Genomic DNA, 107,387 nt, shown 5'->3' on the forward strand with positions numbered 1-107,387 from the left:
GGGGCAGTATCTGTATCAAATCACATTATGATAACACAATCACACACACATTGTAGCCTTGGACTTTGAGAAAAAAATTGAAACATCAGGATCTTTACCATTTTTATAAAACAGATTCAAGCAATGTGCTCAGAAATCAGTGGTGTTAGGTACTTAAGTAAAAATACTTTAAAGTACTACTTAAGTCGTTTTTTGTGGTATCTGTACTTTACTTTACTAATTATATTTTTGACAAGTTTTACTTTTACTCCACTACATTCCTAAACAAATTAAAGTACTTTTTACTCCTTACATTTTCCCTGACACCCAAAAGTATATTTTGAATGCTTACCAGGACAGGAAAATGGTCTAATACACGCACTTATCAAAAGAACATCCCCGGTCGTCCCTACTGCCTCTGATCTGGCAGACTCACTAAACACAAATGCTTTGTTTGTAATTGATGTCTAAGTGATGAAGAGTGTCACTGGCTATCCATAAATTAAAAATCAAGAAAATCGTGCCATCTGGTTTGCTTAATATAAGGAATTTTAAAGGATTTATACTTTTACTTTTGATACTTAAGTATATTTTAGCAATTACATTTACTTTTGATACTTAAGTACATTTATAACCAAATACTTTTAGACTTGTAGTCAGGTAGTATTTTACTGGGTGACTTTCACTTTTACTTGAGTCATTTTCTTTTAAGCTATCTTTACTTTTACTCAAGTATGACAATTGGGTAATTTTTCCAACACTGCCAGAAATGTAGGCCTATTACAAAATATATGATACCTTTGTCTTATCAGTTTTGAACCATCAGAATGAAGCATAGGTACATTACTTGAAGCTGTTACTGAGGTTCTTTTGAAACTTCTCTTGAAGCTGTAAATACAATTTTAACATTGCATGTGCTTCCCTCTGCTGGATACAACCATAACTGCCTAATGAGTATGAATTCTATTTAAAACCAACTATTCTGCCCTTCTCTGATCCCATCTAAAGAACCAACTGTGCCTCTTGACAGGATAAATGCTACAAGTTATGCATTTTTCAGTAAATATCAGGAGCTCAACTGACAATACAGACACACAATCCCGGGCTCATGTGTAAGTTGTACATGACACAAATCGATGCTGGTTGTATTTAAAAGTAGGTTTAACTGTATCAAAATGGATTTAAAAGACAGTTAGGCCTACTTCACAAGTGGTAATTCAGAGCCCAGTCAGTAACCAGAATAATTGTTGTTAGGTAATAGTCTGGTCTACAGACACATTTTATCTATGTGTTAGGTCAGATGGATCAACTTGCTGGCGAGGAGGATGCTGCTGGTATACAGGATAATTATCTCACTCTATGTGTAGCTAATACGACTTATTTAAAGCTTAAGCCAATCAACAACTTGGCATGATGACTAACTCAATTGCTTCTTGCGGGCACACACACACCCACGCACGCACGCACGCACGCACGCACGCACGCACGCACGCACGCACACACACACACACACACACACACACACACACACACACACACACACACACACACACACACACACACACACACACAATGTGCCCACTCTGATTATGACTGACTCCAAGGATTACACATGGCCATATAGGCCCCACGAGAAAAAAATAAAATAAGAAACTAGATTTTATATACGAACATGAGAAGTATGTGTTGTTTGTTTTGTATGAAATATTTATGTATAAAAGGTTTGTTATTCAAGTTAGTGGCCCTGTTTTCCATGGTCTGATTAAGTTTTCTAAATATTGAAGATGACAAATAAGAAACAAAATGATATGTCAATTGGTTTTAACAAAAGATAGGAAAAATATTAATTTATGTTATTTTGAAACTACAAAATTACTTATGGGTTTCCTTACCCTTTAAAAACTATGGACAAGGTATGAGAGTAATCCATGCGTCGGTTTTGTTTATCTGGCCACTGTTTCAAATGCTAACTTTTAGCATTTGTGGCACAAATCCAATGCAGGTACCACTGATTTGCATTTGATTTGTGCCACAAATACTACAGTGTTAACATTTGTAATGGTGGCCAGGTAAACAGAACCAAAGCATGGATTGCTGTCACACCTAGACTGCTTACAGACTGCTTACATGGATTTCTGTCCATAGACTGCTTACAGGGTCAGGAAATCAATATGTCATTTTGTAATTTGGGTTATCTATCCCTTTAACTATAGCCAAGAAGCACAGAAAGCCTAACTAACCCATAGTTAAATTAGTCAAAGGACGCTAAACTGCAGGTCACTGACTTACAGTAGCTACGACATAGTAATACGTTACATTATCAATCACAGTTGGGGTTTAAATTCAAAGATACTGAGATATACTTGGTCTTGCACAGTTAACTGATTGCAGTACCCTGATTTTATACAAACATGTCCACTTTTGCCACAGTGTATACAGTATGTCACATTTTTTAAATCATTTATAATAATAGCACAGACGTCACTCTTTCAAGTGCACAATCAAGTACACAATGTTTATTATAACACAATCACGAGGAACTGAAATAGTACTTAGGCAGTCAGATCAACAATACATAGATACAGTACAAAGTAGATCACAGTCTAAAAACGATATTTTGCACACGTTAATCTTTATTTATGTACACATACATATGATTGTATTAAAAGTGGAGAGAGCAGTTGGGATCCTCAGACCTCACAGGCAGCACGTTGGTCCTCTGTTTGAGAAGGACTGGGGGACTTGTACTCTAGCTGATCTAGGGACAGTTTTAAGAATGTTTTCCGAACTCTCCATCTTCTATTCTAATATCATTGCCCAAGTCAGGGCCTTTGTTGTTGGGAAAAGCTGCCCCAAGGTACTGTATAGTTTCCATCAAATTTTCCCTCTTATCTTGTGATGTCATTCAGACAACCTGAGATGCACTTAGATCCCCACTGAGTGTTTCTGGCTTGGGTTCAGGTGGGTCTCAGCTGCACACTCTGTCTCTCACATCTCTCACATCGCTGTCACTTGTTATCTACTGTTGTTCACTTTTCTCTGTTTACCTTAGAGCTTTTTATTTTGGAATAAACAATGCCTTACCTCTACTGTTGAGTGTGCCACTGCCTTCATTGTGCTTGGTTGTAGCCATGTTTTGTAGGATACAAACTGACAAAGGTTTAGTGTACTATACTCTACCGTACTCTGATCCAGATGCTTTTCTAGTCTTTTCTGAGCACTAACATGTCTATAAGGTTACTGTGTCTTGTTCTGGGGGGTGGTTTGTCCTTGCCTGTCCTGTGAGGGCTGCTGTCACTGTTAGGCCATCCAACCCTGGCCTGTGCTATACATTCAACACTTGGTTCGTTGGCAGTACTCTTAAGCCCCAGGCAATGTACAATATTATAAACTTTTGATAGAAGTAACATGTATAAAAAGAGTTCTCTACTAATTCAGTTGTCCGTACTAACTTCCGAGGGGTTCAGCTCCTCTTCTTTCTAGAGATGTAGAAACACAGACACATGAGAAGAGAAACATTGACATGGGTTTGAGTTATACTTTGTCTCCACTAGGTGTCAGTGAGGAAACATAACGTAAGCACTGGGTAACGTTCACAAGAGTGAACACACAATGTTGCAGATACAACTGTGATGAATAGAGCTGAAATGATTTCTTCCTCTATGTGTCAAAGAGGCATGTCATATTTCATATCTGAACGCAACCCTGTACTCTACTGTACAGCCAGCTGCTGGATTTGGGGGAGGGGAGGCACAGTATGTGAATAGAACACTGCTGTCGGTCTTAGTTCTGTGAATCGATGGACAGGAGAACAGCTGGGCTTGTGAAACAGAATAAGAAAACACACACGAGGTACAGAAGAGGAGGCTCAAGCATTGTACCCGTTCTCTCCCTCAACAGCTGTTCAAGTCTCTCTGCTTCACTGTGGTTCTAATCGTCTCTGCTTTGTTGAACACACTCTGAGGAATTACGTCCTCATTCATTCATTCATTCATTCATTCATTCATTCATTCTTTCATTCTGACTCTCTGGCTCTCTCTCCCCTAACTCCCATGATAAATGGCACCCCATGATAAGACGTTTTATTGGTCAGAACAAAACTCTTGGCCCTTCTCATAAACCCTAAAATAGTTGCTCATCAATCACTGCCTGCCCCAATCCCCAACCCCTGCTCCCCTTCCTAACCTCCATCTGTTGGTGGATCCACTTGAGGGACTGGGTGACACGGGTGTACACCCCAGGCTTGTTCCTATCAGCACAGCCCTGGCCCCAGCTAGTGGCCCCCACCAGTTTCCACACTGAGTCCTCGCATGCCAGAGGTCCCCCGCTGTCTCCCTGGGGGCCACAAACACAACAGTAAAACCCCAGGCTCACACAGAAATGCCCTAGACACAGCCAATATTTTAACAGCAGTGAAAACATATCAGCATATGTATATTTAACCCATGTAGACTTACACAATCACAAAAGGTCTCACTCTATACTAAGGCTCACCACCATCAGCTTACAGTACCTGGCAGGAGTCTGTTCCTCCCTCCAAGTAACCTGCACAGATCATCCCAGGAGAGATGTAGCCCTGGTAGACCCCTGGCGTGCTGCACGCCTTAGTGGAGATGAGTGGGACCCGGGCAGAGAGCAACGAATCACTAGCATCACCTGGCAAAGAGCAGACTACACTTAGACAAAGTATACATTTACAAAGAAAAACATTTACAAACTATATGACTCCTAGACTGACTACTAGTGTGAATAGACAAACAGCATGTGAGATGCTTAACACCCTAGACTCACCCCCATCTGAAGTGGCCCCCCAGCCTGAGATCCAACACATGGTCCCATCCTCAAAGTCCTCCCCAAAGTTAGGTAGGCAGATGGGCTCCACTAGCCCTGAAGCAGGAAAGAAAGGACAGGTCACAGAAACAAACTACACTTCCCAGAAACACCTGGGTTAAAAATAGTGATAAAGTAAGAGTTCACTGAGACAATCTACAATTGACCTGATTCTTATTCCTGGAGCAACTAACAAATGGTGAGAAAACAACACATTCAATAATGAAAAGTGAGCTAGAGTAGAGATGCAGGACTGCAGGAAAACAAGCGTAGTAGGGGCGTGGGTGAGCCTTGTGGCCTCAACCACAGACAGACCATACACATAATGACATGTCGCTGTCAGAGCCCGGGAAACCTGAGAGAGAGACAGCCAGGTGACCAGAGAGAAGACGGGGTGTATCAGGCTGAAAAGAAAGTGGACAGTGTGAGAAAATGAGGAATGGAGGGAGATGATTGAGGTGGATAAAAAAATGAGTTATAGAAACAAAGCATAGGATATACTATGAGCCTCGCACCTGCCTCCATCCCTCCCTCCATTCATAAAGACAAATGGAGGGAGATCAGAGATGTACAGTATGTTTGAAGACAGAGGGGTCCCTACCTACCGTTAAAGGTGAGTGGCTCAGCCAGCTTCATCAGAGCAATGTCATAGTCTAGAGCTTTTGGCCGGTAGCGGCCATGGTAGATAATCTTCTGTACTGCCAGAGCTTGAGCCCCATTAACCGGTTGTTCTGTCAACCCCACATGCACTGCCCACAGTGTGGGGAACGCAAACCTGAGAAAGGAGGAACAGTATGAGATGTTTTGGATTATGTGTGTGTGTGTGTGTGTGTGTGTGTGTGTGTGTGTGTGTGTGTGTGTGTGTGTGTGTGTGTGTGTGTGTGTGTGTGTGTGTGTGTGTGTGTGTGTGTGTGTGTCTGTTTGTCATATGATTATGTGTTTGTGTGTGTGGGTTATGTGTATGTGTGTGTGTTGCATATGATTCTGTGTGTGTGTGTGTTTGTTCACTTTCGACTCACCCATACACGCAGTGTGCAGCTGTCAGTATCCAGCTGTCTGCTACGACAGAGCCTCCACACAAGTGTTCACTCTGGAAGTGTAGGCTCACCTGCCAGGGGAACTGGCCCAGTGCTGATACATTACCCCCAACAATACGACTGCTGAACTGGGGTCTGGAGCCGCACTCTGCAGACACATGCACAATATGAGCTTACAATACTAGTATTACCTTTGTGTATAGTTTCCCACTTCCTTAAATATCCACTCACCCAGGCATTTGATTGTGGTCACCGTCCCTGAGCTGCATTGAGTCTTACTGGAGAAAGAGAGGAAAGGGAGAGCAAGACGAAGAGAGAAGACCAGAGATGTTCAGAATATTGATTGAAAAATAATTCAGCAGCAGTCCCTATCAACTCTCTTGTTCTGGTGTGGTGACAGTGGGCTACCTGAGGCTGGTGGCGTTGTGAATCTTGATGGCCTGTTGGCCCGACTGGCTCAGGTTGATTGACACCAGGTTATGCTGGAAGTCCTGCTCTATAGCAGAGAGAGGGAGGGAGCGGGACTCCACATACCTGAGGGGTAAATAGAATAAGTTATTGCCAATTAATCAGAAACACCCTCTGAAAATGCATCTATTATCACAAGGCAAGCTCTATCCTGGAACACACAAGGGCAATGAAAAAGAGGGCTCAAGAAGGCCAGTAACGCATGTTAAATACCCTAGTCGTACCTGGAGTAGCCCAGCTGCTTGCAGGCAGAAAGGCCCAGAGCAGGGTTCCAGTCTTCAGAGCAGACAGTCCTCCACACACCTCCACTCAGCACCTGGAGCACTGAACTCTTTCCACTCAAACGCACTGTACAAACAGTCAGGTCGAGAAGGAGACAGAGGCAGAGATACAGGTAAAGAGAGTGAGAAATATAGGCTTCTACTGAATGAGTCCCTTGACAGGCTGCGTCTCAATAGTCTAATGTGTGTTTGTCCGTGTATATGTTGAGATAATTAGCTCTGCTCACCACAGCTAAGCTCGTCCTCCCCATTCTCACAGTCCATCACCCCGTCACACTGCGCTGAGCCACTGATGCAGCGAGAGGACGTACCACAGCGGAACTTACCCCCACAGCTAAGACCCACTGTGGAGACATGAAACTCCCCTTAACATGCTGTTGGTTGTAAACTGACACCAGACAACAACACTTTGTTTCTATCTTTACTGTGCAACTGGGGTTCCAGGCAATGACTGACTTTAAAGCAGGATGGGACCCAAATTGTATAACTGGATAGGGTGCATTAATTATTTAAAGAGCTGAGGAAAGTAGTATAATGAATTAATTACAAATGGACTATGTTCGTTAGTGCTCACCTCCCAGCCCAATGCCCAGCGTGACAATAACCACCATGAGGACCGACGCTCCGATCAGCAGCTCCATCCTGCGAGCCACCAACCGGCCACACCATGTCTTCTCCTCTGAGGGATCATGACAAAGGAATTTAGAATTCAAAGAGCCTTCCATGGCCAACCACTACACTCTTAGAGAAAAAGGTGTTGAGTATAACCATCCAGGGTTCTTCGGTTTGTCCCCATAGGGGAACTCTTTTTGGTGCTGGGTAGAACCCTTTGCAGAGGGTTCTGTCTAGGACCCTCTATGTAGGGTTCTTCAAAGAACCCCATGTATATGGTTCTACCTAGATCCCTCTATGTAGGGTTCTGCTTCGAAACCTCTATGAAGGGTTCTACCAATAACCATTTTATCTTTGGAAGGTTCTTCCTAGAACCCCCTATAAACAGTTCTACCAGCCTTATCAGCCTTTAAAATGTAATTATTTAAGACAATACATTGCATATATCATAAGGCCTTTTTTTGAGGGCCTAGTTATACCCTAACACAGTGGTGTTAGGAATATCCTGGTTTACAGGCCAAATCAGGCCCGCAAGTCACATTATGCGGCTTGCAAAGTGATGTGTAATTGGAATCCAGCCAGAGTTAGGATATCCAACAAGCGGAATTGTTAGTCACCCGCAACCTGCATTCAGAATAACTGCCAGGGTAGGGAAGATTGAATACTGAGACCACCTCAATCATCTAAACTGGAACAACCATCTCAGTAACAGGTGCAATAAATCCAATTACTAACAGATTGGATTAGTTTAGAAAACAGTAAATTATTATACTCGTATTGTCACGTCTTGACCAGTGAAAAGGGTCATTTTGCCATAGTAGTATGGTCAGGGCGTGGCAGGGGGGTTGTTTTGTGTGTTTTGGGGTTGGTTTGTTTCTAGGGGAATTTGTTCTAGTTTTTCTGTTTCTATGTTTCATTTTCCATGTGTGGCCGAGTATGGTTTCCAATCAGAAGCAGGTGTCTTTTGTTGTCTCTGATTGGAAGCCATACTTAGGCAGCCTGTTTTCCTTTGGGTTTTGTGGGTGGTTGTTTTCTGTTATAGTCTTTGTACCTGACGGGACTGTGTTGGTCGTTTTTTTTGTTATTTTGTCAAGTGTTCATTAAAAGGATTTAAAATGAGCACTATCCACGCTGCGCCTTGGTCTAATCTTTTCAACGTTTGTGACACGTATAGCATAAAATGTATCAACCAATCAACGTACATGCAAAAACACAAATATTACAGTAAAACAAACTATTATGAAAATCTCCCTGTAATTGAGCATAACGGGAAATGTTATATATGGTTCTATGTAGAACCCTTCTTGCTTTTCAAATAATCCTTCTTGCTTTCCAAAGAATCATCAAAGAACCCTTTCTTCCAAAAACGTTTCTTATGATGTTAAAGGTTTCTAGATAGAACCCCTTGCCTTACAAGAACCCTTGTCTTCCAAAATGGGTTCTTCTGATCAAAACGGTTCTTGGTTGAACACCCTCGGCAAATAACCCTTTTAGAAGACTTTTTCCATGTTCATTCAAATGTCGGCATAGAATCCTATAATCCACAATGGTGAACTCTTACCTATTACACCTCACACTCCTCTCTTTGAGAGACCGTCAGAAAATGTACAGGTAAAGGAGTCCCAGTCTCTTACCATTCATGAAAGGCTGGACCTTAGTGATTGGCATGGCTGGACTTGGTGGGGCTTTGTGCTCACTGGTGGGTTCAGGTTCGGCAGTGTCGGGTAGAGGGGTGTCATTGGGGCTGTCGAGGGGACTGACATTCAATGTGGCCGGGGTATCGACCGTCGGGAGGTCCTCATCAGTCACAGACACCACCTCTATCCTCCATGTGTCTGTCTGCTCTTCCTCAGGGGTCTATGGGATGATATGGATATTGACCCAACGCTTATACTACTCATCGACCAATAGTATAGAGCCACGTAAATAGTTAACATAGACATGTAACCAAAGCTCTTGACCATGTGGCTTGCTAATATAACTTGACCATAATCGGAAGTAATTTCTGAACATGCATACGCACACCCAAAAAGGGTTCCAAAAGGGTTCTCCGGCTGTCCCCATAGGATAACCTTTTTTGGTTCCAGCTAGAACCCTTTATGGAAAGGGTTTTACATGGAACTCAAATTGGTTCTACCTGGAACCAAAAAGGGCTCTTCCTATGGAGACAGTAGAAGAACCATTTTAGGTTCTAGATATAATCTTTTTTTTTGTAAGAGTATAGGACTAAGCTCATTCACTTATCTGAACTGAAGTAGGTAACGATTCACTATACTAAGCATGGACACACACAGGTTGGTAAGATTCTTACCGTGACAGTGGCTATGATCTCCTCAGCAGCAGGAGCTGCTAGCTCCTCAGTGTTCTCTTGGTCTGCCATGTCTCCGCTCACACCCTGTCATCTATTGTACAGTCCATCTCAGAGCAGTTGACAGAAACACAGCATGGAATGAAAGCGCGGAGGAGAAAGAGGAGAAGGAAGACGGATGAGAGCGCAAAGTACAGGATAGACAAGATGAAAGACAAAAGAAAAGAGGTGAAAAGGCGAAGACCTAAATAGATAAGAGAAGGAAGGCTTGATCAAACCAATCTGTAGATTGCCGCTAAGATGACCAGCTACTTTTCTGGCCAACCTAGTGACCATTAGATGCCGGTAGTAATTATCTTGATCCTCTCCACCATCGAGTCTTTTTCTTCCAATCCTGATACCAAATGAACACACAGTTCTATCCCTTTCTCTCTCCCTTAATGGGAGGTCTTATATCTACTGCCTTGCCTGAACCCACGCTCACCGCTCAGACACAAAGGGACACCTGAGCAGGCGAGTTCTGATCGAAGAGGCCTGCCACTCAACGAGGGGATCAAATGATCCCAAGCCTCCCCCTCCAGGGGTAGGGTTACACGTGGCACGGGGTGTGTGTCTCTCCCTGGACCGGACCACAGGACACGGACATAGGGGGTGACGTGGTCACCTGTCCTTACAGTCTAGGCCGAACATAATGGCCAGCTGACTGTCTGTTAGTCTATAGAGTTTAGATCACTCAGATGTTCCCAGAAAAGTAATCTCCAACAAAAATATAGTCACTCTTATTAATAATTTATCACTAAGTCATGATCAGCGTACTAATATGGCTTTAAATAATAATACATGTGTCAGGCGTAGTAAAAAAAAAAAATGTACAAAATAAAAAGAACGAGAATGAAGAAGGAATATGACAATAAATTAACAGGAACTGACCCCAAGTAAATATGTTATTTTTATTGCGTATTGTGGTGGAATCGTTTTCTCATATTGGAGGTCCACTGAGAGGTCTGAGGTGACTTGAAATCCTGGGTGGTGAATCTATCCATCCTCACCATGTCTCTCTGGCAAGCACGTATGTCTTATTCAGTGAGGTGTGCATCAGTCCCTGAGAGAGAGGGGTAGGGGGCGGGGGTCAGAGTGTGTGTAGAATAAATAGAGGAATAGACCTCATAACCTATGTACACGTACACTTCCCTATGTACAGTTGAAGTCGTACGTTTACATACACTTAGGTTGGAGTCATTAAAATTGGTTTTTCAAAAACTCCACAAATTTCTTGTTAACAAACTATAGTTTTGGCAAGTCGGTTAGGACATCTATAGTTTTGGCAAGTCGGTTAGGACATCTACTTTGTGCATGACACAAATAATTTTTCCAACAATTGTTTACAGACAGATCATTTCACTTATAATTCACAGTATCACAATTCGAGGGGGTCAGAAGTGTACATACACTAAGTTGACTGTGCCTTTAAACAGCTTGGAAAATACCAGAAAATGACGCCATGGCTTTAGAAGCTTCTGATAGGATAATTGACATAATTTGAGCCAATTGGAGTTGTACCTGTGGATGTATTTCAAGGCCTACCTTGAAATACATGCATGACATCATGGGAAAATCAAAAGAAATCAGCCAAGACCTCAGAAAAAGATTTGTAGACCTCCACAAGTCTGGTTCATCATTGGGAGCAATTTCCAAACGCCTGAAGGTACCACGTTCATCTTTACAAACAATAGTAGGCAAGTATAAACACCATGGGACCACGCAGCCGTCATACCGCTGAGGAAGGAAACGCGTTCTGTCTCCTAGAGATGAACGTACTTTGGTGTGAAAAGTGCAAATCAATCCCAGAACAACAGCAAAGGACCGTGTGAAGATACTGGAGGAAACAGGAACAAAAGTATCAATATCCACAGTAAAATGAGTCCTATATCGACATAACCTGAAAGGCCGCTCAGCAAGGAAGAAGCCACTGCTCCAAAACCGCCTTTAAAAGCCAGACTACGGTTTGCAACTGCACATGGGGACAGAAATCGTACTTTTTGGAGAAATGTCCTCTAGTCTGATGAAACAAAATTAGAACTGTTTGGCCATAATGACCATCGTTATGTTTGGAAGAAAAAGGGGGAGGCTTACAAGCCGAAGAACACCATCTCAACCATGAAGCACGGGGGTGGCAGTATCATGTTGTGGGGTGCTTTGCTACAAGAGGGACTGGCGCACTCCACAAAAATAGATGGCATCATGACGATGGCAAATTATGTGGATATATTGAAGCAACATCTCAAGACATCAGTCAGGAAGTTAAAGCTTGGTCGCAAATGGTTCTTCCAAATGGACAATGACCCCAAGCATACTTCCAAAGTTGTGGCAAAATGGCTTAAAGACAACAAAGTCAAGGTATTGGAGTGGCCATCACAAAGCCCTGACCTCAATCCTATTGAAAATTTGTGGGCAGAACTGAAAAAGTGTGTGCGAGCAAGGAGGCCTACAAACCTGACTCAGTTACACCAGCTCTGTCAGGAGGAATGGGCCAAAATTCACCCAACTTGTTGTGGGAAGCTTGTGGAAGGCTACCCGAAACGTTTGACCCAAGTTAAACAATTTAATGGCAATGCTACCAAATACTAATTGAGTGTATGTAAACTTCTGACCCACTGGGAATGTGATGAAAGAAATAGAATCTGAAATAAATCATTCTCTCAACTATTATTCTGACATTTCACATTCTTATAATAAAGTGGTGATCCTAACTGACCTAAGACAGGGAATTTTTACTAGGATTAAATGTCAGGAATTGTGAAAAACTGAGTTTAAATGTATTTGGCTAAGCTGTATGTAAACTTCTGACTTCTACTGTTTGTATTTGGACAGGGATGTCAACATGTATTTATTTAGATCTATACTCCAGCATTTTGGATTTGAGTTGAAGGTGAGGTGACAATACGGAATGTCACATTTTATTTTAAGTTATTTTCATTTCATAACATATCTGATTGACTGTTTTGTAATGAAAGCACTTTATATACAGTATCTAGTCCCACCATTTGAAGATGTCATAAGTATCTGGACAAATTTCACTTATTGTGTATTAAAGTAGTCAAAAGTTGAGTATTTGGTCCCATATTACTTGCACACAATGATTACATCAAGCTTGTGACTAGACACTTGGTGGTATTTTTTTCTGGAGTATAGAGCCAAACAAATATTTTTTTGTAACACTGTCCAAATATATACCGAGGGAAGTGTATATTCATAGTAAATTGTAATAAATATCAGGGCCGACTGCAGGCATAAGCAACATAAGTGGTCGCGTAGGGCCCCCGACTGCTTTTCCCAAAACCCCCAAAATTGGGTTGTACATCAGCAGTTTTTCTCTTGTTGTGTCAGTCACTGACAGTCACAAAAATGTTTTGATTGGTAAGTTAGTCTACCCAGCTATCTAACTTCGTAATCATGGCCGAATACTGACTAGGCACGCAGGGAAGGTGTCCAGGGGCCCTGACCTCCAGGGGGCCCACATTTATTTTGTTAGTCACTCTCACTCAGATATCATTAACATGGCATAAGTCATGGGAAAATGGGTAGATATTCAGGAAATGTGCTTTAAAACTGCTATTTTTTTCTCTCAAAATGTATAGAAATATAGAATTTAAAAAAATAAAATGGCAACATTTTCTCTCCGCCCCATGGCAAAATGTGTAGAATTGGAGAATTGGCCTCCCTCAAACATCATGAGGGAGGCCACTAAAATGTTTTGCCCAAAAGGCTAGGGCCAACCCTGATAAATATAATAAATAATGTGAAAGTTGAAAAAAGGCAAGTGTAATGACCACAACTCAATCTGACTTCCACTGTAGACTTAAAAAACAAATATTTTTGTCCATAAATATCCTCATATTTCTAACAGATGTTCCTTTAATCCAGTCCAGTCCAGTTACATCCAGTTATGCTAACAGAGCATCACAAGAGCTATGTGTGCATTGACCCTTAGAGTTAGTCTACCATTATATGTCAATTTGCTTTTCCTCTGTTGCTACACTGTTTCCAATGTAATTTCAAGTATATCAGTCACACTGGGTTAAAGGGTGAAATGCCCAACATTTTGGGTTATTTCAACGTTGTAGGGATTTACAGGATTCTCTTCACAGTTACAGTTGTGACCCCTGGGTTGGGGTCATTGGTTGTAGAAAGGTTGTAAAAGGGTTGCACAGGGGTTACTTATGGAGCTCTGCGAGGGAGGAAGTGTGTGCAGGGCTGGAGTCTCCCAACGCTGGTCCCCCTCTTGGCCTCTCCTTTATGGGACAGGGCCAAGTAGATGCCTGGGTGAGACAGGGAGGAAAAGGTGGTGTAGTGGTTCTCCTCCAGGTTCTCCTTGAACAGACAGTCAGATGAGAACTGTACCTACGGGTGGACAAGATGACATGATCAGAAAAGCAAACGTCTTTATTGCATTACTATACCCCATTTATAACAGTCACGTTAGAGTCATGTTAGATGTACTGAATTGTACTCACTGCTCCGTGTGCGATGCCCTCTTGGCTCATACAGAGATACAAGCCAGTCTTGATGCCTCTGATGCCTACAACACCACGCTTCATGGCAAACACCTTCAGCAAGCCTGCAGGATGAAAGGGATGGTGAGATACAGACTAACGCAGAGTGACACACACACCACACACACACACACACACACACACACACACACACACACACACACACACACACACACACACACACACACACACACACACACACACACACACACACACACACACACACACACACACACACACACGCAACAGGTTAATGATCTTACATCAAGGGATTCCAGGTCTGTTTCATGTCTGTTCTCTGAAATGAACAATTCCTCTGACACAACTGATATACAGAACAACTGATATACTGTATATTGTTGTCATCGATTAAAGGGAGTTCAGCAGAACTTACAATGTTCAGTTGGTTCGTGCACTCCTCCTACAGTTCCATTGGACAGGACTTGGAGATGGTATCCTATCCCAACACGGCAGTACAGCAGCTGTTGTTTGACCAATCCTCTGATTGGATGAGGAGGTGGCACACCTGCAGAGAGAGAGAGAGAGAGAGAGAGAGAGAGAGAGAGAGAGAGAGAGAGAGAGAGAGAGAGAGAGAGAGAGAGAGAGAGAAAAAGAGCATGGGTGTAAGAAATAAAACTGTGGACACGTGCATCTTATCAGTGGAACAAAAGGACTGCTTTTCTTCTCTTTTGTTTAAGTTTGTTATACAGTAAGAGTATTAGGTAGTGTCCTATCTCTCAAGGTGACAGCAAAGGCTAATGCATTCTTCAAGCTGATCAGGGCAGGTTAGCCCAGACACAATTACATAAGAGGAAAATATTTATCTGAACAAAGTGACCTCAGTCACAACAGTTTAAAGCTGTCTGGCATAGGAACTTCACAACAAGTGTTTTTTTTTTTTTTTACCTTTTAACTTCCTAATGAACAAACATCCAACAAACACCAGCAGCCGGTTGGGAGGTCATTATGTTACAGTATGTAGGGCCAACAGTTTATAGGAAAAACTCTGGGCCCTAGTAATATTATATCAGCATGATGCAAGAAGACACAACATTTCATCTCATGTTGTTCTCACCTTTCATTTTCTGCTTTGAGTCTTTCATTGACAACCTCCAGAGGCCTCGCAGTTGATTGCCCTGGTCTTCATTTGCATCTGCACAGTGATAATCCATACACATAGCCAGTAGCATCATCAGGCACGGGAACAGCAGGTGAGCATCCATAGTGATCAGCATTAGATGCCAGACCTGGGTTCAAGTACATGTGTATTTGAGTATCTGTTATGTCAAATACTTTTTCCTGTGTATTTGATTATTTTCAAATACACAGCCCAAAACAGGTACTTTTATTTGAGTGAATGGTTATTTGTAAAAACCAAATAGTCTACCAAATTGTATTTGAGATTATTTTCTAATACTAATTTCAAATACTATTTTCAAATACCTGGGTAATATGCATGGGAGTGTATTTGAGTCAGTGTATTTGACTATTTTCAAATACTTTCCAAGTGTATTTCCAAATACATTGAAACATTCAACTACTTGTCTATTCAAATAAAATAGATCTGAATACTTACTTTGAATGTATGTGAAAGTAATTGCGATATTTGAAATAGTACTTGAACCTAGGTCTGTTAGATACAAATCAATGGGCACCAGTTCCATTCTGCCATGTTGACTGCAAAGGCAGATTCAGGGACAGTGAAGTTAAGAACACAGTCCTTCCATTCGACCCACTCTGTCACCAGACCCACCAGTCAAGTTGTGGTGTTGCGGCTGTCAAAGTGCACCCAACCCTTGATACTTTTCCTAATCCTTCTCCAACCAATGCTGCTGAACACGATGTACTCCAGTCAAAATAAACACCCCTGCTCCTCAGGGTCAGTGTGCCTTCTCTCTGCCCTATCCACTTCCTCCCCTCTCACTTTGCTTTGACACTGCACACACACACACACACACCACTGTCCGTATGCCATCACATTTATAATATACACTTTGCTCTATGTCTCTTTTGAGAGGTGGCCCTGGTTACACTTACAGTACGTGCCCTTCCCGTGTCACTAATTGTTCAAATACAGATTAACCTGATGAAGAGTTTCGTTTTAAAAGATATACCATTAGAATGCTGTAACACTAACCTGATTTGAGTTGGTATACTATCATTATTTTGAATAAGTTTATCAGGGAAAAGTACAGACACAGATAAACCTAATGACGTTGTTGTTTGGGTAAGCGTGTGTGTCTTTGACAGTCTTTGACATACAGTGTTGGAAATTGTAAGACACATAGGCATTATAATTAACTACAATATTGCTTCTGACAGAAAGTATTCATGCTTTATCACAGGGGTACTCAACACTTGACCTACGAGGTCCGGAGCCTGCTGGTTTTCTCTTTTATCTGGTGTCCCATGTCTAAATCGGTCCCTGACTAGAAAAATGCAGTGGAACTAGCTTCGAGGTCCAGAGTTGAGTTTAAGGGCTTTATCAGATTTAAAAAAATCAAAGAAATACAAAGGTACGTTATATCACTCATCCTTATTCTCTGCCCACCAGACATGCGTAAGGCTACTGTACCCTATAGTATCAGTGAGATTGCATGGCAGGCCTAATCACTGGTCTGTGCTGGTCTGCAATCAAAGACACAGAGAGAGAGTGTGATTAAGCGCATTTAGGCTGGTTATTACGTGTCTCAAACAAGATTCAAAACTGGTGGTGATACAGGACGTTTGTTGCGTAAACCCTCATGTGACCTTTGAGTCTGAAAAAACGTGAGACTGATCATTGAGATAAAGCAAGGAAAACTCCATCTTGTCTTTATCTTTATGAGACTGACGTCTGTCTGTGAGCCAAATCATATCATTCAGATAAGTGAAAGGTCGATTGATAAAGAAAAGTAAACAGGAGGTCCTGTGATCATTCTTTGAATTGTCATTTTAAATAGTAGGTGAAATAATTACTGATGATAAACAATGATGTACCATTTAGCTTTTTGTTATCAATAAAAAGGATCAAAACGATGATCCTCAACATCATCATGAAAATGTTAAACTGAATGTTCCCCTGCTCAGACAGTTCATTGCGCCATCACAGATGCTCCTCTCTCGCATGGCTGCCTCAACTGAGGCAACAATAGAGATTCCTGTTTTTCTACAGTCAAAAACTACAATAGCCACAAGGCTGTTGACAACCAAAGCAGCCTGACAGCAGTTGTTTAACACAGAATTCAGCCTATTTCCTGTAGTTGTCACGACTTCCGCCGAAGTCGGTCCCTCTCCTTGTTCGGGCGGCGTTCGGCGGTCGACGTCACCGGCTTTCTAGCCACCGCTGATCCACTTTTCATTTTCCATTTGTTCTGTCTTTGTCTTACACACCTGGCTACACTCAACCAATTACTTGTTTATTATTTAACACTCTGTTCCCCATGTTGTGTTTGTGAATGATTGTTTATTGTAATTCGGTCCGTCTTTGTGGGCTCGTGAGTTTACTTTGTATAATTGTCTTTTTGAGTGAAGTACGTTGATTACTCAATTCTGCTGTCCTGTGCCTGACTCTCTACACCAGCTACACACAGGACCATTACAGTAGTCTAAAAATGATTAAATGTTTTGTTTCATGTAATAAACTTTATATTCGATTTCTACTTCAAATGGAGCAGACTTAATAACAGTAATAACATGTATTAAATCATATGAAATAATGTCATTCAAATAAGTTGACTCACCCACATAAGTACACCCACAATTTCCCCACCTTCGGGGAAAACACGAGGGAGATCTCATAGACTGCTAACCTACAAAGCATTACATGGCTTGCTCCTACCTATGTTTCCGATTTGGTCCTGCAGTACATACCTACACGTATGCTAAGGTCACAAGACGCAGGCCTCCTTACTGTACCTAGAATTTCTCAGCAAACAGCTGGAGGCAGGGCTTTCTCCTATAGAGTTCAATTTTTGTGGAAAGGTCTGCCTATCCATGTGAGAGACGCAGACTCAGTCTTGACCTTTAAGTCTTTATTGAATACTCATCTCTTCAGTAGGTCCTATGATAGAGTGTAGTCTGGCCCAGGGGTGTGAAGGTGAACGAAAAGGCACTGGAGCAACGAACCGCCTTTGCTGTCTCTGCCTGGCGCTTCCTCTCTCTGCACTGAGATTCTCTGCCTCTAACCCTATTACGGGGGCTGAGTCACTGGCTTACTGGTGCTCTTCCATGCCGTCCCTAGGAGGGGTGCGTCACTTGAGTGGGTTGAGTCACTGACGTGATCTTCCTGTCCGGGTTGGCACGCCGCTCGGGTTCGTACCGTGGGGGAGATCTTCATGGGCTATACTCGGCCTTGTCTCAGGGTAGTAAGTTGGTGGTTGAAGATATCCCTCTAGTGGTGTGGGGACTCTGCTTGGCAAAGTGGGTGGAGTTATATCCTGCCTGGTTGGCCTTGTCCGGGGGTATCGTCGGACGGGGCCACAGTTCTGACCATAATTCTATCCTCCTGATTCCTGCTTACAATAAAAGATGAAAGCAGGAAGCACCAGTGACTAGATCAATAAAAAAAAATTGTCAGATGAAGCAGATGCTAAGCTACAGGACTGTTTTACTAGCACAGACTGGAATGTGTTCCGGGATTCCTCCAATGGCATTGAGGAGTACACCACATCTGTCATTGGCTTCATCAATAAGTGCATTGATGACGTCGTCCCCACAGTGACCGTACATACATACCCCAACAGAAGCCATGGATTACAGGCAGCATCCGCACTGAGCTAAAGGCTAGAGCAGCCGCTTTTAAGGAGCGGGACACTAACCCGGAAATCCCGTTATGCCCTCTGACAAACCACCAACCAGGCAAAGCGTCAATAAAAGGACTAAGATTGAGTCGTACTACACCGGCTCTGACACTCGTCGGATATGGCAGGGCCTGAAAACCATTACAGACTACAAAGGGAAGCACAGCCGAGAGCTGCCCAGTGACACGAGCCTACAGGACGAGCTAAACTACTTCCATGCTCGCTAACAGGCAAATAACACTAAAACATGCATGAGAGCACCAGCTGTACCGGAAGACTGTGTGATCACGCACTCCGCAGCCGATGTGGGTAAGACTTTTAGACAGGTCAACATTCACAAGGCCGCAGGGCCAGACGGATTACCAGGACGTGTACTGTGAGCATGCACTGACCAACATAGTGCCTGTGCCAAAGAACACTAAGGTAACCTGCCTAAATGACTACAAACCCATAGCACTCCGGTCTGTAGCCATGAAGTGCTTTGCTGGTCATGGCTCACATCAACACCAATAGTAATTTACAACATTAACAATGTCTACACTGTATTTCTGATCAATTTGATGTTATTTCAATGGACAGAAAATTTGCTTTTCTTTCAAAAACAAGGACATTTCGAAGTGACCCCAAACTTTTGAACGGTAGTGTACCTGGATGCACATGTATCAACTTTGAAACATGGTTTTCTTTGATTGGACTAATGGTTATTGCTAATGTGTTCTACCTGATCACATAGAATGTGGTAATTGTTCTGCAATTCACATCTCCCAGTATACATAGATGGCGATAATTAGCTTAACACTCAGTGCTTTCCCACCAAACATTCCTTTGTTCTTTGAGCAGCGTTGCTGCATGAGCCAGGCAGGGGCGAGCAACTACAGCACAGCGCAATTTGCAGCAATTTTGCAGGTGCATGTTGACGCCACTTACGTCAGCGCCTTCATTATTTGGAACAGTTAGGACACTTGTTCAGGCTGTGAACCCAGCAAGAACTGGCATGAATTCACAAATTGCTTGTTGCGTCACCTCTCCTGAGCAGGGGAACACGACTTGTATGTTATTCTTACCCCTGCTGAGAGCCAGTGGCTCTAGCACAGAAAGATAGAAACAGTTGAAGTCGAAAGTTTACATACACCTTAGCCAAAAACATTTAAACTCAGTTTTTCACAATTCCTGACATTTAATCCTAGTAAAAATGTCCTGTCTTATGTCAGTTAGGATCACCACTTTATTTTAAGAATGTGAAATGTCAGAATAATAGCAGAGAGAATGATTTATTTAAGCTTTTATTTCTTTCATCACATACCCAGTAGGTCAGAAGTTTATATACACTCAATTAGTATTTGGTAGCATTGCCTTTAAATTGTTTAACTTGGGTCAAACGTTTCGGGTAGCCTTCCACAAGCTTCCCACAATAAGTTGGGGGAATTTTGGCCCATTCCTCCTGACAGAGCTGGTGTAACTGAGTCAGGTTTGTAGGCCTCCTTGTGCGCACATGCTTTTTCAGTTTTGCACAGAAATGTTCAATATGATTGAGGTCAGGGCTTTGTGATGGCCACTCCAATACCTTGACTTTGTCCTTAAGCCATTTTGCCACAACTTTGGAAGTATGCTTGGGGTCATTGTTCATTTGGAAGACCCATCTGCGACCAAGCTTTAACTTCCTGACTGATGTCTTGAGATGTTGCTTCAATATATCCAAATATTTTTCCTACCTCATGATGCCATCTATTTTGTGAAGTGCACCAGTGCCTCCTGCAGCAAAGCACCCCCACAACATGATGCTGCCACCCCCGTGCTTCACTGTTGGGATGGTATTCTCCGGCTTGCAAGCCTCCCCCTTTTTCCTCCAAACATAACGTTTGTCATTATGGCCAAACAATTCTATTGTTGTTTCATCAGACCAGAGGACATTTCTCCAAAAAGTACGAACTTTGTCCCCATGTGCCTGTTTTGGAGCAGTGGCTTCTTCCTTGCTGAGCAGCCTTTCAGGTTATGTCAATATAGGACTCGTTTTACTGTGGATATAGGTACTTTTGTACCCATTTCCTCCAGCATCTTCACAAGGTCCTTTGCTGTTGTTCTGGGATTGATTTGCACTTTCCGCACCAAAGTACGTTCATCTCTCCTGAGCGGTATGACGGCTGCGTTGTCCCATGGTGTTTCTACTAGCGTACTATTGTTTGTACAGATGAATGTGGTACCTTCAGGCATTTGAAAATTTCTCCCAAGGATGAACCAGACTTGTGGAGGTCTACAGTTTTCTTTCTGAGGTCTTGGCTGATTTCTTTTGATTTCCCCATGATGTCAAGCAAAGAGGCACTGAGTTTGAAGGTAGGCCTTGAAATACATCCACAGGTACAACTCCAATTGACTAAAATGATGTCAATTAGCCTATCAGAAGCTTCTAAAGCCATGACATCATTTTCTGGTATTTTCCAAGCTGTTTAAAGGCACATTCAACTTAGTTGACACTTCTGACCCACTGGAGTTGTGATACAGTGAATTATAAGTGAAATAATCTGTCTGTAAACAATTGTTGGAAAAATTACTTGTGTCATGCACAAAGTAGATGTCCTAACCGACTTGCCAAAACTATAGTTTGTTAACAAGACATTTGTGGAGTGGTTGAAAAATGAGTTTCAATGACTCCAACCTAAGTGTATGTAAACTTCTGACTTCAACTGTAGGTCTCCATAGCCTTGGTCTCTGGACCTGACAGAGAGTACAGTCATCCCCGGGGTGGTGTGGTGCCCGGGAGGAGGTTGATTGCGCAGTCATAGGGTCCGTGCGGAGGAAGTGAATTGGCCCGGGCTTTACTTAAAACCTCCCGGAGGTCCTGGTACACCGCAAGAATGGCGGACAGGTCCGGGGCAACTTCCGAGCCCACAGGAAGACGTCCCAGGGCAGGCTGCGCTGACTTCAGACAATGGGCGTGGCAGAACGGGCTCCGGCCCATAATTGCACCAGCAGTCCAGTCTATGATGGGATTGTGTCGCTGTTGCCAAGAAAATCCTAATACCATGGGAACCTGAGGAGACTTAATCAGCATAAATTGGATTGCCTCGCTGTGGTTCCCTGACACTCGTAAGTTGATGTGAGTTTTATTGTGAGTGACCCGGCCTATAGAGTGCCCGTCCAGCGCTCTAACGTCCATGGTAATGGAGAGGGGCTGAGTGTGGATGACCAGCTCGGACACCAGGGTAGCATCCAAAAAACTCTTATCGGCCACAGAGTTGATAAGAACCTGTAGAGATTTTGACTGGTTCCCCCACAGCAGGATGGCATGGAAAGGGGTGTGAATAAGGGGCGAGGAAAAGGTATCCGTATGGCCCACCAGAGTACTCGCCCCTTCTTGATAAGCCTGGGTTTTTAATGGGCAGGTAGCTACGAAATGTCCCGTAGCTCCACAACATAGACAGCTTTGGGTGTGGAGTCGGCGTATGCGCTCAGTCGGAGTCAATCTAGCCCTGCCCAGGTGCATGGACTCCGAGTGAGGTGAGTCTGCAGCCCTCTGTGATTCCCGAGAATACTCAGGTGACGTCGGGTTAATTTGGATATGTAGACTTCGGGGGTCTCTGAGATTCTTCAGAGGCGAGGTTGGAATCGAGGGTGAGCAAGAGCAACAGGGCACAGACTCCCTCTCCCTCCTACGAGCTCCCAGCTGCGAGCTCATCTTTGATCACCTCTGATAATCCATGAAGGAATATGTCAAACAATGGTTCCGGGTTCTAAGCACTCTCAGCCACCAATGTTTGAAAATCCACTGCATAGTCTGCCACACTACGGGAGTCTTGATGTAGCTGGAGCAGCTTACGAGCAGCCTCTCTCCCGGACAACGGCGAATCAAACACCTTCCGAACTTCCTCCACGAACTCCTCCAGACTGAGGCAGACGGCGGACTGTCGCTCCGACACCGCTGTGACCCAGGCGAGTGCCCTCCCTGACATTATCCCAGCATTATGATGTACGCTATCCTCGAAGCGGTTCGAGGGGAATGAAGAAGGCTGCAGCTTGAAAATGAGGGATAACTGGGAGAGAAAAGCCCAGCAGTTTCCGGAATCTCCAGCGCAGCGCTCCGGAGGAGGTAAGCGGGTTCTCGGGACACTGGGGTAGGCTGGGAGAATATGGGTGTGACCCGCAGCCCAGTGGGGAATCCGTGGAATTGCTCCAGCAATGTATCGAACACCTGGTGATGGCGTTCTGCCAGGGTATGGAGTCCCTCCTTAAGACATTGTAGTAACTCCTTGTATCTTCCAATGGTGGCTCCTTGCAGGGAGATAGCATTGTGGAGCTGGTCTGAGTCTGCTGGGTCAGTCATGACCAGTTTGTACTATCAGGACAGAGGATAAGACCCAGATGCAGACAGCTAGAGTCACAGAAGTTTATTGACCCAAACAGGGGGCAGGCAAAAGACAGGTCAAAGGCAGGCAGAGGTCCGTAATCCAGGGCAGAGTCAATAAGGTACAGAACAGCAGGCAGGCTCAAGTTCAGGACAGGTACAGAATGGCAGGCAGGCTCGGGGTCAGGACAGGCAGAATGGTCAGAACCGGGGAAACAGAACTTGAGGAAGCAGGGAGACAGGAAAACATGCTGGTAAGACCTGACAAGACAAGACAAACTGACAACAGACAAACATAGAACACTGGTATAAATACAGTGGGGATAATGAGGAAGATGGGCGACATCTGGAGGGGGGTGGAGACAAGCACAAAGATAGGTGAAACAGATCAGGGTGTGACAGGGTGAGCCTATGCCCTCCCAGGCCCACCCATGGCTGCACACATGCCCAGTTGTGAAATCCATAGATTAGTGCCTAATAAATTTACTTCAATTGACGGATTTCCTAAAATGAACTGTAACTCAGTAAAATCTTTGAAATTGTTGCATGTTGTGTTCATATTTTTGTTCAGTATAGATCTTGATACAGTCTATTCAGTCGGGAGGGAATGAACATTAACAACACCGGGATACAGTGTCCTTCGCTCCCACTTGTCAGGCACTGTTGTTGCCAGGCACTGTTTTTCGGCAACAGCATGGGAAGTAGCTACCTAGTGCATAAAATCGGGAGATTACCTAGTGTAGCCACTATCAGGGTGACAGTCACAGTAAGCGCAGACATACAATCAACAGTACACCCATCATCAGTACTTTTAACAAAAAATAAACAATCGTCAGTTTTATTAAATTAAAATGTACAATTATTTTTTAACATTGAAATACTAATCAGACTCATCCTCTGGCTTTAAAGTCCATGCTCTCACCGTAAAGTAGTTGGCAGGAAACTAAAAACAACACCGTTCAATCAAAACCGTCTAACCAATAACGGAGTGCTGATGTTACAACTATCGCTATTGATTCACCCACTTCTTTCGCCACACCCACTTTCAGACCCACTCCGAGTACAGAGCTTCTAAACCCAGAGGCGCAACATCACGAGACTTCCGGGAACGCTTGCGAAACACACCAAACAGACCAGGCCGGAGTTTGGGGTTTGAGAAGTCAATGAGAGAAGTGAAAAATTCTTCTAAAGGCACAACCTAGATTCGAGCCAATGTCTTAAGTAGTTGAACATGTTATTACTCCAACCTTGTGAAAGTGACACGTTGAACATTTTCTCAAAATCAACTTTATATCAAAGGAGTGCCTTTGACTTGACGGCATGCACATGCACAGTTTGGCACAAGACGACCGTTAGACCCGATAACGTGCATGAGCTTAGCTAGCCAACGTCTCCATGACATCGCCTACAATTGAGATCGAGGATTTCTATTGGAGAAGCAGTTTCTGCCCATCATTCTGTCTTAACTCCAAGTATTAATATGTGGATGTCCATCATCCATTTCATTTGATATGTTACCAATTACAATTTGTCTATTGCTTAAAAGGGGAGAGTTTTTGCACTGCAAGCCGGCAACACATGGGGGTGGGAAGAAAAATATTTAAATTTGACCTTTGAAAAATATAGAAAGGAGTTGAATAAAACATTCATAAATGGAAAAACAGACAGTAACAAAGCAAAAAAATCATAAGGAATACGGTTTTTAAGTGTCTGTCCTATATTGAGGAGATATAAGAAAGCTCCGGAAATATTTTTGTTTTTTGGACACCTATTTAACCCCTTTTTTTGTTGGCACAAAACTACCTCCATACTCCCATTTATTTGTTTTACTTGTACCGGGTTATCTTCAGATGAGTCCCGTGACAGTTGTGGGGGATTCATCTGTCCATAGAGTGGTCATGTTAGTTAGTAGGCCCTACCGTTCGTACGCTCCAGATGTTTTAGTGAGAAGGCCGATTTTGGGAATCTGTCCTGGTCTGACAAACAGTGCTGTAGTTCTGCCACTTTCCACCACAGATGCTGAAGGCTGACATAGTCGGATGCGGTGGATTGAGATGCAGCCCATACAAAAAAACACACCATTGGCTTAAACGGGCTGATTTTGATGGGAATTTTTTATTATGTTAATTAGATTGGCGCACAGGTGCATCAGTAGACTCTTAAGGAGTGTAAACTAGCTAGCTGTGGAGGGCTCATTAGGATGACTGACTGAACCAAATCTATTACGGCTCATGTACACTAGCACGCGGTAAATTTGCTGCGTGCCGCTTTGGCCGCCCAGAGTGGCTCACTTGTGGGCGTGCTGGCATCATATGGCAGCATATAGCATCAAGTTCGTTGTGCATCAAGAATTCAGCATAGCAAGTTTGTATGAAGGTCTGCTTATTAAATGGGTAAATTATTTTATTATTTTCTCTATTTATCATAAGATATCATATGATATCATAAGGTGAATGCACCAATTTGTAAGTCGCTCTGGATAAGAGCGTCTGCTAAATGACTTAAATGTAATGTAAATGTATTTCATGAATATATTCACAGGTAAATAGTAATACACTCTAAACCGCTCTGGTGACAAACAAACATCATTGCCCTGTCTCCAATCATCCATATGGCTGGAAGAACCTATTCAAGTAAGTAAATACATTTTGAAAATGTAAAAAAAAGATGTATTATTAGCTAGCTAGCTACAGTGCAGGCTAACTCAAATGAGCTGCTAACGTAGCTAGTTAACGTTACCTATCTAGCCAACTTGACATACTGTAAGTGAATTAAATATCACCAGCTACCTAACTTCATATTAACTAGCTAAACACAAACTCCAAATGCATTTGTAGGTAGCTAGCTAACAGCCATGGAAGAGGGTGAAAGGATAGCAGCATTAGCTGTAAAAGAAGGGAGAGAGTAGGCTATTCTGGACACTTTTGTGTAGTACCAGTCTGTAGAAATAAAAACTGAGGACTGAGATAATAGCAACATAATATTCATAATTTTCAGTGATGTCTAATTTGAGTATAATGAAGTCTGTGTCTTGTGATTTTTTATGTCCTCAGATAAAGAGCTGTGACAGTGCGTTTGCAGAAGAACAGGTCCCAATGAAGAGCAGTGGTTCTCAGTCCTGGTCCTGCGGACTCAAAGCAGTGCACATAATTTGTGATGCAATCCTTGATATGATCCTGCTGTTGTCACATGCTACACATGTACTCACATGCATCCATCGATCCAGTGTTATCATGATTTGGGGCGGAAGGTAGCCTAGTGATTAAAGTGTTGGGCCAGTAACTGAAAGGTTGCTGGATCGAATCTCAGAGCTAACAAGGTAAAAATATGTTGTTCTGCTGCTGAACAAGGCAGTTAACCCACTGTTCCCTGGTAGGCTGTCATTGTAAATAAGAGTTTGTTCTTAACTGTCTAGTTAAATAAAACATTTAATTGTTATAAGATATATTATACTTTAGTAATACACAATGACCTGGTGATGTAAAAGTCTAATAATGACATTAACTTGTATATTCTTACAGTTACCTTGTAACTGGAGATTCCTTCAAAACGATTGCCCACAGTTACTGTGTAGGGCACTGCACGGTTGGGTGCATTGTTTGCGAGTGCAATGTCTGCTATGTCGGATGTTGCACAGATGGGGGCCAACAACACAGCATGGGAGGAAATCCATGTGCGGGAGAACTTCACCTCCTGTGTAACCGATGTGAAATGGCTAGTTAGTTAGCGGTGGTGTGCGATGCTTCGTGGGTGTCAGTTGTTGATGTGTGCAAGGGTCCCTGGTTTGAGCCCAGGTTGGCGCGAAGAGAGGGATGGAACCTACACTGTTACACCTGCTTCTTGAAGAGGGTGCTGTGCCCTGGCAACACCTTGTGCCATAGACTACACTATGCACACCCACATGAGCCACCCACATTGCAATAAGAGTGTTCTTCCATTTACTTAACTATGTCAACTGCAGTTATTCAATTCCCAGTTTCTCTCCATATAATTTCTACTTCTCAGGTGAGGGCTTGTTTAAGTAAGGGTGATGCCTGCACAAAAACAAAACAGGCTATTTTAAGAGAGTCACCCATATTGAAAAAATGTAGAACAGTTAAGACATCCTACCCCATATACTGTAACTCTCTCATTACCTATACTTGCTGCCCATGCTCTCACATACTCCATAATGGGACACATTCAATATGTCCTCTAACTATCTCTATGCTCTAGCACAGCTTGCAACCTCAGTGAATTTCACAAAGCAAGTTCAAAGGATCTCACTTCCTTATCACCGCCTTTAAAGTTTAATGTGTCTAAACAAACTGTGTTTGTCTAACTCCGACCCTATGCAACCCATGCATGAATCAATTTGAATGTCAGTTTACATTGGGATAGTCTGATTGATTCATTTATTGTATTATAAACTTGTAAATCATTATCCACTTGAGGCGCCGTTGACTTCTTAGGTGTCCATATAGTTGCCTGAGATATTGCAGCCAGTCAGTCTTCTGGAAGTGTGTTAATGTGGTATCGTGTTATTTTTTTGTAGTGAACACAGCCCAGTGGAATGAATATTGCTGGAGTTTTCTTATTTGCATTGAGTTTCCTCGTGTAGCTAAACGTTCGTGTACAGGATCAACAAAAAAAATATATAATTTTGCTCAAGCGTGGTTAGTTGGCTCAGACACGAAATACATCTTATTCCACAGTCCTCGTATCTTTAAAACTGAATTATTGAAATGGAGTGCCGTGTGTTGTCTGTTCAGAGTCATGTGGTCAGGGGATACGTCGGGAATAAATCGGCAACATTCCCATTGCAGGTAAGAAATGAATATGTTTACGTTGCTTGCAGGAGGTTTGCAATGTATGCACGTTTGACAGCTCTGCTCGACTAGCCGGGCTACTGAAGATTCTGAGAAAGGGGAGAGTACAGGAGAGATTCGCAAAACTGGTCAGATTAGCAGAATAACAGTCACATGTGCATACAGTAATGTGTTTTAGCATTCAGTTAGTGTATTCGAATAGAAGAGGTAGGAAAAACTCAAAATTGTAATGCAGAATAACAGAGGATACAGTGTACGCAACCTGTTCATTCAGACATAATCAATACAATTAATTTTATGATGTTGTACTCAAATGATTGTGTGTGTGTGTGTTCAATAAGAAAATGGCATAAGACCACAAAAGTGAAGCATTGTTATGAGCTGTTTGTCTCCTCTCAGGTGCTGGGGTTCGAAGTGGACTCCATCAACTCTGTGCAATTCTCCAATCACACAGGTATGTAGGCCTACAGTGCAGTAATTCCATGCTCTAATATACAATTTTACAAAAACAATTGGTAACCAGAGGCAACAATAGGCTACTTATATAAAAGCACACCAGAAGAAAATGAAATGAAGAATCAAATCCTATCCTATCCCACCCCACAGACCATTAACCTCATCGGATATACCCATGTGGAATGGAAGAATGTCTTTGGATCCTTTTTGTTCCGTATCAGTAGCCAATATCGTCTTGGCCCATCTCCATCTTGGCCCACATTCAAGATTTCAGTGAATGTCTTTAGTAAGCACAGTGTGTAGCCTAGCTATAGTGGTCTGTAACACTAATCTCATCCTCTACTTTTTGGTGAGATCTTTTTTTTTTTAACCTCTCCTCCCCCAATTGTAGAGTGAATACCCTTCTGTTGTAAAGCTCAACAGTGTCCCACTTTCACTCAGAGAAGAATAATCAAGCCGCTTTCACTCAGAGAAGAATAATCAAGCCTTTGTGCTTATCCAAAATTTGTTTTTGGCTCAAACTTCTGCAATTCACAAACCTACTGTGTCTCCCAAAACACTTTTTCTAAAGTTAGGTTGTAAAATACTGAAAGTTTGGAGTAAATGATGATACAATGATCTCATACATTAAATCAAATCCAAGTTCTCTGTAAGGTGTTGGAAATAGGCCTACAGGTAATGATTGATAGTCCATCAATTAAATGCAACTGTATGGAAAGAAGGGAGATACTGAACTGTTAAGTAATGGGTTCGTAGAGTGCATACCATTCAGAGATTGAACACGGGGATGGTTGTTTTTTAACTTCTAGTAGGCTGCAGTAGCTATGTTAGCTCATGCGTCACCTTTCAATATGGGGGATGGCAGTGGATGAAGTGGACAAAATGTTCTTCTATGAATATTTGATGGTGGGAAGTAAAGATCAATGTCAAGTTACGCCTACAGCCTACAGATCTCAGCCCAATCTGTTTAATTAAACAAGCTATAGGAACGGACTATGGTGCCCAATTAGATATCTTCCTTTACTACAGTGGAGCTCTGTTTTTCCTTTACTTTTCCCCATCACCCCCAGAGTCCCCCTTCTCTCTGATCTTGGGTCTGGGCCAAGGGGGCCTCCTCTAAACTCAGTGGGAAGCCTGTGTTGCCTGGTTGGAAATGTATTCCCCTCATTCATTATTGATCCTGGAATGTCTCTTCATGATTTAACATACAGTTAAAGTCGGAAGATTACATACACCTTTAAACTCGGTTTTTCATAATTCCTGACATTTAATCCTAGTAACTATTCCCTGTTTTAGGTCAGTTAGGATCACCACTTTATTTTAAGAATGTGAAATGTCAGAATAATAGTTGAGAGTGATTTATTTCAGCTTTTATTTCCTTCATCACATTCCCAGTGGGTCAGAAGTTTATATACACTCAATTAGTATTTGGTAGCATTGCCTTTAAATTCTTTAACTTTGGTCAAAAGTTTCGGGTAGCCTTCCACAAGCTTCCCACAATAAGTTGGGGGAATTTTGGCCCATTCCTCCTGACAGAGCTGGTGTAACTGAGTCAGGTTTGTAGGCCTCCTTGCGCGCACATGCTTTTTCAGTTTTGCTCACAAATTTTCAATAGGATTGAGGTCAGGGCTTTGTGATGGCCACTCCAATACCGTGACTTTGTTGTCCTTAAGCCATTTTGCCACAACTTTGGAAGTATGCTTAGGGTCATTGTCCATTTGGAAGACCCATTTGTGACCAAGCTTTAACTTCCTGATTGATGTCTTGAGATGTTGCTTCAATATATCCACATAAGTTGCCATCCTCATCATGCCATCCATTTTGTGGAGTGCACCAGTGCCTCCTGCAGCAAAGCACACCCACAACATGATGCTACCACCCCCGTGCTTCACTGTTGGGATGGTGTTCTTCGGCTTGCAAGCATCCCCCTTTTTCCTCCAAACATAACAATGGTCATTATGGCCAAAGAGTTCTATTTTTGTTTCATCAGACCAGAGGACATTTCTCCAAAAAGTACGATCTTTGTCCCCATGTGCAGTTGCAAACCGTAGTCTGGCTTTTTTATGGCGGTTTTGGAGCAGTGGCTTCTTCCTTGCTGAGCGGCCTTTCAGGTTACGTCAATATAGGACGCGTTTTACTGTGGATATAGATACTTTTGTACCGGTTTCCTCCAGCATCTTCACAAGGTCCTTTGCTGTTGTTCTGGGATTGATTTGCACTTTTCGCACCAAAGTACATTCATCTCTAGGATACAGAACGCGTCTCCTTTCTGAGCGGTATGACGGCTGCATAGTCCCATGGTGTTTATACTTGCGTACTATTGTTTGTACAGATGAACGTGGTACCTTCAGGCATTTGGAAATTGCTCCCAAGGATGAACCAGACTTGGCTGATTTCTTTTGATTTTCCCATGATGTCAAGCAAAGAGGCACTGAGTTTGAAGGTATGCCTTGAAATACATCCACAGGTACACCTCCAATTGACTCAAATGATGTCAATTAGCCTATCAGAAGCTTCTAAAGCCATGACATCATTTTCTGGAATTTTCCAAGCTGTTTAAAGGCTTAGTGTACTTAGTGTATGTACACTTCTGACCCACTGGAATTGTGGTACAGTGAAATAATCTGTCTGTAAACAATTGTTGTAAAAATTACTTGTCATCACAAAGTAGATGTTCTAACCGACTTGCCAAAACTATAGTTTGTTAACAAGAAATTTGTGGAGTGGTTGAAAATGACTCCAACCTAAATGACTCCAACCTAAGTCTATGTAAACTTCCGACTTCAACTGTTTAAGCTTGTGTTCACCATTATTTGTTATCTGACTTAAAGGAAAGTACAGTGCAGTTTAAAAAAGTTCAGTAAGTTGCTCTCCTGTCTGTTAGTGTTAAGAGTAATCGGGTTATCTCGCTAAAGTGAAACCTGAATGTGTGTCAGTGAGTTCACTACCTACATGGAAGACTAACAGAGTGCTGGTGGGGAGGACAAGGAAGGAGTGAATGTAGATAGGGGAGAGATACTGTGGGGAAAAAAGCAGACAGACATTTTGTAGCCCGTTAACTTCACACTGGCCTCAATAAGGTCTGTGCCCGTGCATAGAGTTTTTGTGCAAATAAATCATTTGTTGATGGAAATGAATGATGTGACGCTTCAAGTGCATGTGCAGCGTTACCTTGGAGTTCAGCCCACTGTGTCCGCTCCCTATCACATTACTGACCAACTGTTTATTGAGTACTAGCCCATGCTACTATAATTTCCCTTGAATGTGTTCAACTCACGTTCAGGGTTAGAAGTGAATAAACACATTCCTTATATGTTTGAGCTCTTAAACCCAAGACTGTACTCTTTCTTCCCCTGCAGGTGGTTTATTGGAGTATGTTTAGAGATTAGAATCGTTGCTAGGCCTGTTTCTTGCTCGGTTGTGAATGTTTTTTTATTTTTTATTTAAAACAATTTAAATGAGCTGCTGTGTCCTCAGCCCAATGTCAGAGAGACAGATGCTAGAGGAATGATTGATGCAGGTAACTGAATTCTAACAATGGAGATTGTAATCAGTCTTCCTCTGTCAAAATGTTTGGTTGTCTCAGCCTCCATTCGTCTCTCCCAACAATCTCCCAAATCCAAACTCTGATTGATTAACTGCTCGACAACTTCTACTTAACATTTCCTTCTGCTGGTCATAAGAAGGACACAACTAGACTATATAATGAATCGAATGGCTACAGATAGAGTTCTGTACCCCAAGTTGCCCAGGTTGTAGTAGAAAAATAGTAGAGCCCGACCGATATATTGGTTCACCGATATTGGCCTTTTACCACTGTATCGGCCAATAATTCCAACAATAAGCGATTTTCAATAAATAGGATGAAAAAAGGGACTCATGCTTATCTGACCACCTGAGGCCATTCTCATGATGTCATTATTGTCACAATGTATGAAATTAACATTTGAAGCATAGTTATTGGACAATTGCTCTTTTGGATGGCAATTTATGAGAATTCAATTTGAAAAATGACGCTTTTTTTCATTTCCCCGCTGTAAAACAGTATATCGGAAGATTCGTAAAGTATTCAGACCCCTTGACTTTTTCCACATTTTGTTATGTTACAGCCTTATTCTAAAATTGATGAGGAAAAAAAACTATTTATCCATCTACACACAATACCGGTATAATGATCAAGCAAAAACATTTTTTTAGAAATGTTTGCAAATGTATGGAAAATAACAACTGAAGTAACACATTTACATAAATATTCAGACCCTTTACTCAGTACTTTGTTTAAGCACCTTTGGCAGCTATTACATCCTCGAGTCTTCTTGGGTATGACGCTACAAGCTTGTCACACCTGTATTTGGGGAGTTTCTCCCGTTCTTCTTTGCAGATCCTCTCAAGCTCTGTCAGGTTGGATAGGGAGTGTCGCTGCACCGCTATTTTCAGGTCTCTCCAGAGATGTTAGATTGGGTTCAAGTCCGGGCTTCGGCTGGGCCACTCAAGGACATTCAGAGACTTGTCCCGAAGCCACTCCTGTGTTGTCTTGGCTGTGTGCTTAGGGTTGTTGTCCTGTTGGAAGGTGAACCTTGGCCCCAGTCTGAGGTCGTGAGCGCTCGGAGCAGATTTTCATCAAGGATCCCTCTGTACTTTGCTCCATTCATCTTTCCCTCAATCCTGACTAGTCTCCCAGTCCCTGCCACTGAAAAACATCCCCACTGCATGATGCTATCACCACCATGCTTCACTGTAGGGATGGTGCCAGGTTTCCTCCAGACGTGACGCTTGGCATTCAGACCAAAGAGTTCAGTCTTGGTTTCATCAGACTAGGTGCCTTTTGGCAAACTCCAAGCGGGCTGTCATGTGCCTTTTACTGAGGAGTGGCTTCCGTCTGGTCACTCAACCACAAAGGCCTGATTGGTGGAGTGCTGCAGAGATGGTTGTCCTTCTGGAAGGTTCTCCCATCTCCACAGAGGAACTCTGGAGTTCTGTCAGAGAGACGATTCGGTTTTTGGTCACCTCCCTGACCAAGGCCCTTCTCCCCCAATTTCTCAGTTTGGCCGAGCGGCCAGCTCTAAGAAGAGGCTTGGTCGTTCCAAATTTCTTCCATTTAAGAATGATGGAGGCCACTGTGTTCTTGGGGACCGTCAATGCTGCAGATATTTTTTGGTACTCTTCCCCAGATCTGTGCCTCGACACAATCCTGTCTCGTAGCTCTACGGACAATTCCTTCAACCTCATGGCTTGGTTTTTGCTCTGACATGCACTGTCAACTGTGGGACCTTATATAGACAGGTGTGTGCCTTTCCAAATCATGTCCAATCAGTTGAATTTACCACAGGTGGAGTCCAAGTTTTAGAAACATCTCAATTCCCAGTCTCATAGCAAAGGGTTGGAATACTTATGTAAATAAGGTATTTCTGTTTTTAATATTTAATGAATGTGCCAACATTTCTAAAAACCTGTTTTCGCTTTGTCATTATGGGGTATTGTGTGTAGATTGATGAGGAAAACAATTAATGTGATCAGTTTTAGAATAAGGCTTAACGTAACAAAATGTGGAAGAAGGGAAGGAGTCTGAATAATTTCCCGAATGCACTGTATATTGGTATCATTCAATTTTGTCCCCACAAAAATCGGAATCGGACCTAAAAAAAAACATATCACTCAGGCTCTAAAGAAATATGGACATTTCTGTGCATGTGCAGGTTTTTTATATTTTTATTATATTACTGAGTGCCCACTCCGCTGCATATGTAGCTGCGGTGCGGAGTGCTCTGTTGCCGCTACCCCTTCCTTGATCGCCTATGTCTGGTCAATGGTGTAGCCTACAAACTGCAAGTTGTGCACAAAACGTGTGTGTGTGTGTGTGTGTAAAATAGCACATACGCAGAACATGATCTGGATCCTTAGCTTTAAGAAAGAGGTTCCTGAAGGGGGTGTGGGTGAAAACTCTGTATCCGTAGCCATGGCCTATAATGATTGATGACTGGCAGATCAGTGTTTCTATAATCAAGTCTTAAGGTTTTCCGTTACCTCTGACCATTTAGCTCTTGTTTCCAAGGTTACGCTCATTGGAAAGGGCAAGTGCTGACGGCAGATGAGCTGAACGTTCTCTATGAGGGTATCAAACTCAACAACGTCAACCATTATGACTACGTCCTCACAGGTGAGACAGATGTTTCCATTGTCAATATGGATTCTGCCATTTGAGCAAAAATGTAACAGTTATATAATAGTATGTAGGAGTATTATAACTGTGTTGACCTTTAACCTATGATCTGTAAAGATTCTAATCAGTTAGTTTTCTTTAATGTTTGCACATGAGGTGTATGACCTTTTGCATAACCCATAGATCTTCTTTTCCCCAAGGGTACACCAGGGACACATCTTTCCTAGAGACGGTGGTGGACATTGTTCAGGAGCTGAAGAGGTTGAACCCAAAACTGGTGTATGGTGAGTAACCATTGCTACACAGATGTGTATCCCATATAGCTACACACAGTAAGGCTCGGGATGAATGTAGAGCTTGGATGTTGGTGTGTTCTCACATGTTTGCTTTGTGTTATCAGTGTGTGATCCAGTGATGGGAGACCAAGGATCTATGGTAAGTATACCATGCTTATAGTCATTTTATTATAGTATTTCTTATCCTTGCTTATTATAGTCATTTTACTTTTCTTATTATATAGTTCTGTTATTCTTCAAACATGTTCACAATATGTGCAATATGTAATATGTGCACTCATGAACCTACTACCCTCTTCTTTTCCAGTATGTCCCTGAGAATATACTGCCTGTTTACAGAGACAAAGTCGTAGCAGTGGCTGATATACTTACACCCAACCAGTTTGAGGCAGAGTGAGTACACTTGCTACTAGGATACATTGGGTTGCATATATTAAGTTGCTATGTCAATGTGCTACACAACATGCCATCATGTAGTTATCACAGTAAGGACAGAATGAATGCATACTACAATATTACTACCCCAGAAAGAAATCATGGTAGATGTTCTTAGCCCTTTGCAAAATAACCCTTATTGGTCAAAAAACCTTTGTTCCCTTATGTTTTATTCGTAAAGCAGCAGACCAAATCTTTCCCCAGCCCTTTAAGTGAACACTGTGCCTTGGTTTATGCATTAGTCATTATGCATGGCTTGACTTGATTTGCCCTGCATACGAGTTCACCCTCTGGACAAATGTAAAATAACTTTGGCCAAAAGAAGGTGCCATTTTTACACAGAGCATTTTTATTTGTGTATTTATGCAATTATGTCTTGAACCTCTGTGCTTGTACTGTGTGTGCATAACCTATGAGAATGTGTCTCTTAGGCTGCTGACGGGGAGGAAGATCAGCACAGAAAAAGACGCTCTTGAGGTGGGTTCCATTGTCCATCACTTAAATCTTGTAGAGCTAATACACATTAAGATGATAATGGTTAGGATGATGATGATGGTGGTGGTGATGATGATGATGGTTTGAATCTTGACTGATGGTGAAGATGATGATGTTGATGAAGGATCCTTGCTCTCTCAGGTGATGGACCTGCTCCACCAGATGGGCCCTGATATGGTAGTCCTCACCAGCACAGACCTGATCTCTCCTCACGGGGGCCAGTTCCTAGTGGCCCTTGGAAGCCAGAAGATGGGTAAGGCAAGGGTCGGAAGGAAGGGCTCTGACTGGTAAAGAAATGTGTCCCTGTAGGTTTTGGATAGTGCATGTGAATGTTTAACTTGACATGTTAAAAGGTAACAAAGACTCATACTCGCACTGTGTCCTTCAGTGAGACCAGATGGGACTACATCCACCCAGAAGATTCGAATGGAAATGCCCAAGGTGGATGCAGTGTTTGTGGGAACAGGGGACCTGTTCGCTGCCATGCTGCTGGCCTGGACCCACCACCACCCCAAAGACCTGAAGGTCAGTAATGCAGAGATAACAACCAAGTTACATAATCATTTACTAATGTAATAAATGTGGTTTGGATGAACTAGTCTCTTTTCTTACCTACTTTGTCATCTCTCTTAGGCTGCCTGTGAGAAGACTGTCTCTGTCCTGCATCATGTTATCAAGAGGACCATTACCTATGCCAACAGTAAGATGATATAGAAGTCTCTGCCTGTCTGTCTGTATGCCTGTGTAATTTATATTCCAGTCTTTCTAACATCTCTCCTCCTCTCCATCAGAGATGGCCGGCCCTGGTAAGAGACCCAGCCCTGCTCAGTTGGAGCTGAGGATGGTCCAGAGCAAAAAGGACATTGAGCACCCGGCCATTGTAGTGGAGGCCATCGTCTTATAACCCAATGCCTCATAAAGAGACTTAGGATTTTTACACCATGAATTGTCATTTGACTTTGCCTTATAGGATCTCGTAGAGAGCACTATGTTTTCAGTCTGGGTATTTGCCCTGCGCACCGCACACACTCTTCTACTTAATCACTGCCATGTGTCTTTACTATGACCTGAGCATTGTCACCCATTGGAAACATGGAGGATGGTAATAGAGGACCACAAACAGGGTATGGGTATTACTGTACATCAGAATAGAGAAGTGGAGGTATGGACGCCTGATTGGCCCTCAATTTGGCATTGGCATGGCATAGGCCCTGAGTTTCCCCTGACAACGTGAGCTGACCAGGGAATTCTCTGAGCCTCAGTTATGGGTTGGGGATAGATCATAGGCTTTTACCAGATTCATTGATGCATCAACATGAGTTGTGCTACCATGGTCATGTTATGCAATACTAATCTTTGCACATTTGATCGTCGGATTTTCAATTGTCAATGTTTCATTTTAGGCAAAAAGTATATTATTTGATAGTTTGACGATTCTAGATGTTAGTTTTCAGACTTTTTATGATGTAAATGATTAATAGATGTTCATTTTACTTGTACTACTAACGTGCTTCATCTGTCCTAATACTTGTTATATAATTCCTAAATGTCTAACACATTTCAAACTGAGGTACCAATATTTGCACAGATAGTCTTGATAAACATGTTTATCATTAATTGTAATCATTGAATGTTTTTCATGGTCTTGATTGTGTCACTATTTCCATATCCTTACTAGAACACAGGCCTATGTCAGTATGAAAGTACAAATTGGCCTTAGCAGAGTCTGTTAGAGGAATATGTTGTGTGTCTGTGCCTGCTAAGGTAATTAAATAAATCTTTACACAATGTTAGAAAGATAAGTGCCAAACTTGAAGCTGCAGCTCTGAGATGGAATGTATATAATAAATGATGAGGAATAATAAAATATTAGTATTTTAATTAATCCATGGGTCTCTGTAGTTTCTTCAAGTGTCTCTAAAGTGAGGGCCTTCTGTACCTATGGCTCCCTTGGGTGGGATTACATTGAGATCAGTAGTTTTCTGTTCTACACTGAGTCCTAGGGGCACACTGTAGCTTTAAGCGACGTTCTCATTGGAGTATTAATTGATCCCACAGGTATTGGAGCCTGGTGCCTGGAAATAAATGATTTCTGCCAGCAGTGAATTTCTATTTTCTATATTTTTGTGTTAGTGGTTGAAATATTGGATATACTATGCCACATATGGTGAATGTTAGAGATTATATAAGTAGATTGGTGGAATATTACAGATAATTAATTTACTTTCTGGGGGCCTATGGGCCTGTTGTATTCTGGTGAGATTAGGGGCAGGTTTCATAGCCTCTGATCGCTGCACTAATCCCAGTATGGATAGTTTTCATTAACCCAAATTAACAGGCAGGCTGAGTAAAGAAGCTCACGCTGTGCCAAGGCAACACCAACCAAGTTGATGAGTCATGCTTTTTGTTTGGGGTGTCTGACCATTACTGTGCCAGACCTGTCCGCCCAGCAACAACACTGGAGCGCAACTGGAGGTCAAGGAGGCAGTGGTTAGTTACAGTAACCAGCAGAGGGCGTCAAAGACAGTTATCCCTGACCCATCCCATGCTGCACATGACTGTACAGAGGGCCATCAGTAACCATAAGGGGATAGCATAAATCTTATTGATTGTCGGAATGGTTATTTAGAAAAGCACTGTATTTGGCATGTGTGAATATTGGCAGTCATGATGTATAGTGGGTTGACTTGCACTGCAGTGTTTAAAAAAAGCCTTATGTGGGTGTAGTTCCCTGTACTGTACTACTTCAATGTATTGTATCTTTCACCTCCGTGTGATGATGAGAATGATGATGACTGTGACTAACAGTTAAGCAAGACAATGCCACATTCCCAGAGTAAAAATAAATAAATCCTAATTTGTCTGTATCTGAGCTACTGTGTCTCAGTCAATAATGTATATAAACCCTGGATTGCTGATATGTATTGACCAATGGGAGTCTTTGAAGCCACCTGTCGGCCATATCCTCCACAGGAATTAATGTAATTCTACAGTATTTCAATTAAACATTTCAAGGACAAAATTACATGTATTTAGTATTATTTTGTTGTAATGGGGACAGTAACATTAGAACTTTCAAAAAAATTATACTTTAAGGAAAATGTTTTTATATAAAAAAGAATGATCATTTCTTTTTATGTTGAGCTCACAGTATAATTTAAAAGTATACATTATGGTGTATGTAATAGAATAAAGGTGACAAAAACAAGTGTAGACATTAATAAATACATTTCTATAGCTTCCAAAATATTTTGGTGGGGGAGTGCAATGGTGTATACAATGGTTACATTACAGCCTTATTCTAAAATGGATTAAATAAAGAAAGATCCTCATCAATCTACACACAATACCCCATAATGACAAAGCGAAAAGAGGTTTTTAGACACTTTTGCAAATGTATTAAAAATAAAAACATAAGTACCTTATTTACATAAGTTTTCAGACCCTGTAACATACCAAAATGTCGAAAAACTCAAGGGTTATGAATACTTTCCGAATGCACTGTACTTACACTCCAACACACACATACACACACACACACTACATACTGTACACTCACAGACACAAAACACACACACATTCATATTGACGCCACATAGTGTGCACAAACTTTCACACTCTCCACATATGCTGCTGCTACCCATCTATCCTGATTGACCAGTCAGTTTTACCCATACCTAGATGTGCAGTGCCTTCAGAAAGTATTCACACCCCTTGACTTTTTCCACATTTTGTTACAGCCTGAATTGAAAATTGATTAAATATAGATTTTGTGTCACTGATGTACACACAATACCCCATAATATCACTGTTTTAAGAAATGTTTATAAATTAATTCAAAATGAAAAGCTGAAATGTTCTGAGCCAATAACTTTTCAACCCTTTTGTTAGGGCGAGCCTAAATAAGTTCAGGAGTAAAAATGTTCTTAACAAGTCACATGGTGATAAAAAGTGTTTAACATGCTTCTTAAATGACTACCCCATCTCTGTACCCCACACATACAATTAATTATCTGTAAGGTCGCTCAGTCGAGCAGTGAATTTCAGGCACACATTCAACCACAAAGACCAGGGACGTTTTCCAATGGTTCGCAAAGAAGGGCACCTATTGGTAGATCGGTAAAAAACAGAAGCAGACATTGAATATCCCTTTGATCATGGTGCAGTTATTAATTACACTTTGGATGGTGAATCAGTATACCAAGTCACTACAAAGACACAGGTGCCTTCCTAACTTAGTTGCCGGAGAGGAATAAAACTGCTCAGGGTTTTCACCATGAGGCCAATGGTGACTTTAAAACAGTTACAGAGTTTAGTGGCTGTGATAGGAGATAACTGTGGATGGATCAACAACATTGTAGTTACTCCACAATACCAACATAAAAGACAGAGTGAAAAGAAGGAAGTCTGTACAGAATAAAAACATTCCAAAACATGCATCCTTTTTTTGCAATAAGGCACTAAAGTAATACTGTAAAAACTGTGGCAAAGAAATTAACTTTTTGTCCGGAATATAAAGCGTTACGTTTAGGGCAAATCCAACACATCAGTGAGTACCACTCTTCAAATTTTCAAGCATGGATCATGTTATGGGTATGCTTGTCATCAGCAAGTACTAGGGAGTTTTTGGGGGGGATAAAAATAAACTGAATAGAGCTCACAGGCAAAATTCTAGAGGAAAACTTGGTTCAGTCTACTTTCCAACAGACACTGGGAGACAAATTCACCATTCAGCAGGAGAATTACCTAAAACAAAAGGCCAAGTATACACTGGAGTTGCTTACCAGGACAACATTCAATGTTCCTGAGTGGCCTAGTTACAGTTTTGACTTAAGTTGGCTTGAAAATCTATGGCAAGACTTAAAATGTGTCTGTCTAGCAATGATCAACAATGAACTTGACAGAGCTTGAAGAATGTATAAAAGAATAATGGGCAAATATTGTACGATCCAGGTGTTCAAAGCTCTTAGACTTACTTAGAAAGACACAGCTGTAATTGCTGTCAAAGGTGATCGTAACATGTATTGACTCATGGGGTTGAATACTTATCCAATCAAGACATAGGCCAGCAGCATACCACCCTGCAACCCACTGCTGGCTTGCTTCTGAAGCTAAGCAGTGTTGGTCCTGGATGGGAGACCAGATGCTGCTGGAACTGGTGTTGGTGGACCAGTAGGAGGCCCCTTTTCCTATGGTCTAAAACAATATCCCAATGCCCCAGGGCAGTGTAGGGTGCTGTCTTTTGGATGGGATGTTAAACAGGTGTCTTGACTCTCTGTGGTCACTAAAGATCCCATGGCACTTATCATAAGAGTAGGGGTGTTAACCCCGGTGTCCTGGCTAAATTCCCAATCTGGCCCTCATACCATCATGGTTACCTAATCATCCCAATTTTACAATTGGCTCATTCATCCCTCTCCTCTCCCCTGTAACTGTTCCCAGGTCGTTGCTGTAATTGAGAATGTGTTCTCAGTCAATTTACCTGGTAAAATAAGGGTTAATTAAAAAATATTATGTTTTAAAATTTATTTATTTTTTACAAATGTTAGAATGTTCCTTCAACTTTGAGTATTTTGTGCAGATCATTGACAAATAACAATGTAATCAATATTAATCCGACTTTGTAACACAGCAAAATGTGGAAAAAGTCAAGTGGTGTGAATACTTTTCTGAAGTTATTGCCTCAACTACCTCGTACCCCCTCGTAGCTGCAGAACCGTTCGCGCGGCTGTGATTCTATGAGGAAATAAATGATGGAGAGGTGACAGTTGCAGGCTCATGTCTATCAGAGTAGAGAGAGGGAGATAAATCACAGAGCGTGAATATCATTCTTGTTATGTGCAAGATACAGGCGCGCTTCTCTCTCACACCACATCAATGTACACGCGTTGGTCTATATAGGCTACAATGTTGCGCAAATTATAAACTCGCGCCGGCCCAACACGAATCAATTATCTGGCACGTTTTCACATTATATTTTTATGGGGCAGCCAGGAGAAGTGCAGAGGAGTCAACTTGAATTGGCCTAACTCTGATTGCTTTTATTATATTAATTTATTGTTTACATTGCAAACAGTGAAACGTATTGTTCATGCCACGAGAGGTACCGGTTCCTAGAAAATGGGTTCCGGAACGAAACAGTCCAAAACTGAGAGGTGCAGGATCCGGCACAAATTAAGCAAAGACTACATCTTAATGATTTTAATGTATGTAAATAGTAAATTATTTAGTCTGTATTGTATTTTTCGTTATGTGTCGGACCCCAGTAAGACTAGCTGTCGACATTGGCGTCGGGTAATGGGAATCCTAATAAATCTCAATCAAAAAATCTATTCATGATAACCGCCAAATGACAGGAGCTGTTTCATTCCGAATATGGGTGAGGGGCCGGACCGGAAGTTTGATATCGTCTCAGCTCTGCTCTTTCATACCTCAGTTGGTCATTTCAGCGACAAACAATAGCATAGCAACCACCCTGATGAGTGAATTAGCTGGCTAGCTAGCTACTGATAATAATTTAGCTTGGAATCCAGAAGAATCCAAAGTGGCTGCACTAGTTTTGAACTAGCTAAGAAGCTTGCATCTTCAAAACTGGAACAAGTCAGGTAACGTTAACGCGTTAGCATTATCACGGCGAGTGACAGCATGGGGTAACGTTAGCTTACTGGCTAGTGCTAGTAAGCACGAATCTTCTGACGTTGGGTGCTAACTACCAGTTAGATAGGTAGGTAACAGAAAGCTTGATTGCTAAGTGTTATACCTTACATGCTAATTTACGTTAATACAATCATATATTCCAGACGAATAGCTAGCTGGATTCGTCCCATGTATTGTGTTTGTGTAGTTGGCTAGCCAACAGTATTTCTCTAACAGTAAGTTTAATGAGCAATCAACGAATTTATTGGGAAAGCTATGTAGTTAGCTTCAATCTTGTTAGGTAGTTGCTGGCAAAATTCACATCACAAACATACAGTAGCTATCTTGTGTAAAAAAATTAAAAATAATAATAATATGCAATTCCTGATGCACATTTTGCTTGGTTTTGTGATTTCTATTTTCAGGAATTGTAACGTTACATTGGGAAATTGTGGGTATAGCTCACTTTTCGACGTTGACACCACATGTGTTCCTCTGTCATGCCTCGATCAGACAGAGCGTAGTTACGTTTTGTACACCAGAAGTCCATTAATTTCCAATGGAACGCTGCGTCTGCCTTGCAGCATTTGTGCATAGTTCTGTGTGGAGCATACGTTGGATTTATCCACATCGGCTGATGTTAAAAGGGCTTTATAAATACATTTCGTTGAAAATGTGATTAAACCGTATGTGTAGACCTTACATAAATATAAGCAAATGGTAAATGTCGAACTTTAGTGGATTTGTGTGCAACAAAACATTTAGAATTACATAATGAAAAAAGTTTGACTGCAGAATGTATTATGCAGCATTCATGCAATCAAGCTTTCGGTCAGATCGAGGCAAGTATAGCTGACTTGGCATGTGCACATTGCACTAAAGTAACCCAGTGGGATGACAAACTCTCCTTCTGCGTGCCTTGGCGATTCTGTACTGTACATTTTATTAAATTGCACCAGTACTAAAATTAATAATTTAAAGCATCTCTTTGAGATGTCGCTAACTGGATGATGTGCATGTTTGATCCTCGTGATGTTACCTTTTGCACATGCTCACTTTGTCATTTTTTTCTACTTCGGGCAGGGTTTCCCAAACTCGGTCCTGGGGACCTCAAGGGGTGTATCTTTAGTTTTTTTGCCCTAGCACTACATACCATAATCAATTAATCATCAAGCTTTGATATTTCATTTTTTTAACCATTATTTTACCAGGTAAGCTGACTGAGAATGCATTCTCATTTACAGCATTGTCCTGGGGAATGGTTACAGCGGAGAGAAGGGGGATGGAAGCAGGGGATGATTAGGTGGCCATGATGGTGTGAGGGCCAGATTGGGAATTTAGTCGGCTGTGTAGTGTTAGGGCAAAGACTTAACATGAACCCAGGGGCATGTGTCCCCTCAGATTTATCCTGTTTAAAAAATACATGCATTTTTTGTTAGTTTTTCTCTAATACTACTAGCCGCTTAGCAATTTTATGAAGTTTGCTTTAGCTAGCCAAAATAGTTTCCCAACCTCATAACTAGCTACCAAGAAGCCATTTCAGGCTGTCGTGGAATTATTCTAATCAAAAGGAGACTTTTTACAAGTAAACTTTATTATTGAATTACTGCAGTAATGGACCCACCCGTAGGGGATTCGTTGAGAGCCCAACCAGCAGGACTAAGCCACAGCATTTTATAGCAAAGTCCATCCTCCTGGATGTTCATGACAAATCACAGATGAGAGAATTTACACAAAGGTACATTTTGCTCTCATGCAACAGACATCAAGATTTACATGGCGCTAGGGCTGGGCGATATGACGATATATATCGTGTGACGATTGAGCACAATATGAAATGATAGACATTTTTCTATCGTTTATTTTGTTGTGTCGCAAATCACACTCTTTAAGGCAATATATTTCATCAATTGGACGACGCTTTGCGTTGTGGAAGGAAATTTGCAACACAAACAAACATGGAAGAGAGTGAACGTGACACAGAGGACGGAGACACGGAACTCGTACCTAAAAGAGGGGAATCTTTGGTCGCATAGACGTGGTTTGGATATGAAAAGTCTGACACGGACCAGAAAACCATCCACTGCAAAATATGGCACAGACCGGTCCTGATAACAGTCTCAAACACCACTAATCTATTTTACCACCTACGCAAGACTCATGTGAAACAGTACGGAGAGATTCTACGGATGAGACCTAAAAAAGTACAGTCGAGTGCTCAAAACAAACCCCAGACTCAGACCTTGCAAGAGGCTTTTGCCCGCGGCACACCATATGGCAAAGAATCACGAAGGTGGAAGGAGATAACAGCTGCCGTTACAACTTACATCTGCAAAGACATGGCCCCAGTTTACACGGTCGAGAAACGGGGGTTTCGTGAGTTGGTGCTTACACTCAACCCAAGGTACAAAATGCTAATTTATATGTGACACGTATTAATGCCAAAATAACATGCAAAACAGCCAAGCCCCCATAAAACAACAATTTGATGTTATAATACTGTTATTGCAATCTTGTAATTTCTGTTCTCACAAGGCTGTCAATCAAGTTAGAGTAGCTAGCTTCGCCAACTATCTTCGCTGGAAAGCCTGCTGGCAAGGTTGGTGGACTTAAATTATTATATTTGTTTTTTAAAGCAAGCAATAACTAAATGTACTGAATAAGACTCATATCAGATTTTAGCAGAGAGGCATATTTACTTTCTTTTAAAAACAGAACCACCAGTCAAGACGATACAGACAGCTCAATAGGTATGCTTATACAGAAAAATAGACATGGCAAAATTCTCCAATTTACGGACAGAGGGCCTTTCCCCTCCGGGCCCCCTCAGATTTCTGGGGTGCATGACACCCCTGGGAGCTCTGACGTAATCCTTTTGCATGCTTCGGTTTGACTGGACTGAACAAGTGTGCTCACATACAGTGGGGCAAAAAAGTATTTAGTCAGCCACCAATTGTGCAAGTTCTCCCACTTAAAAAGATGAGAGGCCTGTAATTTTCATCATAGGTACACGTCAACTATGACAGACAAAATGAGAAAAAAAATCCAGAAAATCACATTGTAGGATTTTTAATGAATTTATTTGTGTAGAATACGGGCTGAGTCGTGCGTGTCAATGCAATAGAATCCTACTCCGATGCGTTCTGCCTCTTCTTAGTTTTGTTTCGGTATGTTGCATTGAAAGTGGCTAATATTGCATTGATTCGATAAGAATTACCACAGTAAAGGGAAACATCGGTAGTGTTAACAGAGAAAAGTCTAGAACAGTGGTCACTAACCCTTTCTGAGTCAAGATCACTGAGTCAATGCAAGCCGAGCTCTACCACTCAGATTTTTTTTTAACATGACTTAAAAAATGTAAACCTATGCAACATTAACCAATTCAAAATGTTACTGTAGCAATAAGATTTGTGCAGTAAGCTACAGGCCCAATACATTACCACCGCCCGAGACTCTCGATTGTGCATCTGTAAATGTGTTTTTGGTTACAAGCCAAATTTCTTCAGCCTCCTAAGGTTGAAGAGGCGCTGTTGCGCCTTCTTCACCATGCTGTCTGTGTGGTTGGACCATTTCAGTTTGTCCGCAGGCCACGCAGTCATGGGTGAACAGGGAGTACAGGAGAGGGCTGAGAACGCACCCTTGTGGGGCCCCAATGTTGAGCATTAGCGGGGTGGAGATGTTGTTTCCTACCCTCACCACCTGGGGGTGGCCCGTCAAGGTCCAGGACCCAGTTGCACAGGGCGGGCCCGCAGCCTTGCGATGGTTAACATGTTTAAATGTTTTTCTCACGTTGGCTGCGGTGAAGGAGAGGCCGCAGGTTTTGGTAGCGGGCTGTGTCGGTGGCACTGTATTGTCCTGAAAGCGAGCAAAGAAGTTGTTTAGTTTGTCAGGTAGCAAGACGTTGGTGTCCGCGACTGGGCTGGTTTTCTTTTTGTAATCCGGGATTGACTGTGGACCCTGCCACATACGTCTCGTGTCTGAGCTGTTGAATTGCGACTCTACTTTGTTTCTATACTGACGCTTAGCTTGATTGATTGCCTTGCGGAGGGAATAGCTACACTGTTTGTATTCGGTCATGTTTCCGGTCACCTTGCCATGATTAAAAGCAGTGGGTTGCGCTTTCAGTTTAGAGCAAATGCTGCCATCAACCCATGGTTTCTGGTTGGGGAAGGTTTTAATAGTCACCGTGAGTACAACACCACCGATGTACTTGCTAATAAACTCGCTCACCGTATACATCAATGTTGTTGTCTGAGGCTATCCGGAACATATCCCATTCCACGTGATAGAAGCAATCTTGAAGCGTGGAATCAGATTGGTCGGACCAGCTTTGAACAGACCTGAGCACGGGCGTTTCCTGTTTTAGTTTCTGTCTATAGGCTGGGAGCAACAAAATGGAGTTGTGGTCAGATTTGCCGAAAGGGGGGCGAGGGAGGGCTTTGTATGAGTCACGGAAGTTAGAGTAGCAATGATCCCGAATTTTGATAGCCCGGGTCGTGCATTTGATATGCTGATAAAATTTAGGGAGCCTTGTTTTCAGATTAACCTTGTTAAAATCCCCAGCTACAATAAATGCAGCCTCAGGATATGTGGTTTCCAGTTTACATAGAGTCCAATGAAGTTCTTTCAGGGCTGTTGAGGTGTCTGCTTGGGGGGGATATACACGGCTCTGATTATAATCGAAGAGAATTATCTTGGTAGATAATGCGGTCAGCATTTGATTTTAAGGAATTCTAGGTCAGGTGAACAAAAGGACTTTGAGTTCCTGTATGTTGTTATGATCACACCACGACTCGTTAATCATAAGGCATACGCCCCGGCCTTCTTCTTACCAGAGAGATGTTTGTTTCTGTCGGTGCGATGCGTGTAGAAACCAGGTGGCTGTACTGACTCTGATAACGTATCTTGAGTGAGCCATGTTTCCGTGAAACAAAGAATGTTACAATCTCTGTCTCTCTGGAAGGCAACTCTTGCTCGAATTTTGTCTACCTTGTTGTCAAGAGACTGGACATACTTAGGAGCGGTGAGCGATGTGCCTGTCTACGGCGCCTGACCAGAAGACCGCTTCGTCTGCCCCTTCTGCGGCGCCGTTGTTTTGGGTCGCCTACCGGGATCCGATCCATTGTCCTGGGTGGTGGTCCAAACAGAGGATCCGCTTCGGGAAAGTCGTATTCCTGGTCGTAATGTTGGTAAGTTGACGTTGCTCTTATATCTAATAGTTCTTCCCGGCTGTATGTAATAAGACTTAAGATTTCCTGGGGTAACAGTGTAAGAAATAGTACAAACAATACTGCATAGTTTCCTAAGTACACGAAGCGAGGCGACCATCTCTGTCGGTGCCATATCACACATCCCCGTTCCCTAGCGGCCGCCATCTCCGTTCTGCTGATTGTATGAAGAAGTACCTCTTGGATCCTCTTGTCTTATCAGTCATCTCTCCCTTACAGCTCAGAATCTATGGCTGCACTGAACTTTTATAGCCACTTTTTTACTTGCCTGAAATCTAAAGTCACTTGTCCAAAAATAAAAATGGTTAACACCATGAGCCAAAAAGGAGACTGAAAATTGTGTTGTATGATGCAAGGAACCACTTTACAAAATAACATTAATTATTATCACTGGTATTCACAATGGAAGGCTGCTGGTCTCTGATCCCATGCATTACAGTATATCACCTGCCGTTGTGGCCTTGAGCAAGGCATTTAACCCCCCACAAAGTAAAATACTGCACTGTTAGGCAACTGTATAAAACATGTGGTCCATCAACTCTCCATCTGGAGAGCTACTGGGTGTGCAGGCTTTTGACCCAGCCCTGTCAAGCACACCAGTCAGTAGCTGATTTTATTACAATGTGGTGTGTTTGAGCAGGGCTGGAGCAGAAGCCTGCACACCTAGTAGCTCTCCTGGACTGTCCTGGAGGATGGGGGCCACCCTGCAACATTACAATTACGACCAAATACTTTTTGTAAAATAATTCCATTCAATGAACCAGGTATCAAATTGCTAAGTTTGGTGCGGTACCTAAGATGTTTATGATGTTTCATTTTTAATGTTGTGGATGAAATAGCTGCCATCTGGACAAGTGTTTATTTAGCCCACCATGTCTTTAGAGAACAAAACAAACTGCAAGAAGACACTTGCTGCAAATTAGTTAAGTAGCTAGCTGTTAACCTAGCTCTGGGGTCACTTCTCCCGCCCTTTCTTGAGTGGCACTGGTTGGTAGCCAACGGCAGAGTAAAGCCAGAAGCAACAACTTGTAATCAAACTGTTACCATGGCAGGTTGTGCCATGCTAACTCCACCCCTTTCCAAGAGAACCCAGACCCCTCCAGGTTGATGGAAATTTGAAGTGACTTATCCAGGGTGCCTGTAGCTCCCTAATCAGTGCTAATCTGATCCACCGAGGATTAGAGATGAGTAAGGCATGTAAGATACTGCTTACATGTATGCCTGTCCTCTAGAAGGGAGACACTGGCCATTCTTACCTACCTAGCTATCATTCGCTTCATCCAGTGAGGTCTGAATTGAAGTGGACTGGTAGTTGGAGGTTCCTCTGGGTCATTTTTGTTGGACTTCAGTTATTTTGGCCCATTGTGAGCGCAGTTTCGTCTGGGGACCACACTCACCTCTTGCTCTGAGTGGTCAGTTTTCCGTGGGATCTCCCCCCTCCTACCGACACCTCATCCAGTGGAATCTGGTTGAGTTACAGCTTTCATCATATTCTCCTTAGTCCCCTCTGAGGGATTACCATGGCTGTGCAGCAGAATATGCCATGAGTGACAATCCGCTGTCTTCCCGATCGGTCTTATTCAATTTTTAAATTGTATTTTGGTGGGATACACAAACGGTCAATATGCTGAACCAGAGTGCGGTGATGATCTTCACCGGGATCTGTGGGGCGTTGGTGGTCCTGGCTATGGCCTACTACGTCTACTGGTAAGTCATACTGGGAAGAAGGGGGGTGGACCAGCCACTAACCAGGGCCGTTCAGATGGCCTCCAGTAGATATCTGGACCAGTTCTATGACTTCAATGGGTGCCTGGCATTTTGCTTGGGGAGCTTCAGGAGTAGTCAACTCATATCCCTTCTTTAATCCCCTCATTGGTATGTTCTACATGTTTGTTACGACCCAGGCAGTTGTATCAAAATGACTTTGAGAATCTTGTCCCTTGTTGGCCAGATGTGGGCTAATGGGTTTTCTCAAATCCTAATTTGACCTTTCCTGGTCTTTGTAGAATAGATGGCTCCTATGGCCATACATAACCATATCCCCCAGCGAACCTGCAACCAGGTGATTGAGGAGAGGCAGCTGTTCCTTTCCTAAGCAGCTTTAACCCAGTGTCTGTACTCTGTAATCCTCTCCCAGGAATGCGTGAGGCCACAGGTGGGTCTTGCTTTCTTTCTCAGGCTCCTGGGGCTAGGCTGGAGCTCTGCTTATGCTGCCTGTTTACTTGAGTTGGGTCCCTCAGGTCTTGCTTCCCATGGAGAAGCAACTAGTTTATGATGCTTTGAGGGCTCTAGTCTGAGGTAATGCTCGCCAACTTTGGTCTTGGAGATGATCCTGGTTGAAAGAGATGGAGAGCGAGAGAGTAAAGCGCTCTCCAGACGGACAAGCGCTGGGCAGAGCAGGGTTTGCCTGGTTTATCCCTCTTGTCAAAGCAGCTACTGCCTTCACACACGAGGGCAATAGCTGACCGCCGGTGACCATAGCAACAAAGCAAACACAATTTTCGAAGTGTGAAAAGTGAATTGCTGTAACACCATAAGCATGCATAAAAAAGTATTTACAGGCAACAACAATTATTAACCCAAAAATAGATTAGAATACAATTATTGGTTTTGGATGTAATTCTGCTCCCCACCTAGCTCCATTGAAAATGAATGGGACACTCCTGCATGTCTGAAAAGCCCTTAAAGAGGCAATCTGCAGTTGCTACATCCATTTCTGGACTTTTCTAGAATTTATATGTACCCATTTGATTCTTGAAGAATTTAACTTATAAATGCCTCATGAGCTTAGTTCAACTGTCATACACTATCAGAACCAAAAATATAAGATTGTTTTACTTCAATGTTTGTAACCACTGTAAAATTATAAACAAACACTATATAGCCTCAAAACATGGATGGTCAGTCCTTGCACCCGGAGATCTTTCTGTGAATTTGAGTGGTTACATTTCTCCAGCCCCATCCCTCCGCTTTTTACTGAAACGGGGGCGTGAAGTATGCTTTGTTATTGTTTCTAACTAAGGATTGCCGCTTTTTAAGAGGGATAGAAAAGTAAGAGAGGAACTGGATGCAGAAGGAGCACCTATAATACCCATTACCTAGTGTGTTACATCTGGGTCTGTTACCATGGTTACTCTTTGAACATATGTTCCTTTGAGGATGTTTAAAGGGGTGAAATCTTTTAGAACTCACAGGTGATCCAATTGTTCATAAAAAAAAAAAAAGATTTCTGCCCCCGCTTTTGCTACTGTAAGTGCACAGATGCACACCGAAAGCATTTTCTTCCAATATTTATTGCAGTGAGCTGGAAAATAAATTGATCCCGTGGTCACGTCTGAACAGGCTGTGCATGTGGGAGAGAAAGTGTGTACGTGCTCTTTACTTTCTTTTACCTCAAAACCCAGAGCCTTCTCTTTTGGTCTCAGTTGGAAGCGGTCTGTTGGGTTCCTATTTGAAGCTTTGACTACAAAGGTACACTGCAATCTGTCATTCTGATACTCATGTTAATGGCCTAAATGTAGGGAATTACTCTGAATAATTTACAATGCAGAATGCCTTCCTATTTTTAACTGATTGTGACATGGGAATATTCTTCCAATGGTGTATAACCCCGAGTGGTAGCCCTCTCACCTGTGTCTTCTCAGATGCTCTCAAGGCACTACTTGAGCAATGGGTGGGAGAATTATTGGGCAACCTTCCAGTGCAGTTTTGCAATTTATTAGGAATTGACTCGTTTGGCAATGTGTTACCAGACATGTCTCTACTCCCAACCTACTGCTTTTCTTGTCCCTGGGTTTGATTGCCTGTTTGTCTCACAGGTTTTGCAACACGTTGGAATGCATTTTGCCAGTACGAAATATACTAGGACTAGGGCAGCCCCACATACATACTGTCCAAACGTTTTGACAGCTCTGGGCTAGACACTTCTTGTAGATCTGAGAGTACTGGATAAGGGCTGGGCGTAACCAATATGTTAGCTTAATTTTGACCAGTTTTTGATTTATGTTTAAATGATTGCACCCAAATTGGCCATTTCTATTCATAGGATTCATTAAATATAATCCCCAACATCCGATTTTGACAAACACTTCTTAACAAAGTAGTGTTTTGTTCGAAACCACCTAAACTAAGACCGACCCAAGACCGGAGCAAATCGAATCCAAGTTGAAACCAAGACCGGAGGGAGGGCCAAACAGTCAAGATCGGGAGGGGGACAAGGGGTTCGAGACAGTCAAGACCGACACCAGAACAATGAGAGTCCAATTCAAGACCATGATTGTAATTTTGTCAAATCGCCACCATAATAAGAGTTCAAAATGTCCAGTGTTTCTGTGTTCATATTTCAGAAGAACATATGGATTCTAAAGGGCAAATGTATGCTATGGCAAAATGGAGCCACACTACAAATTATTACTGACCCAAATACAGTGGGCAACAATGAGGTCCTTCTACGCCTTGAGAAGGGCTAAGGATTTATAAAATAATGATCATTCTAATTATATTATTTTCAATGATCTGATTTAATCTGTTCAGTTTGTTGGAAAGGGTTTACACTGAAGAAAAGATCCAATCAGAATTTTTTGGGAGTGGTCTCTGGGGGGAGGAATCGAGCTAGCTAAGTCAGACATTGGCTAGGCCATCAGAAGCTAGTATTCAGAACTGTATTAAGGTAAAATGATTGAGTGACAATGGAATCAACCAATCACATTTTCACTTGGGTGGGTCCGATTTTACAAAGGCTAACATGTCACTGTGCAATAGCGAGCAGTAGTTTTCCCACGCTCTAGCTAGCTATCTTTTGTTGTAGGCTAGTTTTGCAGCGGCCGCAGCAGGTGTAATCGAAGAGAATGTTGCTAATTTGTTAGCTTCTCCCTTTTCAATAACTTTCAACAAGAATACGTTTTTACTGTGGTGGACTAAATCAGGGTACCACACTCCTGTATCGTGTCAGATATAGAGTTGAAATGTATTATATTTTTTTGTTTGCATCCCAATATTACACTTTATATAGATCACAGAAGACTAAAATATAACAAAACTGTTTGACATAGAAACACGGAATGTTCTTACTAATAAAAATAACAAAATAAGATAAATATTAGTAACATTTTTCCCATGAGGCCAAGAGGGCGCTTTGGGTCATTGACTGCAGGAAATGGTTGTTTCAAATGATCATCTGGCGATTGGAACTGTATTCTTTTGTAATATTGTGTTCTTTTTTCGTTTTTTTCTCAATCTGATTGGGTGGGTCTGCCATGGCCTGGCTCCCCAGGGGGTGGGCTTGTGTCCACCCAGGCCCACTCATGCCTACGTCCCTGATGCAAGCGGTGCATGATGACTGAATACCCATTGTTGCTTTAGTTAGCATTTACTGGTAGATTTCATGAATTGAAATGTCTTTCCTACCGGCTGCCAATTACATTAATCTGTGAGCTGCTCCATGCCAAAACCAGCTGAGAGCTGCGCGCTCTTGCTGCCTGCAGATGGTATTCCGCTGAAACTAGGCTGTGTAGGGCATGCATGTGAATATGTTTCACGGGTTTTGTGATTGTGTAGGCTACTTTGATACACATCAGTGGGGATTAAGAAGTGAGTATATGCAATGCCCACTGGAAGAAAGTGTACTCCTACAGTGAGGGGGAAAAGTATTTGAAGTTTTGAACCCCTGCTGATTTTGTACGTTTGCCCAGTGACAAAGAAATGATCAGTCTATAATTTTAATGGTAGGTTTATTTGAACAGTGAGAGACAGAATAACAACAACAAAAATCCAGAAAAACGCATGCCAGAAATGTTAGAAATTGATTTTCATTTTAATGAGGAAAAAAAGTATTTGACCCCCTCTCAATCAGAAATATTTCGGTCTCCCAGGTGTCTCTTATACAGGTAACGATCTGAGATTAGGAGCACACTCTTAAAGGGAGTGCTCCTAATCTCAGTTGATTACCTGTATAAAAGACACCTGTCCACAGAAGCAATCAATCAGATTCCAAACTCTCCACCATGGCCAAGACCAAAGAACCCTCCAAGGATGTCAGGGACAAGAATGTAGACCTACACAAGGCTGGAATGGGCTACAAGACCATCGCCAAGCAGCTTGGTGAGAAGGTGACAACAGTTAGTGCGATTATTCGCAAATGGAAGGAACACAAAAGAACTCCCTCGGCCTGGGGCTCAATGCAAGATCTCACCTCGTGGAGTTGCAATGATCATGAGAATAGTGAGGAATCAGCCCAGAACTACACGGGAGGATCTTGTCAATGATCTCAAGGCAGCTGGGACCATAGTCACCAACAAAACAATTGGTAACACACTACGCCGTGAAGGACTGAAATCCTGCAGCGCCTGCAAGGTCCCCCTGCTCAAGAAAGCACATATACATGCCCGTCTGAAGTTTGCCAATGAACATCTGAATGATTCAGAGGACAACTGGGTGAAAGTGTTGTGGTCAGATGAGACCAAAATGGAGCTCTTTGGCATCAATTCAACTCGCTGTGTTTGGAGGAGGAGGAATGCTGCCTATGACCACAAGAACACCATCCCCACCGTCAAACATGGAGGTGGAAACATTATGCTTTGGGGGTGTTTTTCTGCTAAGGGGACAGGACAACTTCACCGCATCAAAGGGACGATGGACGGGGCCATGTACCGTCAAATCTTGGGTGAGAACCTCCTTCCCTCAGCCAGGGCATTGAAAATGGGTCGTGGATGGGTATTCCAGCATGACAATGACCCAAAACACATAGCCAAGGCAACAAAGGAGTGGCTCAAGAAGAAGCACATTAAGGTCCTGGAGTGGCCTAGCCAGTCTCCAGACCTTAATCCCATAGAAAATCTGTGGAGGGAGCTGAAGGTTCGAGTTGCCAAACGTCAGCCTCGAAACCTTAATGACTTGGAGAAGATCTGCAAAGTTGAGTGGGACAAAAATTCCTCCTGAGATGTGTGCAAACCTGGTGGCCAACTACAAAAAACGTCTGACCTCTGCCAAAAAGGGTTTTGCCACCAACCAAGTACTAAGTCATGTTTTGCAGAGGGGTCAAATACTTATTTCCCTCATTAAAATGCAAATCAATTTATAACATTTTTGACATGGTTTTTTTCTGGATTTTTTGTTGTTATTCTGTCTCTCACTGTTCAAATAAACCTACCATTAAAATTATAGACTGATCCTTTCTTTGTCAGTGGGCAAATGTACAAAATCAGCAGGGGATCAAATACTTTTTTCCCTCACTGTACATGAGTGTGCTGGTATTACCGTTGCTGTCCTGTCAGCATCATTATCCTGTCACACGCTTGAAGGCCTAGGTCCAATAGGTTCGCCACTGCGCAAACATGTCTATAATAGATATCACATTTTATTGGTCACGTGCAGATGTTATTGCAGGTGTACGAAATGCTTGTAAAGCTAGAAGCAGAGCTGCTATATCTGTCAATGCCATCTTGTAATAAGGTTTTAATGTGTATATATTTGGCCTGGCGAAGTGGTTTTGTGCGTTTACTGAATGGAGGCTAATAATTTAGTTTTTTTAATCAGCTGGTTTCTATTTTGAGTATCCTTAACATTTCAGCCAGTCCTCCATGAAAGCAATTCAACCACACACAAGCTCCTTCTCTTAGAAAACGGCCCCTGTGTGTGTTGTTTATAGCTAGGCAGGGTGTGTAATTTATATCCAAAAACAATCAGTATTTCTATTGCCCCCTCAGTTAATTTTCTGCACATTTTGCCATGAGGCATATAGAAAATGTAGCCGTTTTAAAATAAGTTTGCTAAAATTCTACACTTTTTGCCATGGTGCAGAGAACTATTGTTATTATTTTTTTACTAATTTCAGGCAATTCCCCCCAAAATTGCCATGGGGCGGAGAGAAATTCTACACATTTAGCCATAGGATGTAGGAAAATGTTCGTAGTTTTTTTTTATATGATAACTGATGATCAATGGGCCCCACCCCGGTCGGTAATTCGACCATGCTTATTAAAAGTTTAGATAGCTGGTCGCTAGACTAATTTACCATTTAAAAAAAAAAAAAAATGTACTGACATGGTCTGAGTGACTGATGCACAACCAAATTTCGACATTGCACCTTGTGTATTATATTATTCTAACTCTCAAAAGTAAGTGAGACCACTGACGACAGATATTATTATTATTATTATTATTATTATTATTATTTTTTTTTTTTTGTGTGAAGTTGGTCCGCAGGCCTACAAAAGGGGGGCCACCAGTTGCCCATCCATGGTTTTAACAAAGAGCAGCCACTTCTGGAAAGAGCAGACACACTACTAGTATGACATTGCCATTTTACTGTACATTTTACTGTATCTATGCCTATCACCATGATTTAAGCTAAGCCAATTGTGAGGGCAACACTTAGGCAAAATCTCATCCAGTCCTTTTTAAATCAGAGAATAGAATAAGCTTTGAGCTTCCATGGGTGTTTGATCTTGTTTATAGGCTACAGTCTGGATTAAAATATCCCCATCACCTGCTGTGTAGTGGACAAACATCAAAATGGAGCTGGCTTAACACCCATTCAGTGATGTTCAGTACAGCACATAGACTTGACTTCTCAGAACTATGCAAGACGAGATACTAAGAATGTTTTGCACTTAGGAATGTAGTGTTTGTAATGTATTCTGCACTGCTGCCTTTCTGCCAGACGATTCTACACACTTACACATCATTGCACTTGCACACAATCTCTCTCTGTGTGTCTTCCTCCCTCTCTGGGACGCTGGTCATTTGTCCTGAACAATGGAGACATGGTTGGCCTGTTCTGAGAGCAAACAAAACACATCTTATTCCTCTCACAAATACACACTTTGCAACCCATTGCCTCCTTTTTGAGAGATGCCATTTAGCAGACGCTTTTATCCAAAATCAATTTAGTCATGCGTGCATCTTATGAATTATTATCAATAACTTTGGCGATGTCATTTACAAAATATCCTCCAACACTCTACTCAGTAAATTGGATGCAGTCTATCACAGTGCCATCCGTTTTGTCACCAAAGCCCCATATACTACCCACCACTGCGACCTGTATGCTCTCGTTGGCTGGCCCTCGCTACATATTCGTCGCAAACCCACTGGCTCCAGGTCATCTATAAGTTTTTGCTAGGTAAAGCCCCGCCTTATCTCAGCTCACTGGTCACCATCGCAACACCCACCCGTAGCACGCGCCCCAGCAGGTATATTTCACTGGTCATCCCCAAAGCCAGCACCTCCTTTGGCCACCTTTCCTTCCAGTTCTCTGCTGCCAATGACTGGAACGAATTGCAAAAATCACTGAAGCTGGAGACATATCTCCCTCTAAATTTAAGCATCAGCTGTCAGAGCAGCTTCCCGATCACTGCACCTGTACATAGCCCATCTGTAAATAGCCCACCCAACTACCTCATCCTCATATTATTATTATTTTTTGCTCTTTTGCACCCCAGTATCTCTACTTGCACATCTATCACTCCAGTGTTAATGCTAAATTGTAATTATTTCACCACTATGGCCTATTTATTGCCTTAACTCCCTAATCTTACTACATTTGCACACACTGTACATATATTTTTCTATTGTGTTATTGACTATACCTTTGTTTATCCCATGTGTAACTGTTGTTTTTGTTGCACTGCTTTGCTTTATCTTGGCCAGGTTGTCGTTGTAAATGAGAACTTGTTCTCAACTGGCCTACCTGGTTAAATATAATTTAATATATATTTTTAAATATATATATTTAATATACACATGGGTGCTTTTGGGAATCGAACCCAGTATTCTGGCATTTACAAGAGCCATGTTCTACCAACTGAGCTACAGAGGACCACAGCCTGCATGCGCCAGGCCTTGTCTGGTCTTATAAACCAAAACTTGAGAGCAGTGGTTCTCAACAGGTTTTGCTTCGGGACCCAAATTGAACCAGGTTGTCTGTGACGACCGCATATTCGCATCTCGAAAGAATCAACAAAATACAATCAGATTTTTTCCCCCCAGTATGTATTGATTGTAAATGAAGCAATTATATGACAAGGGAACAACATTCCAACCTCTTTCATTGTCGATTATTATTGTAATTTCATTGTTGATAATTTCTCGATGAAGAATGTTAATAAACTGGTTTGAAACCTCAAAATCAACCAAAATATCGTTATTTTGAAAATAGTCTCGTTAATTTACTCTCTGGGGAAAAAATATTACATGTAAGTTCATTTCTATACACTTCCTACCTGGTTTAAGTTCAGACTGGAGTCTTTAAAAAAACCGTTATACTCTGACACCAGCGACCCATTCAAAACCTAATTTGAGAATCGCTGCCTTAGAGAACAGAACTGGATGGGGAAAAAAGGATGAAAGGAAAAACAGAGGGAGGTATAAGTAAAGGGATAGATGAAATGCAGGTGGACATTTATTGTCATGAGTCTTGTCCTGGAGGCAGAACTGAGCAGTTCCCGCTAGATGGGCCAGCAGCGAAGTCGAAATTGGCTATATGGGGAAAAAATCATGAAAACAATTACTTTTTGGTCTTAATTTATGGTTGGGTTTAGGCATTAGGGTTACCAGTGTGGTTGGGTTTTAAATCAGATTTTATGACTTTGTGCCTGTGCCAGCTAGTGACCTCTGCAGAGCTGCCTCCAGTACATGAGTCATCCCAATAAATGCCAACCTGCAGTTTAAATAGAGAGGTAATGGAAGGTTGAATGAGGGATGAATAGGATAAGGAGTTGTGGAGGGATGACTTTATTTGAAAATCAAATAGAGGGATGCGATAGAACAATGAATAGGAGAGGTGAAGTGTGCAGAGCTTTTGAGGTTGAGAGTGAACGCTCCTGCATGGGGTTGAAGGTCACAGTGGACTGGAGGGCTGTGTTGTGACTCACTGGTCTGTGTGAGTGAAAATGCATCACAGAGACCCATTTATAGTCCCTGTGCTCTGACAAGCCTGCTGTAACATAACACATGTAAGCCGCCTTGTCTGTCACGCTCATTCAGTCTGTGACAGTCATTTATTCATTATTTTCTGTGACGGGCACTCGCACGCACGCGCTATACAGTAGTACACAATCTAGACAAAGGCTAGAGGTTTTTTTCCCCCTCTGTCCGCTAGCTTAGAATTTAGTAGGTTCTGGTTGTTAATGAGGTAGACCAGCTTCTACACTAACACTTGTTCTTGACTGTATACAGTTGTGCAACCATACACTATGGTTTACAGTAGGCTTTTCTGTTTCTTGCCTGCCACCTTTCTGCCTATGTTGACCTGTCTCTCTCTCGGTCTGTCTCTTTTCCAGGTCCGTAATACTGAGTGAAGGGCCGTGCAGGAGGGGCTTATAGAGGGAGTCCACCGTGGTGAGAATGAAACAGTGATGTCTTCTCGAATCAATCAACCGTACATGTCGTTTGAAATGTATTTATTTGATCTTCTCTCTGAGCAAACACATCTAATGTAACATGTTCATTGTTTCTCCTCCTTTTACTCTTTCTCCTCTCCCTTTTTTACTGCTCTGTCCTTTTAAATCACCCTCTTCTCTTCCTCTCTTCACCACCCCTCTTGTTATCTTACCTACTTTCACCTTCCTGCCTCGCTTCCCCCTCTTCCTCCTGCACCCTCCCACTCTATTCTCTCTCCCTTTTCCCACAGGTCGTTAGTAGTGTGTGGAGGAGAGGAGGCTCCTCAGCAGCAGCAGCCATGGGTCTGTTAGCCTATCTGAAGACCCAGTTTGTTCTGCAGCTCCTCCTGGGCTTTGTGTTTGTGGTGAGCGGCCTCATCATCAACTTCATCCAGCTCCTCACCTGCGTCCTGTGGCCCCTCAACAAGCAGCTCTACCGCAGGATCAACACCAGGCTCTCCTACTCCCTCTGGAGCCGTGAGTCCCCACGCTAGAATTGTGTGTGTGTGTGTGTGAGAGATCCTGTGTCACACCTCAAAAGGGGACTTTGTGAAATAATGAATCTGGAGATTCGATATTGATAATTTTGACTCCGTCGCCGTTGAGTCGATTTTAATTTCTATATTTGGACTTGTTGCAGAGCTGGTGATGCTGCTAGAGTGGTGGTCGGGCACAGAATGCACCCTTTATACAGACCAGGCCACGGTGGAGAGGTTTGGCAAGGAGCACGTCATCATCATCCTCAACCACAACTACGAGATCGACTTCCTCTGCGGCTGGACCATGTGTGAGCGATACGGAGTCCTAGGGGTCAGTATATCTTCTCTCTGCTATTCATCAGTCACTAAATGGGGGTCATCTCAATAGTCCAAACTCATCAGCTTCCCTACTTTGCCTCCTTTCTATTATCAGCCCTGATCTGAAAGAATCAGACATGTGAAACCAAATGACGCCTTCCATATTATTTTCAACTGTTGTGCGTTTTCAGATTCCGTAGCGATAAAGAGAAGTAGATGAGATTGGTCCTAGAGATACACTTCAGGACTCTTACCGTTCCCACGCTTTCTTTTCCGCCCAGAGTTCCAAGGTGCTGGCCAAACATGAGCTGCTGAAAGTGCCTCTGATTGGATGGACCTGGTACTTCCTGGAAATTGTGTTCTGTAAGAGGAAGTGGGAGGAGGACAGAGACACTGTGTTCAGAGGTCTGGACAGACTCAAAGACTACCCTGAGTTTATGTGGGTGAGTGTGTCTCCTTTGGTTAACCCTTTACACTCATGGGAATTGGCCTATATGGAGAGGGCTAAATTAAAATGTTTCTTACAGAAGACATATGAAAAGCATATACATAAGAATAGTACCAATTGAAACAGTTTGGAGATTATGGAGAAATTATTACACCTGAAGTTGAGGGGACAACATTTCACCTGACACGAGACTGAATCTGAACATTATGCTTGATTTTTATGTGCATTTTACTGTACTTTTCGCCGCATTTGTTGATAACAGAATCTGACGATTCTTTGGATACATTCATAGCATAAGAATGTTCCTGGAAAATGTGGGGTAGGTGCAACAAGAGTTTGAGTGAGAGGACTAACTGCTGTCTCCAAGTGGACACACACCTCTCCACAGTGTGCAGTTTCTAAGTCATTGCCATGCTCAAAGAAGAGTCTTAAACTATAGCGTGCTTTTTGTTGTCGAGCTCTCCTCTCTGTGCCGTTGAGGAACTAGAGCAAGCGCACTAGTGGTTGTTCTGTTTGGAACACAACCCTGCATCCCCACCGTCACACAATTACTGTTCTGTACGCAGTCCAAAAGCGGACCATATTTAAATCGCTATCTGGGTCAGCTGGGCATACTTTGAAAGCTTGTTCTATTGACAACAAAAGGATCATCATTTTGGTGCGCATAGATATGAGTCATGAGTAGGGTTGTTGCGGTGTCCGTATTACCGCCACACCAGTCATGAGTCATGACCGCAGTCAAATTCCACGAGACCGTTGAATCACTATAATCTCATTTAATGCACTCTGGACACGCGTTGGTACTAGTACCCAACTCGCTAACGACCATCAGGTCGCTAATGCTCTGGTTCTCAGGGCTCTATAGTCCCTCTAACCACTCTGACAGCAATGCAATAGAAAATCACATCAAACACTTACCAGTATCATGCTTTTAAAAGTTCAAGACTGAGTGGAAAACATGGTGGTTGTGGATGTTGTTTCAAAGCCAAACACAAGGAAATGGACAGCGCTTTCAAAATATGGATAGGCCAATGTACGGTCTGAGCCCAAGCCCCCACCCCCGCACAGAGACAGGGGCTGTCAACACTTTTAATGAAATTTGTTTTGTTGTGATTTAATTATTATTATTTTTTTTTACTATTGATGTTACCGAACAGATTCCAGTTGGTTTCCAAAGTTACGGCTGCATGCTTCTCAATGGCTGATGGATGGAGTGAAATAAGTGTTCTTATAAGCCCAGACATTTCTATGTGTAATCCCTAATGAAAGCAGTTTTGATGGTTGCCACTAAAAAGAGGATGATCCCAGCTGCGACGTTATTTCTCAGCTGCTAGTATTAAGCACATGCTCCACTATAAAACTGGAATAGCCTACCCTGCATGACTCTGAAAAACCAAATGTGGAAAGCGGCCCCCATTCGCTTTTCCAGTGCATACGGATGATGGTTTTCTTCTCCTTGCCCCTGTTCCTGCCCATTTGACAACGGGCCATTCTAAATCAAAACGTATTGTATATATTACCATCTAAATCTAGCGTGTAGGACCTGTTTCAAATCGTCACCTTTTTGCTCCGGAATAGGAATAATATTATTTTATTCAGCTAAGTTCAATTATATTCTTCTTACTATGAAATCCTATAAAATAATGGCACGCGACTTATGAGCATGTATTTTCTGCTAAATGAACTAGCCTATGGCATGGCGCATAGCCAGATAATATATATAGGCCGACTCATTCTGTTCTTCCTGAAATGCATTTTCTTCACATCATAATGTTTCTAAAATAAATCATCGATTTTTATTGTGATGGTGAATATTAAATGATTTTAATAGACTTGTGTGTATGTAGATGTTCCAAAGGCTCACATCAGTGGCTTGTGTGCGCCGAGACCTGGAGATGCTAAACATGTTTATGTTAATTAACGCTCAATTACTGTGAGAACGGCAGTCATTTGCGTGACAATAGCCGGCAAAGTGTCGTGACCGCCACAGCCCTAGTCATGAGTGCATTCAGGTGCGTGTTCCGCGGCAAATTTTCTTCACAATAGACAAACAGGCCCATTATTGTTCAGGACAACCCAGGGTCATCTTTCAAAATACATTGAATTCTCTTAATTTACAGCATTTCCTTCACTCAGATGACAAAAAAAAACTTGCCCAATTTAGCGGGAGGGATGGGGGCAACTTCTTGTCACCTGTGTTGCTCAAGTTCAGAACGTCTGTCAGTCAAAACCCACACAGCGCTGTGAAGTGGAGAGCCTGAACTGTACAACCACTGCGTTCCAATTTAGGTACATATCAGTGCCCAAATCTGCCATTTTCAACCCGGGTACAAGTGTAAAGGGCTAAGGCCTACATTTTTCTATCCTGGGCCACATGACTACATTTCTTGTCATTCTGTTGGCTCTTAACAGCCATTACAAAACGATGAGGGTAGCGCACATTAGGCCCAGACAGCTCGTACAGTGAATCTACACACAGGACTGATTCTTGAGCTCCTAGCTTCAGTCTGCCATAAGTCATTTGGACTAGGTCCAGGAGTTTGGTCTTGTCTGGAGCAGGTCTGGTTCGTGTTATTCATCGAGCTGAAACGCCACAGGGGAATCTAGGTCAGTGGGATTCTGGTCTGGCTCCTAATAGCCCTCCCTAACGATCTTATGTTGTTGCTCAGGCTGCAAGTTTCCACTTCCACCTCTCGTTACTGTTACCGGGAACGACAGAGATTTGGCTAATCAGGTCGTCTGATCTGGTTTAAGCAACACCTAGGAATCGCATGACTGACCAACTCACCTCAGGGACAGGAGGACGACAAGATGTGCAGTGTTTTCTTTGAAACAGTCTTCTGTCTGTCTGAGGATGTATATTTTGTTGACGCTGCACCCACTCTAAATGGAAGTCCTTGAAGAACTTTATTTCGAGTAGCGTTTCCTGGAGGTGCACTTGATCTGTAACACAAGCTGGCCCTGCTGGGGAGTCTAAGAGGATAGGGGAAAGGAGGTCACCTCGGTGGATGTGTGCCTGTCTGAACCAGTAGTGTATTTCTAAACCTGCCGTTTTTATCTTTGCGTGTGTTTCTCTAACCTCAACGTTTGCGTGCGTCTGTGAATCCCTTGTGAGTGCATGTTTGTTGACGCTCCTTTTCCTGTCTCCATAGTTCCTGCTGTACTGCGAAGGCACCCGCTTCACAGAGAAGAAGCACCAGATCAGTATGGAGGTGGCAGAGGGTAAAGGCCTGCCCAAGCTCAAATACCACCTGCTGCCCAGAACCAAAGGCTTCACCACAACACTGAAATGCCTCAAGGGCACAGGTGGGGCATGCATGCACGTGTTGCGCGCGCACACATACACACACGCACAGTTCAAAATAAGGTCTTGTATTATTATAGATTTTCTGTTCTGTCTTTCATTGTTTTTAGTATCTGCCGTGTATGATGTCACATTGAATTTCAAAGACCACCAAGTCCCCACTCTGCTGGGCATCATCAACGGCAAGAAATACCTGGCAGATATGAGAATCAGGTGGGTACTAATCAATATGTATGACCCTGTGATTATTACGTGAGCTGTTTCAAGCGAAAACCCATGACATTCTGTTAGCCTCTTGGCTTCGTTCCTATTTTTTTAATAGTAAGCGGGACAGTGGACTGTTCAAAACTGAGCCGGAATCTTACCTAACACTCCTTTGTGTTGCTGGGGTAGTCCTGTCCTACCCAACCCGCGGAGGTAAAGGGAGGTAAAGGGGGAAAGGCATCAACAGAGATCACAGATTGCCCTGCGGTAAAAAAACAGGACTCAGCCACTCATGTCCTTGAGACCATAATTCAATCATGAGTTTCAGTACCAGCCTTCAGTAAAAAAAAACTAACTCTTAGGGAGAGCTGAGTAAAACTATAAGATTACAGAGAGCCATTTGTCAATGGCATCATGGACTGTTTCTCTTCAAATCATAATGACCATTTGAATGACAACGTTGAGAGACCTTCAAAGCCTTTCCTTTAAATTAGATTACACGGAGAGGCATATCAAAACAGCTCCACTGCATGAATGATCCTCGTGTGAGGCTAAACAGGGAGAGTAGCCTGGTGTGGCAAAAGCAGGTGCTTGTGGAAAATAATACATAATGCTATACATCAAAAGGCTGTTTGATGGCCCTGTCCTACAGTAGATGGCACTGTATGAGGTGCCCCATCTGAACTTTGGGTGAGTTTGCCCCCTGGTGGTTAGATGTTGCTATACCAAACTCATTCTCTACTCCAGGGTTTCCCCAACTCGGTCCCGAGGGCATGTTTTGGTGTTTGCCCTAGCACTACACAGCTGACTCAAATAATCAAAGCTTGATGATGAGTTTTTATTTTTTTTATTTGAAGTCAGCCGGTTTGTGATAGGGCAAAAACCAAAACGTGCACCGGGGGGGCAGGACCGAGTTTGGGGAAACCCTGCTCTACTACACTCCATAGCAGACTCCCCCTGCTATCTCCTGATTTTGTGTTGACTGCTTGTCTCCCCTGCTCCTTCTCCCTGCAGGCGGTTCCCTGTAGAGGAGATCCCAGAAGATGAGAAGGAGTGTGCCAACTGGCTTCATAAGCTTTACCAGGAGAAGGTAGGGATCTTTAGTGCTTGAGTTGTAACTGAATATTGTTAAATGCAGTTTTGTTCCCTGTACAAGTCTCACACACAGATAAACTCCCATATGAGATGAGTTACTGACACATACCTTATTTGGAAGTAACAACAAAATATGTTTAACCAGGTTTGGTAGTACCTTGACGTTCATTCGGTCTCCGTCTCCAGGATGCTCTGCAAGAACACTATCATAAAGAGGGCACTTTCCCAGGTCCCACCATCACCCCTCCTCGCCGGTTGTGGACGCTACTTAACTTCTTGTTCTGGGCTACCCTGCTGCTCTCGCCCCTCATAAACTTTGCCTGCGGTGTGGTGGTCAGTGGCTCCCCCCTCCTCATTCTCGGCTTCAGCCTCTTCCTTATCATTGGTGAGTAGAGGGTACATAACGCTTCCTGGTTACTCTTACCTTAGGCTGGGGCTGGGACGTCGATCCAATAACCATGAGGTGTATAGCTAACTCTAACACGTATGGGAATGTAACTGAGATGTTGATTAATGTGCATAGTTCCTGACAACAAATGTTTTCTGCCTCACTGAGATTTGGTCCATAACCTCTCTGTTATCTTTTTGGTCCTCCTCAGCCTCCATAGCCATCCGGCGCCTGATTGGTGTCACCGAGATAAAGAAGACGGGCTCCAGTTACGGCGACGAGGGGGCTAAGAAACAGAACTAGAACTCTGCCTCCTGACCGCGGTTGGTCGCTCTCGTACGGTCCTCCTGCGGTCCCCCTCCCCCATTCTGTTGTCCTGAGGTGCATGCGAGTAAGCACTCCGGGGAGGGGGGGTCAAACCGATTTACACCAGAGATGGATCTGGACGATGAGGGAAGGAAGAGAGGGAGGGGTTTGGCCATGGGAGAAGTGTAGAGAGAAAAAGGAGACCATCTGCAGCCAGCTCTCTGTGCACTGAGAACGGGAGGTACTGCTGTGAACATGCTCCTTGCCCCCTTATCCAACCCCCTCAGGCCCCCCCCGCCAACGCGCACTCTTCGACTCCTTTGACCCTCGGAACCAAGCCTATCAGCAGCTTTCCTTTCCATAACTTTCTTTTGAATTTAGTTTTTGATTTGAGGTTGAGGTGTTACTTCAGTGTTCACCTTGTAACATACAGTACAGTACATCTCCCCCCTCGCTCTACCGAAATGCCAGGCAGAGCTCTATAATGCGACCATTTTCCTCGCATATGCGCCTAAATATGTTGCTATGCGTCTAGAAAAAAAAATCACCCAGAGGATAATTGTTGCAAAGATTTCACTGTACGGCAGCCCCTGAGTGCCATGGCGAATACACCGAGCGCAAATTCATGACCGTGGTAATTGCACCATTACTACAAAGAAAACGGCTTGTTACCTCCAAATATTTTTCATTGTGCTCTTTCTTTGTGTACTTGTACATTTTTCAACTTAGGCGCACGTATGCTCACTGTACAAAAAGGTCAGTGTAGAACCCTGCCAGGTTTCCTCTTTGCTTTTTATCTCTGAGCCAAAAAGGTGTTTATTTTCACTGTGCTTCATCTCTCTGCTGTGGGAGCCATTTTTATTCATGAGCAAATATAATGGGGGGTTCTATGATTCTACTAGTCTATGCATTCTTACCAAGACAGTCAGCTAGAGTTTGGCTGCTGTTGAATATTACTAAGGCACTTATTTTCAACTGAGCTATGTTCAACAGCAGAGATGGGACTTCCAGTGTTTTCAATACTGAGTCAGGGTTCTATGTGTTAAGACTACAGTAAGGGCTCTGTATTCATTAACTTCATGGTAACTAACTACTTACTAACATTGCCATGATACTCCACTCCGCTGTTCCAACGGCCCCGGCTTCTGACTGTAATTATTATTTTATGTATGTAGGTTTTTACAGCATTCTCCATTGCTTGCTCACAAGTAGATATCTGCACACATATTACCATGCCAGTTCCTGAGTGAACTATGAACTTGTTCTCTGCCCTCTCTGCTCTGGTTTAAACATGCTAAACCACCCCCAGAATTAGTGTGACCTCTTATAATAACCTTGATCACCAATAACCCTAACCCCCAGCTACCCTTTATAGTTGAAATGCAGTACTTATTGAATGAGTTCTTCTAATGATCGAAGCTGAGAGCTGCAGGTCTCACTGCCATCCCCTTCTCTCCTAAAACAGTGATGGGGTTGGTAGTGGCATTAGTGTACAGAAACTACTGTCCACTTATAACCTCATTACTGAAATTACATTTGATTCTGTGCTTCATCTCTAGACAGTAGTAATGTTTGCCTTAATTCAAGTTTCCTCAGGCTAGGGTGATTGTTTGATTGGTTGCTAGGTTCCCTCCCCACCTCATCTCTCCCTCCACTACAGTGTTCTATTCAGACACACTTCACCAACCATTCATCCATAATGGTGCACTGTGGGTAGTTGAGTTTTCTCCGGGGTAGTACTGACATGTTTATGGGTTTATTAGGCCCAGGTATATGTTGTGGATCAATAGGATCTTAGTATCACTAGCCACCAACGAGTAACACGATGTTACTAAAGCTACTATTGGTCTTGAATTGCACAGGAAGGAATAGTTCTTATTATTTCATTTTTTTCCCCCTTATTTTATTTTGCTGCTATTCATTGTAGGGCACAGCGCCACCCTAGGCTCAGGCACTGCAACTGCACTTGCTTTCAAAACATGTTACATTGTTTATCAACTCATTGGACATCTATTTACACTATGATGATACTCTTAATGGTGACCCGCCCCATCTGTGGTCTGAGGGGTTGGTGTATAGGGAGGCTGATGACTCCTTTATAACTGGAACTGACATGAAAGCAGACCTCAAAGATGACAGGTGACTGGCATTTCCCCAGAGCAACATGCAAACATGGTAGCAACACATCATCACTAGTCTACAGAATACCATCCTGTTTCAACGTCACCATCTTTTCTCCCTATGTTGATGTCCTTTGTTTTTTAACCAGGACAGATTCATGCAAGCCTTAACAGAGTGCAGCTTCATTGCATTGTGTGTGTGAACTTAGACAACACTTCCTCAGTAGTATTAGGTTTTGATTGGCAAGTAGAGGGACACTGACTCAGTAAGATTCACATAAATCTGCCCTCTGTTAAAATGACGAGGAACTCGTGTTTTATTTCTCAAGACAGAAAAAAGTAGTTAGGGTTAGTTAAAGTATAGCTATTTGTAAAGCTGAAGAGATGAGGGTCCCATGAGAATATGCTCCTAGTTACAGTAATAGTTAAGAGGGCCCCATTTTAATAATACTTACTGTCCCATGATGCTTCTGTGTTCGATACATCTGTTACAACTCCTGTTACATCTCTCAACTGTCAATACAACTGTTACAGTAGCTTAGGAAATATATGTTCAAGTTTTGGGGCATAATGTTGTTCTCATCTCCAGTCTACTCCCTTAACTCCAAACTACAGTACCACCTCTCCCTCAGGTATCTATCAGTCCAGCTCTCTGTATAAGGTGTATATATTTCCAGTGCAACAGAACATGCAGAGAAGTTAACCTGTGGGTTTTTACTGGGGAAAATCTCCCACTAACTTTGAATTTTCTGTTCAAGTTTTTGAAACTTAAGAATTAGGTAACATTAGAAATACGACACTGAAATCGGACCCTTTTTGGCTTAAAAGTGGCACATCTCGACTCAACTTTTGTCTTTTTTCTAAATATCTGTTCAATTAAACAATTAAGAATATTAAAGAATTGAATCATAGTTGATTTTTAATGCTGTCAGTTTGTCTGAATGAATTTCTCAGTTTGCAGCAGAATCCAGATGTCATTCTAACGAGACCAAGTCATCACAGGAGGGTGCTGAGGGGAGGCTGGAACCACACACTGCAAAAAGTTACATCTAAGCAAGCCTATACAGTGAGGGGGAAAAGTATTTGATCCCCTGCTGATTTTGTACGTTTGCGCACTGACAAAGAAATTATAAGTCTATAATTTTAATGGTAGGTTTATTTGAACAGTGAGAGACAGAATAACAACAAAAAAATCCTGAAAAACACGTCATAAATTGATTTGCATTTTAATGAGGGAAATAAGTATTTGACCCCCTCTCAATCAGAAAGATTTCTGGCTCCCAGGTGTCTTTTTATACAGGTAACGAGCTGAGATTAGGAGCACACTCTTAAAGGGAGTGCTCCTAATCTCAGTTTGTTACCTGTATAAAAGACACCTGTCCACAGAAGCAATCAATCAGATTCCAAACTCTCCACCATGGCCAAGACCAAAGAGCTCGGGGACAAGATTGTAGACCTACACAAGGCTGGAATGGGCTACAAGACCATCGCCAAGCAGCTTGGTGAGAAGGTGACAACAAAGAAAGACAAAAGAACTGTCAATCTCCCTCGGCCTGGGGCTCCATGCAAGTGCTCACCTCGTGGAGTTGCAATGATCATGAGAACAGTGAGGAATCAGCCCAGAACTACATGGGAGGATCCTCTCAATGATCTCAAGGCAGCTGGGACCATAGTCACCAAGAAAACAATTGGTAACACACTACGCCGTGAAGGACTGAAATCCTGCAGCGCCTGCAAGTTCCCCCTGCTCAAGAAAGCACATATACATGCCCGTCTGAAGTTTGCCAATAAACATCTGAATGATTCAGAGGACAACTGGGTGAAATTGTTGTGGTCAGATGAGACCAAAATGGAGCTCTTTGGCATCAACTCAACTCGCTGTGTTTGGAGGAGGAGGAATGCTGCCTATGACCACAAGAACACCATCCCCACCGTCAAACATGGAGGTGGAAACATTATGCTTTGGGGGTGTTTTTCTGCTAAGGGGACAGGACAACTTCACCGCATCAAAGGTACGATGGACGGGGCCATGTACCGTCAAATCTTGGGTGAGAACCTCCTTCCCTCAGCCAGGGCATTGGAAATGGGTCGTGGATGGGTATTCCAGCATGACAATGACCCAAAACACACGGCCAAGGGAACAAAGGTGTGGCTCAAGAAGAAGCACATTAAGGTCCTGGAGTGGCCTAGCCAGTCTCCAGACCTTAATCCCATAGAAAATCTGTGGAGGGAGCTGAAGGTTCGAGTTGCCGAACGTCATCTTCGAAACCTAAATGACTTGGAGAAGATCTGCAAAGAGGAGTGGGACAAAATCCCTCCTGAGATGTGTGCAAACCTGGTGGCCAACTACAAGAAACGTCTGACCTCTGATTGCCAACAAGGGTTTTGCCACCAAGTACTAAGTCATGTTTTGCAGATGGGTCAAATACTTATTTCCCTCATTAAAATGCAAATCAATTTATAACATTTTTGACATGCGTTTTTCTGAATTTTTTTGTTATTCTGTTTCTCACTGTTCAAATAAACCTACCTTTTAAAATTATAGACTGATCATTTCTTTGTCAGTGGGCAAATTTACAAAATCAGCAGGGGATCAAATACTTTTTCCCCCTCACTGTATATTGTATTGAATGAATATTCACTTAGTTCTATATATACATACAGTGCCAGTAGAAAGTTTGGACACCTACTCATTCCGTTCTGCAGCGATACGCCATCCCATCTGGTTTGCGCTTAGTAGGACTATCATTTGTTTTTCAACAGGACAATGACCCAAAACACACCTACAGGCTGTGTAAGGGCTATTTAACCAAGAAGAGTGATGGAGTGCTGCATCAGATGACCTGGCCTCCACAATCACCTGACCTTAACCCAATTGTGAGAGACTGCAGAGTGAAGGAAAAGCAGCCAACAAGTGCTCAGCATATGTGGGAACTCCTTCAAGAAAGTTGGAAAAGCATTCCCCGAGAAGCTGGTTGAGGGAATGCCTTGATGACAGCTTTGCACACACAGCAATGGGTGGCTACTTTGAAGAATCTGAAATATACAATATATTTTGATTTTTTTAACACTTTTTTGGGGTTACTACATACAGTTGAAGTCGTAAGCTTACATACACTTAAATTGGAGTCATTAGAACAAGTTTTTAAACCACTCCACAAATTTCTTGTTAACAAACTATAGTTTTGGCAAGTCGGTTAGGACATCTACTTTGCATTTTTCCAACAATTGTTTACCGATTTATTTCACTTATATTTCACTTATAATTCACTGTATCACAATTCCAGTTGGTCAGAAGTTTACATATACTAAGTGCCTTGTAAAATTCCAGAAAATGATGTCATGGCTTTAGAAGCTTCTGATAGGGTAATTGACATCATTTGAGTCAATTGGAGGTTTACCTGTGGATATATTTCAAGGCCTACCTTCACACTCAGTGCCTCTTTGCTTGACATCAAAGGGAAAATCAAAAGAAATCAGCCAAGACCTCAGAATAACAATTGTAGACCTCCACAAGTCTGGTTCATCCTTGGGAGCAATTTCCAAATGCCTGAAGGTACCATGTTCATCTGTACAAACAATAGTACGCAAGTATAAACACCATGGACCATGCAGCCATCATACCGCTCAGGAAGGAGACGCATTTTGTCTCCTAGAGATGAACGTACTTTGGTGCGAAAAGTGCAAATCAATCCCAGAACAACAGCAAAGGACCTTGTGAAGATGCTGGAGGAAACGGGTACAAAAGTATCTATATTCACAGTAAAACAAGTCCTATATCGTTATAACTTTAACGGCCGCTCAGCAAGGAAGAAGCCACTGCTCCAAAACCGCCATAAAACTGCACATGGGGACAACGATCGTACTTTTTGGAGAAATGTCCTCAGGTCTGATGAAACAAAAATAGAACTGTTTGGCCATAATGACCATCTTTATGTTTGGAGGAAAAGGGGGAGGCTTGCAAGCCGAAGAATACCATCCCAACCGTGAAGCACGGGGGTGGCAGTATCATGTTGTGGGGGTGCTTTGCTGCAGAAGGGACTGGTGCACTCCACAAAATAGATGGCATCATGAGGATGTTAACTTATGTGGATGTATTGAAGCAACATCTCAAGACATCAGTCAGGAAGTTAAAGCTTGGTTGCAAATGGGTCTTCCAAATGGACAATGACCCCAAGCATACTTCCAAAGTTGTGGCAAAATGGCTTAAGGACAACAAAGTCAAGGTATTGGAGTGGCCATCACAAAGCCCTGACCGCAATCCTATAGAACATTTGTGGGCAGAACTGAAAAAGTGTGTGCGAGCAAGGAGGCCTACAAACCTGACTCAGTTACATCAGCTCTGTCAGGAGGAATGGGCCAAAATTCACCCAACTTATTGTGGGAAGCTTGTGGAAGGCTACCTGAAACATTTGACCCAAGTTTTAAAAAAATAATAATTGCCAAGTGCTACCAAATACCTAGTGTATGTAAACTTTTGACCCACTGGGAATGTGATGAAAGAAAGAAAAGCTGAAATAAACAATTCTCTCTACTATTATTCTGACATTTCACATTCTTATAATAAAGTGGTCATCCTAACTGACCTAAGAAAGGGAATTGTTACTAGGATTAAATGTCAGGAATTGTGAGAAACTGAGTATAAATGTATTTGGCTAAGGTGTATGTGAACTTCTGACTTCAACTGTATGTGTTATTTCATAGTTTTGATTTCTTCACTATTATTCTACAATGTAAAAATGAAGAAAAACCCTTGAATGAGTAGGTGTCCAAACTTTTGACTGATTGTGTATGTGTGTGAATATATATATGTATATGTATATTATATATATAAATACAGTTTAGACATTGTTAATGTTGTACATGACTATTGTAGCTGGAAACGGCAGATTATTTTATGGAATATCAACATAGGTGTACAGAGGCCCATTATCAGCAATCATCACTCCTGTATTCCAATGGCACGTTGTGTTAGCTAATCCAAGTTGATCATTTTAAAAGGCTAATTGATCATTAGAAAACCCTTTTGCATTTACGTTAGCACAGCTGAAAACTGTTGTGCTAATTAAAGAAGCAATACAACTGGCCATCTTTAGACTAGTTGAGTATCTGGAGCATCAGCATTTGTGGGTTCGCTTACAGGCTCAAAATGGCCAGAAACAAAGCACTTTCTTCTTAAACTTGTCAGTCTATTCTTGTTCTGAGAAATGAAGGCTATTCCATGCGATAAGTTGTCAAGAAACTGAAGATCTCGTACATCGCTGTGTACTACTCCCTTCACAGAACAGCATAATCTGGCTCTAACCAGAATAGAAAGAGTGCGAGGCCCCGGTGCACAACTGAGCAAGAGGACAAGTACATTAGAGTGTCTAGTTTGAGAAACAGACGCCTCACAAGTACTCAACTGGCAGCTTCATTAAATAGTACTCGCAATACACCAGTCTCAACGTCAACAGGCGACTCCGGGATGCTGTCCTTCTAGGCAGAGTTCCTCTGTCCAGTGTCTGTGTTCTTTTGCCCATCTTAATCCTTTGTTTTTATTGGCCAGTCTGAAATCTGGCTTTTTCTTTGCAACTCTACCTTGAGGCCAACATCCTGGAGTCTCCTCTTCACTGTTGACGTTGAGACTGGTGTTTGGGCCGACCAAAAATGTTCTAAGCAGAAAAAAAAAAGAAAAAAAGGTTCAAATAAGCAAAATTATCTGCCAATGACATTGAATATTTTAGCTTGGAAAGAAACACTTGAAAAAAACAACTTTTAAGTGAATTATCATTCATTATAAGCTTGTTGATTCGAGCTCTGACTACTGATTGGTTGACAGCTGTGGTATAACAGACCATATATCACGGGTATGACAAATCATTCATTTTTATTGCTCTAAATGCATTGGTAAACAGTCTATAATAGCACTAAGACACCTCTGGGGTTTGTGGTATATGGCTAATGTACCACGGCTAAGGGCTGTATCCGAGCAATTTGCGTTGCGTTGTTTATAAGAACAGCCCTTAGCCCTTGTATATTGGCCCTATATTATACAAACCCCTGAGGTGCCTTATTGCTTAAATATAAGATATTTACTGTAGACTAGTTTAGATTTCACTTTTTGCAGTGCACAGAGGAGGCTCTTTGAATCACCAACATCATCCTTCCATCCTCAGGACCATATACTAACCAGGTACATATCAGTCACCACCTTCATACAGCAATATCACATTGCAACACCCATGTGTTACAAATACCCATGGTTTATTTTCAAGTCCTACCATAGACTTGGACTACTTACGTGTGTCCCAAACTCTGAGGAGCTGTATATAATATAAATATTAAAATGTACATAATATACATGATACATTTTGAATATGTTGTATTGACTTAAATTATCATTGTATTTAGCAGAACCTTTGCTTCCATATTTTGGCAATAATAAACCTTTTGAATGACAAGCTGACAATCAACTATCAAATCTGTTATTTTACTGCTGCTCTGAATGGCGTTTTTCACTAAGGAGGGGGGAAAACAACAGATCTCTTGCACAAGCAGGTTGAAGGGAGCGGGCCTCTTTGTTTTTAGTTTTATTTAACCAGGTAAGTTGACTGAGAACCCATTCTCATTTACAGCAACAACCTGGGGAATAGTTACAGGGATGAATGAGACAATTGTAATCTGGGGATGATTAGGTGACCGTGATGGTATGAGGGCCAGAATGGGAATTTAGCCAGGACACCAGGGTTAACGTCCCATCCGAAAGACAGCACCCTGCACAGGGCAATGTCCCCAATCAGTGCCCTAGTGCATTGGGAAAACATTTTTTGACCAAAGGTAATGGTGCCTCCTACTGGCCATCCAACAGCATCTGGTCTCCCATCCAGGGACCAACCAAGACCAACCCTGCTTAGCTTCAGAAGCAAGCCAGCAGTGGGAATGTAGGGTGGTATGCTGCTTCGGCACAATCGTCAACTGTATCTCAAGAAAGTCTTGCAATAACTTGCGAGAGGAGAGAGCTTGTTATGCATTTTTCGAGAATGACCGTAATTAATCATGATTTCTTAACTGTAGCCAAGGCCCTACTACATTTTGCATGGCTTGCAATCAGTTAATTCTCACTCAGGGATTATTTTACAGCCTGGCAGTGGAACAGCTGTTACATTCACTCTGAATTTGAATCTGAATAATAAAAGCTTTTTGAGGAAGGTGAATTTTTTTTCTTCTTGCACTCCATTTGATATGAAGGCACACCATCCTAATAATTACTTGACGTTAGACTAGGATTTTTGTATCGATACATTTCTGAGATTTGGTATTCAATGACGTGACAAATCATTAGACCCACTAGTTCTGACTATATACTGTGCATTCAAAAAATATTCAGACCCCTTGACTTTTTCCACATTTTGATACATTACAGCCATATTCTAAAATGGATTACATTCTGTTTTTCCCGCCTCAATCTACATACAATACTCCATAATGACAAAGCAAAAACTGGTGTTTAGAATTTTTTGCAAAAATGAATAAAATAAAAACTAAAATAGGGCATTTACAAAAGTCTTCAGACCCTTTACTCAGTTCTTTGTTAAAGCACATTTAGCGATTACAGCCTCAGGTTGTCTTAGGTATGACGCTACAAGCTTGGCACACCTGTATTTGGGGAGTTTCCCTCATTCTTCTTCTCAAGCTCTGTCAGGTTGGATGGGGAATGTCGCTGCACAGCTATTTTCAGGTCTCTCCAGAGATGTTCAATCGGGTTCAAGTCCGGGCTCTGGCTGGGCCACTATGGTGGCTAATTTCTGCATTACCAAATGAGGAGAGTTACAAACACACCAGTCTGAGTTAAACTACATATTTAATAATTAAGATACTTTTGCAAAAGCACTTGACCTTCAATAATGCACTCTCTCGAATGAACCATTGAAAAAGGGAGGTTCCAACACAATGGCTACTGAGATATTTTAAAGCAAATATCCACCCCCCTTTGACATGACAAACCACAGACATTTTGGAACAGTTCACAAAGAAAGACTGTTTACTTTAGAGAGGAGTATCCACAGCCAGATAGCATTCGCTATAAATTATCGTTCAGTTTGATCCCTAATGATGAGGTTCTAATCTCGTCCCTGGTACTTCATAGAACAAAAACACCATTTCATCCAATGGCATATATCAATTGTCAACTCTAGATACTCCCATCTCAAGCAAACCCCCTCTTGACCCCACTCCTGGACAAGCTCACTGAGGTTAGTGACTTGCGCACAGACATTGTGGAGACAAATAATTGGTTCCCCATTAATCACGCCATCCCTTCACATGGTTTAAGAATAGGTAAAGACACATTCACATATGAAGACAATGTTTCATTCTGTCCTCCTTTCTTGCTGATATTCTGCATAGCAACAGAGACATGTAAAAAACAAGTCTGACCTCTCCCCTCTCTGGGCCCCAAGTGACTGAGCCCCAGCTAAGGGAAACGTGCAACTGAAACATAGAGTCCAAAGGACACTTTCTTATGACAAGTATCTCACATAAGCATATTATACTAATAAAACATCTTCATTATCCATGTTACCCAACTAATTCTGATTCATCCACCACATTCCCCTCTCAAGGGACTCCGTCCCTTCTAGAGAATCAGAACAGGAACGTTACAGCGGAACCAGTGTCTAAACACAGGCTGCATCACAACAGAAAATACAGTCATCCCCTCTCAACTTAAAAGAAAATCACAAGATTTAAGAACATTCATTCACATAGAAAATACATATATTCTACATAAACCAAAAATCACAAACATATAACTCATTGCATGGGGTCCTGCACATGACATCCCAAGAAACTCAGCACTGTCTCTTATTACCATCCCCCAACATTTACTAAGCACTCTAGCAATTTGTCAGGGAAGGCTATGATACACAGTCATCTGCACGAATCCACGAAGAAAAACAAAAAATGCATACAGTTTGAGATTCCAAGCTATATTTTCCATAGACAGTAAAAAGCACATGTTTAATGCATAATGCAGTGCATGCAACAATGGAGTTTAATAAAATAAGCTTTAGTTATCTATCACACTCCAATGGATAAGCATAGTATGTTGGAAATGACTATTTCCATCCCAGAAACTAAAATTAGCATATCTTGTTGTACAAATCCGGGTAGTGACTCCTAGTTAAAGTAAAATGTATTCCCTTGGTGCCTGATGAACATGACCCAAGACAAACATCATGATTCCACTATTTATAAGGCAATGCCTATAGATCCAATAGATTAGGATCATTTACAATCTCCAGACCAGAGTTCACCCATGGCAGTCACCATGGCATGCTTATAATAGCATCAACATCCTTAGTTCATAACAACAATCAAAACAATCAATCCCTAATACATTAATTTCTTCACTCATATAGATATTAACATACTCAACTCAAATCAATCCTTCAGTTTTAAAAATCATTACATTTCCAAATAAAATCATAATTAGAACCCAGTTAATTATCCAACCAAAATGTTAAAATTACATTGCTCAGTGATTCAAATTGGTACTATCACTCAAAGTAAAAACTCAATTTAAACACACATCAACATTAGCAGAATGTACATTCATTTTAACATCCAGTATAATTATCCCATAATTTCTACTATTAACAATTTTATCACGATTATTCTACAGATCAGTATCTCAATGCATTCTTAATCTAAATTACTATAATTTTAAGTGGTGTAGACCTCTATAATCAACCTGATACCTCAAAAATCTAAACAGTTTTGGGCACAGTTGACCAAACCCCTCTCTCCAGGCACTGATTCTTCTGGCGTCCTCTTCGTTCTTCTTCAGATAGCTTTAAAGTTCAAAGTGAATGGCCCATTATAATGTCCCAATGTCAATGTTTCACCTTAGACGCCCATTATGTCTTGTCCATTCATCAACCAGTATACCAGCAACATAAGAGAAGTTTAGAACAGCACCTTTCCCCATTCTCACTCCACGTGGACTCCTCTCACACTCCTGAGAGAAACATGAGAGAAAAGCAGTTGATAGCTTAGATCGGATACTGTACACTGGCTCGGCCATTCCTCTCGGTAGAAATGGTTCGGACAGGGCCATATTTAACGCCTTCGTCACTCCTTCAGCCAATTAGAGGGGGATTGAGGTACACACACTTTTCGGTCCAATTATCTCTTCCATGCATTAAGATACCGTCTGATGTCACTTTTCATGATAACCTCGAAAGAACAGATCAGAACAACAGTTTAGTTCAGTTCATTAACTACATGATAAATTATTACTTTTACCAATTATTCTTAATACAAATGTCTAAACATAATTCAAAGAGAATAACAACACATTCTATTGAAACTATTCTTTCAAATTGGCTTATACTTCCCATCACAATTTCAACTCCATCGCAGAGCCACAGAATCAGGAAGTTAGACCTGTAACCCATCAGGAATAGAACAGAACAAACAACACAACAATACACTCCTTCACATATCACTCAAGGTGTGTAAACTTCAATCCAAATTTCAAAGAACTGAATCCAAAACCTCAAAAGACTGTATCCAAAACCTCAAAGGACTGTATCCTCCCCCATTTTTTTTTAACACATAACTCTCCATGAGAGTAATGTATTAAAAAATACTACTACTGGTCAAAAGATAAAACAACATTTCAAATAACATAATCGAATGAAAATCACAACGCTGAAAACCTCCACAAAGAAAAATTATTTTACCCATATGGTCATAGGAAAATAGACTTATCAGCCTACCCTTAGTTAAAGGCAATGCCCTCTATCACATAGACATATTTGTAATTTGGACCTAAGAACTTTAAATTCCATCATAATTATAAATGTAACGAATTACCTTGAAATCAGTATAACAAATGACCTAAAATGTAATATCCAAATGACTTTCCCATGAGGCTGATCAGACCACAAAGGAAAGCCCAGATACAGGTCATTAGTCAAACCACCCTTCACAGAAATGTTTCTTACTATTTTAGATAAATTAAAGAAAAACCCTCAAACATTTTCTGCATCTTGTATCACAGGTCCCCAGAACATTTCATTTTCCAAAAAATCCACATCTTTAATTAAAACTCAGGGGGAATTTTTTTTCTAAAAATGTCACGTGTATACCCCTTTAAGATATCTTAGCACTAAGTCAAATGGAAAACTCACCAACCCCACAGGAAATAGAAAAACAAAACATACTATTTTAAAAACACCAACAAATAGTAATAACAAATGTGTTGTGTGTGGGTATTTACAAACCCTAAAGTAAAAACAAACAAAACATTGCCAGGTCTTTTCCATTTTGGTAGTTTACAGCCTCAATCTCACTCACGCAAGATTATAGCCCCAGGAAACATTCCAAAGAGAGACAATGAAATCCCCATTTTCCCAAAGAAAAAAAAACACAAAACACTTCGTTAGCATTCATTATACTACACTGATTCAGAAACCCAGAAGTTAACTACAAACAAAACCTAATAATAATTCCACTGTACTCCCTCAAATCATTAATCATTAGTTTTAATCTACATCAATGTATAGGTATGCTTAATTGACCATGCGTTACCCTTAGATACAATTATCCTGGTATCATTACTAGACCAATGTCCAACAAATATGTGCTAGCTTTTTTCACCTTTGGATTGTTCCTGTTACCCCACTAAATGAAAAAAATATATACTGTCGCAAATGTAGTACATTTCTCAGCATAAGGAATCAGCAATATTTAATCCCAGTCATTTAATAAAATGTAGTTTGAGACGTGTTCTCCCATGTCTCCTTTAACATACATACTTTAGTTGACGTCCATCCGTCCCGGAGGAAAGAATCATACTCAAACACATCAGACAATACAATGTTTAATTAAGTGAAAACACCAAAAATAAACAATAACCAGTAAACAATAAACAAACCTATAACCTCTTTCCAGCAATCAAATCATTTCAACCTGTTGCATAAATGTAGTAAAAACAAACCTGGTCGTTTAACAAAACTAAAACCTTTCAAAAGTTGATGTCTTATCAGCGTAAAGAATCAAAACTAACTTTTTCCACTCATAATATACAATGTTTTCATTCCCAAAAGGTCAATACTGTTCAGCTCGTACATGAATGATCTTCCTTCTGTCTGTACAGGGTCTGAAGTTCCAACGTATGCAGATGATACATTGATCAATGCATGCAAATAACAAACAAGCTACACAAGAACTCACTACTGTAATTGTTCAGATGACAAAGTTGCTCAGAGACTCATGTATGCATCTCAATAAAACGTTTTAAAAAAAAACACAGTCTGCATGTTCCTCACAAATAAAACAACTGATGCCCCTGAGACCGATGTCTATGTATCAGGGGAAAGTTCCACGTGATATCTGATTTTAAGTTCCACTGCATCATACTTGATTCCAACCTCTCTTTTAAAAGCAAATTAAAAAGGTAATTCAAATAACCAAATGCAACCTAGCTAATTTCCAGAACATATGAAATTGTTTTACTACAGAGGTAACAAAACTATACTTCAAATATCAGAGCGAGTGACGTCACCGATTGAAACGCTATTAGCGCGCACCACCGCTAACTAGCTAGCCATTTCACATCGGTTACACTCACCCCCCTTACAAAGAGCGCGTCCTCGCGCTAGCTTGCGACTCTACGTCTTACAGGAACGCGCATACCGGCCAAGCACACGCACAACTGTGATTAATTTGCACTGTCCCTGTAAAATAAAATTAACTCAACCTGCAATTCACTGTACTGATCTTACATTGTTCCACATATTGGAAACAGAGTATAATGTTTGAATACATAAACTTCCTTTTCAAATTCACTGGTGTTACCTAAACATTCAAACCAAGAATCAATAACCAGCATTCTATCACAAAATGTTTCCTTCTAGCCAAACATAGCCCAAGCATAGCCCAGCGCACAGAACCAATTCTCTTCTTATCTTTATTCTTTACCCGTAAGCAAAAATATAACCCACTATTCAAACAACGTTCTGCCTTACCTCTATCGTAAGATTAAAACCAAACTTTACAACTTCCTCTTCTCTTTCGGCTTCACACTTATGAAATGTCCAAGACTTTAAAAATAACATGTAAATCGCCAAATTTATAAAATACTTCATTCAACTCTTTCTCTGTATGTCATTTCCAGCAACAGACAACGTATTGTATCAAAATTGGTCTCGCTATTATTTTGAATGAATTAGTCTTTCAATTTAAACTAATCAAGCTATCAAAACGTTAAGTTTATATCTTAAACAAACACTAACAACCGTATCTTTCCAGGAAAAACATATGAATAGTTGAATTACAATCAAAAACACAGATTTTAGTCCATTAGCCAGGAAATGAACTCATGCCTCCTGCATGGCAGGCAATAATTCTACCCCTGAACCACCAATGCTATTTAAATGAACAAGACTCCCAGCAAATAAACCCATTTACAATTGTCTGTAGTCGTAAAATCAGGCACGTATTCCCGAGACAATTCCCAGAATATAGCCCTAATTTCAAAGTCCAAGCTTTACTCTGGCGATGATTCTCACATGCCAAATGAATAGATTTAGCAGTCAAAGAGTAAAATCAACATTCATAGACTAGGAAACAGATCTTGCGCCTTTTAATAAAAGTAGATTATGTTTTCTCATCGTATTTCAATTACTTTACTTCATCATAATAAATCCTGTTGGGGATAGGGGGCAGTATTGAGAATTTTGAAAAGAATATGTGCCCATATTTAACTGCCTCCTACATCAACTCAGAAGCTAAGATATGCATATTATTAACCGATTTGGATAGAAAATACTCTGAAGTTTCTAAAACTGTTTGAATGGTGTCTGTAAGTATAACAGAACTCATATGGCAGTCAAAACCCTGAGACAAATTCTGACAGGAAGTGGATACCTGATGTGTTGAATTACCTTTAAGCCTATGCCATTGAAACACACAGGGGCTTATTAATCATTGAGCACTTCCTATGGCTTCCACTAGATGTCACCAGTCTTTACAAAGTGGTTTGAGTCTTCTACTGTGAAAACTGACCGAACAAGAGACTTGGAACGTTGGTCATAAGCAGATGGCCGATATGACTCTGGCGCGCGAGTTCATGTTTTGGTACTCTCGTTCCAATACGTTTTAAAAGAGAATGCAATCGTCCGCCTTGAATATTATTGAAGTTCTGGTTGAAAAAGGCCCTAATGATTTATGCTATACAACGTTTGACATGTTTGAACGAACGTAAATATTTTTTTCCCCCTCTTTCATGAAGACAAGTCCGGCGGGCGTCGTTCATTTTTTTGAGTAGCCTACAGGAAGCGCTAACAACACGGAGCTTTTTGGACATAAATGATGAGCTTTTTCGAACAAAACTACATTTGTTATGGACCTGGGATTCCTGGAAGTGCCTTCTGATGAAGATAATCAAAGGTAAGGGATTATTTACATAGTATTTTTGATTTTAGATCTCTCCAACATGGCGCTTAGTCTGTATCGCAAAGCCTATTTTTCTGGGCGCAGTGCTCAGATTATTGCAAAGTGTGATTTCCCAGTAAAGTTATTTTTAAAACTGGCAATGGGGTTGCGTTCAAGAGATGTTAATCTATAATTCTTTGAATGACAATATAATATTTTACCAATGTTTTCGAATAGTAATTATTTAATTTGTTGTGCTGATTGACTGGCGGTATTGGAGGGAAAATATTTCCTCAACATCAACGCCATAGTAAAACGCTGTTTTTGGATATAAATATGAACTTGATAGAACAAAAGATGCATGTATTGTCTAACATAATGTCCTAGGAGTGTCATCTGATGAAGATTGTCAAAGGTTAGTGCATAATTTTAGCTGGTTTTCTGCTTTTGGTGACGCCTGTCTTTGCATTGACAAAACATTACACACAGCTATTTACAATGCACTGTCCTAACATAATCTAACTTTATGCTTTCGCCGTAAAGCCTTTTTGAAATCGGACAACGTGGTTAGATTAAGGAGATGTTTATCTTTCAAAGGGTGTAAGATAGTTGTATGTTTGAGAAATTTGAATTATGACATTTAATTGTTTTCAAATTTGGCACCCTTGATATTTCACCTGCTGTTGATGGGGTGTACCAGGGGTGGGATGCTTGCGTCCCACGTTCCCAGACAGGTTAAAATCAGGCAATGATAATGAGTTTGATGGATACCCTAGGCTTTGTCCAACTTTATAAATTACGTTGAGATTCCATCTTAATGTGCTCTAACTTTATGTAAAAAGGTTTATTCAATATATCCAGCAACTCCTCTCATACTGGGAGGAAAAAAAATAAGTTTCAGACCCCTCTTGCCGCTCCGATCCTGTTAGCAGGATCAACAGCCAGTGAAAAAAATCTGAGCGCCATATTCAAAACCAAATCTAATCATTTCTATTTCTCAAACACAGGACTATTTTACACCATTTTATAGATACACTTCTCCTGAATCGAACCACGTTGTCCGATTTCAAAAAGGCTTTACAGCGAAAGCAAAACATTAGATTATGTTAGGAGAGTACATCGACAAAAATAACCACAGAGCCATTTTCCAAGCAACTAGCATGCATCACAAATACCCAAAACACAGCTAAATGCAGCACTAACCTTTGACGATCTTCATCAGATGACACTCCTAGGACATCATGTTACACAATACATGCATTTTCTGTTCGATAAAGTTCATATTTATATATAAAAACAGCATTTTACGTCGGCGCGTGACGTTCAGAAAATATTTCCCTCAAATATTGCCGGTGAATCAGCGCCACAATTTACAAAAATAAACTGTCATTCAAAGAATTATAGATGAACATCTCCTTTATGCAAACGCTATGAAAGATTTCAAAAAAGCTTCGAGGAAATCACTCTTTGCAATAATCTGAGTACTGAGCTCAGAAAAATACAATAGGCTATTCAGATAGCCGCCATCTTGGAGTCATCTAAAATCATAAATTGCATTAGAAATATTCCCTTACCTTTGATGATCTTCATCAGAAGGCACTTCCAGGAATCCCAGGTCCACAACAAATGTTGTTTTGTTCGATAAAGTCCATAATTTATGTCCAAATAACTCCTTGTTGTTAGCGCGTTCAGTAAGCTACTCCAAGTGTAGGAAGCGCGTGGACGATGTCGCAACGAAAAGTTACAAAAAGTTGTATTTACGTTCGTTCAAACATGTCAAACGTTGTAAAACATCAATCTGTAGGGCCTTCAGAACGTGAAGATTCAGTAATATTTCAACCGGACGGTTCCTGTGTCTTGAAAAAGGTTTTGGAACGGAGGATCCACTCTCATGAACGCGCGCCAAGAAGTGATGTCATCCCCTGCCTCAACAACTTCCCCTCCTTCTCATTCGGTCTCTGTTCATCGTAGACGCTTCAAACAACTTTGTAAAGACTGTCGACATCTAGTGGAAGCCGTAGGAAGTGCACAATTATTACTACGTCACTGTGTATTCAATAGGAAACGACTTGAAAAGAGCCCATGCATCCAGATTTCCACTTCCTGGTAGGATTTCTCTCAGGTTTTTGCTTGCCATATGAGTTCTGTTATACTCACAGACACCATTCAAACGGTTTTAGAAACTTCAGAGTGTTTTATATCCAAATCCACTAATAATATGCATATCCTAGCTTCTGAGTTTGAGTAGGAGGCAGTTTAATACGGGCACCTATTTTTTCCGAAATTGTCAATACTGCCCCCTATCCTTAAGGAGCTGTAAGAGGATTTATTAAGGGCAGTTTTAATTTCAACTGTTGTACCCAGACGTAGATAATCCAATACGCATTTATAGTTACATCGTTAGGGTAAGATAACCAAAAGTGGACACACTCCAGTCAGTTTCTAGAGCACAATTTCCCAAACATTGTAGACAGTTTAATACCGCTTAAAACCTCATCTTTATCAAATTATCCATTAAAGATAACAACTCAAAACCTATGTACAACTACGAATGGATGTTTTAAATTGTATCTATTTATATTCTCAGTATTTAATCAAATCTCCAATAATCGATTATACACACACATACAATTTATCATATATTCACAGAATCCATATAAAACGTTACTCACACAGAACTTTAAGGATCACCCACACAGGATTGGCCAGATACTCACACAGAACATCAGAACATAATTGAAAGGTTACTCACACAGAGTAAACCTACCCCGCTCACACAGAACGCTCCTACAAAGATTACCTAGTGGTAACTTTAACAAAATACTCACAGAGTAACCCAGGGCATACCCGGCTAGCACATTTAAAATAATTGGAATTCAACACCTCTGAGGGTCACTTAGACAGTCACACAGACATTCTCAGAACTAGGTCCTTATTCCAATAGGGCTTCACCAAGTACCATGTTTCACACAGAACACACAGTCACCCTGGCCCCTCACCCCCACAGACCGCACCAATCCCCACTGTGATCAATTCAGTGTCAGGACGGCTCTAGGTCGCCCGCAACCGACCAGTGGCAGAGTATCATTGAGTCCGCAAACTCTCAGATTTCTTTCCTCTGACTCGGCCCTGTTTACACCTCCAAGGTGCCCCCCTCACAAAGGAATACACACTCAGAGCTCACGTAACAGAGGCTTTTCTAAAAACTCGACTTCAAGTGTGTTTTGCTCACCTCTTTCTTTAAAAACTAAGTTTGAGATGTGGTATCCAGTCGGCTCGCTGCCTCTAAGATCAAAGGTGGGTCCATCTGCTTTGTTCCCGAAGTGTGGTTTCCCTGAGATCCCAAGTTTGAGGGATCCCTCGTGCACGATTTGCCCAGATCGTCAGGCGCGATCACCAAGTGAAGATTCACATCCCACCCCCGTCGCCAAATATGGTGGCTAATTTCTGCATTACCAAATGAGGAGAGTTACAAACACACCAGTCTGAGTTAAACTACATATTTAATCATTAAGATACTTTTTCAAAAGCACTTGACCTTCAATAATGCACTCTCTCGAATGAACCATTGAAAAAGGGAGGTTCCAACACAATGGCTACTGAGATATTTTATAGCAAATATCCACCCCCCTTTGACATGACAAACCACAGACATTTTGGAACGGTTCACAAAGAAAGACTGTTTACTTTAGAGAGGAGTATCCACAGCCAGATAGCATTCGCTATAAATTATCGTTCAGTTTGATCCCTAATGATGAGGTTCTAATCTCGTCCCTGGTACTTCATAGAACAAAAACACCATTTCATCCAATGGCATATATCAATTGTCAACTCTAGATACTCCCATCTCAAGCAAACCCCCTCTTGACCCCACTCCTGGACAAGCTCACTGAGGTCAGTGACTTGCGCACAGACATTGTGGAGACAAATAATTGGTTCCCCATTAATCACGCCATTCCTTCACATGGTTTAAGAATAGGTAAAGACACATTCACATATGAAGACAATGTTTCATTCTGTCCTCCTCTCTTGCTGATATTCTGCATAGCAACAGAGACATGTAAAAAACAAGTCTGACCTCTCCCCTCTCTGGGCTCCAAGTAACCGAGCCCCAGCTAAGGGAAACGTGGAACTGAAACATACCAGAGTCCAAAGGACACTTTCTAATGACAAGTATCTCACATAAGCATATTATACTAATAAAACATCTTAATTATCCATGTTACCCAACTAATTCTGATTCATCCACCACACCACTCAAAGACATTCAGAGACTTGTCCCGAAGCCACACCTGCGTTGACTTGGCTGTGTGCTTAGGGTCGTTGTCCTGTTGGAAGGTGAACTTTCGTTCCGGTCTGAGATCCTGAGCGCTCTGGAGCAGGTTTTCATCAAGGAGCTCTGTACTTGGTTCCGTTCATCTTTCCCTCATTCACGACTAGTCTCACAGTCCCTGCCGCTAAAAAACATCCCCACAGCATGATGCTGCCACCACCATGCATCACCATCGGGATGGTGCCAGGTTTCCATCGGGATGGTGCCAGGTTGTTGAGAGCTTCAAGTTTCTTAGTGTCCACAAAAACAAACTATCATGGTCCAAACACACCAAGACAGTTGTGAAGAGGGCATGACAAAGCCTATTCCCCCTCAGGAGACTGAAAAGATTTGGCAATGGTCCTCAGATCCTAAAAAACTTCTACAGCTGCACCATCGACAGCATCCTGACTGGTTGCATCACTGCCTGGTATGGCAACTGCTCGGCATCCGACCGCAAGGCACTACAGAGGGTAGTGCGAACGGCCCAGTACATCACTGGGGCCAAACTTCATGTCATTCAGGACCTCTATACCAGGCAGTGTCAGAGGAAGGCCTTAAAAATTGTCAAAGACTCCAGCCACCCAAGTCATAGACTGTTCTCTCTGCTACTGCACTGTAAGTGGTACCGGAGCGCCAAGTCTAGGTCTAAAAGACTTAACAGCTTCTACACCCAAGCCATAAGACTCCTGAACAGCTAATCAAATGTCTACCCAGACTATTTGCATTGTCCCCCCCCCCTCCTCTTTTATACTGCTGCTGATTGTCAATGCATAATCACTTTAACTCTACCTACATATTACCTCAATTACCTCGACTAACCGGTGCCCCCTCACACTGACTCTGTAACGGTACCCCCTGTACATAGCCTCGCGATTGTTATTTTACTGCTGCTCTTGAATTATTTGTTACTTTTATTTCTTACTTTAACACTTTTTTCTGAAAACGACATTGTTGATTAAGGGCTTGTAAGTAAACATTTCACTGTAAGGCGCATGTGATTTGATTTCATTCAGTGGAATGGCATGTCTCCTTGAAACTGAGCCAGAACAACCGCTACCCTCACTGTCATCCCTGTCTGTACTGGACATTGTTTTAAAAAACTGCACCTGGGGCATGCAGGCATCCTGGCTGGCATGGCGCTGTCATTGGAGCAGAAAGAGGCTATACGGCAGGCAACAGTTCGACAGTGCACCAACCCAAACTGGCACACCATGAGGAGAAGGAGGTTGACGGCCAGCAATTTTGGAGCAGTGGTTAGGGCCAAAAGCATTACACCATTGCTGCTAAAAAGGCTTCTCAGATCACAGTTGTTGGATGGGGTGTTGTCTGTAAAGTGGGGCACAGATAATAAAAAGGGCATTAAATTGGCTACAGGGACGGATGTGCAGGAGTCAGGGCTTTGGGTCACGGGGTCTGGGATCCTGGGTGCTTCACCGGATGGTCTGGTGGGCACCACAGCAGTGGTGGAGGTCAAGTGTCCCTATGGTGCCAGGGACCTTACCATTGAAGAGGCAGTGAAGTCGAAGGATTTCTACATCCAGGAGGAGGGAGGGTGTTATCGTCTCCGTGAAGACCGTCCTTACTGGCACCAGGTCCAAGGGTAGCTCCACATCACTGGAAGGGACACTTGCTTAGTGCATACACACACACTAAGCTCCCAGAAAAGGTTATATTACATACAAATTTTGCTCAAAGCAGCCAACTAAAGTAATGTAGTTCATCTCTGCACAGTATGTTAGTTTGTCTGCTAACTAGACAGTCAGTTTAAGTGGAATGATTAACTGACAATATTTACATTTAACTGACATTGCCTGGAACTCTGTTTCCATTGAAGTCCAAGTAAGTAGTAAGTAGAGCTGGATAGGACACACCCTACGTAAATCTGGACTGTTTAACTAGAGAGAGGGTAAAGCTAACGATGGGAGAGCCATCACTTCCAGCAGATTTCCTTCCTGAGGGTGGCGTTGATCATGCACTGCTTCTCATGGGGTGAGCCTGATGTTCCACATGTCACACCTCATGTCTAAAACATGTGGAAAAGGTGACATGAAGTCAACATATTGATGCATCTAGAAATTCAATGTTTTACGCAAAAATGTATCATATTTGATGAGTTACTGACCTGTCCGTCCACAGGCTCGATGTGCTGTAGTCTCCACAACTGGACAACTGGCACTCCACAAGTGCTTGGATCACACTGGCACAGGATGTCCATGCAATGGAGGGCCTAAGGGATGCACTCTTGTTGGACTGGAAAACAAAGAGACATTTGGTCAGTGGTAGGTCTTTTTCAATGCTATATCACCATATTTATCTGGACAGAAAATGCATTGTTTATCATAACACAAACCCACCTTAGACATTGTGACAATTGGTCCCTCACCCAATCCTCATGCCTCATAGTTTGTTATTGTTTCCCAATCATCAGCTACTTCTCTGATGAGTTGGTCTTGGAGGCTTACATGTGCACAGCAAGTCTGCACCAGCACATTACCATAACGTAGATAAGGTGGGATGAATCTCAGGATTTTTGAATCTTTTAGTCAAGCATTTGACCTCAACATGGATTCTGTTTCTCTCTGTCTTCTGTGAGATGTATCTCACGCTCTGTGAACCTTCTGTGGTTCAGGAATGGAGGAATGTTCACAGTGACTCCTGCAGGCCTCAAGCTCTCGACCAAGAATCCTTTGCCTGCTAAAACCGTGTCTCCAGACATGAAGATCTTCTCAAACCCTGACTTCTGGACAATGGCTTTGTCTGACACAGATCCTGCATGCAGATCACTGCAGTATGTTATCACAGCATTAGGTGCAACTCCCAGGAGCAGCTTGATGGAGTTCATTGAATGGTACACAGAGAATATTTGCTTCTGCAGATCCATCTGACTTGGAGTAGCAACTTCAATGTCAGTACTGTCAATGACCATCCGGAAGTTTCTGCTGGAACCCTGAAAAGACGCAGGCAAGCACGTTAGGTTCTTCTGACATGGAACAGTTTTCATGATGCTAAAAAAAGCTTTTGGATTATGTGAATGAAAGTGATGGTAACATTGCTGACAGTGCTTGCACTGCAATTTAATAGTTGAGCCAGGTGCAAGTTGGTGTAACTGTGACGCAACTTCATAAGCGCCAGAAACACTTGATCCTCAAATGATTGCACCTCGACCCTCTACTTGGCAAAGTAGACAACGCAGTCCTTGCAACGTTCCAGGTGACAAAACTGCACATTTTAAAGTGGCCTTTTATTGTCCCTAGCATGAGTTGCACCTGTGTAATGATCATGCTGCTTAATCAGCTTCTTGATATACCACACCTGTGGACGGATTATCTTGGAAAATGAGAAATGCTTACGAACAGGGATGTAAACAAATTTGTGCACAAAATTTGAGAGAAATCTGCTTTTTGAATGTATGGACATTTTCTTATATCATTTATTTCATCTCATGAAACATGGGCCCAACACTTTACTTGTTGCATTATTTTTCTTGAGTATATATATATATAAAAAAAAAGGTAATTGGCTCCACTTCCTTAGAAAAAGAGTACAAATGAGAACAGGTTCTAACCAGTTCTCACAGCCTATATGTCTAAGATAGTGGAGACAGGAAGTCTTAAGTTATCCCCACTCTGCGGTCCCTTGTTAATTTCTTTTGCCATGACGACCTTGTCGCGAACACAACTCCACTTTTTAGAAGATATTTATTTTGTCTGCATATTCAATTTAAACTCATTTAACTTAGAATTAGTTTTAGTTTCTAATGGTAAAGGACATATACAAATTGTTTGTCATAAAATATGGTGTCTAGCTCTATGAGCTCTAAGTAATTCCAGTTCTTCGTGCACGTGTAACGCCCTGGCCATAGAGAGGGGTTTTTTGTTCTTTATTTTGGTTAGGCCAGGGTGTTACATTGGGTGGGCGTTCTATGTTCTTTTTCTATATTTTTGTATTTCTTTGTTTTGGGCCGTGTGTGTGTGTCTCCCAATCAGGCACAGCTGAAGTTCGTTGTGGTTGATTGGGAGTCACACATAAGTGCATGTTTTTCCGTTGGGGTTTTGTGGGTAATTGTTTCTGTCATTGTGTTTCACCTGACAGGACTGTTTGGCTGTCGGTTTTCTTGTTTGTTTTGTATAGTGTTCTTACGTAATTAAATATGATGAACACTAACTCCGCTGCGTTTTGGTCCACTCTCTCTCACGGCAGTCGTTACAGCACGGAAGTAACGAGATTATTTGAAATTACTTATTTCCAACCCTGATCTTAACACCCACCATGGATGCCCACAAGATTTGCCTGATATCAGACAAACTAAAGGAAAAGAAAACCCACACCAACTTAGGTAAGGGAGTGGAAATAAACGTGGCGCAAACCAAACAGGTGAGACAAGAGGATGGTGCAACACATCCTGACCAACGAGGATGATTCCAATCAGGGCAAGACAAACCCAAAGAAAACCAACCTTGAAATCGAAAACAAAATCCAAAGCGAAATTGAGCAAAACCCCAAAGCCAATAACAAGAGGATGTTTAAGAACATATATTGAACATTTTATTCCAAAACAGTTAATGTGATGGGATGGGTAACTTCAGACACACTCTATGCTGAATAAAATAAAGTTTTTTTATTCATTAAAAGAAGCTAACATAAGCATTTCCTGGCAGTGACTTTTCTACCAAAACCAAAGTGTGGTTAAAAGAATAAAGACTGAAGCATCGGAAGCATTTAAAGGTTATACATTTCTACCTCAATCACATACTGTATCAGTAGTAATAAAGGAATACAAATCACCTAGAGAACATTGTCCGGTAGATCTCCCAGTTTTATGATTAGTTTGTGGTCCCGAGGTTGACAACATTAGCAAAATATTCACATTATGAGTCTTTCTCAAGTCCTTGGAACACTTGTTTCACAACAGTTGTTGTGAATGATATGTTTATATTTCCTTTACCGTCCTGTGTTGTCTGCTTAGTCTATTACCATTGATATGTTCTATTTTGAGACCTTAAGGGAACGATTCACCCATTTTGAATGTTATATCATTTTTGTGCATTTCTGAGCGATGATCTATCGATTCCTGGGTTCATTTCATGTTTTCATGTGTATCTGACCTGTTCGCTGTTCAAGCAGGCAGAAATACAAAACTTGTCATACCTGCTGTATTTCTGCCTGCTTGAACAGCAATAGCTCAGATACACATGAAAACATGAAATGACAACGGGAATCGATATAACATCACAGAAAAATACAAAAATATATCTGTTGATTGATGATCATCTGTGGCAGCAGTTATCACTTTCATAATTAGCCTACAGGGTATCTGTAATGCTGACTGTTCAGATTTACAGTCGTGTCTTTTTCCCCATCCAGTTTATTCAATGACTATCTTCAGGGCATCAGATAAGTTAAATTCATTTTCTTTCAACATAATAATCGGCACTTATCTTGAGTAAGTAGACAAGTTTCTCAAAGGTTGGAAATGTACATTTCAATTGATTTAGGACCTTAGTCAATATGTCACTATGGCTCCATAGACAGGTTGGTTGTTTAGCAACAAAACAGACGCGTGCACAAATATGGAGCAAAACAGAACGGGTTGGTTTAGATTGTTGACAGCATGTAAACTATGTTTAGTCTCCAATGTTTATTGAAAACATGAAGTTGCACAATGAACACTTATCTCTCAAATACATTGTTACAGTTATTGGTTAGTAAGAAAGCACATTTTTGCCATATTAGCATAGACGTGACATCAGTCAAAATACCTAAAAACAAGACATGGTTTCAAGAACAAGATAAAACTAGCTGAAATTAGCCACCTACTATTCCCCACATGGCAGTTTCTGTCATTGTTGCTAGCCATCCAGAATCACAACATCACACGGCCTTCTGCCACGTTGTACACATCGTTTTTGTGACGCTCTCAGCTAACCTGTGTATATCTCTGCACAGCACTGGAATAATTAATGATATTTCTATGAATGGAATAAGGATTTTCAGAGAACCTGGGGGTGTTCTCTTCTATAACAGAATCCTAGACCTCCAACCGCACTTCAAGTCCTCAGACCTGATTGTTCACATAGAACAGTCATATTAACTGGTTGTCAAAACTAGTCGAGCGGCGCGGCCAAGGCATCATGTAACGCACCCTCTTCCAGAAGCTTGAGTTGGGCAGCGTCGACCCACGCCTTCCCTCCTGCCACATTAAGGGGGCACTCTTGCGGACCAGGTGCTGCAGGCCGGGGGGCAGGTGTGTGTAGCCACCCTCCCCCATGTCCCCCAGCTGGATGAGGATGATGCTCATCTCACTGTGGACCAGAGCCTGGTAGAGCCCCACCTGACAGTCATAGTCCTCCGCTGTGGTCAACGAAGACGAGTAGCCCCATTGGCCACATGAGCCTTGACCTCCTGAGCCTGACCATGTGCTTGAGCTGGGGGTCAGGATGACAATCAGCCTCCTGCTCAGCCGCATGCAGGCCTCCACCAACTCCATGCGGTCTGGGGACAACAGAACAGAGAGGAGCGGGAGAAGATAACTTTTGACTTTAGTACTTTATTACTGTTACATTTGCTTCTTAGAGGGCAGGACACAGTCTGAAAGAACCAACCTTCTCCAGGTAAGTCGTCTCTGCTGTAGATGAAGAGTCTAAAGCCACACTTCTGCTCCAGGACAGTGGGCAGATAGCTGCACACAAAGTTATACACTTTCTCATCCATGTCTTTGTCTACGCCATCCATCTGGTAGACAACGTAAGCATCATAGACCTTCCCATCTGAAAACACAGACAAAGAGGAGGTTTCTGTCAAACCTCAGCAGGAAAGGAGTAGATTGTAGAGATTTGATTAAATTATATTTGAACTGAAATGGAGTTATTTTCTAATAAATGGGCCATTACTTCTACTCTTGCAGTGGGATTGACCCCAGCCAGGACCTGTTGAGAAGGGCCTACTAGGCCTACTGCCTACTGCAGACAACTGCACTGCACAATCAGTGGGCCATGCTTCAGTGTGGTGAATAAGAACTAAATGTAGTAATATGTTTATATGGTATCCAATACTATATAGATCATGTAGGCTGAATAAGCATTTCTGTACAATGAAATATCTTAAATGAAATAGCATCATTAAACTTCAGTGGGTGGCTAGATGTTCTTACCCTCAGATCGACCATAGCATTTGAAAACTCCACGGAAGAGGAGCACCAGATCGATGTAAAACACTTTGATGGCCACAGCAGCTAGCAAGAAGAAGAGCAGTAGCACCACACATAGACCCATAAACATAAACCCTGTGGGGGGAAAGACAGGGAGAACACAACACCAAGAAAGTTACAGAGAGTTTGCGTGTGATTTTGTGTGTGTTTGTGTGACGTGTGTCTGTGTGATGTTTGTTTAAGAGTGTGTGCATTAACCTCTTTGCTTGAGAGTAACCACTGCAGAAGTCCATTTCTGGTCGTTCATTGCAACACACGTGAACTTAGACTGGAGGTCCCTAGTAGTCACTGTGTTTATGGTCAGGATAGCCGTGAAGATACTCCGCATTGAAGATACCTCCACCTCGCTTCAGTAACACATACACACAAAACATTCACACAGTGATTTCTCAACGGTGAATCTGGGGTCTTGTTTTCAAGGAAATGTGTAAATTCTGTTACCTTGTTCTCAAAAATAAGTGTGTGTGTGTGTGTGTGTGTTTGCGTGTATGCATGAATCCGTGTGTGTGCGTGCATGTGTGTACCTACCTGGTGGTGTTCACTGAGTAGCCTTGCTGCTGCGAGCGCACTTTCACTCCATTCATCTCCCACCACACGTGACAGTTGTCTTCAATGTTCTGCCCACAAAACGCTTCACACCTCAACTTCTTAGTGGTGTCTATGAAGAACAAAAGATACTCTGAAGACAGAGAGATATACCGGGCAAACCAAATCAAGCACAACACAAGTATTTGAACGTTTTTGAGCCTGGTTTGATCCCTACACAGGTCAGTGGTCTCTGTGCTTCCGTTTCTAGGCAGGTTGATCTGAGGAGGATGCGAGGCAGAGGGAGCTGAAGGAGACAAACACACAGTTTAGTCAGAAAGATACTTTTGGATACATTCAAAACGTTGTCACTGATGTTATTGATGATTGTTGCTGCCACAAAGACCACATGTGATATGAGGGTTGCTTTTGCTGTTGCTTTTGATTCTGTTTGTTTGATATAAAATGGAGCCTAATGTACCTAGTGTAGCTGTCACGTCCTGACCCTGGTATGAAGTCATTTTTCCCTAGTAGATTGGTCAGGGCGTGACAAGGGGGTGTTTTGTCTATGTGTTTTGGGTTTTCTGTTTTCTATGTGGGTTGTCTAGAGTTTCACTCTATGTTGTCATTTCCTATGTTGTGGCCAGGTATGGTTTCCAATCAGAGGCAGCTGTCTATCGTTGTCTCTGATTGGAAGCCATACTTAGGCAGCCTGTTTTTCATGGGGGTTTGTGGGTGGTTGTTTCCGTTTAGTCTAGTGTACCTGACGGGACTGTTGTTGGTCGTTTTGGTTGTTTTGTTGTTAAAGTGATTTCATTAAATACAAAGAATGAGCACTATCCCGCTGCGCCTTGGTCTCCATTCAACGACCCCTATGACAGAACCACCCACCGTAAAAGGACCAAGCAGCGTGAGAGGAGGTACCTGGAGTCGTGGACGTGGGAAGAAATCCTGGATGGGAAGGGACCCTGGAGCCAGGCTGGGGAGTATTGTCGCCCGAATGAGGAATTGGAAGAAGCCAAGAGGGAGCGACGGTATTATGAGGTGCTGTATCCTCCAATAGGGGAGGCGAAGAGGCAGCCCACAACATTTTTTGGGGGGGGAGGCATACGGGGAGTTTGGCGAGGTCAGGGGGGAGCCCTGATCTAACTTCCCGGGCATTTCAGAGAGAGCCATGAAGTAAACCGGAGCCAGTCGGGGAGTCAAGCGCGGAGCACGACGCTAGATTCCAGAGAGAGGTACTGGCGGAAAGGGCACGGTGGAGTAGGCACGCAGAGGGGCGAGCAATGCAGTATGGAGTGATGCGCACTATGTCGCCCATACACACTCACAGTCCGGTGCGGTCGATACAAGCTCCTCAACGTTGCCGTGCGAGAGTTGGCCGGCAGCCAGGGAAAAGTGCGCCGGCTCAACGTATCTGGCCTCCAATGCGGCTCTTCGGCCCAGGATATCCTACGCCTGCTCCACGCACGGTACCCCGCATTCCTCAGCACAGCCCAGTTTGTCCTGTGCCAGCGCTCCGCCCTTGCCAGGCTAGAGTCAGCATCGAGCCAGGACGGATTGTGCTAGCCGTAAGCGCCAGACCTCCAGTGAACCTCCATGGCCCAGTATATCCTACGCCTGCTCCACGTACGGTAACCCTCATTCCCCAGCACAGCCCAGTTTGTCCTGTGCCAGCGCTCCGCCCTTGCCAGGCTAGAGCCAGCATCGAGCCAGGACGGGTTGTGCTAGCACTAAGCGCCAGACCTCCAGTAAGTCTCCATGGCCCAGTACGTCCGGTGCCTGCAGCCCGGGGCCTTCAGCGGAGGTCTGCAGCCCGGGGCCTTCAGCGGAGGTCTGCAGCCCGGGGCCTTCAGCGGAGGTCTGCAGCCCAGAACTCTCAACGGCGGTCTGCAGCCCAGAACCCTCAGCGGCGGTCTGCAGCCCAGAGCCTTCAGTGGCGGCCTGCAGCCTAGATCCTCCAGCGGCGGCTTGGCGGTCGGAACCTCCAGCAGTGGTCTACAGCACAGTGATTCCGGTAAGGATCTACAGTCCGATTCCTCCAATAATGATCCACAGGCCTATGTTACAGAAGCGGAGGGATCTGCGGGCGGAATGGAGGTTACGCCCTGAGCCAGAGCCATCTCCATTGCTGGAGGATCGGGAGAAGAGATAGGTTCTGGGTGGAGCACATGAGCCGCCATAGACTGTTGTCACCCTCCCTGCCCTCCCTTTCGGAGTCTGCACCTTTGGGGGGGGGGGGGTACTATCACGTCCTGACCCTAGTATGAGGTCATTTTTAGGTTGGGCTCTGGGCTCTGACGGGACTGTTGTTGGTCGTTTTATTGTTGCAGTGTTGCAGTGTTTTCATTAAAAGTTTAATAATGAGCACTATTCATGCTGCGCCTTGGTCTCCAATCAACGACCCCTATGACAGTAGCCTAATAACCTGCTGTAATGTAGCCTAGAGTTTCCATGTTTGCTGACCCTGCTGCCATCTTGGATGAGGTTTCAGCAAAGCTCAAATCAAATAAATAAAATGCTGAGAGGATTGACAGAGCTGTCATCAAGCCACAACCTACTTGCCTTTGATCTTTAGTCTCCTGGATGCAGAAGTGTTGAGAACTGTCCCATTGTGCTCCCACGTACACACACACGTATAGATGCCCTCGTCTGCTTTGGAGGCATGGTACACCCACAGATTTCTCTCAGACTCGTTTGGAATGAGACTGAAATTCTGAAATGAAAGACAAACAATTTGACAAACTTCTTTGCTGAAATAACAGTAACACACCTGATTCCACTCATCAAGAGCAGGTGCAACCCTTAGGAGCTTTAGGACAGGAGTTGAGAACCAATGTTGAATAGTTTTGCAGGATTGAAGTTTGTGTTAGCATTCTGGTCATGTTCAGTACCTTATACCAGGCTAAGTTCTCTTTTCCATCCTGGCACAATTTTTCCACTGGGTCAGGACATGGGATAGCGATGTTGTCTGCTGACTCTGAGATACTGCTAAATAGGACTGAGTGATCGAACGGTTGGGCTTTGACCACAATCACCTCTGTCACAAAAATTAGGCAGGTGTCTGCTCCCTTTCTCCTGGAACATAGGCATATACAGTGGACTAGTTATCCAAAAGGGAACCAACAGGGTTCTAATTGGGGGCCAGCCGAAGAACCCATTTAGGCTGTAGATAGCAAATGTTTTTTTCCAAGAGTCTATACAGCCTGAATCGAAGCAGTTTAAAAACGTAGAAAGTTTCCTTAGAAGCCAGAATGTTGAATACAATTGTATTACATGTGACCCTACCAGCTGTCTGTGTGGTTGGTCCTTCAGTGGGTCGAATTTTGAGACAAAATATCCACAGGACAGTATTATCTACCCGACTTTTTAGAGTGCCAGTACTGCCGTTGAAATTTCTGTCACCTGTCACGTGCTCAAAACCATGTAAACACCTGCAAAATTTCCATTAGTATCCATGTATCATCGTGCATGTCCTTCCGTCTTGTGCTTGGCCTTAGGTCAGGAGCAAACACATCTTTATTGCCACACACAGAGTTCTGCATTTTGAAGTCGGTAATAATAGTTTTCTGTGGATATTTTGTCTCAAATTTCAATCGGCAGAGTAAGTTGAAGTAGAATTTTATTCAACGTTTGCGCAAGACAAGCGACCCTTAGGTTTTTTCTTTGTAAATGTGCATGCCTACCCTAGCCCTATGTACACATCCAGGTTCAACACTAACCCTAGACTCAACCCTCACCCTAACCCTCCCAAACAGGGCTCCCCTGCTCTCAATGACCAATTTAACCCCTAAACACACGCACACACACAGTTGTTGTATTACCAGTAGGTGTAGTACTGATCAGAGTCGTTGATTAAAAGGGGGAGGAAGAAGAGCACCGGTCCATGATGATGCACACGCTCTTCCTCAGAGGACGGGAGCTCTTGGGTTCTGTTTCTGTACCAGGTAAACTCAGTCAAGCTGGCCCAAACCAACTCACTCAGGTCATAGTAGGCTGGCAAACTAAGGCCCTCCCCCTCTGTCACAGTAATTTCATACTTGACAGATTGGTTACATGGGGACTCTGCCAAAATATGAACATACATTACCCGATTAAGTTGCATGTGAAGGAAAAGAGGTCTATTGTTCAAGGTACAATATATTCACTATGCCTTGTAATAATAGGATGTAGAAATGTGTGAAATATGAAGAAGATGCTATACCTGTGTAATGACCTATTGTAGTGGGGTTTAAGGACATTTCTCTCTGGGCAGAAATCCTAGTCAAACTGAGGAGCAGAAACATGAGACCACCATCCACCAACTACAAGACAAGGGGAACAAAGAAAATAATGTTACCTTATTGTAAAGTCGGACAGGAACTATCATTCCACACAAGACCCTATAATAAAACATCAGGAACATGTTTTACTTGTTTTTACAATAAATTACATACCTATTTTCAAAAGGGAATAAAATACATATGCAGAAAATATTTTTAGGTTCAGAGTGAATAATTACTGAAAGAGCTTACCCTGAAAGTGAAGTACATTTTCTGAAAAACAGGAACTTGCATCCACTGATAAGAAAGAACAAGAGTCATATTTCTCTTTCAAGATCTTTTTAGGATATCCTGTTATTGATACTGCAGAAATGATGAAAACTGAAATGTTGACAATGTGGATTATTGAAATGGCCATGTAACATTTTAAGCTTGAATGAAGAAACCATGACATGCAACATGACCTCTATGGAAAATAACCTGTGTTTGCTACAATTTTTGTTCAAATTGCTTTGGTGCTATTTTCACAAGCATGTGGTGAATTTTCAAAACTCTTAGTACAAAACTCCAAACTAGTAACACTTTTATTGCAGAAAGTACTATATTCTTACACTGTTTTCACATTAGGCATACACTTGCACTACCCATCAAAATGTACTGAAAATCTTATTGTCATCATTTCTATCCCATGTGCGATCAGGTGTGTTCATTGAATACATATTTCACAATAATTGATGAAAAATAGAAATGTATTGTTTAGATATAATTACAGCTAAGAATGAATCTTTTCCCCAAAATCTACCAAGTTTTAATCCAGGTAATTCATATTTATCCAGTGACCATTTAAAGCATTTAAAACCAAGATATGGTTCTCCCCAAATAAGAGAGCGCTGAGCCACCTTGTTGATTTGGCTGCGCCACTATGTAATGATTTCAGAGCAAATTAAACTGATATTTAGTAATGAGTATATCTTTGATCGCCAATGACATTGTTGTGAATTTTGAAACAGGCTGTTCATAAATTCAGAGCGTTATCATGCTCCTCAATTAATTCCAGCCAGGTCACCCGTGATACATGTCAGTGTTAGACGTCCATCCATGTCTGAGGACGTCGGGAGATGTAGAATCCGGTCACTAGGGGCAACAGTGAGGGATGTTACCTTCAAGTAGGTTTTGGTTTTGCTAGGGCGTTGTGGATGGGCGTAAGCATCTGCTTCTGGTGTGAAAGGTTGCATATTTCGTTTAAGCCTATCCCAAAACTTAACCTTAACCATTCTGAGCTAATACCTAACCTTAATATTTTGGAGTTAATGACTAAAGTTAACCTTAAACACTTCGACATTTGACGTTTGGAACAACTTCGAATTTGGCGTTTGAAAACTTGAATGAACATCTTATACATGTTGCAGCATTCAGCGCATTTCAGCAGTAGGCTATCTCAACACAAAGTGCACCCAGGAAGCACAGAACACATCCCGAGTATAGCTTTGATGAATCATAAAAACTTCGTAACAGTAGTCAAACAAAAGACCAATGAGCAAAGTTGCTTAGCTTGCTAGATAACCTCCTTCAAAGAATGACAGAATACAGTGCATGATTCAGACCCCTTGACTTTTTCCACATTTTGATACGTTACAGCCTTATAAAATGGATTCAATTGTTTTTTCACACAATACACACAATACCACAAAATGACAAAACAAAAACCGTTCTTTAGAAATGTTTGCAAATGTTTGCAAAAACGTCAATATTTGGGTATGACGGTACAAGCTTGGCACACCAAGCGTGGCACACCATTCTTCTCTGCAGACCCTCTCAAGCTCTGTCAGGTTGGATGGGGTGCGTCGCTGCACAGCTATTTTCAGGTTTCTCAAGAGATGTTTGATCGGGTTCAAGCCCTGGCTCTGGCTGGGCCATTCAAGGACATTCAGAGACTTGTCCCAAAGCCACTCCTGTGTTGTCTTGGCTGTGTGCTTACAGTCGTTGTCCTGTTGGAAGGTGAACCTTTTGCGCCAGTATGAGGTCCTGAGCGCTCTGGAGCAGGTTTTCATCAAGGATCTCTCTGTCCTTTGCTCTGTTCATCTTTCCCTTGATCCTGACTAGTCTCCCAGTCCCTGCCACTGAAAAACATCACCACAGCATGATGCTGTCACCCCCATACTTTACCGTACGGACGGTGCCGTGACGCTTGGCATTCAGGCCAACGAGTTCAATCTTGGTTTCATCAGACCAGAGGATCTTGTTTCTTATGGTCTGAGAGTCTTTTAGGTGCCTTTTGTCAAACTCCAAGCGAGCTGTTCTGTGCCTTTTACTGAAGAGTGGCTTCCGTCTGGCCACCCAAAGGCCTGATAGGTGGAGTGCTGCAATGATGGGTTGTCCTTCTAGAAGGTTCTCCCATCTCCACCGAGGAACTCTGGAGCTCTGTCAGAGTGACCATCAGGTTCTTGGTCACCTCCCTGACCAAGGCCCTTCTCCCCCGATTGCTCAGTTTGGCCAGGCGGCCAGCTCTAGGAAGAGTCTTGATGGTTCCATACTTCTTCCACTTAAGAATGATGGAGGCCAATGTGCTCTAGGGCACCTTCAATGCTGCAGAAATGTTTTGGTGCCCTTCCCCAGATCTGTGCCTCGACACATTCCTGTCTCAGATCTCTACAGACAGTTCCTTCAACCTCATGGCTTAGTTTTTGCTCTGACATGTATGACTAACCGAGGGCGAAGAGTGGAAATAGTTTAAATATCAAGGTATTTTAACGGAGGCCAACTCTGTCTAAAAAATATACATAGCCTATCTACTGTCATATCGTTTGATGATCACATATACTCTACCAAAGCTCTCATATGGGCAATAAGTATGAGACAGCGCAGAGAAGCGGGGAAACTGTTATGGCTGTATTTTGACATGCGTAGGCGAGATACGTGCTTTGATAATGCAACCTACAGTAGGCTATATGGATTACAGAGTTAGGAAGTTAGGAATTTTAATATGAGAATGGAGATTTTGGGTGTCAGTGGAATTGGGACTGGATAGGAAAATAGCCTTGGCTATAGGACAGGAGAAGATAGAATCTTACCTCATTCCTCTCTGAATTGTTAACAGACTTTATGTCTGTGACAGAGGTGCCTATGTAACGAATTGTGCATAGGCCGATCACATTTGTGACTGTCTGAAGAGACACAATGACAGCTCAAAGAGGCACATGTTATTTTATAGGCTATACAGTGGGGGTTTCCAGTATTTTTTTTTTAACTGCATTCGTGTCGCGTGTGCAGTCCAGGAGTGTCAATTATGCTTGTGTTTTCAATTAATGGTGACTGTGTGTGTAAACACCCTAGGTTAAAGGCTTCAATGCGACAACCTGTTTGGAGAATGTGCTGTTATTTTTTGCTAATCTGATGCTGCGTATGTTGTGTATTTTGTGGAATTGCATTATTGCTGACATCGGGGAATATGTTGCGTCTTCCTGAGTCTTGTCTTCACATTTTTGGAAGGAAAAATGAAGAGTGTTCCCATGACAGCCCCGGGATCCCGGTTACCTATGTTAATCCCTAATTACAAAATAGGTGTACTGTAATCACATGAAACAAATGAAATGAAAATGAAACAAACATAACGTTCAGCAGACACTAGTTTGCATCAAACCTGTCTTTAGCATTTGGCCAAAGGTTCTCATCGACACAGTAACTATCCTTATTGTTCATGAACCTGGGGAAAAACCTTTTGTCATGGCGAATCCAAGCCTGACATGCTGTAGGTCTGGATTAATGTCATTACATGCTTCATCCATGGCCTGAAGGAGGGTGGCTCATGGGGATGGCAATCATACACCTTCTACCTGTATTCCAATCCTGTATTGTATTTAACAATATTGTGTTGCACTTATATATTTTAATATTAATAATGGATTTATATAGTAAGAGGGAAACTCACCTCATCTACCACTAATGTGTGGTACCAATTTGGGTGATGATGCACAGCAATAATTTTGTGCCAGAACGCTCACCATACATTAACTAGCATTGTGGACAGTTGAGGTGTGATATACAGTGAGCTCCAAAAGTATTGGGACAGTGACACATTCCCTGCTGCTCTGGCTCGGCACTTCAGCACCCCAGAACCGAAACGATACAATGACCACCAGGCTAAAGTGCAGACTGTCAGCTCCAACCTGAGCGCATTTCACTGTAAGGTTTACACCTGTTGTATTCGGCGCATGTGACTAATAAAATTTGATTCGATTTGATTTGATCCACATTGGGCGTACCGGCCATAAACCAAAGCACCGTCCGTACATAGTAGTCCCCCCCACCCCAGGGGAGCAAAAGCACTGGAACAAATTCACCCATACGTGCACTAAAGTAGCAAAAAATTCAGCACCTGGACTCACATTCCCAGCATTCAACAATACTCTTTCATGGTCCTGTGTGGCTCAGTTATTGAGAGCATGGCACTAGCAACACCAGAGTTGTGGGTTAGATTCTCACTGTGGTCACATACGAAAATGTGTGGATTCACTTTCGTCACTTTGCATAAAAGTGCCTGCTATGTAAATGGCATATATTACAATAATACAGTACTGTGCTGGCAATGACATTTCAGTGAAGCAGTGTGAAACCTTCCCTTCATAAAGATCCCAGCAACTTGGTTTTGGAAACATGTTTACTGTTTAGGGGATGTATTTGTTACATACAATCAATATAATTTTTTAAATCATAATAATTATCATCAAAATAGTATATATATATGCTTTATACGTTTATACCTTACATTTAATTATGTAGTACTCAAAATATGCAGTAGACAAACCAGTTTAAAATCTATAAATTTACCAAACAGTTAAGTGATTATACATTTTGAGCAGTCGGATTAATTAATAATAAAATGTATTTTAACAAATTAGAAGATAATCATATCAAAAATGATGTGAGCATTGTATTGTAAAAACAATTATTTTATTTGAACAATTATTTTATTTGAACATGTATTGCAATGTGAAACGTATTCTAGATGAAACACTGATTAAGTTTGATGAAAAAGTGTCTGTATTATTTTGCTGAGCTTATTTTATACTTAGTCAATAGAAAATGTGGTTAGAGTTTTGAAACAACTGCCTTTCTGATGATCTCTTTTGAGTTTTGTACAAAGCGTTGTGAAAACTTACCACATTCGCAGAAAAAGTCATCTAACAAATAGCATATTTTACAATAGTTTTTCAAATGTTGTACTGCACAGCTGGTGTACTGTAGACGCTTGCTGATTAGACAACCATGAACCATATTCTGATGACAATATTTCAACCATTGGAACCTAAACATCACATAAACAGCACAATTTCAACATAGATGCATACATTTCCACATATTGCCTGTTGAAGCATACTCAGCGTTGCACAGAAAAAAACACACTTAAACTGAACTGTAATCTAATCAAATGAATTGCAAGCCTTACCTACGCAGCAATCCTCCCTCAGTCTAAAGGAGCATCTGAGTAGAATTTACACAGTAGGTGTATATCTGGAACTGGAATCTGCTAAATATGAGCAAACTGAGCAGTGTAAACTTTTCTTGTAGGCCGGAGTATGGGTAGTGCTTTCTAGCAGGTATTTGCATATTTCCATTAGGGAAAGCCTATTCTGTGAAGTGTGCTTGTGCAATAACTCAATTCTCCCTTGCAGTCCTTCTAAACATTGCAAGTTTTTAAGACATTGGCAAAGGGTAAAATCTATAAAACTTAATCCTCTCTGTTCGTACCAGATTCAAGTTTTGGGAACAGAAAATTTGTATTGAGATCAAATGTTTCATCCTTGAGACAATTTATATAATGTAGGTCAAAATCCATCTCGCTCCATCTTCTTCCACTGCCGGCCACTGTGCTTCCTCTCATCACCATATTTGGTAGTGAGTGGAAACCCCAACCGGATGCTTCACACTTATATATTTTTTTTTATTTAACCACTATTTAACTAGGCAAGTCAGTTTTATTGCAGTACTGACATTTGGTAATACTGTAATGCCAAAATTCAAGTGTGTTATTTTTCATATAACATGCACTCTTCTCTCTAATAGGGGACCAGTATAATCTCCCTAAGGTAAGAATCATCCTCCTGGGTAGGGATTGGCTGGAGAAGAGACAACAAGAAACACCATCCTGGACAGGAGGGACGTGGAGATGTGTATAAGGAGAAAAGTTTTAATGGACTGCCGGCAGGTCACTGTGGTCAACACATCAGACAGATGCATCCAGTACTCCGTGCAGGACCCTTTCCTTGTCCACCGTAACATAAAAGCAGGTCCTGTGTGGCTCAGTTGGTAGAGCATGGTGTTTGCAAGCCAGGGTTGTGGGTTTGATTCCCATGGGGGACCAGTACGGGGGAGAAAAAAAGAAGAAATAAAATGTATGCATTAACTGGATAAGAGCATCTGCTAAATGACTGTAATGTAAATGTAATAAAACCCAGCATATCCATGTATCAACCAGGTCCGCATGCCTTCCTCATGGTCATCCATTTGAACTCACACAAAGGCAGGGAATTGACAGTAGAGGGCCCCCTCAAGCTTCTCAACCATGTACTCCGCAGGCACATGATGGTAGTGTTTACCCAATGTGAGAAACTCAGGAGAATGTCACTAGAGGAACACATAGCGAGACATGGGTTTCTCCAGGAGATGGTGGGGAAGTGTGGGCATAGGTACCATGCTTTAAACACGGGTGATGATGTCACAGAGCTGCTGGGGCGAGATAGATAAAATGGTGGCAGGTGGTCCTGGTTATGTTGTCATGAATGAAAGGTTTTCAATGGAGACTGAGGTGAGGAGGAGGGCAGAGGAGGAGAGGGTGAACCTCAGATTGATGAACGTTCAGAGACATAGGGACACACTCAGATCTCTGCTCAGGGAAAAGGATATACATTTTTGTAACCAAATAAGTTCCCCCAAAACTTTGAGGCTGGACACATGACATCACATAGTGTGACATCACCATGAGGCAAGTCACAGTGGTGGATACACCCAGGTGGCATGGGCGATAATGCACTGTTGACACCAGAGAAATAGGACTACACCGAGCTGTCCTTGTGGTTGTACGGAGTGGCAAAACATTCACAGAGACAGACGGGTCAAGAGCAGAAGAACAACTGAATCTGATTGGTCGGTCAGTCTGGAGTCAAGCTATAGTGTTATTCACCAAGGGGAGAAAAGCTTGGAGATTTACATTTTAGCAGACGCTCTTATCCAGAGCGACTTACAGTAGTGAATGCATACATTTCATGCATTTTTTTGTACTGGCCCCCCGTGGGAATCGAACCCACAACCCTGGCGTTGCACACACCACGCTGGCGTTGCAAACGCCATGCTCTACCAACTGAGCCACAGGGAAGGCAGATACAGCCTTTGGACATCACATCGAGAGATGGCCTGCCTGTCAGTGGCTTGTCAATAAATGTGGCGACAGGTTCGTGTCTTTGATAACACAAGACCGGCTGGAGGCCCTCAGGTCAAAGAATTTCTGAAGAAAATTGAGGAGACAGTGGTGGGAAACGATGGTGAACACTGGCTCAAAATGTACTGGGAGCTCAGGGAGAGCATCAAGAAGTTAACAAAAAGCTCTGAGGAGATTGGTAGATTACTAAAGGAGGAAGAGAGGGAGAATGACACGCTTAAAATGATGATTGAAGAGAGAGGAAATATATAAGAGACATGAGGAGAAATATGGAATGTTGAAAGAGATAAAGCAGAGAAACACAATGAGAGAAAAGGGGATATAAGACAGACATATGAAGTACAAAGGAGAGAAAGAAGCTCTCAAACAAATGTGTGTGCAGAAAGACAGAGCATTGGATGAGATGGAGAGGAAGCATGAAAGAGAAAGTAAAGAACAGAGAGACAAGATGGAAAAGAGTAAGTTAAGAGGAGTTGAATGCCATGATTGTTGAGACACAGAAGGCGTTACAAGAGAACAAACAAAGGTATGAAATGAAAGAAGTGGAGATATCAAAGCTAGAGAGAGATGTAGCGGAGTTTAAACAGCAGAATAAAGTGAGAAGACATGATCAACCATGTGAAGATTAAGGAGGATCGAATACAACTACACAGAGGAATCTACAGCACCTGCTAGTGGTTATGTGGACATGGTAAACATCTCAGTGAGTGTGAGATATATTGAGGTAGAATAATGTATCTCTCCTTATCAGATCTAATTAACCATAAGAAGTTTAACCCTTGTTTTTTAATAAACTGAATAAAATGTGGTAATGTCTGTATACTCAACATAGACATTTGGGAAAGACACAGATGTTGTCACAGAAGGAAGAGGAGAAGCAGAAGGACACAGCAGGACGAGAGCAGAGAGTTGGAGATGAACAGAGAAAAGCACCATAGTTGAAGGTTGGGGCAGCAGTACTGGGGGCAGTGGTTGGGGACATGGCTGGCTCTGTGAGGGCACCACTAAGTACAGCCACAGGGACTACTAGAATCTGTGTAAGAGGCAGAATACTAGTTCTGTAAATGGTTTTAGGGAGACCTTTGCATAAAGGGATAGTTTGCCAAAAATACACATGATATTTTTTCTCTCTCTCGTATAAGCACCTTTTGGATCTGTGTTGAAACGTATCTACTGCTGAACAGCAATGGCCAAATGCTCAATTACATTTACAGAACTTCTGATCATTTTCTTGTGTTTGTTCCTTACTTGGATCACCTTTTGCAAAACCTTCAATACAAATGTCATCAGTGAATACAAAATTAATAAGTGTTTTGTTCACAGAATATTAACACCTTTTTTTCATTAGAAGAGAAATGTGTGCAATTGTGTTAATGGTTTCCAGCAATCAGTAAATACTACATTCTTAATCATCCTATCAGTATCACAGCATGTAGAATATAGGGTAATATCGAGGCAATGGGGACTGTCTAATTGT

At 42.1% G+C, this 107,387-nt stretch overlaps 5 protein-coding genes across 8 annotated transcripts; 2 read left to right on the forward strand and 3 right to left on the reverse strand.

Moving 5' to 3' along the window:
• Positions 1-2,521: 2,521 nt before the first annotated feature.
• Positions 2,522-9,587, reverse strand: tmprss3a (transmembrane serine protease 3a). Its single transcript, XM_014172956.2, has 13 exons — positions 9,519-9,587; positions 8,842-9,064; positions 7,170-7,274; positions 6,823-6,939; positions 6,539-6,662; positions 6,255-6,380; positions 6,078-6,124; positions 5,829-5,994; positions 5,415-5,584; positions 4,771-4,866; positions 4,493-4,635; positions 4,165-4,314; positions 2,522-3,458 (listed from the first exon to the last, which is right to left on the reverse strand). Exons 1-13 carry the CDS (start codon positions 9,585-9,587, stop codon positions 3,414-3,416), a joined length of 1,581 nt encoding a protein of 526 aa, XP_014028431.1. The 3' UTR covers positions 2,522-3,413.
• Positions 9,588-10,451: 864 nt separating this feature from the next.
• fgf9 (fibroblast growth factor 9) lies at positions 10,452-15,291 on the reverse strand. The gene is made up of 4 exons (XM_082969226.1): positions 15,144-15,291; positions 14,463-14,594; positions 14,030-14,133; positions 10,452-13,916 (listed from the first exon to the last, which is right to left on the reverse strand). Exons 1-4 carry the CDS (start codon positions 15,289-15,291, stop codon positions 13,734-13,736), a joined length of 567 nt encoding a protein of 188 aa, XP_082825352.1. The 3' UTR covers positions 10,452-13,733.
• A 12,368-nt stretch (positions 15,292-27,659) lies between these two features.
• pdxka (pyridoxal (pyridoxine, vitamin B6) kinase a) lies at positions 27,660-37,298 on the forward strand. Its single transcript, XM_014173396.3, has 11 exons — positions 27,660-27,993; positions 28,396-28,450; positions 34,505-34,609; positions 34,813-34,896; positions 35,013-35,047; positions 35,216-35,301; positions 35,775-35,820; positions 35,980-36,091; positions 36,227-36,363; positions 36,472-36,538; positions 36,630-37,298. Exons 1-11 carry the CDS (start codon positions 27,913-27,915, stop codon positions 36,740-36,742), a joined length of 921 nt encoding a protein of 306 aa, XP_014028871.1. The 5' UTR covers positions 27,660-27,912; the 3' UTR covers positions 36,743-37,298.
• A 4,956-nt stretch (positions 37,299-42,254) lies between these two features.
• Positions 42,255-68,653, forward strand: LOC106586274 (1-acyl-sn-glycerol-3-phosphate acyltransferase gamma). Of its 4 annotated transcripts, XM_082968948.1 has the most exons (11): positions 42,255-42,443; positions 47,476-47,663; positions 58,982-59,039; positions 59,332-59,557; positions 59,721-59,890; positions 60,159-60,320; positions 63,478-63,631; positions 63,740-63,842; positions 64,848-64,923; positions 65,115-65,313; positions 65,528-68,653. In XM_082968948.1, the coding sequence occupies exons 4-11, from the start codon at positions 59,380-59,382 to the stop codon at positions 65,617-65,619; spliced, it is 1,134 nt and encodes a 377-aa protein (XP_082825074.1). In that variant the 5' UTR covers positions 42,255-42,443; positions 47,476-47,663; positions 58,982-59,039; positions 59,332-59,379; the 3' UTR covers positions 65,620-68,653. The 4 variants fall into 4 exon arrangements, with proteins under 4 accessions (XP_082825074.1, XP_014028874.1, XP_014028872.1 ...); XM_014173399.3 differs by lacking the exon at positions 47,476-47,663 and having other exon boundaries at positions 42,255-42,562; XM_014173397.3 differs by lacking the exon at positions 47,476-47,663 and having other exon boundaries at positions 42,256-42,443.
• A 23,418-nt stretch (positions 68,654-92,071) lies between these two features.
• On the reverse strand, positions 92,072-104,037 carry LOC106586275 (interleukin-1 receptor-like 1). The gene is made up of 12 exons (XM_014173400.3): positions 103,922-104,037; positions 98,728-98,772; positions 98,418-98,517; positions 98,038-98,278; positions 97,108-97,291; positions 96,779-96,929; positions 94,452-94,520; positions 94,217-94,346; positions 93,887-94,035; positions 93,632-93,763; positions 93,084-93,248; positions 92,072-92,973 (listed from the first exon to the last, which is right to left on the reverse strand). Exons 2-12 carry the CDS (start codon positions 98,767-98,769, stop codon positions 92,564-92,566), a joined length of 1,773 nt encoding a protein of 590 aa, XP_014028875.2. The 5' UTR covers positions 98,770-98,772; positions 103,922-104,037; the 3' UTR covers positions 92,072-92,563.
• Between the last annotated feature and the right edge of the window lie 3,350 nt (positions 104,038-107,387).

The sequence above is a fragment of the Salmo salar genome, chromosome 25, assembly GCF_965601325.2.
Source record: "Salmo salar chromosome 25, fSalSal1, whole genome shotgun sequence".
NCBI classification, from domain to species: Eukaryota; Metazoa; Chordata; class Actinopteri; order Salmoniformes; family Salmonidae; genus Salmo; species Salmo salar.

Bases quoted from the DNA above. Each gene is read 5' to 3' on its own strand.
- fgf9 (XM_082969226.1), bottom strand. From the start codon at position 15,291: ATGGATGCTCACCTGCTGTTCCCGTGCCTGATGATGCTACTGGCTATG. The intron at 14,595-15,143 runs GTGAGAACAACA...CTCTCTCTGCAG, and splicing joins CTCAAAGCAGAAAATGAAAG to GTGTGCCACCTCCTCATCCA. The intron at 13,917-14,029 runs GTGAGTACAATT...GTCCACCCGTAG, and splicing joins AGGGCATCGCACACGGAGCA to GTACAGTTCTCATCTGACTG.
- pdxka (XM_014173396.3), top strand. From the start codon at position 27,913: ATGGAGTGCCGTGTGTTGTCTGTTCAGAGTCATGTGGTCAGGGGATAC. The intron at 34,610-34,812 runs GTGAGACAGATG...CTTTTCCCCAAG, and splicing joins TTATGACTACGTCCTCACAG to GGTACACCAGGGACACATCT. The intron at 35,048-35,215 runs GTAAGTATACCA...CTTCTTTTCCAG, and splicing joins TGGGAGACCAAGGATCTATG to TATGTCCCTGAGAATATACT.
- LOC106586274 (XM_014173399.3), top strand. From the start codon at position 59,380: ATGGGTCTGTTAGCCTATCTGAAGACCCAGTTTGTTCTGCAGCTCCTC. The intron at 60,321-63,477 runs GTGAGTGTGTCT...CTGTCTCCATAG, and splicing joins ACTACCCTGAGTTTATGTGG to TTCCTGCTGTACTGCGAAGG. The intron at 63,843-64,847 runs GTGGGTACTAAT...TTCTCCCTGCAG, and splicing joins CTGGCAGATATGAGAATCAG to GCGGTTCCCTGTAGAGGAGA.
- tmprss3a (XM_014172956.2), bottom strand. From the start codon at position 9,587: ATGGCAGACCAAGAGAACACTGAGGAGCTAGCAGCTCCTGCTGCTGAG. The intron at 6,125-6,254 runs GTAGCCCACTGT...CTCTTTCTCCAG, and splicing joins CACAACGCCACCAGCCTCAG to TAAGACTCAATGCAGCTCAG. The intron at 4,867-5,414 runs GTAGGTAGGGAC...TTCCTGCTTCAG, and splicing joins TGAGCCACTCACCTTTAACG to GGCTAGTGGAGCCCATCTGC.
- LOC106586275 (XM_014173400.3), bottom strand. From the start codon at position 98,769: ATGCAAGTTCCTGTTTTTCAGAAAATGTACTTCACTTTCAGG. The intron at 93,249-93,631 runs GTAAGAACATCT...CTGTGTTTTCAG, and splicing joins ATGCTATGGTCGATCTGAGG to ATGGGAAGGTCTATGATGCT. The intron at 92,974-93,083 runs GTTGGTTCTTTC...TGTTGTCCCCAG, and splicing joins AGACGACTTACCTGGAGAAG to ACCGCATGGAGTTGGTGGAG.